This window comes from Adiantum capillus-veneris, chromosome 30, assembly GCF_014529385.1.
Source record: "Adiantum capillus-veneris isolate H3 chromosome 30, ASM1452938v2, whole genome shotgun sequence".
Lineage (NCBI taxonomy): Eukaryota > Viridiplantae > Streptophyta > Polypodiopsida > Polypodiales > Pteridaceae > Adiantum > Adiantum capillus-veneris.
This window is the reverse complement of record NC_140960.1, coordinates 109,122,170-109,266,348: the sequence shown is the minus strand read 5'-3', so window position 1 is coordinate 109,266,348 and position 144,179 is coordinate 109,122,170. Positions and strand designations below refer to the sequence as shown.

The window sequence follows — 144,179 nt, the reverse complement described above, 5'->3', positions numbered from 1 at the left end:
GTGTCATGACAGAGTCCCTAGGTGTTGGTCACATCCATTGGTTTGACCATTTTGAGCACACAATATCAAGAACAATTTGAGTGGCGAGAAATTATTGAGTACTAAGTACAAACTTGTTGAGGTTATGAGTTTAAACTTGTTGAGGTTATGAGTATTGTAAACAACATTGATGGATGGTTGTTTACACTTATATTAAGGCTATGCTTTGTTAATGAAAATGTTTCATGGTTGGTACCTAGATGTGATTATTTTTCACAATCTCTTATGGTCCAATGGTTTAGCAAGGCTTTCAAGTGATTACAATGCGTTATTTACCCATTGTGCTATAAAATAACATTCACCATACGCATTGGCAGTTAAAATCATGAAAATGTAGGTTCGAGTACTTTTTTTGCTAAAGGCACGCACACTAGGTGTTATGGGCCCTAGTGTTTAGCAAAGGTTTACTTGGAGCAGCATGCAAATTCATGAAGTTGATAGCTTACGAAGCATTTCACACCACATGTACAATATCTCTATGCTATTTATTGTGGGTTTACCAACCACTGTTCAAGGTGTGAACTCGGTGTGGGTGGCCGTAGACCGGTTGACTAAACTATGCACGTTTAATCTAACCAAGTCAACCATTAAAACTCCAAAGCTAGCCAAGTTATTTGTGGATAATGTGTACAAGTTGTATGGACTACCAAGTAACATTGTGGGTGATCGTGATCCCAAGTTTAACAGTCATTTTTGAAGATCCGTGTTTAAACGATTGGGTACACAACTCAACCTAAGTACAATAGATCATCCTAAAACGGACGATCAAATTAAAAGGGTCAATCAAGTGCTACAAGATATGCTACGATCATTTGTTAGCAAGAAGCAACCAAATTAGGAAGAGTATCTACCTATTCTTGCGTTTTCTTACAAGAGTGTTAAGCATGTAACGGCGGGATTTAGTCCTTTCTTGCTAATGTATGGTTTTCATCAACCTAGGTCACCGGTTACGGTGGGGTTGGCAACTAAAAAACTCCAACAGGTAAAGGATTTCCTCCAAGACCATATGGATATGTTGAAACTGGGTCATCAAAATGTTCAACAAGTCCAAGATTGGTATAAGAAGTATGTTGATGAGAAACATTGGCAAGCTACCTTCACGGAAGGGGAAGATGTATTTTTGTGTGTGCCAAAGCACTCAAAAAGTCTGAAGACTTGGCCAACACCTAAATTATCTTTGAGATACTGTGGGCCTTTCAAGATACTCAAGCGAGTTGGTGAGCGAGAGCCTACAAACTCTCACTATCGACACACTCTTGTATTCATCCAATATTTCATGTTAGTCGTTTAAGTAAACGCTTGCATGGGGACGACAATGTCATTGACCAACAAATTTTGGTTCATTTCGTTGAACCTCCTGCCCAACCACATGAACTTGAATGAATCTTAGAATATCGTGATTTATGTACGCGTCCTCATGTATGTCAACAAGATTTAGTAAAGTGGAAAGATTGACCTGAAGAAGGTGCCACTTGGGAAAACATTAGTATTCTTAAGAAGAAGTTTCACACTTCTGTTTTTAAGGACTAAAACACTTCTCCAAAGGGGGAGTAATGTCATGCCAAGGGCAACCCTGGGGGGTCAAGGACTTGGGCCAAGGGCCGACTGCTAGTGGGCAGTGAATCCTATAAGGCCAAGGGTCTATAAATAGGGAGATAGGGAGGAGGATTCTATGAGCAATTCCCTAGGGCTTCACACTGTACCTTGTAGAATGAAAGCAATCCCAATCTACAGTTCGCTTCTCTAGTTTTTGGTGCTTTTGCCACATCATAAATTCCCTTGGGTAGAAGCTATTATTCCATTGCCTGGTTATCCACATTTCTGAATATTTTGTGAAAGATAACCATATGGTGCTCCTTTAGTTATGCTTCTCTAGCATAAGTCTTCTTGGCTACCCCGATAGATTCTTCCTCCAACTAGTAGGATGGAGACTCTTGTAATTTTTACTTCATCGTCCTCTTCTTTTGGGTAGCTATTGGTGATGAATGTATTGAGCCCCTCACGTCTCTACAAGATAGTGTCCCATAAGGCTCGCTAGAACCTCGAAATTGCACATAGAAATGAGTCTCCGACCGGGAGCTCTCTCAAATGAGACTCTATTCGGCCTACCTAGTATATACATATTTGTGCCCCACAACTTGATTTCTCTCATACCTCCCAGTTAGTCCCAGTAAGTCGTGAATCACACTTTTCTTTCAAAATTTCTCCATTTGGATTCTATTTGCTCGTTTTTGAGATTTTGTAAAATTGGCACCATGAGCCTCATTTAGGCTTCTCGTCACCATCGCTAGAATTGAACAAGATTTGACGTGCTAGTTCCTCATAACTTTTGTTCCTCAATTTGAGTTTGTTTGCTATTTATTTATTTTTTTCAATCTTTTTGTTGAAAAATTTAAAAGAAGATTACAAATCCAAACCAGAAATAGAAATCCAAGCCAAAAATCAAGAAAACACATGTAAATATCATACTTGGCCATATTTTTCTAATTTATCCATTTTGGTTGCTTTTTTGGCCAAAAACACACAAAACAAGCAGAAATTACAAAGTTTTTAACTTTTTTTATTGACATTTACATTAAAAATACACACCTAGGGATTGCTATATTGCATGTTTCCCATTCTTTGCATTTAGAAGGGCATTTTAAGTAGAGTTTGCACGAAAAGTAATATGTGAACATATAAACACTTCACTGACTCTTCAAACATTACCCCTTTTATAGATTTTTTAATGTCGTTGGGTCAAAATTCAAAATACCTCCCCTTCTCATATTTAGAGTCCTCTGGGATGACAATGTGTAGTCCGAGTATATTTGTGCATGGGTTGAAAAATCATGTCTATGCATAGCCGAAATTGGCTCTACCATGCTTGTGATGTCAATGCATCGCAAAACACGACGCTATGCAAGAGTGGGGTCTTGTGTAGATTTCTCAAGGGTTTTTTATGTCAAGGCTTCTTGCTTGTTATTTCTCTTAGATAGAAGATCTTGGAGCATTTGAGCACATTCTTTGATAGTCGATCAAAGAATGTGCTTAGATGCTCCAAGATGGTTGATGGTTGATCAATCATCTCGATTCTATTGATCAATCAATTAAGAGATTGGTTGTTGATTGTAGAATTGAAGCTTTGGCACCCACTTATAAGTTGACTTGATTGGTTTCTTTGTTGGTAGCTAGTTATTTGATTTCCATATCCATTTGGTCTAGACACCAAATTGGTTTCTAGATCCATTTGGTCTTATGTGGTTGTACTCTTTGTTTGCTTCTTGAATTTAAGGTTGGTCTTTTAGGCTTGTATGTAGTTTCTCTACTACTAGAATAGATCTTGAGCACCCAAATCTGTTTAGGATTTTACTGAAGTTGAGCTTTTGGCACCTAATATTGCATGGTTCCTTGCATTCTTGTTTGATGACGGTAGATCTTGTGGCAAGCATTCAAGATGGAGGTGGTGCTTTGACATCGATTTGTCAACTTTGAAGCTCGTAGGTCAACCTTCCATTCCTCTTTATAGTAGGCAAATAAAACCTTCAATTGTCTACCCTTGAGAGAGAGTCCCAATCTTAAACAGCTTTGTACTTCGCATCTAGGAAACTCCCAATGCGAGTCTTCGTCATATATGGGATGCAAATAAACGTGTGCAGGTAGGGAGATCCATGTACTAGAAGTTTGATGTTGATCATACACAGAGTTAGAGTGAATTCCTTGTGACACACTTTTACTTTGCCTTGGAAATAGTCCAAGGGTTGTGTAGTGGCCTTCTTGTAAGTGGAATCGCTTACAACATTGATTGTAGCACCTGTATCTACTAAGGAATTGACTCTAACTCCATCTTTTAATGTCACTATGATTCTCATATCAAGCCCATCTAGCCATTCATCATCTATTTCTACCTCACCTTCTGGTAAGGCTTCAGTAAATTATAAAGCTTAAACATGTACATGTTCACTGGAATGAGTTCTTTGGGCCAGGCGCATTGCTACTTTTCTCTTCAATACTTGAATGTGAGCCTCTTCTTAAGCTTCATCAATGTCCTATTGATGCTTGACCATGCCTTCTTTCTAAAAGACTATTGGTTAGTGGTAGATTATATTTGCATAATTGACAACCACTTATTCAATCTTCCATGAATTCTTGTAATAGAAAATTTACACTTACATGCTCTTTTTTGGAGTCTGACTCTTCTATGGTCATTGTTTTCTCTCCTAGCTCATTCATAGCATCATAGTAATGGTCAAAGAAAACTTGTTGATCTTCAAGCTACACAATGGGAACCATTTGGATAAAAATAATGTAGTAGACCACTTCATAACATAATAATGTGGGTGTGGACTCATTGACACAAACATCCATGGTAGTCAATATTTGAGTCCACTCAAATGGCTCAAATAGGTGTCTAGGCAAAAGTTATAGCACATAAATTGTACCGTTTACATCTCAATCCAAGATACAATCTTCTAACTTCAAACTAATGCTTTTTGAAGCCCCACATATCCAAATAGGAGTGTCTTCGATCAACCATAATGGTAATTTAGTTTTAGCAAAAGTCTTTGAATCAAATTCTTGGATGTGTGTCTTTAGGAAATTCTTGTAAGAATGATCTTTCGGGTTCACTCTTGTAACTAATCCTACTTGCTTCAAATCCAAGTACTTATTCCTCCAATCTTGGATTAATTGAACCTATCTCATACAAGGTCATCCCAAAAAGATCCCATAGTTTAAATTCTTTTCAAAATCTACAATGGCAAAAGTATGTTGATAGCCAATGCCATAAGATATGACTATCACATTTTTCAATAATCTCATTGGTCGTTCAATGTGACCATTTTCCAATTGTAGTTTCATTCTTGTTTACCTTATTGATTGTCTACCACAAGTTTCCCATACCTTTTGGTGGCTATGGCAATGCCATGCACATTGTCTAGTACTCCCATGGTTTTGACATCATTATACTCCATAGGAAGAGTTGTGTTTCCTTTGTTCTCTTTGCAATAATTTTCTACTTTGCCATATCCTCTAAGGTCATTCCAAATCCCTCAAATTGAGTATGAAAATTAAAAATATTTTTTACTCTTAGCAATTCCCTTAATGAGATTAAGGAGGATAAGGGAGAGAATCATTCATGCTAATGGTGTGATAATTAGCACTTAACCACACAATGGTTGCACAATAGTAATAGAGAAAATTTTAGGCACAAAAGTGATTGATTCAATTCATAGAAATGAGTACAAAGGAGCTCTTTATATAGGACTTGAGAGCATCTCATTTGGCATCATGGATGAAATCATAAGGAGCTTTAGATCAGCTCACGAACTCGTGGCCTCTCTTTTAGGGGGAATTTCTAGGCTCATAAATCTTCCAAAATGCTTTTACTATGTCAAGGAAGGCACCTCATGGGGTATAATATAACTTGGGCTACTTTTGGCCATGCTACACATGCCTCACGCTACCTAGGATGCCCAGTAGACAAGAGGGAAGTCTAATGGATACAAAATATCATTAGATCATAGACCAAAGCCTATTCCCAACAATCCTTCCCTTGAGCTTAGGGCTATGATAGACACACTCACTCATTTATATGCCACATAGGCTCTATGCCACTCAAACACTCATTCATTCATATGCCAAAGAGGTTCTATGCTACACAGGCTCTATGGAGCCTCCCCTTAAATGGGAAATACATTCATTCATTCATTTGTGTCTTCCTAGGGTTTTGGATCCTCATCCCATTCTTCTCTTTCTGCTACACCATCTTCATTTTCATGCCCTCCCCTTCAATAAGTGTCGTTGTCCTCACCTCCATAGTCATTGTCGTGGTTGTATTGCATGTCATCTTCATAGATGTCTTCATGGTTGTTGATGTCTTCTTTCTCCTTATCTTCAAGTCAATAACCTTCGTGGTCTTCATTATTTTCATCCTTCTTTTCCTCCTTCAAGTTGTCAATGAACTCTTCACAATGCTCGCTCTCTATCATCTTCATGATATGCTCATGTGAAAACTTCTTGAGTGTTTGTGAAGAATTTTGAAGCTTTTAAAACCCTTCTGCAAGCTTGAAAAACTTTTCTTATGTGAAGCACCTCTTCATTGATAGTGAAGTCCCTCTTTAGACTAAAGGAATAATTCCCTTTTGGAAGCTTGATTGCTTTGAAGTACTTGATATGTGCTTGATACTTTGGCTTTGCTGGGGGTGAGAACGGCTATGAGACTACTATCTTAAATTGGTATTGAGCTTTAAAGAGCAAAAGGGCCGTGTGATTAGTTAGGGGGCAAGGCTTGGAATTGGATGGCACACAGGATAGCCTTCTTCTGGGGTGGAAGGCAAGGGCCGTGTGATTAGTTAGGGGCAAGGCTTGGAATTGGATGGCACACGGGATAGCCTTCTTCTGGGGTGGAAGGCAATCATGAGAAACAATTGTTTACATAGCAAACCCAACCATAGTATGCATTGGATATAGCTTGGCATCCGAACAGTAAAAGGTGTTGGCATGGTACTATGTCCCTGTGGACCTGCTAGTCGATAAAGCCCAAATTGACCAAAATTTGAAGTTCGCCTAGTAGGTTCCTTCCATAAAAATGGGTTCGAGCCCACACCCTTAAAGCCAACAATAGCTTACCCAAATTAGGCTAGCCAACAATTCTCGTGGGCTTGCTTGTTGAGAGCTCCAAATATAGATAATAAGAACCAACTTAGGCAGTCCTTCACACACAAAAAGAAAACTACACACACACACCTTTAAATATGAGGGATATTAGGGGTCCTAATCTCATCCAAATTCAATGATCAGGGAGGATATGGAAGCTAGAGCTGATGAGATTTTGTGAAACCAATCAATGCAAAAGAAAAAGCAGTCAAGAATAAATGCAAAACCATGCAATCTTGTTAATGTGAATGCAAAAATTATCAAAATAGTGCCCATGAAATCATCTCTATCTCTCAGTTAATCACCATTTGTAGTGGAGCGTGCTCATATGCCAAGTGGTGATTAGGGGGAGGTTTTAATAATGATCTAGTTATATGCTAATGCAAATTAATCAAGGTGACTAATGATGATCAAATAGAGAGACTAATAGGCCTAGGTATGAACCATCAATTCTGATACCACTTGATGGGATTAGGGAGGATAAGGGAGAGAAGCACATATTGATTGCACAATAGTAATAGAGTAGAGTTTAGGCACAAAAGTAATTCATTCAATTCTTAGAAATGAGTACAAATGAGCTCTTTGTGAGAAAAAATCTCATATGGCATCATGGATAACATCATAAGGAGCTTAAGATGAGCTCAAGAACTCTTGGTCTACCTTTTAGGGAGACTTTCTAGGTTCATAACACTTCCAAAATGCTTTTACTATGTCTAGGAAGACACCTCATGGGGTATACTATGACTTGCGCTACATTTGGCCATGCTACACATGCCTTCAGCCACCTAGGATACCCAGTAGACAAGAGGGAAGTCTCATGAATACAAAACATCATTCTTCCAACCTAATCACCATTTGTAGTGGAGCATGCTCATGATGATTAGGGGGAGGTTTTAATAATGGTCTAGCTATATGCTAATGATATTGATCAAGGTGACTAACAATGATCAAATAGAGAGACTAATAGGCATAAGTATGTATCGTCAACTCTGATACCACTTGACGGGATTAGGAAGGATAAGGGAGAGAAGCACATAGTGATTGCACAATAGTGATAGAGTAAAGTTTAGGCACAAAAGTAATTGATTCAAATCATAGAAATGAGTACAAATGAGCTATAATGCATGGGGTGACTAGAGCCTGGAATCCACCTCCCAACCTCCCACTATATAGGCAAGCTCCTAGCCCTTTGCCCTAGCCGGATTCCCTTGTCCACACTGCCTAGTCTGGCCACTGATCCAGTCCATGACTCCCTAGCCTTGCCCTTGTCCTGACATTACTCCCCCCTTAAGGAAGAGTTTTCGTCCTCGAAAAAAAAAGTGGGAAACTTCTTCTTAAGAGCACTAATGTTTTCCCAAGTGGCACCTTCCTCAGGTCGATCTTTCCACTTAATCAAAGCTTGTCAACGTACATGATGACGCGTACGTAAATCATGATAGTCAAGAATTCGTTCAGGTTCATGCGATAAGGTAGGAGGTTCAATGAAATCGACTAGAATTTGTTGGTCAATGACATTTTCATCCCCATGTAACCGCTTACGTAAATGGCTTACATGAAACACTGGATGAATACGAGCACGATCATCCACTCGCTTGAGTATTTTGAAAGGTCCACAATATCGTGGAGATAATTTAGGTGTTGGCCCAGTTTTTAGACTTTCTGAATGCTTTGGCACACGTAAAAATACTTCCTCCCCTTCCTCAAAGGTAACTTGCCGACGTTTCTCATAAGCGTACTTCTTATACCGATCCTGCGCTTGTCGAACGTTCTGACAAGCGAGTTTCAACATATCCATGTGGTCTTGGAGAAAATCCTTGACCTGTTGGAGTTTTTTGATTGCCAACCCCACCGTAACAAGTGACCTAGGTTGAAAACCATACATGAGCATGAAAGGACTAAATCCAGTCATGACATGCTTAGCACTGTTGTAACCAAACTCAAGAAGAGGTAGATATTCTTCCCAGTCAGTTTGTTTCTTGCTAACGTATGCGCGTAGCATATCCTCTAGCACTTGGTTAACTCCTTCAGTTTGACGATCCGTTTCTGGATGATCGGCTGTACTGAGGTTTAGTTGTATACCCAATCGTTTAAACACAAACCTCCAAAAATGATTGTTAAACTTGGGATCATGATCACTGACAATGTTACTTGGCAAACCATACAACTTGTATAGGTTGTCCACAAATAACTTGGCTAATTCTGGAGTCTTAATCGTCGATTTGGTTGGAATAAACTTACATAGTTTCGTCAACGAGTCTACGACCACCCATACTGAGTCATGACCTCGTACAGTGGTTGGTAAACCCACAATAAAATCCATAGAGATACTTTCCCATTTACCATTGGGAATCTCCAAAGGATGTAAGAGTCCTCCTGCTTTTAGGCACTCTGCTTTGTTAACTTGACATTTTTGGCAATGCAAGACATAATCTTGAACAAAACCATGTAAACCTGGCCAGTAAAATTGTCATCGTACGAGAGCATAAGTCTTTCTAATACCCGAGTGCCCTGCACTTGGACTGCCATGACATTCATAAAGGATTTGGCGCCGAATGTCTGTGTCCGTCGATACACAAACTCTCCCCTTATGGAGTACGTACCCATTGTCGATGGTAAAATTTTTCCATTCACTGTAGTTCATCACTCGATAGAGGAGAACTGTGTGGAGGTTCACGGTACACTACCAACATTGGAGTGAGAAGGATCCCTCATTTACACATGGCTCCACACTTTGGAGTATGCGTCATCTTGCTCATATTTGCCCTTTAGAGAATCCAAAAAGTCACTATGAAGTTCCGTGAACAAGAGAAATTGATCTCAGGCATACGACTAAGAGCATCAGCCACCACATTGTATCGTCCTTTACGATACCAGAGCTTTGCGTCATATTTCTGAAGAATCTCAGCCCACTTGGCTTTTTGACCCTTCAAATCCGTTTGTTGTGTAAACCATTTAATGCTTTCATGGTCAAACAGAATCTCAAACTGAGCGCCATACAAATAATGTCTCCATGTTTTCAATGCAGACACTATTGCATAGAGTTCTCGTTCATAAGCAGAGTAATTCTGTTGTGTTGAATCAAGCTTCTTGCTTTCAAATGCAATTGGCCACCCTTCTTGTAGTAGGACTGCTCCAATAGCACGGTCACTCGTATCCATTCCAAAACGAATGGTTTCAAAGGATCTACAATAGCTAGAATTGGAGTTGTAGCTAATGCATCCTTGAGCGTATCAAGACTATGTTGTTGAGCGGGTCTCCACCGAAAAGCTTTGCCTTTGCCTTTCAATTGGTCCGTCATGGGAACAACAATAGTAGCATAGTTTTTAACGAACCTTCGATTGCAAATCCTAAAAAAGTCTGTAACTCTTCCAGATTTTTAGGAGATGGCCATTGCCGAATGGTATCCAGTTTGGATTGATCCATGTGTAGTCCAATAGCTGAAATAACATGCCCAAGATAGTGAATTTCCTTCTTCAGAAAATCACACTTAGATTCCTTGGCATATAATTGATTTGTTCGTAACAATTCGAACACCTGCCTCGGATGTTGTAAGTGTTCTTCTTCAGAAGCACTGTATACTAGAATGTCGTCGAGAAAAAGGATGACAAATTTGCCCAATTACGGCTTCAAGACACTATCCATAAGTGTCATGAATGTTGCGGGCGCATTGGTTAACCCAAAAGGCATAACCAAAAACTCGTAGTGTCCAAACCTTGTTCGGAATGCAATTTTGGGTATAGCAGCAAGTCGAATACGTACTTGGTGATAACCCCCGACCGCAAGTCTATTTTCATAAAAATACGAGCATGAGTGAGCTTGTCGAACAACTCATCAACACGTGGCAATGGGTACTTGTGCTTAACAGTAATCGCATTTAAGCCATAGTAGTCTACGCACATGCACATACTACCGTCTTTTTTCTTCAGTAATAGGATAGGAGAAGCCCATGGTGAAGAACTGGGTTGGATAAACCCTCTGCTAAGATAGTCAGCAAGCTGACATTCCACCTCGGCAGCTTCAGAGTAACTCATGCGGTAGGGTGGTTTATTGATTGGTTTACTGCCTGCAACCACATCGATGCTATGTTGCACCGATCGTGTCGGCGGTAATCCTGATGGCAAATCATTAGGAAAAACATCGTGAAATTCCTTTAAGAATTTTTTTAAATTGATAGCAACCTTTGCTTGTTGAGAAGTAGCCGTTGGTGGAAGAGATGAGAGAGAAGCATGCGACGTTGAGGAATGTTCAACAGATTCAATGTTAGAGAGAAAATGAGACAATGAGTAACACAAGAAAACTTGATCTATTTCATTATCAGAAACGAGCTGCATAAACTCAGTTGTACATATCAATGGTGAAGAAGGCACATCCTTCTCTCCTAACAACAACACATGTACGCCATGGGATTCAAACATCAAGTTGTTGTGCTCATAGCTACGCTTTAGTGATGGTCCTAGGCTATGCAACCATTCCCTACCAAGGACCATGTCTGCCCTCTCCATGTTCAGAACCTGAAAATCCAAGGATGTGGAGTAGCCTTGTACTTCCAACGGTACAACTCAAACTTGAGTATCCCAGATTTTGGCATCATATCCATTCATCATTGCTACCTTGTAGCGGTGGGAACTCGGAGTTTGAGACAATTTGAGTGTTTTCACTAATCCATAATTAATGAAATTGTGAGTAGCACCGTCATCTACCAAGATGCGCACCTTGTGCCCTTGCAGAGATCCGTGCATACGTACTAACTAATGTGGTCCAAAGGTCTGTTGCCACATGGAAGCTGTGAGACAGCATTCATGCACCACCTCGGTGTGTGTTACTTCCATTGTAGAGAATTGTGAGGAAGACTCAAGAGGCAGCAGTTGCACTGTGTGCACTGCTTTCTCCTTGCCATGAGCAACAGATTTCCCCTTGGGACAATCCTTTTTGCCTTGACCGCTTCCCAAGCAATGAAAACATAACTTCTCTTTTTTAGCCTTATCAAAGTCCTCAGGAGAGAGAGGACCACGGGACCCCTTGGGTTTTTTAGCTGCTTCAGAATTGGCTACTATAAATTTCCTATTATTGTGCCCATACTGTGTGCGTGTATTACCATGTGTATTAGCAGGCATGTGATTATTATGTGATTTCTTTTCATATGGATCATCATGAATGTGTGCGTTCACTATGGCCTCCTCATGTGTTTTAGGGTCCTGAGTCTTGACGTGCTTCTTAAGCTTTGGTATCATACCGCAGATAAACCCACGTACTTGTTGAAAGGTGTCTAGTCCTTCCAACTTGAGGATAACATCTCGATAGTGAGAGATATATTCAAGTAATGATGGATGTTGGCGCATGGAACACGTGTCCCAAGCCATTCAATTCCAATCTGCTTCATTTGTAGGCAATAATTCTTTGTGAAACATAGCCTCAAAGGCTGCCCAACTGTGTGGTATGATATTCTTCTCCTTGAGAGACATCCACCACTTGTAGGCCTTGCCTTCCAGAGTTAAGAATGTTTGCAGTGCTCTGACTGCGTCCGGAGTACGTCGTAAGGCGTGAATTCCATCCCACTTGCTTAGAAAGATATTCACTGCATCCTTATTGCGATCTCGGTCTTCTCCCTTAAAAGTCGGTGGTTTGGTGTTTCTCAACAACTCATCCACTTCCTTTGCAGTGAGAGTGTGCAAAGAATCTGGAGATGGACCTTGTCCATGATTAGAAGGACCTTGCCCCTGTGTAGCAGCCTGCTCATGCATGTGTGTGTCAACAGGGCCCTTGGACTGCTGCTGCATAAATTGTATCACTAACGTAGATAATTTAGTGACGTTTTCATTTAAAGATGCAAAATTTCCGTCCATTACTAATATGCATGTCTGAAGTGCACAAAATTCTTGAATATCGAGCAGTTCATAAGCGTCGTCACCCACTGTAGTGTCGCGGGCACTCTCCGTGAGAGCATCCGACCGCGAGCCATCACGGGCAGGATCAGGCGTATGATGCTCAAAATCAAAATTCATATTGATATCTGAATCCATGATGACACCGTGCAGTGGAAGGAATAGAAAGAAAAATACCTCGAGTCAAAAAAGAATCCCGTAACTGTAATTGGCACCATAGTCGATAATTAGCCTTGGGAATTGTGTTGGAGACTGATGTGAAAGAGTCGTCGTCAACGAATGTTCATGCGATGCGGCAACTTTTGTAGTTTGGAAGGAGGAAGGAGAAATTGACGGTTGCCTTTGCTGACCAAGATGCTGTGAATCGAGTCGGTGACTCCCTTGCAGTATGCCGAGATGTCTTTCGTCTCGTAAGGGTGTGCTGGGGTGGGAAATTTTTGGACCTTAGGGCAAGCAAGTGTGAAAAAACCACTCACTGTGAATGGCTATGGCGTTGCAGGCCGTCGATTAGACAAGGAGGCTCCGAGTACCCTGCGTGGTGCTCTAACGGGTCGCCGAAGAGACGTGAATCGACCGCAAGGGCAGTGCGAACCCGTCGAGGTCGGCGACGCTAGAGATGGCGGAGGTCGAGCTGGCTCCCTCCTCGGCACAAGCCCCAGCCTGCACACACTGCTTTGGTTAGATTTTTTTTGTTGCTTAGCAGGAGGCCATGCCCACCTCCAATCTCCTTCTCCCTCTAGGTTTGCATTTGCATGCTAAAAGCGGAGGTCCACGACCCAACCCACTTGCCTAGAATAGACCTTGCTCTTGATACCATTGTAATGCATGGGGTGACTAGAGCATGGAATCCACCTCCCAACCTCCCAATATATAGGCAAGCTCCTAGCCCTTTGCCCTAGCCGGATTCCCTTGTCCACACTACCTAGTCTAGCCCCTGGCCGAGTCCATGACTCCCTGGCCTTGCCCTTGTCCTGACATGAGATCTTTATACAGGATGTGAGAAAACATCTCATTCGGCATCATGGATGACATCATAAAGAGCTTTAGATCTGCTCAATAACTTGTGGCCCCTATTTTAGGGGGATTTTCTTGGTTCATAACTCTTCCAAAATGCTTTTACTATGTCTAGGAAGACACCTCATGGGGTATACTATAACTTGGGCTACTTTTGGCTATGCTACACATGCCTAGGGCTCGCAAAAAAGGCCAGGATCATAGGCCAAAACCCATTCCCAACAACCCTTCCCCTTGGGCTTAGGACTATGAGAGACACACTCATTCATTTATATGCCACATAGGCTCTCTGCCACTCACGCACTCATTCATTCATGTGCCACACACGCTCTAACTATGTCAGTCAAGCTCTATGCCACTATGCCACTCAGACTCTTTGGAGCCTCCCCTTAAATGGTTAATACATTCATTCATTCCCTTGTGTCTTCATAGGGTTTTGGATCCTCGTCCCATTCTTCTTTTTCTGCTACACCTTCCTCATTTTCATGTCCCCCTTAAATAGAAACCTTTGTCATCACCTCCATAGTCATTGATGTGGTTGTACTGCATGTCATCTTCGTGGATGTCTTCATGGTTGTTGGTGTCTTCTTTCTCCTTATCTTCATGTCGATAGCCTTCATGGTCTTCATTATTTCATCCTTCTTATGCTCATTTAGGTTGTCAATGAACTCTTCATAGTGCTCTCCCTCTATCATCATGATGATATGCTCGGTGTGAAAACTTCTTGAATGTTTGAAGCTTTAAAACCCTTTTGCAAGCTCAAAAAAATTTCCTTATGTGAAGCACCTCTCTTCACCGGCAATGAAGCCCCTCTTTAGTCTAAACGAATACTGTCTTTTTGAAACCTTGATTGCTTTGAAGTGCTTGAAAGGTGCTTGATGCTTCGGCTTTGCTGCAGATGAGAACGGCTGCAAGATTGCACTCTTAAATTGTTATTAATTTTTGAAGAACAATAGAGCCATGGGATAGTGGGCTTAGTTAGCGGGTAGAGCTTGGAGTTGGGTGGCATATAGGATCCCCCAATTGTGGGTGGAAGGCGGTCATGAGAAACAAATTGTTATAGAGCCGATCCGACCATAGTATGCATTGGATATAGCTTGGCATCCGAGCAATATAAGGTGTTGGCATGGGACTAGGTCCTTGCAGACCCGCTAGTTGATTAAGCCAAAATTGACTAAAATTTGAAGTACGCCTAGTGGGTGCCATTCCTAAAAATGGGCTCGATCCCACACCCTTAAAGCAAACAATAGCTTACCCACATTAGGCTAGCCAACAATGGTGGTGGGCTTGCTTGTTGAGAGCTCCAAATATAGATAAGGAGAACCAACTCCAACAATCCTACACACACACACACACACAAAACTCTACACACACCTTTAAATAGGAGGGAGATCTTGGGGCCTAATCTCTCCGAAATTCAATCTCACGAGCTGGAGCTGATGAAATTTTGTGAAACTAATTAATGCAAACGAGAAACTGGTTAAGGATAAATGAAAAACCATGCAATCTAGTTAATGTGAATGCAAAAATTGTCAAAGTAGTGTCCAAGAAATCATCTCTATCTCTCACCTAACCACCATCAGTAGTGGAGCATGCTCATATCTCAAGTGTTGATTAGGGGGAGGTTTTATTAATCACCTAATTTTAAGCTAATGCATATCGATCAAGGAAACTAATGATGATCAAATAGAGAGACTAGTAGGCCTAGCTATGAACAGTCGGCTGCTCTGATACCACTTGATGGGATTAGGGAGGACAAGGGAGAGAAGCATTCATGGTAATGACATGCTAATTAACACTTAAGCACACAATGAGTGCACAATAGTAATAGAGTAGAGTTTAGGCACAAAAGTGATTGATTCAATTCATAAAAATGAGTACAATTGAGATATTTCTATAGGATGTGAGAGAGAATATTATTTGGCATCATGGATAACATCATAAGGAGCTTAAGATAAGCTCAAGAACTCGTGGCCTCTCTTTTAGGGAGATTTTCTAGGCTCATAACTCTTCCGAAATTATTTTACCATGTCTAGAAAGACACCTCATGGGGTATACTATGACTTGGGCTACTCTTGGCCATGCTACACATGCCTTAGGCCACCTAGGATGCCCAGTAGACAAGAGGGAAGTCTCATGGATACAAAACATCATTATTCCTAGGAAAGGTTCACAAAGAAGGCCGGGATCCTAGGTCGAAGCCCATTCCCAACAACCCTCCCCTTGGGCTTAGGGCTATGAGAGACACTCATTCATTTATATGCCACATAGGCTCTATGCCACTCAGGCACTCATTCATTCATATACCACAAACACTCTATGACTATCAACTTCTATGCCATTCAGGCTCTATGGAGCCCTCTTAAATGGGAGATACATTTATTCGTGTCTTCATAGGGTTTTAAATCCTCACCCCATTCTTCTTTTTCTGCTACATCATCTTCATTTTCATGTACTCCCCTTGAATAGGTGCCTTTGTCATCACCTCCATAGTCGTTTTCGTGGTTGTACTGCATGTCATCTTTTTGGATGTCTTCATGGTTGTTGATGTCTTTTTTCTCCTTATTTTCATGTCGAAAGCATTTATAGTCTTCATTATTTTCATCCTTCTTATGCTCCTTCAGCAGGTTGTTAATGAACTCTTCATAGTGATCACTCTCTATCATCTTCATGATATGCTTGGTGTGAAAATTCTTGAATGCTTGTGAAGAATTTTTAAGCTATAAAACCCTTTTGTAAGCTCAAAAAAAATTCCTTATGTGAAGCACCTCTTCACCGGTGATGAAGCCCTCTTCAGACTAAAGAAATAGTGTCCTTTTGGAAGCTTGATGAAGTGCTTGAAAGGTGCTTGATGCTTCGGCTTTGCTGCATGTGAGAATGGCTGTGAGATTGCTCTCTTAAATTGGTATCAAGATTTGAAGAGCAAAGAAGACGTGGCATAATAGGTTAAGTTAGCGGGTAGAGCTTGGAGTTGGATGGCACACGGGATTGCCCTCTCAAGATTGCCCTCTTGCGGGGTGGAAGACGTTCATGAGAAACAACTGTTTACAGAGCTGACCCAACCATAGTATGCATTGGATATAGCTTGGCACCCGAGCAGTACAAGGTGTAGGCGAGGGACTAGGTCCACAAACCCACCAATCGATTAAGCCCATATTCACCAAAATTTGAAGTCTGCCCATGGGTGCCTTTTCTAAAAATGGGTTCGAGCCCACACCCTCAAAGCCAACAATAGCTTACCCAAATTAGGCTATCCAACAATGCTCGTGGGCTTGCTTGTTGAAAACTCCAAATATAGATAATAAGAACCAACTCTGGCAATCCTTCACACACAAACACAAAACTCTACACAACTTTAAATTGGAGGGAGCTTAGGGTGCCTAATCTCTCCCAAATTCAATGATAAAAAAGGCTATGGAAGCTGGAACTGATGAGATTTTGTGAAACTAATCCATGCAAAACAAAAGGTGGTCAAGAATAAATGCAAAATTATACAATCTAGTTAATAGGAATGCAAAAATTGTAAAAGTAGTGCCGATTGAAAAATCATCTCTATCTCTCACCTAATCACCATGAGAAGTGGAGCATGCCCATATCCCAAGTGTTGATTAGGGGGAGGTTTTATTAATCATCTAATTTTATCCTAATGCAAATAGATCAAGGCGACTAATGATGATCAAATAGAGACACAACTTAGTGATGTCATTATCCAAAGGAGATAGACAAATTTCGAGTGTAATCTTGTGCTAAATGATATGCAAAGCGCGTATGTTAGCACGAAGCAATCCGGTTAAAAAGCATGTATCACTCTAGTTGGAGTTTGCTTACCATAAGGTAAAGCATGTTTACGACTCGGTTTAGTCTCTTCATGTGTAATCAGATTCTCAACCTTGAACACTAGTTATGGCGTTAGCCAGTTACTTTCAGAGAAAGCAAAAAGAGGTACTCTTTTGGGTACATCTTTGTTAACCCTCACGGCTCACGGACACCCCATCACCTACGATGGACGTGTATTATGTATTTGGTAGAGTCAGGTACCGGGCTTGTCGGACCAATAGGAAAAGGGTAAGAGTGATCGCCGATGAGAGGCGCACTCTAACTGGGACATTCAAGGGATTAGTTGGCTAAGCATGGGCGCCCAAGTGTGAATGGGGTGAGCTCATATAAAAGCCAACTAAACCTAAAATTCACTCACTTTCTCATTTGTGCAATAGAAGAGTGCTCTTGCTCCATCCCCATCTCCATCTTCTTCTTCTTCACCTCCTTGTGTGTGTGTGTATGTGTGTGTGTGTGTGTGAGAGAGAGAGAGAGAGAGAGAGAGAGAGAGAGAGAGGGAGAGTGTGTGTGCGATCGAGCATTACGAAGGCACGACGGTGGCGAAGCGGTTGAGCGCAGCACGACTGCAGCTTCTTCTTCATCGCGGCGAGGAATCCACCAAGAAGGTGAGCGTAGAGCGGTGAGTGACACACCCTTTGCTCTCTTGAGCTTGCTAGATTAGTCTTGTTGTGTGCTTGGAGCCATTTGTGGCTCGCACATGGTGTGTCGGCAAGTCCCTTGCTTCGACAGTGCGGCAAGGAGCGCACATTTTTGGCGCCGCAGCCGGGGAATCGCCCTGCACTAAGCCCAAGAGGCACTTTGTGCTTCTCCTATGAGTTGTTTGTAGTAGGAAAGAAGAGGAAGAGGAAGAGGAATGAGTTGTTTTTCTGCAAGTTGTTAATTTCTGTATTGTCTGCAAGTTCTGTGATTTCTGCATAATGTTGTGTTTTCTGTTTGCACACAGTCTTTGCACAATTAGTAGTCGTTAGCTTGTTTGCAGTGAGTGAATAAGTAGGAAGGCAGTTAGCAATTTCTGCTTGCACACAGTTTGTACACAGTTTTCTGTCAAGGTTTGCCTGCACACAGTCTTTGCACAGTAAGGTAGTGAGAGAGGAAGTAGGTGGACAGTTAGCTCACTGTCAGTAAGCAGTTAACAGATTAGTTAGTAGATTAGTTAGTGGTTAGCAGCACTGTTAGTAAGTAGATAAGGTAGTGAGCTGTTGACTGGGACGTTAGGTAGGTGACAGTGTGTGTGGCCAAGAAAGGGTCACCAAAACCGCGCGCCCTCGCCCCAAAAAAAAAACAAAAAAAAAATAAAATAAAAATATTTAAGCGTGAGTGACTGGGGGGCTACACTAAAATTTTGATCGGGATCGGGATCATTTCCCCAAGCCCAAGCCCAAGCCTCAGTCCTATGATATATACTAGACTCACTCTTATATATATACCCTACCCCCTCAAGAGGGAATGAGAGCATGTGGGGCAAGTCCTCCACTCTCCTCCCTTCTCTTCCCACTTGCACCCTTAGACTTTCTAATTTGGGCCTAGTTCCCTACTAGAAATTGACGGTTTTAGGGATTCCGGGGGCATAAAGTGACCAAACGGAGGGCTGTAAAGCACGGCATGTCCCTCTGACCGAAACGCTCATTTTGAGCTATCATACGTTCTATTCTATAGCTGGGTCAGAAAAAAAGGACCAAAAAATAAAAATAAAATAAAATAAGAAAAGACTTGGGTTGCAAAACACCCAAAATTACTAGGTGAGCAGCCTTCACGGGCCCTCACTGACACTTCTAGGGGATCCAAGTCATATGAACCTACGCTCTGGATGAGTGTTAGAGCACGAGCATATTGGTAGTGCCTCCATTTACGAGGGCACCCATTATTCCCCCACCCTAGGTTCTGGACCTTTGGCCGGGACTCAAGGTAGCGCGACCCAAGATCCTCATATCGCGTCTAGTGATTCTTCCTCTGACTACGAAGTCATGGAGGGGTATCCTACACCAAACCCTGATAGTTCAAGTCAAAACATGCATGCCATGGGCCCACGGCCCGGGTCCAGCGTGTTTAGCCACTTAAAAGAGACCCTTAGTAGAGCTACTCGCTCCGAACATGCGGTTAATGAAATAAATGAAGGGAGTGGGGAAGTAAATTCGTCATTCATGCCTAAAATGGACCCTATGCTTCTTGAGAGTGTGCATGTGAATGTTCCATCCATTGCACCTCCTGATCCTTTAGGACTATCTCCCTCTGAGGTTTTACTACCCGATGGTAGGAGTCTTGCCGAAGTGCAAGAGATCGAACGCTATATGCAAGCAACAAGGGAGAGGGAAATTGAGAACCTACGAGGGCTAGAACAAAGTCGAGCCCTGAAAGCAAAGGCTCCTATGACAACAATCATGCCAGCCAAGCAACCGAGTGCTCCCAAGGTAGCAGTCACGGAGGGGCAAGCTATGGGGAGCAATAATGCTTCCACTTCAAGGGAAACCTCCAGCACGCCAGGCCTAGATGGGATCGATTACGAGGTGCTAAACTTTTTAGCAAAATTGACTTAAAGTCAAGTTACCACTAAATATGCATTCACCCCAATGAAATTTTGAAAACTACCTGAATCTAATGTGTTACCTTTTGGTCTCAACAATGCACCTGCCATGTTCGCCAGGATGATGAATAAAACTTTCTTGAATTATTAATATTTTGTCATTCTTTTCTTTGGTGGTATTTTAGTTTTTCAGTCACAATAAACAAGAACACAAGGATCACCTTCGTATTGTTTTTGAGTTGCTTCGTCAAAACCAACTGTTTGCAAATCCTTAAAAAACATTTTCTTTCAAAAATAAATTGATTATTTAGGCCACATAATCTCTAAAACGGGTGTTTCCATCGACCCTCAATGATTGAAACCATTCAAACATGGCCTACCCTAAAAATAATCCATGATAATAAATCATTCATGGGCTTAGCAGGCTTCTACCGTAAATTTGTCAAAAAGAAATCTTGTATTGCCTCACCCATGACACGTTGCTTCACCAAAAAATACCATTCAAATGGGGAACTGAACAACATTTGACACTTTGAAATACCTTTTGACCCACGCACCCGTCCTTCAATTGCCCGACTTCTCGCAACCTTTCTTTGTACTTGTTACCAATGCAAGTGGGTCAGGTATATGAGCTGTTTTGATGCAATATAATCACCCTCGCTCTTGAAATTAGAAAACTGAAACCAAGTATAGCACATACGACAAAGAACTATCTGCAGTAGTCAATGCCCTTGAGATTTTGAAACATTACCTTATGAGATCTGAAGTCCTTCATCAAGACTAGTCAATAAGCAATTTAACATTTATTGACACAATCTACCATTTCAGACCATCATATAAAATGGGCCGACTATATTCAAAATTTTCACACAATGATTCAATACCAACGGGGCAAAGCAAATGTAGTACCAAACGCGTTAAGTAGGAAACCTCATGTGAATGCACTATCTGTTACTCGTTCTTGTGTTTTCGATAAAATCAAGAATATTTATATGAAATCATATTTCAATAAGTGGTGAAATTCTTCAATTCTATGCATGACACATATGCTATGGATTCTCATTTCCCACGTGCATGGTTTAAAATACATCAAAATAATGGTCTTCCTTTTGAACATTACACTTTGGCAAATGGATTGCTTTATTTTCAATAGAAACCATACATCACAACATCATTTAGAGAACTTGCAATGAATGAAATGCATGCACTAACCTATATGGGTCATCGAGGAATACAATCTACACTTGCTGCATGTAAAGATCACTTATTTTGGCTTGACATGAAGCACGGTGTAACTATATTTTTTTTTTGAATGCTTAATATGTCAAAGAGTTAAGTATCAACACAATAAATCTTATGGTCTTTTGATGCCCCTCCCTATCCCTAGCAGTCCTTGGAAGAAAATCTCAATGGACTTCATCACAGGACTACCCAATACCTCCTCTCAAAATGATCTAATATGGACTATAGTTGAAAGCTTTAGCAAGCAAGCTTATTTTGCACCTTGCAAAAAGACCCTATCCGCACCATAGGCTACAAAACTCTCTCTCAAACTCATTTTTCCTTATCATGGCTTTCCCAAAGTAATCCTCTTTGACCAAGGTGGCCACTTTTGCAATCACTTTTGGGTTGCATTAGCCAAAAATCTAGGATTTACAATGGTCTGCACGTTCGCCTTTCATCCTAAAAGTAATGGCCAAATAGAAGCAAAAAACAACACCATCATGGACCTTCTTAGATCATATACGACTATAAAATTGGGACCAACATCTCTCTATGCTTCAATTTGCCTACAATAACACACCCCACTCAATCACAAACCGAGCACCCTTTGAAATTGTCTTTGGTAAGAAACTCCCTGTCCCTATATCTACGATTAGCATTGATGTCCCAGTAGTGGGCACTTTGGCAAGAAACCACATAAACATTTTACAAGAAGCTACCGATTGCATTAAAAGAGCACAACAAAGATACACAAGCTAACAAGAAAAGAAGAGCTGAACCTTTTAAAGAAAATGATCTTGCGTGGCTTAGAATAGAAAAACGACAATTGAAAAGTGTAGAAAAACATCCCAAAGTAAAGTTGGCCCCTAGATTCTATGGCCACATAAGGGACCAACTCATGATACCCCTTCCATAGATGACCCCCTTAATCAAGAATGACAAAGAAATTTTGACTCCTAAAATAGTTCTAGACCATGACCTCACCACCACTCACATGGGATAGCAGTACATAAGATATTTGGTAAAATATAAAAATCATTCCTCGGAAGAGAGTCAATGGATCTCCAAAGCATCACTACGTCCTCACTACCATCACTTGATACCTGCATACCACACACCTAGAGACATCGATTCACCGATTAAGACAGTGCCTCCCTTTTAAGTGTAGATCCACCGGTTTAGGTAGCACTAGTGTAGATATTCCAAATTAGGCAACACAAACTTAAATGTAGATTTTCCGATGTAGGCAACATTAGTGCATATTTGTCAATTTTTGGCAACCCAAAATTAAATGCAGATTCGCCAATTTAGACAGCACGTCATTGGTGTAGATCCATTGGTTTAGGCAACACCAATTACTAGACCATTCTACCAGTGGTGGCTGGCCAAGATTGATGCTAGTTTGGTTTTGGTGACAATTGAGGACAATTATCTTTCAACCGCGGGGTATGTAATGGAATTTGTATTTTGATAAATTGTTATCGATTATTTGGTATATTTTATGAGCATTGCAATGTTAAGTTGAATTGTGGAAATATGATCACTTGTCGGGCGTTGTGTGAGTAGATTAGTGGCTGGTACATGCATGACAATAATTATCAGCTTTTGTGGAAACCCCTAGTGTTTTATGGTTTATTAAACTCATAAGTTGAGATGTAGATAGTTTATTATTAGAGTGAGCTCTTTATGAGCAATGGTTAACTTTAGCCCAATTGTGAAATCATGTAATCAATTTTTAGCATTGCCTCTACCTCTACCTACAAATAAAATACGCGCATGAGGAAAATGCACGAAGGGAGATTGCACCCATTGTCCCTCTCTCTCTCTCTGCCCCCCCCCTCTCTCTCTATATTTATTTATTTATTTTTTCATGCCATAAATGGGGTTAACTTTGGGAATTTCAACAACATTTGCATCAACCCAAAAAATTGAACATAGGATTATATGAACCAAAACGTAAAAATTTGGCCTCGTTTAAGGATCGCTCAACTTTGTTAGGTGTTTGAACTGAGCAAATATGCAACCTAGTAGTGAATCCACAACCTAATCCTCTTCTATGACCTTGGTGCCAAGGCATCGATATCTAGTAGGTGGTACATCAGCTATCATTACATAAGAATACATGTCCTTTGCATCTTCATCACCTACTCTCACATAAGAATACATGTCCTTTGTATCTTTCTCTGTGTTACACTTCCTAGGATCTTGATCCTGACTCTCTTAGCCATGTTCTTGATCCTACGAGTCTATAGGTGCTTGTTTAACTCTCTCTCTCTCTCTCTCTCTCTCTCTCTCTCTCTCTCTCTCTCCCCCCCCCCCCCCCCCCCCCCCCCCCCCCCCCCCTCCGCATATGTAGAAATGTCTTCACAAAAGGCAAAGTTCAAGGAGAAATCCATGTGCATGTAAACCCGGGAAACTTTACAAATTTCAATTTGAGAAAACTTACAATGCCTGATGGAACAAAACATATCAACACAAAAACACTGCAAAGCCCTGATGCCAACACATTCTCAATGCAATGAGGCATTCATGAGAGTTGGAGTCCTTATACATGACTAGTTCTTGACTAATCAAAGCATCGAGTGTATAATGTGCTCCTTGTCATCATGAAGTGAGTGGCAATATTGCTTGACATGTTTGGCTTCAGTCCACACTTTGATCCACCAACAAGGTCTTGGTGCAACAATGATGGCAATACACTCGGTTTCTCTTTGCAAAGTGCACTCATTGTCAGACCCTTTGATGCTTCTTCCTAAGCATGCCCATTTCTCTTGAGGGTTGAGGCTATTGCCCAAGCACTATTGCTTGAGAAATGCATGCATGTGCAAAGCATCTAATTGTCTTGGATAACTAGGATGAAGACCAGTCCCTTTCCTTAGGTACATCAAGGTTGAAGGATTGATAGCATAGCACCTTGCTTTGCTCTTTCATCTTAAGAGATTCCTTGTACACTGTTGACCAATCCTCACTTCCTACCTTCCTGTAGAAATGAATATGGTGAACCTAAGCAATTACAAACCTAGGTAGGCTATACATAAACCCGGACAGGTGTAAACCAAGCTACATTTCAATACACAAAATATAAAACCAGACATGAAACTGCAAAGAGATCACTATCTTCGATGCACAATTGGATACAAAGTCTCATCGGGATAAACTCTCTCTCTCTCTCTCTCTCTCTCTCTCTCTTTGAGCATATGTACAAATGTCTTCTCACAAAAGGAAAAGTTAAGGCATAACCACAGGTATATGTAAACCCGAGCAACATTACATCTTTTGGTTTCAAAAAATTCACAATGTCTGTTGGAACAAAACACATAAACACAAAAATCTGATTTTTAGATAGAAGCACAGAGTTAAACGTGGGAAAGTTTACATTTTTCACAAAAGTACAATGTGATGCCTTGATGCCCACACATTCTCAATGCTCTGTTCAGTGGCCAAGGTCATTGTGAAAGCACGTTGTTCGTCCTCATTTGAGCCACTCAACACTGATACAATGAGGCATTCATGAGAGTTGGAGTCCTCATACAAGACTATTCTTTGACTTAACAAGGCATCAAGCGTATCTCATGCTCCTTGTCCTCGTGAAGTGAGTAGAAATATTGCTTGACATGTTTGGCATGACTCCACACTTTGATCCACCGACAAGGTCTTGGTGAAACAATGATGGCAATACACTTGGTTTCTCTTTGCAAAGTGCCCTAACTTTCAGCCCCTTTGATGCTTAGCATGTCCGCTTCTCTTGAGGATTGAGTAGGCACTGTTGTGATCGCTTCATCATTTGCAACTCTCCGTTGTTTATGGCCAAATTGGGTGGTTGTCATGGTGTCCTTGAATTTGTGAAATGATTCCCTTCTTTGGCAATTTGGTCTCCCTAGGAGCCCTTCCACGAGCCTTCCACCTAAAAGACATGATGAAGCTGATCATACCTACCCTATCAATGACGAGATGGGATATGTTCCCCGATTCCATGTAACACACTTTTCAAATATTCAATGCTTCCCTTCTTTGGCAATTCGATCTCCTTGGGAGTCATTCCATCTAAAAGACATGAAAAAGATGACCATACCTGCCCTATCAATGATTGTAGTTGCACCTCATCACAAGATGGGATACGTTACCCGATCCCATGTAACACACTCTTCAAATCTTCAATGCATTAGTTGAGGATATGTGATGAAAGGGTGCATTGCATGGCCATGCCATTGGGAGGCTCATCGGGAACTTCAAGTATGGAGCCAATGTCATCTTATGTGTTCTCCATTTCCATTTCCCTAGCCGTGTCAATGATTGGGAGAATTTGACAAAGATGAGGAAAGAAGTCTCTCACTACTAGTCACATGCCCTATAGGTGCTTGCATATGCTTGCACAATCTGCACAATCACAATAAGAGGATTGCAAGCTGACATGATACCAGATCTTGTGGCATGACATACTCAACACCTTGAATAGGAGGGCAACTTCTTCAATCACTTCAACAGTTGATGGGTCACTTACGTATTTGCAAAGCATTTGTTCTCCATGTAACAAGCATGTCGTTTGCGACTTGTCATTCCCTTACATGTTGTGTTTACCTAAGTCAACTTCAAAAGGAAAAGTTGTATAAAGACACAGTTACTCAAAATGTAAACCCAGGCAAGGACATAAACCAAAGACAACGTTACTCATAATGTAGTATAAAGACACATTTACTCAAAATGTAGTCCCAGGCATGGGCACAATGTAAACCCATGCATACAAAAACAAAGAGGCACTACCAATCTCCTTCTTTTGTTTGAAGAACTCCACAGCATTACCACCCATCCGTGTTCCTGTGATTGAATCACCAATAAGGGCATGAAACAAGTTTAGGGATAATTGATTGAACCGTGCATCCAACAAGGTATACTTTATGTACTGCCAAAGTCTCCCCACCAAGTTTGTGGTGTCAAAGTGCACATGAGGGAAGAGCCGACCAAAATCAGCACCAAGTGCATGTCTTTGTAGCCCATCCATTACTAATGTTCCTTACAACGTTCTTGTGCTCCGAGCATTCCCAAAGGAGTTCTTTTTACTTAGAGTCAAACTCTTCCTCCATAGGGCATTGGATCATACTCTCCATTGAAGTGTGCACATGGTCACATATTTCTTTGGGACCTACAAGCACATGTGGGGAGGGAGGAGGAAATCATAAGCATGGAAAATAAAGAGGGGGAAAAACATAAGAAGGGCTTTGGATGCACCTGTGGAAGTAGATGCTCTATCCAAGCCTTCTTTGTGTGGAACCAACATAATAGCACAATTCATGCAACTTGGTTGGTGCTACCATCTTCACCCCCTACCTAGCAAAATGGATCGGCATCAACCACTTTCTTGATGGCTTGTAGTGAATCACTGAAGGGGCTCGTGGCTAGGGAGGATGATGGCGTGGAATCACCATGGCGACCTTGAGCGTGCATAGATAGATAGATAGATAGATAGAGAGAGAGAGAGAGAGAGAGAGAGAGAGAGAGAGAGAGAGAGAGAGAGAGAGAGTAGAACAAAATTATAACGCTATATTGATTGATTAAAACCTTTACAATATATAGCTTTTCCTCTTTGCCATGAAAACTCCATGCTAAACTCCAATGGTAGCTGGCCTTGCCTGCATGCCATCTGGCATGTTCCCACGGGTACAATGGGTTTAAACCCAACAATCTCCCCCTCAAGCCCAAACCACTGACAATGGACTTGGTATAGACCATGGAAGAGTTCAATCACCTGAAACTATGAGTGGAAGCGCCCCCCCCCCCCCGCCCCCGACAACAACATAGGTGTGTGTGTGTGTGTGTGTGTGCACTTCCCTCGGAGAACAATCAGAGTGAGACAACAAGAACTCGACCAAACATAAATGGGAGGTCTTACCACTTTTGTGTGGTAGTGTCTATAACCTGTACAAATTTTTGTCATGGCAATAATTGCAAATTGACATCCTACTAACAAGGCTTTTGACAAAAAATATATGATGGTGTTGACAACATGACAAAACAGAACAAATCTATGACACTTAACATGTAAAAACAATCTGTGAAGTCTTGTATCACATTTTCTAAACAAATCTTCATGTACTTGTGGTGGTCAATGTATTCAAGCATGTCGTAACCCTTGACAAACATATAATGTGAAAATTGTCGGCATGCTTTAGAGTGGCAGTTGGGATAATCGAAGTTAATATTGAAAGGTTGAAGCTTGAATCTTTGGACATACAATTGCATGCAAGTTCCCAAACCTTGAAATAAGCACAGTCCAATAGCAGATTTTCCACTTTGCCCCTTTCATGAAGAGAAAAATAATTAATTGATTAACAAATTAATGAAAAATTCACCCTTTTTGTCTTTGATGAACAGTGGTCGAATGGCTTGACTTTGAGTGAACCTTTTGAGATGCTGCCAAAACTGTCACCTCCGTTATCGTCTTGGCAAACACTCTGCACGAGAAACTTTTCAAGATGTTGCAGAAATTGTGGACAATTTCTCCCACGGTGTGCCAAACACCACATTGCAACCACTGCGAGTGTCGACTAGCCTTGCTGCAACCTCTGCTGTGAGCGTTTTGATATGCCGCTCAGTGGCTAGCCTCTACAATTGTTGACATTGTTTCAATATGCCGCAGTCGATGGTTACCTAATCTATAGGGCATTTTGAGATGCTTGCAGTCCAACAACTTTGCACCACAGCCTTGTTTAAGACCCGCCTAGGAGCTCTTGGCACTGCGTCAACGTCTTCTTGAGTTGCTGACCTCCTAGGGTCGCCTTGTTGACACCATAGAACTACAGCATTTTGAGAGGCTCCTCCTAGCGATGCCAATGACCTAGTCGACCTTGCGCCTGGAGCTCCTACCAACCTGGGCCCATTTCACTTGAAAGGCTCGCGGGCTATGGTGGGTGATACCGAAGAGCTGCCATGGTTGCTTGGGGATGTGCAAAAAATCAGAACAAGAGAGAGAGAAGATAGCAGGTCGATACCACAAAAAAATAGAATGACCCTATTGCTGTTCCTGTTCGAGTTTATGACTACTTCGTCACCTCTCCCCCAACTATCCAATGTAGTGAGCTCATGGACCATGGTAAGAAGATCCTCTGCCTTGCTGCTGGTCCGCTATTGCTCCCACAGTCGCCGTGTTCCTGTTCCTTGCTCAAATTTACAACAACTTCGTCACCACTCCCCCAACTATCCAATGCAGCGAGCTCATGAAGCCATGGCAATAAGATCCTTTGTCTTGTTGTGCTGGTGAGGGCATAGACCTTTCTTGGTTACTATGTAGAAGGGGTTTTGCAATAGCAACGAGTAATGGCCAAGCAGAGTAGGCCCTCAAGGTGGCAATAGGCAAGTAAGGAATGCGTGGCCAAATAGCAGCAGGTTGAAAGGTTAGCCCTCATAAAGACCTCATGGTCGCATGAGATGTAGCTTGGTATGTGGTGTAATGGCATTCTTCCCGCGCGTCTCCCCCGGAGCATGCATGTAGAAGATTCGTAGTACCGAGGGGTTATTACCTAGGCAACCCCATTCATGCATTTTTGAATTTGCATGACATGGCACCCCCCTCGATATCCCCCGCTTGTTCCACTCTGGCATGCCTTGTCACTCCCCAACGCCCCGCCACGTCGACACTCCTCGGCGCCCTGTCTAGCATTGGACGACCCCGCCCCTCGTGCCGCCAAGCACCCCGCCATGTGGCGGGTCGAGATCTCCTTGCTCCCCACACCCGACCTGCGCACCCTCGATGCCATCAAAATGGCTTGTCACCATCCAAAGGCATATAGCCCTGACTCCTGAGGCCACTCTCCCTCCCTCCACTCGGCTGAAAATGGCAGATTTGCACTCGCAACTTCTTTCGAATGGCGGCGCTTCTGTGGGCTCCCGGACCCCGGTGCTCTCTCTGCAGACGGCGGCATTCATTGCCATGCAGACAACTCTCTTCTTGGAAACCGCTTATTCCTGTTCGGGCAGTGTTGACAGGATGACAGCTGCCGTGAATTGCCAAACGATAGGCCTAATCTACAATTCCACGTGAGCTTCACAATCCGAGCCGCCGACAAGAAAACGTAAGGAGTAATTCAAGAATCAACATGGCACAAGGCCAAGGCTCAAATGTAGATTTTATTTACTAAGGATGCTCCCGACAGTGGTTGGGACGCGAAGGCGTCAAAGGCAGCAGCGATCGTGGGTGAGGCGGCATCCCATCCGCATCTTCATACTCCTGCTCCTCCTCCTCTGCTTCCTTCTAGCTTTTGCGCCTGCTTTCCTCCTCCGTCAGCGCTCCAATCAGGTGAGCTTCCACACACGGCTTCTTATGAGTAGGTCTCGTCTTCATCTTGATACAGCGGATATTTTCTTCTTTTTTCCAGAAACTTGCCCGTAAATGCAGCTGGTTACGCAATCGCCCTTTAGTATGTGCTCATGGCGGAGACACGAGTATTGCACCTCCCAATACAGTAAGACTAAGCTCACCGCTGTATAATTTTAATGTAGTTTTCAGTTGACAGTAAGGTTAAGATCGTCTCTTTCAAGTGGGGATTCTATCCCTGCTGCGCGTCAGCTGTTTTGGCATGGAGCTGCATTTTGCTGCAAAATGCAGCGGGGAAGAGCAGCGCCATTGGAAGAGGGCGGGGGTAGAAAACGGCGTTTTTCAACTCTGCCAATTTCGGCAGAGTTGAGTTCGAAGGGCAGCGTTGGCTGATGTGTGCAGTGGGTGTTCAACTTTGGCCGTGCCAACGCACCCTTAGCCTCATATGGTTAGGCTATATTCTTTGCATAGTTTTTAGTTTATGATCTTGATGCTTGTCAGCATGGGTATGAAAAAACTCCTGACATTTCACCGTTGTTCGAGTTTCAAGAGATAGCACAGCCTTATATTCTTTGTTGTTTTTGGGGTATCATAGTCAAGCAAAGGCCTCTTGTGGGTAGGCTAGGCTTACAGAAGGCCATGAACGTACTTGATGCATGGTGTGGGGGAATGAATTCAGCGATGTTGTGGCAGCAAATTATAAGCTCTCTCTTGAGGAGGAGTATATAATCCACCAGTTGAATATTTCTTCAAGAATAAGGGTTCAAGCAAGTTAAACCCCTACAAAATCTCAATCACCTGTCCTTCCTTTCTCCCCCTTTACGCGCAACTCTATTGATTTTGACAGAGTTTCATCCACCCTCACCTAGTGACGAAGTAAACTTATCAGCAGCAAATGTTGCCATTCAGCACGCTAAAGATGTTTCAGGCATCTCGTTCACGTCCCGTAAAGGTCTTATTGAATACCATGGTATCAAATGCTTGTAAGCCTTCGCTTTCTATCCAGCATGTTGTGACTCCTTTTAGAGACTTGAGAGAGAGAGAGAGAGAGAGAGAGAGAGAGAGAGAGAGAGAGATGAGGTAGAGATGTAGAGAGAAGGAGAAGAAAAGAAACTTTAGCGTCCTATGAACAATCCAAGAGACCTCAAATACATATCGGACAAGTCTTGAGCTGAACATCTGTTATTGAAGAGATTGTAGAGTTTAGTACTCTCATCCCCATGCTCGAAGGTCGTCCCCATGAAATCTGGAACAGGTCATGTCTTTGTCTTTCTGTCAGGTGTTGCGGAAGTGTTATAAGGATTTATCTTCGATCTAGTACTCTGCACAAACACAAGGTTACTTTACTTCACTTGAAAAGAGAAATTGAATTGAACACAATGAAGAAGAGAGGTGCAAAGAGAGACAACACCGCATGTCGGGTCCCAACCACCCTCAAGGGCCCCCTTGCTCTATTGCCAGAGTAAGTACTTTCTTTATTTCTTGCACAATGCTGATACAATGATCCTAAATGCTGAGATGCTAATCGGTACTTGATGCTACTGATGTTGGGTACTCCAAGTATTGAGGGGTATTGCGGTAGATGGTGAGGGGTACTGCGGTGGATGCTTAATACTTGAGAGGCTAAGTGTTGGGTATCGCAAGTACTTGGTATTGCTGGTGCTTGGGTCCTAAGGACACGGAGGTCTTGATGATCCCTACGCTGAGCTAGGCAGGAGCCAACCCAAAATGCTAGGGGTGCTAGAGGCTGGTGTACTGCGTCGTTGACGATGAGGGGTACTTGTACTGCGGTGCTGTCGAGGTGCTAATGGGTACTATTGGAGATGCTTGGTATTGCGACGACAACGACGAGGCTGTGGGCTGATCTGCCATCGCCGGGGACGGCGATGGGCTGAAAACAGGAATCGTTGGTGATGCTAATGGGCTGAAGGCTGAAATCTGCTGCGTATCACAAACTGATGATGTTGCATGACCACTTGCGGGCAGACTGATGATGTGGCAGCCTGTGCGGACAACAATACGAAATCCCGCAAAATGTGCTGGCAGGCTGGCATGGTAGATTGTACGGATTTTCGCGTTTCACACTAGGTGCTGACGTGGCAGCACTGTACGGAATTCTGTATTTTGTGCTGGCTGCTTTTTGGCAGTTTTTGGAGCCTGTTGTTTTTGGGATCCCTGGCTTTTGAGTTTAACTGCTTTTGGGGCTTTGCTTTTGGCATCCCTTTGTAAGAATAAAAGGAACCCAAGGGCCTTACTCTTCAGGTCATTTGGACGCAGAGCCTGAGAGCCGATGACCCGCAAGAGTTGTACTTTACAATGAATAATGAAATAGAAATACCGAAAGGGGCACCAGTCGATCTCTCTGGGCACGGAACTACGCCAGGCCGTGTCGACTCTCTCTCTATTAAAGTTTAGTGATTATGAAGTTTGTGTTCGTGTGTTGCTATTGATTTCTCGCTTGGAGTGTCCAAGCCGGTAACAATGATAACAGAGCACAGAAAGATTCTTCTACGGAGGATCCGATCCTTTTTGCAGCACACGCAGGTTTTTGTGAAAGAATCTTCGTGGCCCGACCCCGGACTTATTAGCCACTCCACCCTTCGTACATCATGCATCGGGCGCGCTCCTGTCTTTATGGCTCTGTCTTACAGGGCATAAGCCATAAAGAATTCCAGATTACTCATGGGTTCTCTCGAAGAATCTAATAGAGATAACACCTTTAGGTGGGCAGGCAAAAGAAACTTGAAATCCGGCGCATGAACTGAAGAAAAGAATGAAGATTTGGACAGATTCTTGGTGGAAAATTTTACCAGAGCGAAGTACAAACGTCAACTGCAGGTTGACAAGTGTGAAAATCAGATGATTGAAAGCACAAAACTTTGCCATGCATGGGGCAAAGTGAAAGATTAGGAAGCCCTCGCTTTCTTTGATAGAGGAGCCAAGGCCAACTTCATTGGCGGCTCGACTTGGAATTACGCTCGATAGGCTAAGGCCACAGGCGGAGGCAGTTCTAGCGGCACCCGGACAGGATGTTGCCATTACCCCTGTCATGGGTAAACTTCGTTTGCATTGTTAGGGGTATTTAGGGCACGAGGACTTTTATATCATGCCTTTGGAAGGGTGTGATGTCCTCCTAGGAATCCCTTGGTACCACAAGAACAACCCCGTGGTTGACTATCGGACTAAGAAAGTGACTTTGACGAAAAAGAAGGGCAAAGAGATTGTACTTGATGGAAAAAAACTGAAAGGTCGAATATGTTTGACCTTGAAAAGGAACGACAAGATTTTCTGTAATAGAGGCTGACTGTTTCTCTGCGGGCGTACCAAGGGAGTTGCCTCCTTCACGTCCTGAAGATCACATGATTGATTCCTTGTAGTGCACCACTGAACCGGCCACCTTACAGAGGTAGCCGAGGCCAAAATAAAGAAACAATGAACCAAAAGAGATTTCCACATTACAAGGATCGATGATACACTCGACAGACTTTAGGGTTCTACTTGCCAAATTGATACGGAGAGTGGTTATCATCAGAGTTGAATTGCTCCTGAAGACGTCTACAAGACAGCTTCAGGATGACTTTTGGGATTTTTAGAGAGTTTTACAGGCACTGCGGAAGCATAAATTGGTTATAAATGCAATAAAAAGCGAATTACTCTTCCTTGAGATACACTTCCTGGGACATATCGTCTCAGCAGTAGGGTAAAGATGGACCTGGTCAAAATTGAGACTATTCGTTATTGGCCTGATTTGAAGAATGTTCATGAGGTTTGAAGCTTATTTGGGCTTCTTTTATCTGAGACCGTCAGAGATTGCAGTCTTTGAGACTCTCAAAGAAAATGTTGACTACTGGACTCGTGTTGGCCTTACCATACTTGCAAAAGCCATTCGAAATTTACTGTGATGTTTATGATCGCAGTTTGGGAGCAATCTTGATGCAAGAAGGCTATGTAATGCTTATGAGAGCAGGATGTTTTTACGTCTTGAAACGGTTGCACAGATTTATGAAAAAGAGCTATTGGCAGTGATCTGTACTCTTACTCAGTGGCGACACTATTTACTCGGAGCGGATTATACAGCCTTTAGGGATCATTAGAATCTACTCTACTTCTTGGCACAAAAGTAGTTTTGGGAAAAGTAGATGCGATGGGATACCCTCCTGTCATAGTTTCACTTCCAGATTGTCCATGTTCAAGGGCGTAAGAATTTCGTGGTAGATGCATTGTCTCCAAAGTATTGGGTTTTGGCTATTTTTGCGATTCATCACAAAAGCTTCGAGGATATGGTTGATTAGTACACCATGGATCCTGACTTTCTTGATTTTTTCTAGTTTAGAGGATTGGGAGACAATTTTAGACTATTCCATACGAGATGGCTATTTGATGCAGAAAACGATGTTGTGTGTTACACAGCCCTTGAGAGAAAAGGTTTTGACAGAGTGCCATTGTCCACCTTTTACAGGCCACTGCAACATAGATACCACCTTGAAAGGTGTGGAGCGTCGGCCGAGGCTTAAAAAGGATGATGATGACTTTGTTTGCAGTTAGTATGCTAAAAGGTCGAGTTTTGATAGGCATAAGGCACACGGACTCTTATAGCCTTTACCCATTCCCACCCACCCCTGGGAAAGCATTGCAATGGATTTCATCTTTGATCTCCCCAAGACTCAAAGTGGGCACGATGGCATTTGGACAGTCAGTGACATTCGGTAAATAGGCCCACTTCATTCCGGTAACAAACTGACAGTTAAGCTTGATCATTTGGCGAAACTGTTTGTCTCATAGATTTTCCGAACATATGGCATGCATGAGTCCATTGCTTTGGACAGAGATCCCCGGTTACTAGGTTGTTTTCGAGGGCAATCTGGGAGAACATTGGCACGCAGTTGCAGTTCTCGACCTCGTTCCACCTGCAGACAGATTGGCAATTTGAGATAGCCAATTGAATAAAATTGGATCTGTTGAAGTCTTATATTTCGAATCAAAAGACTTAATGGGAAAAGTATTTGCCCTTGGTGGAGTTTGCCTACAACAACACATGGATAAGGCGCCATTCGAAGTATTCGAGGGTGGTAAGAAGGTTCCTCAATTTCTAAGCACCAAAGACAAGACACTTTTGAAGTAATTTTTTTTGGGAAAAAAAAGAAGTCTAGAAAGCATGGAAGGCCATCTAGCCGTTTAGAGGAGCAGAGTTCGTCCTCTTTTGATAGTGACCAGATCAACAAGAAAAGCTCAAGGAAGGGAGTTAGGCCGTCAGATTTGAGACATTTTTAGACTACCAAGACACCCATCAAGTCCTTGAGTTTGTACGACAGTTTGACGTCGCCTTCTCTAGAGGATGGTTCTCAGAACATTCTAGGGTGCATAAGGCGGCATCTTACTTGAAAGGAATTGTACCGACATGGTTGTCTACTCTGTTGTTACACAGAGAAGCACTTGCGACGTGATTAAAATTCAAGACAATTTTCACGTCAACTTGGATATCAGATGAATATGCAACAAATGTCATCACGGCTTGGCATTACTTGAAAATGACTGAACGATACATTGGATGCCTACTGCCAGAGGTTTTGGGATACTTATTTGCCAGCGTCTTCGTTTTGGAAGATTATTTTGAAAGATCAGATTGAGCGGTTTTGTTGTGGTTGCTAAAAGAGATTCGAGGCTATCATCTGAACCAAAAGTCTGTCTCTATTCAGAGACTTATGCAACCTGCTAAGGAACGATTTAGAACTCATTCCGGCTCATTGACTTATCCTACGGACAGGATAGTATCCACCTCAACAAGGCAAGAGTCCGCCAGATTGAAAAGAATGAATCAGGGGAACTAGATTGTCACGTGCACATCGAACCCTATGTGTACGTGGACAAGCTACTTCATGACGAGGGTTCAGTTCAGTTCAGTTAGCCTAGCTTAGGGAGTGTTCAGGCACTTTTGTGAGTCTGTTCGCAGACCGTGCATGTCCAGGCACTTAGAGTAGATGCATATCCTCTGGTTGCACACAACATGACCATCAGATTACAGTCAGAACCCATCATGAGCATTTTTACAGCGCATAGACCTATTTTCCCTATTTTAGCCATTTTCACTTATTATTTTTAAGTGACTTTTGTTGGGAAACTGGGTAGGGCAATTTAGCAAGCCAGCATATAAGAAACCCTAGCGCTAGCACTTTCTGGCAGAAGAGGCAGCAGGGACCTGACATCCAGCAGAGCATCTTCTTAGCAAGACCGCCCTCCCCGGAGGACAACTTAATGTTTTCAGCCAGCAGAGCAAAGAAGAAGCCTAGCGTTTTTTCATCAAGATTCAGCCCTGGCGTTTTTGCATTGCAGATCATCCCCGGCATTAGCAGACATAGCAGATCCATAACGTATTTGCATCAACACAGAATCAGCCCTAGCGTTTTTGGATCAGCAGGACCACTCAGCGTTTTGCAGATCCTTCGCGGCAGAACACCCAGAAGCATCAGCGTTTTCAGTTTTCAGCATCAAGACACCGCAGTAGAAGTCCCAAACCTCGCAGATCTCACCTTCCTGCAACAGATTCTCGTCGCACGGTCAGATTCACCGAAATTTGCAGATTCAGCCTGGAAAACGCAGATTTCAGCATCTGCGTTTTCAGCGCGTCATCGTCGCATCGTGGCCATCGACATCGTTACCGACATAGAGTCAGAATTCAGCAGATACTAGATTTTCAGCTTTCAGCCCTTAGCGTTTTTAGGTTTCAGCCCCTCTCGTCGTTGTCCTCATCGTCGTCGACATCGTCGGCAAGTCCAAAGCATTGTAGAGATTTGTGCAATCAATAGCATTAGACCGCTCTCGACATAGAGAGTGGGGCCTTCAGAGGAGGGTTTGACAACATTCTGGTGTCGTATTCTTCTCTCTCTATCTCTCAGTCTCAGCACCTTCATTCATAGTGTTTATCCACTTTGTTTGTGATCATTTGCACTCTCTCACTAAAGGAACGGAAGGCTCTCCCTTCCGTAAGTAAAAGGAACCCTGGCGTGTCGATTCCTAATCGTGTTTTTGAAGAGTGACAGGAAACCCAAGAAAGAAGGGCTTGTTCTGCCTCCCCTTGTTTCTCTTTTCACTCATTGAGAGCGGACCGTGCACTTAGCGGCCGGCCAATCGACGTGAGGTGGGAAAAAGCAACCTTGGTGTGAGTGCAAGGCCGCCAAGGGGTGCGCTTGCGGGAAAGAGAAGAGCTCGGATAAGAGAAGATCCTTCTCTAACACAAATTGCAAGCTAAAGAAGACCCTCAAGAACCTCAAGACTCCAGAACCTCAAGAAACCAAGACCCAAAAGAACCCAAGTTCCTCGTGAACTTAAGAACCCAAGACTTCAGTGTATGGTCATTTCCTCGAAGCGGAATGGATACTTCGCATGGAGGTGATGAGCATGGTAGTTGGCGAAGAAGAATTTTCCCCACCAGGAGGTTTTTCTGACCCTCCCCCTTCCCCATCTACGCCAAGGATTGCACTAACTCCTATGGAGGCTTTCGACAAGTTGATATGGACAGAAAGTTAGAACACGAAGAAAGAAGAGCAAAAAGAAAAGCAGAAATGTATCGCAAGCACAAAGAAAGAAGAGCCGCATTGGTCCTACTATTTTCTAATGTGCAGGCGTAGATTAAAGAGATTTAGGAGAAGGAGACTCTCTCAGTCTTGTCTTCTCCAAAGTACGACACATGATTTGCATGATAATGATAAGTATGATGAATTGCTTGATAATGATAAGCATGATTGAGGTGTGATTATTCACAATGATGATGATTTGCAAGATAATGATATCATTGTTCACAAGGATGATGGTATAGTTGATACTTTGTCTAGTGAAGCTAACCTCATTGCAGATTCGATAGATCACGAAGAACCGATGTTGGCTCTAGAGTCGAGGTCCAAAGAACCCCCACAGGAAGTATTCTGTGTTCGAATGATTAGTCAGCACGCATTGTTCTAGTGTTTCATTCGTGATACTTTCCTGTATTTTAGTCACCGTCATTATGTGATCCCTTTTCACAGGCATGCCATATTGTACGATGAACACGATTCACTCATGAATGAGCACGGGTGTATGCCGATTACTCATGAAAAGATGAAATGTTTGCACCCAAGGAATTCACATTCCATGTCTCTTCCTTGGCATGACACAATATCCGAAAGAGCACAAGAAGGATTGAGCATCAAGCATGGACATTTACTTTGTGATTTGCCACAGTTGATTGATTTAGATCAGAAAGACAAGTTTCGACCCTATTGTTTGCGTGTGTTTGATGAACGGTTTGGCCCTCCGTCTATATGTTCATCTACATTGCATGCACAATCTTTAAAGAAGACTCGAATTTTCCAGTCACTTTACATGGAATGGGTATGTTCATGTTTTTGTGTTGGAAGTGGTTTCAGGAATTTTCATCCTCGAAGATTCTTGAAGAAGGTAGATGCATGACTATAGACGAAGTTGAAGCATTGAAGGAGCCACATATGACTTTGTGTCGCTTTCGGCGCGGCTGAAAGAAGCGTTGCAGACCTTTATGAAGTTCAAGTATCGCATGACCCACGCATTAGAGTGGGCCGACGAAGAGTCCTTCCCAGGATTCCAAACACTGTTGGCGATCTCCCTCGAGGCCATATAGTTCGGTACCAGTACCTCACTTTGAAAAGGAGGGGATGTCACGTGCACATCTAACCTATATGTACGTGAACAAGCTACTTCATGATGACGAGGGTTCAATTCAGTTCAGTTAGCCTAGCTTAGGAAGTGTTCTGGCACTTTTGCGAGTCTATTCGCAGACCGTGCATGTCAAGGCACTTAGAGTAGATGCATATCCTCTGGTTGCACACAGCATGACCATCAGATTACAGTCAGAATCCATCAGGAGCATTTTTACAATTCATAGATCTATTTTTCCTATTTTAGCCATTTTTCACGTATTATTTTTAAGTGACTTTTGTTGGGAAACTGGGTAGGGCAATTTAGCAAGCCAATATATAAGAAACCCTAGTGCTAGCACTTTCTGGCAGAAGAGGCAGCAGGGACTTGACATCCAGCAAAGCACTTCTCAGCAAGACTCCCCGGGGCGGATAACTTAGTGTTTTCAGCCAGCAGACCAAAGAAGAAGCCTAGCATCTTTTCATCAAGATTCAGCCCTGGTGTTTTTGCATTGCAGATCAGCCCCGGCATTAGCAGACACAGCATATATATAGCGTTTTTGCATCAGCACAGAATCAGTCCTAGCGTTTTTGGATCAGTAGGACCACTCAACGTTTTGCATATCCTTCACGATAGAACACCCAGAAGCATCAACATTTTCAGTTTTCAGCATCAAGACACTGCAGTAGAAGTCCCAAATCTCGCAGATCTCACCTTCCCTCAGCAGATCCTCGCCGCACGGTCAGATCCACCGAAGTTTGCAGATTCAGCCCGGAAAACACAGATTTCAGCATCTGCATTTTCAGCGCGTCGTCGTCGCATCGTGGCCATCGACATCGTCACCGACATAGAGTCAGAATTCAGCAGATACCAGATTTTCAGATTTCAGCCCTTAGCGTTTTCAGATTTCAGCCCGTCTCGTCGTCGTCGACGTCGTCGGCAAGTCCAAAGCATTGTAGAGATTTGTGCAATCAACAGCAATAGACCGCTCTCGACATAGAGAGTGGGGTCTTCGAGGAGGGTTTGACAACATTCTGGTGTCGTATTCTTCTCTCTCTATCTCTCATTCTCAGCACCTTCATTCACAGTGTTTATCCACTTTGTTTGTGATCATTTGCACTCTCTCACTAAAGGAACGGAAGGCTCTCCCTTCCGTAAGTAAAAGGAACCCTTGAGCATAGTTTGGAGCACTCATCTTGAGCAAAGTTCAACATTCACTTCCGCTGCACCTTACACAGATGCAAGTTCGTCAAAGGATTCCAGAGAAAGGGGATCATATGATATTGCGTCTTAGGGTTCTTATGATTGAGACTGACGTGCTAATGGACAGGGGACGCTAAAGACGCTACCCAGAGGTTGTAGAGTGCAGCAGAAGTGAATGTTGATCTTGCTCAAGATGAGTGCTCCGAACTGTGGTCAAGGGTTCCTTTTACTTACTGAAGGGAGAGCCTTCCGTTCCTTGAGTGAGAGAGTGCAATGATCACAAACAATGTGAATGCTACTGTGAATGAAGGTGCTGAGAGAGAGAGAGAGAGAGAGAGAGAGAGAGAGAGAGAGAGAGAAGAATATGACACCAGACGGTTCTCAAACCCTCCTCCAAGGGCCCCCCTCTCTATGGCGAGAGAGGTCTATGCTATTGATTGCACAAATCTGGTACAATGGTCTAGATGCAATGGACTTGCCGACGATGACGACGACAATGATGACGACGAGGACGGGCTGAAATCTGGAAACGCTAGGGCTGAAAATCTGAAATCTGCAAAACGCTGACTTTCTGCCGATCTCTGACATTGTGTCGGCGACGATGTGACGACGATGCGCTGAAAACGTAGATGCTGAAATCTGCAGACAGCGGGCTGAATTTGAAAACGCTGGCTGACTCGACGGTACGGCGAGGATTTGCAAGGCTAATGGCCGAATCTGCAGTGTAAGTACTGAAAACTGAAAACGTTGATGTGTTGGGGCTGGTCTGACGCCGGAATCTGCAAATGCTAGGCTGAATCTGCAAATTGAAAACGCCATGCTGATCTGTAGCAAAAACGCTAGGGAATGTGCTCTGTTGGCTGAAACGCTAGGCCTCCTGCTGGTCTTGCTGGTAATGTGCACTGCAAGTTGTTGGAACTTCTTTTGCCTCTCTGCTAGAAAGTGCTAGCGCTAGGTTTCTTTTATAGAGACTTATCAAATTTGCCCTTCTCACTTTTCCAACAAAGTCACTTATTAAGTAATAAGTGAAAAGTGAGTAAATTGGGTTCTATGCACTGTAAAATGCTCATGATAGGTACTGAATGTCATGCTGATGATCATGTTGTGTCCAACCAGAGGATATGCAACTACTCTAAGTGCCTGGACATGCACGGCCTACGCACAGGCTCACAAAGGTGCCAGAACACTCCCTAAGCTGACCTAAACCCTAGACCCGAGATAGCTTGTCCACATGCACATAGGGTTAGATGTGCACGTGACATCCCCTCCTTTTCAAAGTGATGTACTGGTACCGAGCTGTATGGCGTCGAGGGAGAGCGCCAACAACGCTTGGAATCCTGCGAAGAACTCTTCGCCGGCCCACTCTAATGCGTGGGTCGTGCGATATTTGAACTTTATGAAGGTCTGCAATGCTTGCTTCTTTTGGCCGCGCCGAAAGTGACAGTGATCTGTGGTGTCTTCAATGCTCCAACTGCGTCTATGGACGTAGGTCCACCTTCGTCAAGAATCTCCGAGGAGGAAAATTCTTGAAACCACTTTCAACACAAAATCATGAACATACCCATTCCATGTAGAGTGACTGGAAAAATACTATTCTTCCGAAAAGACTGCGCAGTGCGCATGCAATGCAGATGAACAAAGTGACGGAGTGCCAAACCGTTCACCAAACACATGCAAAAAGTGAGATCGAATCTTGACTTTTCGACCTAGACCTATCAAGTGTGGCAAATCACAACGGAAATGGTGATGCTTGATAGACAATCTTTTTCGTGCTCTTTCTAAGACCGTGTCATGCCAAGGAAGAGACATGTAAAAGCGATTGACAAAACGGACAATAGGTAAACAATGTGAATTCCTTGAATGCAAACTTTTTTTCTTTTCGAGAGTGATCCGCATACATCCGTGCTCATCCGTGAGTGAATCATGTGCATTGTACAATATGGCATGCCTATGAAAAGGGAACACATAAAGACGGTGATGAAAATACAAGAAACCGTCACGAATGAAACACTCAAACAATGCGTGCTGACTAATCATGCGAACACATAATACTTCTTGAGTGGGTTCGTTGGACCTCGATTCGAGAGCCAAGCTCGGTTCTTCGTGATTGATTGTATCTGCAATGAGGTTAGCTTCACTAGCAAAATCATCATCCAAACCATCATCCTTGTGAACAATCACATCTCTATCATGCAAAACATGTGTGTCGCGCTTTGGAGAAGAAAGGATGTAGAGAGTCTCCTTCTCCTGTTTCTTTTCAAGCTTCGCTTGCACATTAGAAATGAGAGGTAAAGAATGAATAACTTCCTCACCATGAATGATAATGGGAGAGTCACTTAATACTTTTCCCATTAAGTCTTCTAATCTGAAATATAAGACTTCAACAAATCCAAAACCATTGAATTGGCTATCTCAAATTGCTCATTTGGCTACGGGTGGAACGAGGACGAGAACTACAAGTGCGTGCCAATATTCTGTCACAATTGTGACTTGTTACACTCTTCTTGATTCATTACAGATGCAGATGCGAAGTGTGACTAACCTAGGAGGACTCCTGTTCTCGAATGGTCACACCCCTTCGCCCAAAAGACATACCTCTTCGTCAAAAGCCACACTCCTTCGACGACTGGTCACATCCCTTCACCTTACGGATGCGACTCTTCACCCAATGGTTGCAGCTCTTCGCCGAAAGGATGTGTCTTTTCGCCTAAAGTCATGTCTCTTCACAAAGAGACATGCCTCTTCACTGATGACTATTCAATTCCTATAAAAGGAACCCTTGTATCACACTTTCAATCAATCAAACACTGAGTCTTCTAAGTCTTGTTCTAAGTTCAGTTTCAGTTTCTTAAGTCTTAATCATGAGTTTAAGTACTTAATTAAGGATTAGCGACTAGAATCCTTACAGTGGTATCAGAGCAATTTTTTCCTGGGACCCGAAGGTTGTGAGCCTCTCACCCTCGCCGCTCCCCTCTCCCGCCCTTCCCGCAGTTGTATGGAAGCCAAAGAAAGGTGGATTTTGATGCCGGTGTGTAACCTACGTATGTAAACCTGCATCCGTACCCTCTTCCGGACACACACACCCCGAGTGGCAAATAGGGGATTGCCTTCTTACCCATGTAGAGATGGCGCTGATGGTGGAAATCTCCCTCACATGCGCACATTCGCAGTGGCTCCTTTCTGGCTGGTCTCCCTCGCGCAACGCGCACTTCTTATGCCACCGGTGTGCCCATTGGTGAAGGGACACTCCTCTTGCGGCAGTGGCTGGCTGTAGAATCTCACGCTGGAGTTCTTTCATCGAATGTGGACATTGAACCCTGATCATGTTGTAGCTTGTCCACGGACACATAGGGTTGGATGTGTCACGTGACAGCGGGAGGAGTATTAAGAAATCTGAGCAATGCTTACTCTCAGCACCTCGCAACGACGCAACGACGCAGGCTGCGGTCTGGGGGACCTTTGGTTGTAAAAGGCCTCTATATCTCCCGGCCCGAACCTTTTTAGGTTATGCGGGAGGAGTGACGAGGGAGGCGTTGAATATCTCCCGGCCTGGACCTTGTTAGGTTATGCGGGAGGAGTGGTCATCAGCGGCTTTATGTTTCTATGTCTTGTAACATGAATATGTGAGCATTTGTGTTGCATTCTGATGTGCCAACCACTGAATATTCCTGATTGGATGAGATTGCTTGGGTATGTAATTTTAGTGCATCAAGACACCCGTGGAAGATCAGTGCGGTCTAGGTGTGATGGTTAATTTTACTACGCCAGAATATCAAGAGTTCCGATCTGGACGAGATGAGAAGCAAACTCCTTGATCAAAAGAGCCGAAAGGAGAAGCCAACTCCTTGATCAAAAGAGTCGGAAGGAGAAGTTAACTCCTTAACAAAAAGAGCAAACTGATTGTCTCTTGGAATGTCCCTCGGAAATTTTTGAGCTAACTTGAGTTGTTTTGTAGATATGCTGTAATCGCGGACGATTACTCTCTTTCAAGAAGGGAAGATGTCACAAATTGCTGACGTGTCAAAGCCCTGAAGAATAAAGCCAACTTGCAGATGCTGGTTGAGGGGCCTAAACCCTAAGAAGAACAAGTAATAGAAGAAGTCCTACCAACCTATGTGGATCTCGTCCGATGGGGCCCCAAGTGACATAAAATTCATCATGCAATTCATCATGCTCATCATTATCATGCAATTCGTGCGTGTCGTGCTTTGGAGAAGAAAAGACTGAGAGAGTCTCCTTCTCTTGATCCTTTGCAATCTGTGCCTGCACATGAGAAAAGAGCTGGAACAACTCTTGCATGTGTTGGGCTCTTTGTTCGGCCGCCAAGCGCGCTTGCTCACGCTCATGCTCAAAGGCTAACCGGCTTTCTTCGCGCTTGCGAGCCAATTCTGCTTTTCTTTCTTGGTGCTCGCGATCCATTTCTGCTTTTCTTTCTTGGTGCTCATGCTTTATGAGACTGCCATTCTTTCGTTGTGTGCACGATCTAATTCTGCCTTTCTTTCTGCTTTTCTTGCTTCGTGTTCACAATCAAATTCTGCCTTTCTTTTTGCTTTTCTTGCTTCGTGTTCTAACTTCCTGTCCATCATCATCTTGTCGTAAGCCTCCATAGGAGTTGGTGCAATCCTTGGCGTAGATGGGGAAGAGGGAGGGTCAGAAAAACCTCCTGGTGGGGAAAATTCTTCTTCGCCACTGCCATGCTCATCACCTCCCTGCGAAGTATCCATTCGACTTTGGGTAATGGCCATACACTGAAGTCTTGGGTTCTTAAGTTCACGAGGAACTTGGGGTCTTGTGGTTCTTGGGTTCTTGAGAGTCTTGAGGTTCTTGAGGGTCTTCTTTAGCTTGCAATTTGTGTTAGAGAAGGATCTTCTCTTACCCGAGCTCTTCTCTTTCCCGCGGGCGCACCCCTTGGTGGCCTTGCGCTCAGACCAAGGTTGCTTTTTCCCACCTCACATCGATTGGCCGGCCGCTAAGTGCACGGTCCGCTCTCAATGAGTGAAAAGAGAAACAAGGGGAGGCTGGACAAGCCCTTCTTTCTTGGATTTCCTGTCACTCTTCAAAAACATGATTAGGAATCGACACGCCCAAGAGGACTTGGGTTACGTGCGACCGCAACAAGCAAAAAAAAATTATGTGGTTCTTTTCTTGAGTGATGCAAAACACTGCCAAAGCTCTGATACCAATGTAAGGTGCAACGGAAGTGAATGTTGAACTTTGCTCAAGATGAGTGCTCCGAATTGTGCTCAAGGTTCCTTTTACTTACGGAAGGTAGAGCCTTCCGTTCCTTTAGTGAGAGTGCAAATGATCACAAACAAAGTGGCAAACACTGTGAATGACGGTGCTGAGATTGAGAGATAGAGAGAGAAGAATAGGACACCAGAATGTTGTCAAACCCTCCTCCGAAGGCCCCACTCTCTATGGCGAGAGCGGTCTACTATTGATTGCACTAATCTCTACAATGCTATGGACTTGCGATGATGTCGACGACGATGAGGACGATGACGAGACGGGTTGAAATCTGAAAACGCTAATGGCTGAAATCTGCAAATATTTATCTGCTGAACCTTGACTCTATGTCGGTGACGACGATGCAACGATGACGTGCTGAAAACGCAGATGCTGAAATCTGCGTTTTCCGGGCTGAATGTGCAAACTTTGGTGGATCTGACCGTGTGGCGAGGATCTGCTGCGGGAAGATGAGATCTGCGAGGTTTGGGGGTTCTTTTGCGGTGTCTCTATGCTGAAAACTGAAAATGCTGGTCTATTTGCTGGTCCTGTTGCGGAGAAACTGCAAACGCTAGGTTGTCTTGCTGATCCAAAAACGCTAGGCCTCTTGCTGACCTGATGCAAAAAACGCCAGGTGAATTGCTGTGCTCTACTGTTGCTAGGTTGATCTGCAAGTTGCAAAACGCTGGGCTGATCTGCAATTGCATGAAAACGCTGGTTCTTGGTGATGGCTGAAAACGCTAGGTTGTTTGTCGGGGGTCTTGCTTGAGAAGGTGCATTGTTGGACACAGGTCCCTGTTGCCTTTTCTGCCAGATCTTGCTAGCACTATCTTTTCTTATATACACCCTTATCATTTTGCCCTACCAAGTTTCCCAACGAAAGTCACTTAAAAATAATAAGTGAAAATTGACTAAAATAGGTCTATGCACTATAAAAATGCTCTTGATGGGTTCTGACTGAAATCTGATGGTCATGCTGTGTGCAACCAGAGGATATGCCTCTACTCTAAGTGTCTGGACATGCATGGTCTACGAACAGACTCACAAAAGTGCCAATACACTTTCTAAGCTAGGTTGACTGAATTGAACCGAACCCTTGTCATGAAGTAGCTTGTCCACGTACACATAGGGTTAGATGTGCACGTCACATTACACATGGGTTCTTGTGGAGAATCTGACAGAGATGACAGCTCTCAGTGGGAAGGCAAAGAAAAGTTGAAAATTCGGCACGGGAACTGAAGAAAAGAATAAAGATTTGGGGAAATTTTTTTCGGACAAGTTTGTTAGAAAGGAGCACAAACGTCAATTTCAGATTGGCATATGTGTGAACAGATTGATTAAGTACTCCAAGGACCCGAGATTTGCGACACACCTGAAGAATTACCCGATTGATAAGATTTACTCGAGATGGTGTGTGGCCATCGTTTCTCCTCTGAGGTAGGGAGGAAAGCCGAAAAGACAGATGAGTGGAGAAAAGCGGAACCTGTACTCGCAGAAGACATGGACAAGCACTCTTGACAAGAAGCACTTCTACAGAGCCAACCAAAATGACTTCCTCGAAGCCAAAAGCAAGAAAACAAAAGAATTTAAAGAACGTGGACAATCGACTCAATTTGAATCCTTTTTGGGTTCCGAGATGTTCCGAGGGCTTTGGCCATCATATAGCAGTTTGACATAGCTTTCTCTAGAGAGCATTTCTCAGAGCACTCCAAGATTCAGAGGGCTACCTCTTTCTTCAAGGGAAATGCTCGAACATGGTGGTCCACTCTTCCACTGAGAAAGGAAGCTCCGATTAAATGGTTGAAATTCAAAAGGCTTTTTATTTCTTCTTGGCTGACTCGGGAGTACGAACGAGATATATGAACCGCTTGGAATCATCTTTGGATGACTAAGGGAGATTCTCTGGACGCTTATTGCGAGAGATTATGGAATTCTTTTCTACCGACCTCTTCATTTAAGAAGGTCTCGTTTAAGGAACAGATTGAGCGGTTTTGCGGCGGACTTCCTATAGCGGTCCGAGACTACTGCTTGGAACAAAAGTCGAATTCTATTCAAGATCTGATGTGTCATGCGAAACGGGGTTTTGCCATATATTCAGGTTATCTGACTTACCCCACAGATGAGATCTTGACTCAGAGAACCCAATAGACTTCTAATAATGAAAGTAGAAAGAGAGAGAGTTCCTAGGACAAAGAAAAGAAAGGTACACGTCCTCGATAGACTCTTAGAGAAAGGGCTATCTATCTTAAAGAGGGGAAGTGTTTTGGTTGCTGGGAATTGGGACACATCTTGCAAAGTGCCCCAAAAAGGCAATACAAGAACAGACTGAAGAAAGGCAGAGAGTTCTAGAGCATCAGAGGAACGTGGCAGAAAAGGCAGATAAAAGCAGAACTGGTACCACATTGCGTGGGGCCCGAACCGAATCAGATGAACGAAAGTACAAAACTTTACCGCACTTAGGGCAAAGTGAAAGATTAGGAAGCCCTCATTTTCTTTGATGGAGGAGCCAAGGCCAACTTCTTTTCACTTGAATTGGCGACTCGATTTGGAATTACGCTCGACAGGCTGAGGCCATAGGCGGAGGCAGTTCTAGCGGCACCCGAACGGGATGTTGCCATTACACAGATCATTGGCAAACTTCGTTTGCAATGTCAGGGGTGTTTAGGGCATGAGGACTTCTACATAATGCCCTTAGGAGGTTGTGTCATCCTCCTGGAAATCCCTTGGTACCACAAGAACAACGCCATGATTGACTATCGGGCTGAGAAAGCGACTTTGACAAATGAAGGGCACAAAGATTGTACTTTATAAAATTCAGAGAACTGATGATGATTGAAGGTAAAATATGTTTTGACCTCGAAAAAGAACGCCGAGATTTTCTCCACACTCATGCCGATTGCTTTTCTGAGGGCCTGCCAGGCGAGTTTCCACTAGCTCATCCTGAGGATCATACCATTGATCTGATACCTGGGAGCACACCACCGAACCGGCCACCTTATCGTGTGAGCTGAGCCCAGAATGAAGAGATTATGAACCAAGTGAAAGACCTCTTGGAAAAGAGTCTTATCCAGCCGAGTACTTCACCTTATTGCTCTCCGGTGTTGTAGGTTTTGAAGAAAAGACGGATCTTGGAGAATGTGCATTGATTTTAGAGCTCTCAATAAAACCACCATTAAGAACAGATTTCCGATTCTGAGATCGATGATATTCTTGTTAGACTACAGGGATCCTCTTGTTTCAGCAGGATCGATTTGAAAAGCGGATATCATCAGATCCGAATCGCGCCAGGAGATGTCTACAAGACAGCTTTTTGGACGAGCTTCGGTTTATATGAATTTTTGGTGATGCCTTTTGGCCTTACCAATGCTCCAGTGACTTTTAACCGAATGATCGACAAGATTTTTCAGAGAGTACATAACTTTTGTTGGCACTTTCTTTGGTGACATTATTGTCTTCTCCAAGGATGAGGCAGAACATAGAGAACATCTGCTACAGGTCTTTCAGGCATTGAGAGATCACAAGTTGGTGATCAATGCAAAGAAAAGTGAATTTTTGTCACGTGACACATCCCAACCCTATGTGTCCGTGGACAAGCTACACCACAACAGGGTTCAGTCAGTCTGATCAAGTTAGATTAGTAGTGATCTGGCACTTTTGTGAGTCTATTCGTAGACCGTGCATGCCCAGTCACTTAGCATAGATGCATATCCTCCGGTTGCACACAACATGATCATCGGAATTCCCATCAGAATCCATTAGCATCAGTGAGGGGAATTTTCCAGTGCATTTAGCCTATTTTCCTATTTTTGGTTATTTTCACTTATTATTTTTAAGTGACTTTCCAACAAAAGTAGGTAGGGCAATTTTGCTAAGTTAATATATAAGCAAACCCAAGTTAGCACTTTCTGGCAGAAGAGGCAGTAGGAGCTTCCCGCTCAACAGGCAACTTCTTAGCAGTACCCCCCCGCATGACCCCCATCACCATAGCCTGTCCCTCCCTTCCTGGGCGTTTTCCAAGATCTGCTATCGCCATTCCAAGTGCATCTTGCCCTGGCGTTTTACCTTACTGGCAGCAGCACCCTCAAGAAACTACTAACGCTAGCAGTTGCTTGCAGATCTGCAGCGATTTCAGCATCAGCCTACTGCAGCGTTTTTGCATCAAGTGCCTGGCGTTTTTGTCAACGATAGAAGACCTGCAGCCAGCGTTTTTCTCAGCCCTGCAACAACCCAAAACGCAGCCCAAATACGCAGCTATGTCAGCGTTTTTCTTCACCAATTCAGCCCCTACGGGGACGATCAAATTCAGCCGACAAAACAGTCATTTTCAGCCTTAGGACAGCAGTAGAAAACAGCCTATTTCAGCCCCGAACAGTCCATGGTAATCAGCAGATAGAAGATCCCAATTTTCAGCCACGAAGTCGTCGTCGTCATCGGCATAGTCCCATTGCATCAGTCCATTGCATACGCATTGTACACCTTTGTGCAATCAAGTAGACCACTCTCGCCGACGAGAGTGGGGCCTTCGGAGGAGGGTTTTGCAACCTCTCGGGTGTCGTATCTCTTCTCTCTCCTTCTCTCAGTCTCATTCACTTGCACGCACAATATCCACTCACTTTGTTCGTGATCATAGCACTCTCCATAAGACGGAAAGCTCTCTCTTTTTCCCTAAGAACTAAAGGAACCTTGAGCAAATAAAGATCACTAATCTTGAGAAAATACAACATTCATTCCGCTGCACCTTACAATTTTTCTTATCAGAGATACACTTTTTGGGACACATCGTCTCAGCAGTAGGAGTGCAGATGGACTTGGCCAAGATTGAGACTATACGTGATTGGCCCAATTTGAAGAATGTCTATGAAGTTAGAAGCTTCTTGGGCTTATGTTCTTATTACCGGTGGTTCATTAGAAAGTTCGCAGAGATTGCTTCCCCTCTGCATATTTTGACACAGAAAGGAGTCCCTTTCTCGTGGAGACCCACAGAGGTGACTGCCTTTCAGACATTGAAAGAGAAATTGACTAACGGACCAGTGTTGACTTTGCCGGGTTTGCAGAAGTCATTCGAAGTATATTGTGATGCTTATGGTCGTAGTCTGGGTGCGGTCTTAATGGAAGAAGGCCATGTCATTGCCTATGAGAGCCGATTGTTTTCAAGGCCGGAATTGACAGCACATATATATGAGAAAGAGCTTTTGACGGTTATCCATTCTCTTACTCAGTGGCGACATTACATTTTTGGAGCTGATTTTACGGTCTTCACAGTTCACTAAAGTTTACGTTACTTCTTGTCACAAAAGCGGCTATCTTAAAAGCAGATGCGGTGGGCGACCATCTTGTCACAGTTTCACTTCCAGATTGTCCATGTGCAGGGACAAAAGAACTTGGTGGCAGATGCTTTGTCCCGGAAGCCGTTGGTCTTCGCTATTTCCACGATACATCATAGAAGCTTCGAGGACATGGTCGATCAGTACGCCACAGATCCAGATTTTGCAGATGTATTCGGTCGAATATAGAATGGGGAGGTAGTAGCGGGATATTCCATTCGGGATGGCTACTTGATAAAGAAAACGAAGTTGTGCGTTACACAGCCGTTGAGGGAAAAGGTTCTAACCGGTTCTACGAAGGTTCCATCGTTCCTAAGCACGAAAGATAAGATTTTTGAAGCCGACCAATACACGTGGGACGTGGACACCGCTTTTGTCAAGGTCCGAAAGGCTTTAGAGAAATGTCGAGAAAGACATGAGGGGCGCCAGTCTTTGGGGCCAATATCTCTAGGCACGGAACTACGTCGGGCTGTGTCGAATCGAGTGTGAATTGTGAACTGTTTTGAAGTGAATCTCTACTGTGTCGCGGTAGAATCTTGACTTGGAGTGTCCAAGTTTGTTACAGTCACACCCTTCCAAAGGCATGATGTAAAAATCCTCGTGCCCTAAATACCCCTGACAATGCAAATGACAGCTGTAATGGCAACATCCCGTTTTGGTGCCTCTAGAATAGCCTCGGCCTGTGGCCCCATTTCCTTGGGCGTAATTCCAAATCGAGCTGCCAATTCGGTTGAAGTTGGCCTTGGCTTTTCCATCAAAGGGTTTCCTAGTCTCGCACTTTGCCCCATGATGTGCAAAGTTTGATATTTTCGTTCATTTGATCAAGATCGGCGGTCCCCACAAAATCTGGTATGAGTCCTGCTTTTGTCTGTCCTTTTCTTCCGTGCTCGGCTGTTGCTCTGTAACTCTCTGGCTTATCTTTTGGTGATCCTCTGGTTCATCTTCTTTTCAAGAGTTCTGTCCAGCTCTTTCTGCGTGTACAGGTTCCGCTTGTCTGCACTCGTTTGTCCTTTCAGCTTTTCTCCTGACTTGAGAGGAGAATCAATGGCTTGACGCCATCTCAAGTAAATCTCATCAATTGGGTAATTCTTGAGGTGTTTCGCAAATCTTGGGTCTTTGGAGTACTTGATCAATCTTTTCACACATATGCCAACCTGCAGATGACGGTTGTACTCCGTTCCCCGAGAAGTGTTCTCTCTGTCAGATTCTCTGAAAGAACTCATGTGTAATCTGGAGTTCTTTATGGCTTATTCCCTGTAAGACAGAGCAATGAAGACGGGTGCGCGCACGATGTACGAAGGGTGGGAGTGGCTAATAAGTCCGGGGTCTGGCCACGAAGATTCTTCCACAAAACAACCCGCCTGTGCTGCAAAAATGATCGGATCCTCCATAGAGAAGAATCTTTTTGAGCTCTGATACCACTGTAACAGGCTTGGGTACTCCTCTAAGCGTGAAATCAATAGCAACACACGAACAAAAACTTCAAAATCACTGAACTTTAATATATATATATATATATAAAGAGAGAGAGAGAGAGAGAGAGAGAGAGAGAGAGAGAGAGAGAGAGAGAGAGAGAGAGAGAGAGAGAGAGCCACGCGGACTTTCCTGCCTAGAGGTATTGGCCCCAAAGTCTAGCGCCCCTTTCGGTATTTCTTTATCATTAATCATTACTCTCGAGGGACCTTTGCTCTCAGACTCTGCGTCCAGATGCTCTGTAGAGTGAGGCCCTAGGGGCTCTTATAAACTTACAAGGGATGCCAAAAGCAGAGCCCCAAAAGCAATCGGTTCAAAAGATTCAAACACAAAAGCTTTAGGCTCAAAAGCCAGCAAGCGCAAATCACGGAATTCCATATGGCTGCCATGTCAGCATAGCTAGCGCGTTTTCCGGGTTTCCGTATGGCTTGCCACGTCAGCTTGTCAGTGGGATTACCGGGTTTTCGTACAGCTGTCCACGTCAGCAGTCCGAGTGTCTTTTTCTTTTATCCTTAGTGTCCCTTGGGCCCCGTCGGAAGGAACCCATAAGTTGGAACACTTATAAAGTCACTTGTTGTGTCCAGTGAGTCATGCCACGTTATCATTTTGTGACAGATTGCAAAGTGCTAGGGTACTGGGTTTGGATCTGTGACTTTGGCGAGGCTAGGGGCTGTGATCTGCTATGGCCGATGTGGATGGTGTTGATGATGACGATAGGGATGGGCTGAAATCTGAAATGTTGGTGATAATCTGATCCATTGTTGGGCACTGATGACGTTAGTGGGGATGTCATGGTATTAAGTCAATACTATGCATGATGGAGTTGATGGTTATATTGTCTTATGGGTGACTACCATGGGTCTATACCTTGCACTTTCCTTTAAGGGTGAATTTGGGCTTATCCTGGATTCATCTTGGTATATGATCTGATGCTTTAGGGCTGGAATTGCGAATGCTAGGGCTGATATGGGGTTGTGGTGCTGATTTGTTGTTGTATGGTGAAAACGCTAGGCTAAGTGCTTGATGAAGAAACGCTTGGTGCTAGATGGTGTTGCTGATGGAAAATGCCGTGCATAAGGTATTGATGGGCTGGTTGCCCGTTAGGTACTATGGGTATTGACTTATGATCAATAGGTGGCCCTCGGGGTCACCTTTACAGTGAATAAAGGCTTGGTCGAGTAGATGTCTGATCAAACCCATGATTTGCTACAATAATGCTATTATGTCACTTATTGATGAGTTATTAACTCACTTTGTAAGAGGTGCTTCACATGCAAGTAAATACCTAGGCTGCGTACTATAGACTAGAATGGGAACACGCCACTATGCCTACACCTAGTAGACACTGGCAGTGCTCATGTCCAATCAGAGGGTATGCAACTATGCTAAAGTGCCTGGACATGCACGTCCTGTGCACAAGCTCACAAAGGTGCTAGAACACTCCCTAGGTTGACCTAAACCCGAGAAGTAGGAGGTAGCTTGTCCACATGCACATAGGGTGTCACAAGACGGGTGCCACGTGCCAATAGAAAAGAACAGACTGAAAATACTTTTAGCACTTCATTAACAATTGAACAGAGAGAGAGAGAGAGAGAGAGAGAGAGAGAGAGAGAGAGAGAGAGAGAGAGAGAGAGAGAGAGAGAGAGAGAGAAATGAAATGACATATTAACGTCTTCAAAAGGCCAAAATGACCTATGAGACCATCAGATACAAAGTGGTGAATCTAATACAATGTCTGAAGTACAAGTACAAAAAGTACTGAAAGTAAAAATGAAAACTGAAATGAAGTGTGAGAGAGAGAGAGAGGAGAGAGAGAGAGAGAGAGAGAGAGAGAGAGAAATGAAATGATATATTAACGTCTTCAAAAGGCCAAAATGACCTATGAGACCATCAGATACAAAGTGGTGAATCTAATACAATGTCTGAAGTACAAGTACAAAAAGTACTGAAAGTAAAAATGAAAACTGAAATGAAGTGTGAGAGAGAGAGAGAGAGAGAGAGAGAGAGAGAGAGAGACGACACGCGACACGGAGTGGCGGAATTCCACCCCAGAGAGTATTGGCCCCAAACCTTGGTGCCCCTTTCGGTATTTCTTTATATTGCATCAACACGTTACAAGCCGGTACTCCAGACTCTGCACCTTCTCCAGGAAGCATGCAAGAGAATGAGCCCTAGCCTCATATTTAAAGGCCCTTGGCCTGAAAAGCAGTTACAGTAAAAAGCCTTTAAAACTCGAAAGCTTCTGGTCCAAAAAGCAATGCCAAAAGCTGCCACCGTAATTTACGAAAATCCGTACAGCCTGCCACATCATCATGCCAGCGCAATTTTCAAAAACCTGTCATGTCATTTGTTTTTGCGTGCGTGCGGGTCCTGCTTTATTTTAATCCCTTTATGTCACTGGGGCCCTATCGGACGGGGTCTCCATAAGTTGGTAGGACTTCTTCTGTTACTTGTTCTTCTTAGGGTTTAGGCCCATCGGCCACATCTGTAAGTTGGCTCCATTCTTTAGGCTTTGACACGTTAGCAGTTTGTTACATAGGGTTAGATGTGCACGTGACATCCTCTTTTCCAAGGTGAGGTACTGGTACCGTGCTACATGGTTTCCTTGTCCGCTACTACAAACATCGGGGAATTTGTGAAGAAATCTTCGTCGGCCCACTCTGCTGTGTGGGCGTCGCGATACTTCCAACTTCAAAAAGAACTACAATGCTTGCTTCTTTGAGCCGCGCTGATGGTGCAGGTTAAAATGCTACGACTCTTTGTCTTCAACTTCGTCTACAATCTTCGGTTTGTCTTCTTAAAGAATCTCCTTTGGGGGATCTCCCTGAAACAATGCTAGCCAAAAAACATGAAAAATGGTGTGCATTGACCATGAGTTAGGCAACTGCAATTTCATAGACATTTTTTTTCTTTTGAATGACCAGAAAAGGACTATGCGTCCTAAAAGACTGTAGATGGATTGCAAATGAAAAATGTAACAGAGTGCCAAACTTTTCAACGAGTGCTTGCCAAAAATGTGGCCTAATAAACACAAAGAAAATATGAGGAAGCATAGGGGTGTGGCACCACAAGCCCATAGGGTTTAGAGGAAAAGTAGGACATGACGGGGGAATTCTACTCCCAGCCTGCAGGAGCCTATATGGCCATGGAATGAGCCAAAACCCAAAAGTTAAACATGAGAAAACTACCTCACTCTAGCCGGGCATAGCTACAAAACATCACTCCCTATCACTTGTCCTTGGGAGATATTGGGGCCGAATGGACCAATCGAGAGAGATGCCATAACTCTTAACACCACACCCTCTTGGAAAGAAAGACTGCCCAGGGAGCTGGAGTGAGCAATTTGCAATTGTAAGGTGAGGGTTTTGTGGACGAGGATATCTGCAACAAAACTTTGAGGTCAAACAATACACGGTCGTTATACCATTGAATTGCTAGTATCTAAAGACGTCCGAGGATATCTGCAACAAAACTTTGAGGTCAAACAATACACGACCGTTATACCATTGAATTGCTACTATCTAAAGACGTCCAATCGAGAGAGATGCCATAACTCTTAACACCACACCCCCTCTCAACTCTTGGAAAGAAAGACGGCCCAGGGAGCTGGAGTGAGCAATATGCAATTGTAAGGTGAGGGTTTTGTGGACGAGGATATCTGCAACAAAACTTGAATTGCTACTATCTAAAGACGTCCGAGAAGTAAAATTTTGTCTGCCGGAACTTGGAAGTAAACCCAGCTCTAACAAGAATCTCCTCAACTCAACCGACTCACAAGTCCTACAACGAGCATCTGCAGAAGGTATTGCTGCTCCAAGAGATAACATCAAAACTGCGGGTAGAGGCATAAACTGTAGGTCTGGAATCTGGATAATTTCCTAACTAACAAATACTCAGCCTTGCACTTCCGGTGACATAGCACATGCCAGAATCTCCAAGCTGTGAAGTCCACAGAATGCGGATAACCGAGGCTACTGAGAAATCAACTGTCCAACAACTAAGCACCAAAGAAATGCAACAACCACCATGTGTCAGAAGTAAACTGCATACTACATCTAAAGGAACTCCATTGGAAGTGGGAGTGTAAATTGTTGTTGATCTTCCTCTATTTGGAACACTTCTTGAGCGAATATCACCCCTCTTAGAGTGAATCAGGAACATACATCTGACAGAAAATTACGCATCAATATTGAGACTGCAGCTAATACGACAAGATCAAGAGATCTTGCTCTCAAGCTTTGCAAGAGAAGAACAAGGTGCTATATAAAGCCACCAAATAGATTGTCAAATCCTGTCCATTGCACGGGGAACCAGCAACTATTGCCGACAAAAGATCCACTTAGTGACGGGCTGAAAACACAATGTTGAAGGCGAGAACAGAGCTGCGAAAGGGAGAGAGGGTGTGGCTTGCCTGCATCAAGAAAGTTGAGAACAAAAACAGCAATGTGAGGTGCAAAGGTCAGCATTGAGGAGCACACACTCATAGACACAAAGGTATCAAGAATCGGCTATCCCATGAGCCATTGCAATGTCTTATTGTTTTAATTGCTCTTAAATGGTAGTATGAGTATCATGGATGTAATATGTACCCTACTGCTAAGCACCAAGATGATGTGTCCTAGTATTTGACAAAATCTATTTGTCTTCTTTGCATTTCCATCAAAACAATGAAATTGTGATGCTGCCTTTCCAAGTTATAATCTTTCTACCCTTTTAACGGTTTGTTCTCTTCGTGGATACCTAGAGGACATAGACAGTTTATCGTTTCATCTCCTAGATGGCGTTGGCGTGCTAGTAGGCATTAAAACACCTTCGTTCTTGGACTGGCTTAACTTTTTTGTATTATTTTATTGCATTGGACAACAGCTAGAAGCATACGATCGAGCCTTGATAGCAAAAGCTGATTGTATTGAGATTGATGCATCACGTTCACAAGATGGAGTTCTTGTTGCTCTACATGACAGGTGTACATCTATGTACTTGATATACATTTCAAATGTAGCTGTGCATCAGAGTAAACTCTTTATTTAAGATGCATAATTTTATATCGACTGCCTTGAGAGAATTGTTGCTTCTGCAGGACAGAGATCTGCAGAACATTTATGGAAATGATTATATACGAGTCAGGGATTTATCATTGAAAGAGGTGCTATCTTTTTACCTCTACACATGACCAAGCAGGAATGCTGGGAGCATTCTCGGCTTGCAAATTGTTTTCTGAATTTCAGTGCCTGCATGTCTTTGTCTCAGATAGTCAGGTTAGATGCAGGACAGAACTTCCCGAAGAAGTTCCGAAATCAGACGGTTCCTACACTAGTAAACGCTATTCAGGTCTGACACTTCTTTCACATAACAACATATATTGAGTGTGTCTTTTACATGCACGATGCTATATATTAGTGTAAAAATACCTGTTGCAGGAGTAATCAGAAGGGCAGGCAGTTTTACTGCTCTGCAGGCTTGATGAATATGTCTTCTCTCATAAACATGAACGCTTTAGGTGCTTTGAATGCAGCAGTAAAAAAAATCATACATCTCTTTGCTAGAGTTGCACTCATGGGGTTTTTCCTGTCTCACCTTTGAACAAATTTTTTTTTGTTGTGATGAAGAAATACTTTCGTAAGTTTGATTCAATGTAGCCAAACATAGGGTCTCACATTTTTGTCCCTGCATGAAGGGAGTGGTTGGAGCAAGATTCTTGTTGTGCCAAAATGGGCGTTTAGTACAGTAAGCACAAAATAAAGCAAAGCAGGTGAAAAATAGGGTACAAGTTCAAAGAAATATTGATCTATAATTCTTGCTTGTCTAAGCAAACAAAGCGTCGTAACAACTTCGAAATTTAGAGGGTTAGGGGTTATTTTGTAAGTTGTTCCAGAATGGATGTTTAGTATGGTCGTCTTACCAACAAAAAGGGGACAAATAGAAAGGGAAGATTTTTTGGCTTAATTTAGGATACCTTTGAGTTTGAACATCAGTGTAATATGCTTGCTTGCAGAAGGCAAACCTATCTTTGTATTAGCTTTGGCATAAACATTGTTGCATCAGCTAAAATTTGAGATGAGAGACGCTGTCAAAATGCATTGGAGATGCCAAAAATGAGAGGATATAGAAATAGGACTTGAAATTCTATTTTAAGGTGTGCATGATTGCAAATTGGTACTATCTATGCCCCTTGCAAATGCATCCCATTGCTAGTATGCTATAAAATGTGCAGGAATGATCAGCTAGGGAGTTCTTTACTTTGTATTTTGGAGAAAAGCTGGGGTGTAAGTTAAAGTACACATGGGTAGGGTCTAGAAGTTGGCCTTTGTAAAGAACACAAACTCTCCTATTTGTGCTAGATGTTTGGCAAGGAGTTCCTCACCCTACCTTTGAATTGTACACCTGGTGTTACGCCCCCGGGTCGGGATGTAAGGAAAAGTTGGGGTGTAAGAAAAAATACATAGGGGTAGGGTCTAGAGGATGGCCTTTGTAAAGACCACACAAACTCTCCTATGTGTGCTAGATGTTTGGCAAGGAGCTCCTCACCCTACCTTTGAATCGTACACTAGGTGTTACGCCCCTGGGTCGGGATGCGGGCTTGGCCCGCTTGGGTCCGGTTGTCAATCCGCTTTGGGTGGCCAACCTGCCGTCCGTGATGGTGCGTGGGGTGAAGACTAATGTGTCGAGGTGTGGGCTCCCCCGTCTCATCAGCCCCCTGGGAGAACCGCTATTCACCCTGGTTGATGAAAGTTTGATGAGCCGAGATGTATGTAGTGCAAAGTGCTAATTGCAAATGTACCCAAATGCATTGGAGAATGCTTTGTTTTGGAACAAGTGTGTGTATATTTTTGGAAAGCTGAAAGTATGCTGTGAATGTACAAGCATAATTCCCCATGCCTGAACATTGGCCGAAACGTAATTTAGTGTGCGTGGACCCGGTCCGCATGGAGACTTTTGTATGAGTCAAATTTAGAAGTAGATATCTTCACAATGCAAGTAACTCACCTTCATTTTGACACATGTTGTTGACTTTTGCTGACACCAGCTTTCGTTTCCAACGGCTGTAATCTTCAATTTGACAAGGCACCTGGTTGGATTGTGTCATCTGCTTGAAGTCGGTGTGGGCCTTATGACACCATGAAGTCTTTGGCTGTTCTTTAGTCTTTAAACTTGGTCCCTTAGTTGAGTAAGGAGCGTGGCCTCTAGAGCGCCAGAGTTGTGTACAAGAGCTTTGCCAAGTGCAACGGGTGAGGGTATGGATGCCAATATTCACTAATGGTTAGGAAGTGGTTGTCTGTTGAGTCTTCCACATGTCTGGGAGTAGTTTTTACAGGCCCCTCTTTCTATATGAGAAGCGCCCCCCCCCCCCCCCCCCCCCAACAAAACACACACACAAAAAAACCTTTAAAAAAAAAATCCTCCTTATATTACGTTTTACCCCTCATATAGTCTCTGCTTCCACTCCTACAGCAGATAGATATGTAGCATCTCCTCTAGATTTAAGTTTACTTTTGTTCTGGCCAGTTGTATCATTCGTATGATGAGTCTCATAGGTCATTTTTGCCTTTTGCAGTTGTAATTAGTACGTTTCATTTCATTCTCTCTCTCTCTCTCTCTCTCTCTCTCTTCCTCCTCAATGCCTTTATTATGAACTGTGGCCACTTGACATAGGGTAAGGCTTAGTATTGATACAATGTGAGATACCATTAGTTATAAGCATTGTTGGGTTACTGGGTTTCACCAACTTTTTAGTTATCGATTTGATATCAGCATGTCTCCAGTTATGTGAAGCAAATCATAATCGATGCCAAGGTTGGAGGCCCGGTGTTTGTAGGGTCTATTGTAGCGGGCATTTTGGATGCTGTAAGTAATCGGCTATATTCTGACAAAAGTTTTGTTGTTTTTAAAGCATTTACACTAGTTGATTAAGTTCTTCTGGTTTAAAATCAATGATTTAACTGCTATATTTTCCAGGTTAATGTGACAAGGTGCAGTAATTGCCTTGTTTGGTCTAAAGATGATTCTCTAGTAAAGGAACTGAAGAGATTGTCTCCACGCACTTATGTAAGTTTTTGGTTCTAGAGTGCATGTGTATTTCGTAGAGAGAGAGAGAGAAATGAAATGTTATATTAACGTCTTCAAAAGGCCATAGTGACCTATGAGACCAGAAAGTTACAAGGTGGTGGATCTGATACAAAGTCAGAGTAACGAAATAACCTAACAACAGTACAAAACAAAGATATATACTATGGGATCCTAGATTGGTCGATGTGAGCTAAGCAAAAAACTAAGCAAAAATGGGCGGCTTGTTGGGATAGCTGAATCACAAAAAATCTAGCATCGGTCGTTGGCGAATCTCATCAATTTCCTCCATGGTTAGTAGTCTGACCGGGCGTCGTGCATGCCTGGCGAGCGTGCTCCCAATCTTTTGACGTAGCCTCCGTCGGTGCTGTGTAGTCCTTCGCAGTCGTGGGCGCGTGGATTTCCCTAGTTCAATCGCTTGGTCGATCAGTGTGCCTCTCGTGTGAGATGAGTGGGAGCTCTGCTGTGGGAGTGGCTCTTGCGGCTGTCCCGTGTCTGCTTTGAAGAAGTCTGTGATCCGTCTTTGAGACTGGCTAGCCTCGCCATTCATCAAGCTCTCTCTGTGTCTGCGCAGCTCGAGCAAGAACAAACCCAGGCATCTCTGATCTTCGTATCCCATTACTCTTGAGAGTGGTTCAAAACTTTCTCTGAACAAGCAATGGAAGCGGCCTCGTATCTCGTAGTAGACGGGGCAGTGGCATGTATAATGCAGCTCTGTCTTAGGTTCCATGTCACACAAGGGGCATGTCCTGGCCTCTGCTGGTACTCCGTTGTATCTCCCAGTTTCAATCCGCAGCTGGTGAGACGATGTGCGTAATTGGCCAATAGCACATCGTATCCCATGAGACAAGTGGGTATCCATGTATCTTGGTCTCGTCACAGAACCATCTTCCGTAAGCTGGAGAAGGTGGTCTCTGTAGAAAGCCATTTTCGTGCCCAATTCTTGTGCTGGTTGTATCCATGTCCTCCTGGTGTCTAGCTGGGTCAGGTCTTGGCGGATGAGCTTGGTGATCTCCGACCGTGTAAGAATGAGAGATGGTGCATCCAATGAGTACTGGAATGGTGGCACCCTGTCTATGCTGAACCCATGCGCCTGAAACCATGATGTCATCTCCCCATACCAGCATGTTGTATCTCCTTGTATGGCTAACTGTTGAGAGGACTCAAGTGCTATGCGAGCATATCTGTCTCTGGGAGTTCCCATGTGCGGTTTATGAAGGAGACTGATCTGGTGAGCGCCTCCACCACTAGTGGGGGGGCCGCTAGCTCTGCTCGGATAATGGCTAGTGGTACTGATGCCTTGGCTCTAATGAGCCGCGAGATCATAGAGACGAGAGGTTTCTCCATGTTCCCCCATCTGTCTGTGCGACCCGGCCTCCCGTGGTGATCCAAAGAAGGTCCCCATATCTCAGCCCCATAGAGCAATGCTGAAGCCACCAAGGTGTCAAAGAGCCAGAGCTTCGTCCGGGGATCTTGAAACTGAACCTGCGAACACATCCTCGCCAATCTACCCAATGCTGCGTGGGCTCTAGTCAGTCTGGTCTCTGCTGCTCTTCTGAGTGAGAATGTAGGTCCGCTAAAAACCACTCCAAGGTAAGTGTAAGCGTCTGTGTACTCCACAGTCTCCTGGCCGTATGTGAATGTAGGTGCTGACCTCCTGATCCACTGTGGGGTGGTATTAAACACCATAACCTTGGTTTTACCAAGGTTGACAGACAAACCACTTTCGTGGGCAAACGTATGCAGAGTATCTAGTTGACGTTGCATTCCCTCTGGGGATTCGGAGATCAACACAATATCATCAGCATATAACAGAAGTGGAATCCATGTCCCTGCCAACTGTGCTCCTTTATCCCCATCGCTGTCAATGTAGTCAGAAACCTCATCCACATACATACCGAAAAGAGTAGGAGAGAGCGGGCAGCCCTGCTTCACCCCAATAGTGGAGTGAACCGGTGTAGAAAGCCCCTCCGGGGTGCGTACATGCCCTACTAGTGATCTGTACAATGCCATGATTCCCCAAATGAGCTCTGTGGATACTCCCATTTCCTGTAATCTGCGTATCAATCTAGCTCTGGGTACTGTGTCAAAAGCTTTGCGGAAGTCCACAAAGCTACAATAGATCCGTCTCCCATGAGATCTGCCTTCCTCGATGATGGCCCTGAGTGTCAAGATATGGTCAAGAGTAGAGAAGCCTCTCCTGAACCCTGCCTACCCAGTTGCACACATTCCTTTCTTCTCTGCCCATCTACTCAGCTGTTGCTCAAGAATGGATGCATACAACCGTGCCAGTGTGTGCCCAAATCATAATAGTGCGATAATTCCCAGGCTCCATGGGGTCTCCTGCCTTGAAGATAGGTATGATCGTAGATAGGCTCCAAGTGTCCGGTAGGCCCTCACACATGGCACGGTTAAACATAACTGCTAGAAGCTCTGCTAGTAGGTCTTTGGCATGCATGAAATGCTCAGCGACTAAGCCAGCATGATCATATGCTATTCCAGTCCTCATCCTGTCAATGGCTTTTTTCACCATCTCAGCGGTGAAAAAAGCACATGTATGTGGGCATGGGTCGGGGGGGTTGGGGAGGGGCGGCTGTCCAGGTACTGTGTACAAGGATGATGCGTACTGACCCTAGGTCTCTGTGGAGGAAATAGCAGGGGGGGGGGGACTGCTCATGAAAGAGCCGCCACACCTCACGCGAGTCCTGACTCAAGAATAGCTGAGATAGATCCTGCTCGAGTCAAGCCAAAAAAGCTCTCTTCTTCCGCCGTACCAAGCGTCGGAAGTCAATCTGTGACTGTCTGTGAGTGACATTCCCCAAAAGCACCTCCCTCTGAAGTTTGGCTCTAGTCTGGCGGCACTCCTCATCGTACCAGCCGTTCTGAGGCATGCTTCCTGATCGGCGGCTCTGCTCAGGCTGGGTGTGTGGGTATGCTTCTGCTGCTGCCTCATGTAATGTCTGTGTCAGTATAGTAGTTAGCTCCTCCAGAGGTCGCCCCGGGTCCTCAGTGCATAGGCATCTGTAGATCCCGTCCATGTATACAGAATCCGTCTCCCGTGTGAATGTGTAGCGAGTAGGGGCTGCTACCCGTGGCCTGTGTGCTACACTAAACTGGAAAGAGATGGTCATCGACACCAGAGCATGATCTACTGCTACCCCGACCGGTCTGGGCCCAACTGTGAGATCCTGGATACTAGAGATGAGATTCGGCTGTGCCATGACATAGTCCACTGTGCTGGCTCCATGCCTGTGTGGGAAGCATGTAAAACCTCCCGCAACAGGAAATCTCTGTAGGCCGTTCAAGATGGCCAATCCATGTGCAATGCCCATGTCTATCAGGTGTCGCCCATACTCAGTATATTCCACATTGTGTGATAGTCTGGACAGGCCCGTCTCCATGACGTCTAGCTCTCTTAGCATCTCCTCTGAAGTGTCATAAAACACTGCCTGGTAATGGGCAGTCCTAGCATTGAAGTCCCCTAGTATGATAATGTCACCATTCCTAGAGAACTCCCATATGTCATCATCTAAAATAGAGAAAGGGGACTGTCCTCTAGGTGATGCATAAACTGATGTACTTGGGGGAAAGTAGCAAATAGCTAGGTAGAGATATCTGCCTGTCTCTGCTTTCAATCTCACCCACATGTACCTAGCCTGCTCATCCCTGCGGGCTATATGTATCAGTGGCTGCAGATCCTCTCTAAATAACACTGCCACTCCCCTCGAGCCCCGCCCTCTGTGCTCTGAGCGTGTCTCCTGTCTGTAAGCTGTCTCCCACCTGTATCCACTGATGTGAGGCATGGATTGCTTTGGGGCCTGGTGTGTCTCAGAGTAAAAGATGATGTCTCTTTTAGTAAAGCTATCCTCAAAAGCACCTACATCAAGACGCATAGATCCATTACAGTTCCAGGCAGCCACTTTGAGTGTGGTCCCATAAGTCTCGCACCGTCATGTGGAGCGTCGCTCTAGTATTACCACTTTTCCATCTCGGTAAAAGGCAATCTTGCCTTTTCCCCTTGCCGCTCTAATCTCCGGCATTACTTCCTGCATATGGGCGATCTACGAGAGGGTGAGATCATCCCCGAGAAAGATGCCAGTCTCTTTAAGAGTTGGTCTTTTCTTCAAGAAGGACTTCTTCGCTTCCATGGAGGGAAAATGGAGGATGAGTGCTCTTTCTTTTGAGGTTTCTCCACTGCTTCCATTTTTCTTTATGTTGCCCACTCTCCATGCCCTTGTGTGCGTCGGCTCATGAACCCCCATCAAGGCTGTGAGTTCTTTTACTTCTTCGTCCACATTGCCTTCGTCTTTAAGACCGCAAATTCTCACATGTAAAGCGCGCATCCGTCTCCTTTGCTCCTCCTCTAGTGTCTAATTAATGATAGTGGGTGTGGACGTGGGCGTTATCTCCTTGCCTTTTCCTTTCTTGGCCACCTTGATCCATTTCTCGGCTTCATCCACCTTCTGTTGAGTTTTGGTAAGAACATCCACCCAAGAAGTCGTCATTTCTTTGTGTTGCTCTTCTCCCTCTTTGATGGCCCGTACTTGCTCCTTAATTGTGTTGATTTCTTCGATTACTGAGGGTTGCAGTTCGCCCTCTTCCAGTATGTTTCTTGATCGTGCTTCGGCGAGATCTTTCTTGAGCGACGCAATCTCTGCCTCTTGAGTCGTCACTCGGTCTTCCAGCGTACTTATCTTGCTCTATTGGATCAGCACGCGTCCTTCGAGCATGTTTATTGTGCCCCAGAGCTTGCGGTTCATCTTGGTAGTGATCTCCGTCATTTCCTCTTTGCAGTTTTGAATGGCATCCTCTAGGGGGTCTGCTTTATCGTTCAGCTTCCTCATGCTTGATCGCCGTCCACCAAGGGGTCCCTAAACGTACGTGTGCACCCACACTAGCAGCGGGCGCGGTAGCTGGGCGGGTGGGGGAGCGTCGGGCGGTACGGCAAGGGAGGGGGAGCGATAGAGTGCAGACGAGAGAGAGAGAAAAGAAAGAAAGAAAGAAAGATTTTTAACGTCTATATCAGGCCGAAATCGGCCTATGAGACAAATCAAATGTACATGGTGTGTATGTCATCCGTCTATCGGAAAGACAAATGAAACAAAACTGATACAAGACTGAACTGAATGTAGGTAGTGGGGTATCTGAGGAGGGATGGAGCTCTATCTCTAGGGGTATATGCATGTCTATATGCTCAAGGTAGTACAATCATGAGAATGCATCAAGCTATCTAGCTCCATCCTGTACTAATGGGGGGATGTAAGATGTGGTACATGGGCGGGTCTGGTGCCAAGGCTACCCGGATGAAAGCTGTCGGGTCGGCCCTCATCTGGGCCACTCGCTCCTCAGTGGCACGGCGCTCCCGAGCTCGGATCTCCTCGATCTATCGGTGGTGGGAGCTCGCGCCCCTGTAGCCTGTGACTCGTGGTCGTCGTCTAGCTCGGCTCACCTCCGCCTGTGGGAGTGTCACTCCCCTCTGAGTGTCTGGTGAGGGAGGGGCGGCAATCCTCTGAAAGAAGTCTGTGAGCTGCGACTGTCTCCCCTCTGTCTGTGTAGCTGTGTGTGGCTGTAGTAGTGTGTTCCGATGGCTCTGTATCTCTAGTAAGAACCGTCCGAGCTGTCTCTGATCTCGAGAGTCCATGATCTCTCGGAGAGTGGGCTGTCCTCTGAATAAGGCCTCATACCTGCCTGTGATCTGTGTATGCTATGCATCTACATACAAAGTGCTCCTCACTCTCCACCTCCTCTGTGCAGGCTCTGCAGACTCGCTCCTCCCTGGGAACACCAGTATGTCTCCCGATCTCAATCTCTAACCTGTGTGAAGCCACTCTTAGCTGACCAATCGCCACCCGTGAGCTATGTGGCATATATGTGTCCATGTAGCGTGGTCTCTGTATGAACCCCCCAGACAATATGGTGAGAAACTGGTCTCTGTAATCTGACATCCTTGTCCCCAAGCCAGGTGACTCCCAGAATCTCCTAGTGTATAGCTGCCACAGATCCTGTCTCAATACCAAGTTCCTCTCACTGCGAGAGAGGTGAACATATGGTGAGTGGGGGTCGTACTGGAATGGTGGTAGGCTCTCCATGTCAAGACCGTGTCCCTCAAACCATGCTCTGACCTGTGAGTACCATGCTCTCTCATGCCCACTCTCTGATAGCTGTATAGCTGCCTCAAATGCTCTACGAGTAAGTCTGTCAGGAGGTAGCTCTCTCATCCTCTGGATGAAGCAGACTGTCTGGAATAGTGCCTCTACCACCATAGGTGGTGTGGCGAGCTCGGCTCTAATAATGTCATGTGGCACTGTCTTCTTGCTGCGGAGCAAGCGTGAGATCATACATACCTGTGGCCTCTCAAGCTGTGTCCACTGGTCAGCTGTCAATCCTGGTGCCCATACTGCCGCCGAGTACATCAAGGCCGGGGTGACTAAGGTGTCGAAAAGCCACCCCTTCGTGCGGGGTTCCTGAAAGTGTGCCTGGTGGCATCTCCGCTCTAGCATGGCCAGAGCTGCATATCCTCGGGTGAGCCTGTCAGCAGCAGCCTGCCTCATAGTGAAGGGTCCTGGTAGGCTGGTGAATGTGATGCCAAGGTAGACATAGGAGGTGACTACATCAACCTGTCCTCCTGCTGCTGTGAAGGTGGCAGCGCTCCTCACTGCACTGGATGTGTGAAAGATCATAACCTTGGTTTTGCCAAGGTTCACAGTCAACCCCCTGTGTGTGCTGAATTCGTCCAAGGCCTCAAGATGGCGTTGCAAGCCCTCGGGTGACTCTGAAATCAACACAATATCATCAGCATATAACATGATGTGGACCGGAGTACCTGCCAAGTCGCTCCCCTCTCCTCCTGCTCGCAGTATGTAGTCGGAGATCTCGTCGATGTAGAGCCCAAAGAGTGTCGGGGAGAGTGGGCATCCTTGCTTAACACCAATGGTGCTAGCAATGGTCTCTGAAAAACTGCCTGGGCAACGAACTCGACCCGTCACCTTCTCGTAGAGAGCATATATGGCCCAAATCATCTCTGTTGGTACCCCAATGCTGTGAAGGCACTGGAAGAGTCTCTCGCGTGGGACTGTGTCAAAGGCCTTGCGGAAATCCACAAAGCAGCAGTAAAGCCTCTTCTTCCGCGCCTTTGCCCCATCAATGAGGCAGTGCAGAACGAAGATGTGATCAGTGGTGGAGAAAGCTCGTCTGAAACCTGCCTGGCCTGGAGCTCGTAAACCCTCGATCTCTGCGTAGCAGCTGAGCTGTGCCTCAAGTACTGCTCCATATAGCTTGGCCATCGTGTGGCCAATCATGATAGTCCTGTAGTTCCCTGGGTCCAGGGTGTCGCCAGATTTGTGGATAGGCACTATGGTGTGCTGTGTCCACTCCTCTGGGAAGCCCTCCCCTATAGCCCGGTTGAAGACATGTGCAATCAACGGGGCTATAGTGGAGGCCGCATAAATGATGTGCTCACTGTGTAATCCAGTATGGTCAGCTGATCGTCTGTGCTGCATGCGACGTATGGCCCTCTCTACCATCTCTGCTGTAAAGAAGGAGGAGCACGTGGGGCGTGGCTCGTGTGGCTGTGGGATAGGAGGCTGCCCTGGCACCTTGTAAAGTCGCTCTGCATAATCATGCCATATCTGTGGATCCTCAATAGCTGTAGTCGGACGTGGCTCGCGCAGGGTGCGCCATGCCGTCGCGCTATCCATGCTCATGAATAGGCGGTATAGCTCAAGCTCCTGTGCCTCTTCGAATGCTTGCCGCTTTTGGCGTGTCAACGTCTTCATATGCCGTCTGGCCTCTCTCTCTGTGATCTCTCCTAAGGCTCGCCGTGCACGGAGGCGTCGGTATAGCTCTCTGCACTCATCATCATACCAGCGGTTCTGAGGCATAGTCCCGGGGGGGGGAGTGCGTCCTGTGTGAGTGGTGTGTGGAAAAGAGCTAATAGTTGAAGTGTGGAGAACGGAAGATATGTGATGTGAGAACTGAGAGTGGTGTGGATGGGTGGAGGAGGCATAGGCCATGCTCGACCTCGGCCGAGTAAAGAGAGGCTAGCTCATGTGTGAAATGGATGGTGGTGTGTGGAGTGTGTGCTGTGGAGCTGTGTGGGATGGTATCTCCGGTGATGGAGAAAGAGAGGTATGTGTGGTCGGCTCCGATGGGTATGGGTGGAATGGTGAAGGATGTGATAAGGTGTGTAGCCTCCCTGGGTCCCAGAATATAGTCGACTGTACTCCCCCCTCCCTCTGCAACTCCATGTGGCATACAAGTCAGGCCCCCTGAGGTGGGCCACTGGACCATCCCGTTATAAATAACGAGACGGTGCTGGGAGCCAAGTCGAAGTAGATGTCGTCCGTAGGCTGTGACTGGAGCTCTGTCTGCTGTATCTCTCATAGTAGCCTCCTCATCTAGAGTGTGTAGTGCCTCTGGGTCCTCGTGGTCATATGCCTCACACTGCTCACTGCGCGTACGAGCATTGAAGTCTCCCATAAGGAAGACTTCACCCAGTGTGGAGTACTCCATAATCTCCTCCGTGAGGCATGCGTACGGTGACTCTTGCTCAATAGGGGCGAATCTGGAGCCTGTGGGAGCAAAGTAGCAAAGGGCAATGTAGACGATCCTGTCTCGTGAGAGCTCGAGGCGAATCCACATGTAGCGGGTCTGTGGGTCCCGGGCAACAATCTGTAGTCTGCTGTGAAGCCCCTGTCTAAAGAGTATGGCCACTCCTCCTGAGCCGCGAGTGGTGTGCTGGCGCATACATCCCCCATGTAGAGACTCCCACTGGAATCCATGTATCCGTGGTAACCCTCTCTCTGGGCTCTCGTGTGTCTCTGTAAGTAGAATGATGTCTCGATCTCTCATCACCTCCTCAAGTCTCTCTGGGTGTGTCCATAGGTCTCCATTGCAATTCCAAACCGTGACATGAATCTCCTCGTGTGTCCCACAGGCCGCGAGTCCCTATGCGATGGTCTTGCCATCAATGATAACCCTACCATCTCGATATACTGCCTTCTTCCCTTCTTTGCGGGCTTGATGGACTCTAGGCATGCACGCGCGACGGTGATCTTGTTGCATCTTTGTGAGGTCATCATCAAGATAAATCGGGGGGCCTTCTAGCCCTCTCAAGATGACCCTCTTTCGGAGGAAAGAAGTTCGAGACTCCTCGGAGGCGAATTGGAGGATGAGAGCTCTCTTCTTTGGATCTTTGCCGGCTCTCCAAACTTTGGAGAAAGGGATCTCTTCTTCCTTGTATCCCACTTTCTTGCATAAAGCTTTCCCATCGCTCTCGGGTGTAGACCCTTCTTCTTCTTTGATGCCGGTCACTCGCACATTGAGACGGCGAGCTTGTCGCATCTTCTCCTCCTCGATGGTTGTGTGTACGATGAGTACCTCATCTTTTTGGGCTTCCTCTCTTGCTACCTTCTTGATGTTCTTTTTGACCACTTCGACCCATCCTTCTTTGGTGGCCTCTAATTTGTCCTCAATGCTTGCGGTGAGGGCTTTGGTGATCTCCTCCTTGAGGGCTTCCTTAGCCTCCTCTTTAATCTCTCCTTCCTCGGGGGTGAGGGATGTGATGGAAGCATGAAGGAGATCGATTTGTGCCTTCATCTCTTCTTGCTCTTTCCTCCATCTCTCCCTCTCCTTCTCGTTCTCCCGTTCCCTTCTCTCCTTCTCCTCTTTGAGATTTTGGATTTCCACTCTCATGTCCTCCTTCTCTTCGTTCCATAGCTTGATGAAGGTGGCTTTCTCCTCCTCCCATATCTCTCTCTCCATCCGCCATTCTTTCATGTCCTTCTCCAATTGTGCAAGCCTCTTGTTCGTGAGCATGAAGGTTGTCTTCGTTGTCGATGCCGGCGTCTTGATGATGGGGGAAGACATGGCTGTCTTCGTAACTACCCTCTCTTCATATTGTGAAGAAGAGGGGAGAAGGGGAAGAGAGGGAGTACGTGTGTGTATGCGTGTATGTGTGTAGTGTGTGTGTGGGTATGTATCCGTGTGTGAGAGATTGGGGGCAGCGGGCCTGGTGCACTTGGTAATGCTGCAACAGTGAGGCAGCGGCAAGTGCTACAGCCTTGGCAGCGTGCAGTCGCAACAGGTCAGCCACAACGGGTTCAGCAGCAGCAGCAGTGGCGCGCGCAGGGGGTGAAACAGCAGCAGCAGTGGTGCGCGCAGGGGGCAGCAGCAGTGGCGCGCGCAGAGAGAGAGAGAGAGAGAGAGAGAGAGAGAGAGAGAGAGAGAGAGAGAGAGAGAGAGAGAGAGAGAGAGAGGGGAAGGAAGGGGAGGGGAGAGGGGGGGGAGTATTAAAAAGAAATAAAATGATATACTAGCGTCTTCAAAAGGCCAAATTGAACTATGAGACCAAGCTGATACACCATAGCGAGTGTGATACCATGTCCGAGAAAAAAATAAAAAAAATAAAAAAATGGGACTTCCTACGCGTAGAAGAAGGGGGGGGACATCCTACGCGTAAAAGAGAGGGGGGGGGGGGGGGGGGGGGGGGGGGACAACCTACGTGTAGAGAAAGGGGGGAGGGACATCCTACGCGTAGAAGAGGTCTAGGGGACACCTTACGCGGGGAGCACAGGGGGGTAGAGGAGTGGGAGCGGGAGGGCAGGGGCGGGGGGAGCCGGGCAGCGAGAGCGAGCGGGAGTGCAGGGCAGCGAGCAGGGCGAGGGGGGGGGGCGGGCACAGCAGCGCAGAGAGGGGGGGACAGCGTGGTGGGGCTGCAGGCGGAGCGAGGGAGGGCAGGGGCAGGGCAGCGAGCAGCGCGAGGGGAGGAGGCAGCGTGCAGGGGTAGGGAGCGGGAGCGCGCAGAGAGAGAGAGAGAGAGAGAGAGAGAGAGAGAGAGAGAGAGAGGAGAGAGAGAGAGAGAGAGAGAGAGAGAGAGAGAGAGAGAGAAATGAAATGAAATGTTATATTAACGTCTTCAAAAGGCCAAAATGACCTATGAGACCAATCAGTTACAAAATAGTGAATCTAATACCATGTCTGGGTACAAAAGAACTAGAAAAGAACTAGAAGTGGAACAAAATACTACTACTACTACTACAATCTAAAACTACGTGGGTGTAGCAGCTGATACAATAGGTACCCGGAAACCCGGTAGGGAGCGGGAGCGCGCAGGCAGAGAGAGAGAGAGAGAGAGAGAGAGAGAGAGAGAGAGAGAGAGAGAGAGAGAGAGAGAGAGAGAGAAAAGAAATGAAATGAAATGAACTGAAGAAATCGTCTCCACACACTTATGTAAGTTTTTGGTTCTAGAGTGCATGTGTATTTCGTAGAGAGAAATGAAATGAAATGAAATGTTATATTAACGTCTTCAAAAGGCCAGAATGACCTATGAGACCAAACTGATACAAAAGTGGTGAATCTGTTACAATGTCTGGGTACCTTAGTACTAAAGTACTAAGTGTGAAAGTGTGAAAATAAATGTGAAAAACTAAATACAAAGTATCAAATAAACTTCTTAGGAGCATTCTTGGTGTTTGGTTAGAATGCTTCTAATCCTTTGTTGTAGTCTCCTCCGGTGAAGTGTGCTTCTGCATCTCGGTCGTGGTCGTCTCGATTTCCTAAGCTCAATCGCCCTGTCAATGAGGGTGCCTTTGGTATGAATGTGGGTACTCCTTTGTGCTGGCTGCTGGCCTCTTGCTTCTCCTTCCACTCCTGCTTCTCTCGATCCGAAGAAATCTGTGATCTGCCTCTGAGGCTGTAGTGCTCTTTGTCTTCTCATTAGATTATCCCTGTGCCGATGTAGTTCCAGTAGGTACAAGCCTAAGCATCTTTGATCTTACAAAATTTGAGAGAGAGAGAGAGAGAGAGAGAGAGAGAGAGAGAGAGAGAGAGAGAGAGAGAGAGAGAGAGAGAGAGAGAGAGAGAGAGAGATTTTTTAACGTCTGTAAAAGGCCGAAATCGCCTATGAGACAAATCAAAGTACATGAGGTGGGTGTCCTCTGTGTATTTGTAAAGAATAAAAGGTACAAAAGTAAAAGTGACTATCCTGTATAATGATTGGGGGAGGAGGGAGGCGATACAAGGGTGGGGGTGGAGCTCCAAAACTGAGGAAAAGATGCAATCCTATATGCTGGGGTAGATACAATCATGAGAAGAAATGCTATCCTATCTCTAGCTCCATCCAGTACCATAATCTGGGTGTAATACATATTGCATGGGTGGGTAGGGTGTGAACAATCCGCGTAAGATGGCGGCTAGGTTTGCAAAAGCCCGGATGCGTCTCTCCTCCAAAGATCTATAGTCCTGGATCTCTCTCTGGTGTAGGCGAGGTGCCCTACGTCCATGGGTACTTGGGCGTCTGCGAACTCGGACCTCCTCAGCCTGTTGTAGAGTCACTCTTCTCTGGATGGTCGGAGATGGTGGCGTTGCTATGGTCCTTTGAAAAAAGTCTGAGCTGTGTATGGCTCTCGTCCCTCACAGCTGATGCTGCCTGGAGGAGGGAATCCCGATGCTGCGCTGCCTCTAGGAGGAAGCGGCCGAACTGTCGCTTGTCTCTTGTCTTTGGACTCAAAAATCTGATGTAGAGTTGACTGATTTGCCAACAAGGTCGGATATCTGCCTCTGATTTGTGCTCTGGGGACATGTGCAGCATGTCCCTGCCTCAATCTCTAGTTGGTGTGATGATACTCTGAGTTGTCCGATGGTGACCCGTGCTCTATGTGGCATGTAGATATCCATGTATCTCGGTCTTTGGATGAACCCATCTGCTAGGATGGTCAGGAAGTGGTCTCGGTAGTACTGCCTCTTCGTGGGAAGAGGCTCTCTGGGTGTGATCCATGTCTCCCTGATGTTGCCAGAGATCCTGACTGAGAACTCGATTCCTCTCGGTGTGTGAGAGGCGTATATGAGGGGAGTCAGGATCATACTGAAAAGGAGGCAAATCTGTGATGTTCAAGCCATGGGATGCAAACCACTCTATGACCTGTGAGTACCATGCCCTCGTGTCCCCCTCCTGATGCAGCTGTATCGATGCCTCAAAAGCTCTGCGAACGAGTTTGTCTGGTCAGAGCGCTCGCATGCGCTGGATGAAGCAAACTGTCTAAAAGAAGGCCTCTACTAGCATCGGTGGTGCAACTAACTATGCTTTGATGATGTCATGTGGTACCGAGGGTTTGCTATGGAGCAAGCGAGAGATCATGATGATCTTTGAGCGCTCTATCTGTGCCTCAGAGATGCTGATAGCCCTGGTGCTCATACTATAGCGGCATATATCATGGCAAGTGTGACTAGAGTGTCCAAAAGCCACCCCTTGGTAAGGGTGTTAGGTGCAGCAGAATGAATGTTTGAACTTTGCTCAAGATGAGTGCTCCAAACTGTGCTCAAGATGAGTGCTCCGAACTGTGCTCAAGGTTCCTTTTACTTACGGAAGGGAGAGCCTTCCATTCCTTTAGTGAGAGATTGCAATGGACACAAACAAAGTGATGAACACTGTGAATGGAAGTGCATGAGACTGAGAGATAGAGAAGAGAATACGACACCAGAGCCGTTGTAAAACCCTCCTCCGAATGCCCCACTCTCTATGGTGAGAGTGGTCTACTTATGATTGCACAAATCTCTACAATGCTTGGCTTGCCGACGATGTCAACGACGATGAGGACAACGACGAGACGGGCTGAAATCTGAGAATGCTAAGGGCTGAAATCTGCAAATCTTTATCTGTTGAATTCTGACTCTATGTCGGTGACGATGTCGATGACGACGCGCTGAAAACACAGATGCTGAAATCTGCGTTTTCCGGGCTGAAACTGCAAACTTCGATGGATCCCACCATGCGACGAGGAACTGTTGCGGGAAGGTGACATGTGCGAGGTTCGGGATTTCTTCTGCGAGTGCTAAAGGCTGAAAACTGAAAACGCTGGGGTTTCTTGATGTTCCGTCGCGGCGAAACTGCGAAACGCTATGCTGATGCAAAAACGCTAGGGCTGAAACAGGTCCTATTGCTGCCGGTTGTCTTGCAAATGCAAAACGCTAGGCTTCTTGATGGGTCTTGCTGCTGCCGGGGCTGATTTGCTGTGCAACAATCGCCAGGCTGCTTGTAGAAGAAAACGCTAGGTCCTTGCAGATGCAAAAACGCTAGCCTTGCTGATGGGGGGGGGGTCTTGCTGAGAAGTTGCCTGTTAAGCGGTGCTCCTGCTGCCTCTTCTGCCAGAAAGTGCTAGCGCTAGGTTTTTATTTATACAACTTAGCAAAATTGCCCTACCCACTTTCCAACAAAAGTCACTTAAAAATAATATTTGAAAAATGTCAAAAATAGGGAAAATAGGTCTATGCACTGTAAAAATGCTAGTGATGGGATCTGAGTGGAATCTGATGGTCATGCTGGGTGCAACTAGAGGATATGCATATAATCTAAGTGTCTGGACATGCACGGTCTGCGAATAGACTCACAAAAGTGCCAGATCACTTCCTATTCTAGATTGACTTGACGGAACTGAACCCTGATTATGCTGTAGCTTGTCCATGGACACATAGGGTTGGATGTGTCACGTGACATCCCCTCCTTTTGAAAGTGAGGTACTGGTACCGAACTGTATGGCGTCGAGGGAGATCGCCAATAGCATCCGGAAGTCTGGAAGGGACTCTTCGCCAGCCCACTCTGATGTGTGGGTCGTGAGGTACTTGAACTTCATAAAGGTGGCAACGCTTGCTTCTTTGGGCCGTGCCGAAAGTGACACAAAGTCTCCTGTGGCTCCTTCGATGCTTCAACTTCGTCTAGAGTCACGCTTCTTCCATCTTCAAGAATCTCCATGGCTGAAAATTCCTGAAACCACTTCCAACACAAAAACATGAACATACCCATTCCATGTAAAGCGAGTGGAAAAAATCTTGTCTTCCTCAAAGACTGTGCATGCAATGTAGATGAACAAAGAGACGGAGTGCTAACCCGTTCACCACACAGACGCAAACAATGAGATCGAATCTTGTCGTGCGGATCTAAATCAATCAATTGTGGCAAAACACAATGGAAATGCCCACGCTTGGTGCTCATACTTTCATGTGCTCTTTCTACAACTGTGTGGTGCAAAGGAAGAGACATAAAAGATGACTTCCTTGAATGCGTACTTTTCAGCTTTTCATGAAAAATCCACATACATTTTTGTGCTCTTTCATGAGTGAAACGTGCTCAACGTACAATATGTCATGCCTTGGAAAAGGGATCACATATAGACGTTGACTAAAATGCAGGAAACAATCACGAATGAAACACACGAACAATGCGTGTTGACGAATCATTCGAATACATAGTACTTCCTGTAACGGTTCTTTGGACCTAGGATCGAGAGCCAAGATCGGTTCTTCGTGATTGATCGAATCTGCAATGAGGTTAGCGTCGCTAGAGAAAGTATCCACTAACTCATCCTTCTTGTGAACAATCACAACCTTCTTCATGCAAATCATCATGCTTGTGAGAAATCACATCTTGATCATGCAAATCATCATGCTTGTCATTGTCATCCAAATCATCATACGCATCATTATCATTCAAATCATCATGCTTATCATCATGCAAATCTTGTGTACCATGCTTTGGAGAAGACGAGACCGAGAGAGTCTCCTCTTCCTGAGTCCGTTCAATCTTCGCCTGCACATTAGAAATGAGAGATGGAGAATGAACAACTTGCTCTCCACGAATGACAATGGGAGAGTCACTTTGGCATTGAAAGTGAACGTATTTTCCGCCCAATCAATGAGAGGGTTATACTCACGAAACCATTGAATGCCCAAAATCATATCACATCCTGAGAGAGGAGAGACAAAATTTTTTCTACAGAAAGCAGCTTGTTGAACTGTAAACAACACATCAAGGCACTCTTTCGTGATGAGAGAGTCCATACTGGGAGCGAAGCGACCTCGAGAGGGGATTTCTGACTAACCTCTAGGCGGGCTCTCTCAACAAGAGGGACTGATCACATCATGCATACTGCTTGGGTCAAACAATATGACAAAACACTGCCCCGTCATATGACCATAACATTTAATGAGAGACTCATCAATGGGAGGGTCAAGAGAAACTTGGGGCACACTCGTGTTGTCATTGATTGCATTGACAGAGGAAGTGGGTTCTGTGGATTTTTTAGATTCATTAGAGTGAAGCTTATGACATGTTCTTTTTATGTGACCCTTAATGTGACAATGAAAACAACGACCTTCCTTAGAATAAGTGCTTTGCTCTTCCGACGTGATGTATCCTCCTAAAATTCCTTGTGCTACCTTTTCATCTGAAGTGAGCTTAGGTTTAGCAATTGTGTTAGCCTTACCCTTAGGTTCATTGGAAGAGTTCTTTTTCTGAGAGACTGTTGGAAGATTGGTTAGCAGAGTTACCGTTCTTACCGTTCTTACCATTCTGAGGGCTCTCAGAAGTCTGGGAGGTACTTGTCGAAGTCTTGTTCTCCTTAGGCTTTCCCTTATTGTGCTTCATCTCCTGTGCGAGAGCAATCGCTACCGCCTTGTTGAGATCGATTGGATCGAGTACCTCGACAAAGTACTTGATATACTTGTCCAATCCGTAAAGGAATGCCTCTTTGCGCTCATCATCCGACTTGCGTAATTGGGTACCTAGCTGCAAAACACGATTAGAGAAAGACATAACTGGCATACCATTTTGCTTGAGAGCGCGCCAATCGTCCTTCAGTCGTGCGAGGTACTGAGGTGGCATAAACCTCGCCTTGAGCTTGTCTTAGAAATCAGCCCAATTGAAGGAAAGGGACGTGAATTTGTCACCTTCCTCTAGGTGCGCGGCTAACTGTGCCTCTTGCTATGCATGGTACCAATTGATGGCATCACCGGCAAGGTACATAGCTGCCATCAAAACCTTGCTATTTCCTGTCTTCTTGTTGTCGCAAAATAAGCATTAAATTGATGCAACCAAGACTGAATAACTGTAGCATCCATCTTACCATCATACTTACTGAACTGGATCTTCTCTGTGACTGGGTTGTTGGAGTCCGAATCACGGCTTGCGCCACTTGAGGAACTACCAACATCTTTGGCTGGTTCGGACTTCGAGGAAAGAACCTGTCGAACCAATTCTTGAGTGCGGAGATCCCTCTGAACCTCACGATCGGCCTCCAAGGCCGCTCGTCTTGCTTCGGCTTCCTCCTTTCTTTGTGCTTTTCTTTCCTTTCGTGCATCGCGCTCGCGTTCCAAAGCAATGCTAGTCGCTTCTTGTTGTTCTGCTTTTCTTTCTAGTTGTGTCATCGCAACGCAAGTCGTTTCTTGTTGTTGTGCCATCATCTCCAACATCGACTTGACCATTGCCTCCATAGGATTTGGTACAACTCGTGGCGTAGATGTGGAAGGGTCGGAAAAACCTCTTGGTGGGGAAAATTCTTCGTCGCCTCTCTCATGGTCATTATCTCCATGCGAAGTATCCATGCCGCTTCGAGTGATGACCATACTGTGATCTTGGGTTCTTAAGTTCACGAGGAACTTGGGTTCTTGTGGGTCTTGGGTTCTTGGGTTCTTGAGGGTCTTGAGGTTCTTGAGGTTCTTCTTTCTCTTGCAATCTGTGTTCGAGAAGGATCTTCTCTTCACCCGAGTTCTACTCTTTTTCGTGGGCGCACCCCTTGGCGGCCTTGCGCTCACACCAAGGTTGCTTTTTCCCACCTCACGTCGATTGGCCAGCCGCTAAGTGCACGGTCCGCTCTCAATGAGTGAAAAGAGGCACAAGGGGAGGCTGGACAAGCTCTTCTTTCTTGGGTTTCCTGTCACTCTTCAAAAACACGATTAGGAATTGACACGCCCAAGCGAACTTGGGTTCGTGCGACCTCAACAAGCAAAAGAAATTCTGTGGTTCTTTCCTTGAGTGATACAGAACACTGCCAAAGCTACGATACCAATGTTAGGTGTAGCGAATGAATGTTTGAACTTTGCTCAAGATGAGTGCTTTGAACCGTGCTCAAGGTTCCTTTTACTTACTGAAGGGAGAGCCTTCCGTTCCTTTAGTGAGAGATTGCAATGGACACAAACAAAGTGATGAACACTGTGAATGGGAGTGCATGAGACTGAGAGATAGAGAAGAGACTACGACACCAGAGACGTTGTAAAACCCTCCTCCGAAGGCCCCACTCTCTATGGCGAGAGTGGTCTACTTATGAATGCACAAATCTCTACAATGCTTGGACTTGCCGACGATGTCGACGACAATGAGGACAACGACGAGACGGGCTGAAATCTGAGAATGCTAAGGGCTGAAAGCTGCAAATTTTTATTTGCTGAAGTCGGTGACGATGTTGATGACGACGATGGGACGACGACGCGCTGAAAAAGCAGATGCTAAAATCTCCGTTTTCCGGGCTGAAACTACAAACTTCGATGGATCCCACCGTGCGGCAAGGAACTACTGCGGGAAGGTGAGATCTGCGAGGTTCGGGACTTCTTTTGCGAGTGCTAAAGGCTGAAAACTGAAAACGCTGGGTTTCTTGATATTTCGTCGCGGTGAAACTGCAAAACTCTATGTTGATGCAAAAACGCTAGGGCTGAAATTGGTCCTGCTGCTGCTGGTTGTCCTGCAAATGCAAAACGCTAGGCTTCTTGATGGGTCTTGCTGCTGCCGGGGCTGATCCGCTGTGCAACAATCGCCAGGCTGCCTGTAGAAGAAAACGCTAGGTCCTTGCAGATGCAAAAACGCTAGCCTTGTTGATGGGGGGGTGTCTTGCTGAGAAGTTGCCTGTTGAGCGGTGCTCCTGCTGCCTCTTTTGCCAGAAAGTGCTAGCGCTAGGTTTTTATTTATACAACTTAGCAAAATTGCCCTACCTACTTTCCAACAAAAGTCACTTAAAAATAATAAGTGAAAAATGTCAAAAATAGGGAAAATAGGTCTATGCACTGTAAAAATGCTAGTGATGGGATCTGACTGGAATCTGATGGTCATGCTGTGTGCAACCAGAGGATATGCATATAATCTAAGTGTCTCGACATGCACGGTCTGTCACCAGGAGGTGTATTTTTCCTGTTGCCTTCCGTAAATAAGTACTAGATATTTTTATTTATTTTATTTTTACTTGTTTTCCCCGGAACCCTTGAAAAGGTGCAAGTGGACATTGCATGGCTAGTGTGAAACGGTTGCGGCTGAATAGGTTTCTCACAGCGGGAGTCTGGGTCGGTCAGTCTGGGACTGGTCGGGCCAGTTAGCACTGAATTCTGATGATTATGGAAGCCTGTGCCCACCAAACGAAATCTGGGCCACTCGGAAAGTCACTTACAACTTTATAAGTGAGTGGGAACTAGAGAATTAACTCAAAGGGGCAAACTGGACACTTGGCAGGTGGAGGTCAGTCTGCAGGACACCTCAGCTGGAGGAGGCGCCCAAGAGAGAGGGGGCTGATTTTTCACACAGAAGTGACCTACTGTGTGTGTGAGTAGTGGGTGCAGGTCTACAGCTTTAATGGAAAGCTTGCCTTCTCCTCTGTCTCATGTAGCGCAATGATTTGCTCTCGTGCATCTCTCTCCCCCCTTTGGCACATATGGTAATGCCCCACTAGTTGGGCTACTCAGTTGAACATGTACAGTTCTGGGGGTTTATGCGTGTTTGCCAAGGCAAGAGCCTTCTGAACAGGAACCGGATTAGCTAATTGCTAATCCCCCACAGGTACGCACAGTTCCATCGCAAAAGATTGCGAGTTTGGAGAGTTTTCTCGCATGAAAACTCGTCCAATTCACAGGGGAACTGTCCCATTGTGTGCGAGAGCCCTTGGGACACGCGTAGGCGTGTTCGCTCCGCTAAAAACGATCCGAAACAGCGAATTACAGCCTGCTGTGTTTTTCTGCAGGTTTAGGTTTTCGCACCTAAACTGCAAGGGAACACCGGGGGAGCCTCGTGAGAGCCTTGGGATGCGTGTACAGGCTTTTGGGCACCTGGCAGTGAAAAACAGGGAATTACAGCCCGCTGAATTTCTGTGACAGCTCACCAGAAAGCTTCCAGATAGCGAGGGAATCCGTCCTAGATAGGTGCTTTTGACCTACAGGGGTTTTTGCGCCGTTATGCTGCCAAAATCAGGTCGAAAACCTGCGTTTTCAGCCCTCGCCAGGTTTGGACAGCTTTGTGAAAGCTTGTGCTAAGTGGTCGGATCGTCTACCTTAATTTGAATAAAGAAATACCGAAAGGGGCGCTAGTCTTTGGGGCCTACAGGGTGTCGGTCTCGTGTGCGCAGTGGCATTCTAGTCGCTGGACGCAAGTGTGTTCGCTTTCCTTCTCAGTGCTCTGTGTAAAGTTAACAGGTAAATTGAAATAGTACCGCCCTCTACGTTGTACAGACCGGTTATACGGTCTGCGAACAGACTCACAAAAGTGCCAGATCACTTCCTATTCTAGACTGACTTGACTGAACTGAACCCTGATCATGTTGTAGCTTGTCCACGGACACATAGGGTTGGATGTGTCACGTGGCAAGGGGGCTCCTGGCAGTGGGCTTGATGGCATCTGCGCTCTAAGGTGGCCAGCACTGCATATCCTCGTGTAAGCCACAGTCTCGGGTTGCCTGGGCCATGGAAAATCTGCCCGTGGTGCAACTAGAAGTCACCCCAAGTATAAATATGAATCAACCACCTCGACCTGCCCGCCTAGTGCTGTAAGTACTGCTCTGCTCCGAACTGTCCTAGAGGTGTGGAAGATCATGACCTTGGTCTTGCCAAGGTTCACAGTGAGCCCTCGATGTGTGCAGAAATCATCTAAGGCTCGTAGGTGGCTCTGTAGTCCCTCCCGTGTCTCAAAAACTAGAATGATATCATCAGCATAGAGCATAATATGGATTGGTATACCTGCTAAGTTTGATCCCTCTCCGCCTGCTCGTAGAATGTAATCTGAGATCTCGTCGATGTAGAGACTAAATAGAGTCGGGGAAAGGGGGCATCCTTGCTTCACACCAATGGTGCTAGCAATGGTATTTGATAGTCCACCTGGGCATGACACTCTACCTATGACCTGTGCATACAAAGAATGGACGACCTATATCATCTCAGATGGTATTTGTAGCTCTTGAAGGCGCTGAAAGAGTCTCTCTTTGGGGATGGTGTCAAAGGCTTTGCGGAAATCCACAAAGCAGCAGTAGAGTCTCCTCTTCCGTGCTTTCGCTCCGTCGATCAGGCAGCGAAGCACGAAAATGTGGTCGATAGTTGAGAATTTGCGTCGGAAGCCTGTTGCCTGTCCTGGTGCGCGTAGCCCTGATGCCTTTGCATATGTGCTAAGCTCTACCTCAAGAACTGCCCCATACAATTTGGCCAATGTGTGACCAATCATAATAGTCCTGTAGTTCCTTGGGTCCAGGGTATCGCCAGATTTGTGGATGGGCACAATGGTGTGCATAGTCCACTCCTTTGGTAGCCCCTCAACCAACTTGCGGTTGAAGAGACGTCTATCAAGGGGGAGAGAGTGTCTGCTTCATATATTAGGTGCTCACTCTGTAGTCCAATGTGATCTGCCGAGCAGCCATGCTGAAGGCGTCGAATGGCCCTCTCCACCATACTAGATGTGAAGAAAGTTGAGGTGATAGGTCGGGGATCAGTTGGCTCTGGGATCAGTGGCTGCCCAGGTATCTGGTATAAGCGCTTGGCATAGTCATGCCAGATCTGGGGGTCCTCCAGGGGGGTGGTGGGGCGTGGCTCTCTCAGAATCCTCCATGCTGTGGCGCATTCTGTACTCATGAGAAGGTGGTAAAGCTCAAGCTCCTGCGCCTCCTCGAAGGCCCGCCGTTTATACGACGTGTGATGGCCTTCATCTGACAGCTGACCTCACTCTTTGTGATCTTCTCCAAGGCTCGTCGAGCCCGTAGCTGTCTGTAAATATCTCTACACTCCTCGTTGTACCATCGGTTTTGGGGCATCGTCCCAGAGGGTGGGAGTCTACCATATGGGTAGCGTGTGGAAAGCAGCTGAGGGCGGAGGTGTGTAAAAAGGCGGAGGTGTGAAATTGCAGAGAGCTGGCTAGTGAGTGTAGAGAGTGGTGTGTTTGGCTAGTGAGTGTAGAGAGCGGTGTGTCTGGGTCGAGAGTGTAGATCCCCTCATATTCATGTGATGAGTAAACTCTGGCTAGCTCATGTGTGAAGTGTATAGTGGTGTGGGTGGAGGTGGTGTGTGTGAGATAGTTGAGCCAGTGAAAGAGAGGGCGAGATATGCGTGGTCAGTTCCAATAGGTAATGGTGGGATGGTGAAGGATGTGAGCAGGTGGGCTGCCTCCCTGAAGCCGATGATGTAATCCACTGTACTACCTCCGCTGGCTACTGATGTCGGTATTTAAGTCAAGCCGCCGGAAGATGGCCATTGCGCCATCGTTATAAATAACGAGACGGTGTTGTGATCCCAGGCGAAGTAGGTGTCTTCCATATGGTGTGGATGTGGTGGTATCTCTCGAGATAGTCTCTATCCCCGTATCCTCCATGGTGGAGTGTAGCTCTGGGTCGTTGAAGGCGTAAATATCACTGTTTGCTTTGCGTCCTGCCGTTGAAAGCCCCCTTGAGGAAGACTTCACCCAGTCTAGAGTACTCCATGATCTCCTCCATGGTTAGTGTGTATCATCCTCCTCTCCTCTTTGTGTATGAACCTCCTCCGTCTCTCCTCCGCCTGTCTGTGCAAACCTAGATCTGTTGGGTGCAAAGTAGCAAATGGTAATGTAGAGGATGTGCTCCTCAGATAGCTCAATCCGTATCCACATGTAGCGTACCTCTGGATCGCGAGCTACTATCTGTATCTGCTATGAAGTGAGCGGCAATAGAGGTCGACTACTCCGCCAGATCCTCTGGAGGTGTTGTGCCGTGTACACTTCCTGTGTGTAGACTCCCACTGATAGTCCTGTACTCGGGGTAGACCTCTCTCTGAGCTCTCGTGTGTCTCTGTGAGCAGGATGATGTCTCTACCATGCATCACCTCTTCCAGTCTCCTTGGGTGTGTCCATAGAGTGCCGTTGCACAGAGAGAGAGAGAGAGAGAGAGAGAGAGAGAGAGAGAGAGAGAGAGAGAGAGAGAGAGAGAGAGAGAGAGAGAGAGAGAGAGAGAGAGAGAGAGAGAGAGAGATATGATATGATATGATATATTAACGTCTTCAAAAGGCCAAAATGACCTATGAGACCATGTGATACAAAGTGGTGAAACTAGTACAATGTCTGAATACAAAAGTACAAAGGTACTGAATGCAAAAAATAAAAATGAGAAGTGAGTAGTGACAGTGAAAATGAAGTGTAGAGTAAGTTCTCAATGACACTCCGGATGTCGTGCTAGGATGTCCCTGATCCTCTGCTGAAGTCTCCGTCGATGGAGTGTGCTCCTGTGTCTCGGTCGTGGTCGCCTCGATCTCTCAAGCTCAATCGCCCTGTCAATGAGGGTGCCTCTGGTATGCACGTGGGCACAACTCTGCGCTGGTGGCTGCTCTCCTGGCTTCCCGATCCAAAGAAATCTGTGATCGGTCTCTGTGACTGTCGTGTCCCATGTTTCCTCAACAGACTATCCCTATGCCACTGTAGCTCAAGTAGATATAAGCCAAGGCATCTCTGATCCTCATACTTCATTACTCTATCTAGGGGTCCAAAGCCCTCCCTGAATAAGCAATGGAGAGAGAGAGAGAGAGAGAGAGAGAGAGAGAGAGAGAGAGAGAGAGAGAGAGAGAGAGAGAGAGAGAGAGAGAGAGAGAGAGAGAGGGGGACGATGTCACGTGCGCACTTCACTTCCGCTACGTGGACATGTTCTACCACAGTCTAGCATGATCCAGTAGCTTAGGGCTGAGCCTGGCACCTTTGTGAGCCTCTAGCAGGATGTGCATGTCCAGGCTAGTCAATAGATTGCAAACCCTCTCTTCCACAAAACGGTATTCAGCATACATGCATTTTTACCGCGTGAACCACCTCTTATTTTGGACACTTAATTCATAAGTGACTTTTAGCAAACGAATGAAATCGTGGGCTGCCTATTAGCCTGCTTGACCCAGCCTTTGGTGGGTATATAGGCAGCCAGGGGGCAGCTTTTGTAGAGCAGGAAGCAGGAGGAGGAGCAAGTCCTGCGTTTCCCTCAGATTCCTCAGCGTTTCCAGCCAGTAGAACCTGCGTTTCAGCCCAAGGAAGCCAGCGTTTTGCAGCCAGAACAGCCAGTGATCTCAGCCCTTGGTTGCCAGCAGATTTCAGCCCTTGTGTTTGTGCGGAGTACTAGATCCGAGCTAAATCCATAAACACTTCCGCTGCACCTGACAGATGAAATGAAAAGTTATATTAAATGTCTTCAAAAGGCGAAAATGACCTATGAGACCAAACTGATACAATCTTGGTGGATCTAATACAATGTCGAAGTACAAAATAAAAATGAAGTAAAAAACTAAAATCATCATCATCATCAAAGTCCGAGGATGCCCGACATTGGGTGTTGTCCGAGAATGTATTGCATTGGTCGCTGAAGAGCATCGTCAATGTTTGCCTCTTTAAATTGTCGTACTGGACGTCTCTTATGTCATGCTAGAATAGTCTTGATCCTTTGATGGAGCCTCCGTTGATGTTGTGGTCGCCCTTGTAGACGTGGACGTCTAACTCTCCCGAGCTCAATGGCTCTGTCAATTAATATACCTCTGTTATAGGTGGGCTCTAAAGTCTGCTGTGAAGCTATTTGATTGCAGAGTCTTTGCTCTAAAGAAGTCAGTGATCCCCCTCTTTGAATGTCTCCCATTGTCTGATCTCCTCAGGAGACTCTCACTGTGTGCAGCTCTAGCAAAAACAACCCGAGGCATCTTTGATCCTGATATCTCATGACTCTAACCAGTGGTCCAAAGCCCTCTCTGAATAGACAATGAAAGCAGTCTCGTATCTCATAGTATACCAGACAATGACATATGTGATGTAACTGTCTTTGGCTCTGTATGACACAACTAGCAAAGCCTCTGCTGGTACTCTCCTAAATTTGCCAGTCTCAAAGTCTCAATCTCTAACTGATGCGATAATGTGCGCATCTGACCAATAGCACATCGTATCCCATGGGATACATGAGTGTTCATATAGGCAGGTTTGATCACATATCCATCCTTTGTGAGTTGGAGAAGATGCTCTCTATAGAAAGCCATCTTCGTGTCCAACTCCCGTGTCGGCTGTATCCATGTGCTTCTTGTATCTAACTGAATCAGATCTTGACGTATGAGTCTAGTGATCTCTGTCCATGTGAGAGATAGGGAGGGTGCATCCAAGGAGTACTGGAACGGAGGCAGTCTATCCATGCTAAAACCATGTGACTAAAACCATGATGTCATCTGCCCATACCAACATGCTGTATTTCCCTGTAGCGCTATCTGTCGGGATGACTCAAGGGCTAGCCGAGCATATCCGTCTCTAGGGAGGTCCCATAAACTATGCATGAAGGATACTGATCTAGTAAGTCCCTCAATCACGAGAGGGGGGGCAGCTAGCTCCGCTCAAATAATCTTATGTGGCACTGAGGCCTTAGCCCGAATCATCTGAGAAATCATAGAGACTAAAGGCCTCTCCATACATGTCCATCTATCAAAGCTACTAGATCTGCCATGGTGGTCCAGTAAGGGTTCCCATATCTGAACGCCATAAAACATAGCTGAAGCCACTAGAGTGTCAGAAAGCCAAAGCTTTGTTTGAGGTTTCTAAAACTGAACCTGCGAGCACATCCTCTCCAATCCTTCCAAGGTTGCATAAGCTCTCGTCAATCTAGTCTTTGCTGCTCTCCTCAATGAAAACACCGGTCCATTGAAGACTACCCCAAGATAGGTGTATGCATCTGCATACTCCACCGTCTCCTTGTCACAAATTGATGACGTGGCATTACTGCACGGACACACAGTGATGACGTGGCAGTAATTGTACGGACTGGCAGGCAGCAGGATGTACGAACAGAGGTGCTGACGTGGCAAAACGACTGGTGACGTGGCAAACTGTACGGATTGTCCGTGAAACGCGCTGACAGGCTGTTGACGTGGCAGATTGTTCGGAAGCTCGCAAATTATGCTGATGCTTTTTGGGGCAGCTTTTGGGGATTATTGCTTTTGGAACACTTCGCTTTTGAGTTAGATTGCTTTTGGGGCTCTGCTTTTGGCATCCCTTGTAAGAATAAAAGGACCCTTAGGGGTCTCACTCTTCAGAGCATATGGACGCAGAGTGAGAGAGCAGAGGACCCCTTCGGATGTTGTACTTCGCTCAAGCATTAATAAAATAAAGAAATACCGAAAGGGGCGCAAGGTTTTGGGGCCAATACCTCTGGGCACGGAACTACGTCGGGACGTGTCGACTCAAGTTTTAAAGTTGTGAAGTATTTTAAGTGATTTTCTCGTGTGTCGTGGTGGATTCTCGACTTGGGGTGCCCAAGCCTGTGATAGTGGTATCAGAGCATCAAGTGTGTGCTTTTCTCAAAGTATACCGGTCCCATCAAACAGGAGACAGGGCATTTGGGCACAACTTCGGAAATTGTTATCGAGGAATTGTGGTGTTCCGACCCCGGACTTTTTAGCCACTCCCACCCTTACTTCATTGCGCATCGGGCGCGCTCCCGTCTTCATCGTTCTGTCTTACAAGGCATAAGCCATAAAGAATCCCATATTACACATGAGTTCTCGTGGAGAATCTGACAGAGATAACACCCTCTCAACGGGAAGGCAAAGAAGAGTTGAAATCTGGTGCGGGAATTGAAGAAAAGAATGAAGATTTGGGCAAATTTTTTCGACGGAGAAGTTTGCCAGCGAAGTACAAGCGCTAATTGCAGGTTGACACGTGTGTGAAAAGGTTGATCAAGCACTCTAGAGGCCTGAGATTTACCCGATTGATGAGATTCATTCGAGATGGCATGAGGCCCTTGAGTCTCCTCTCAGGACGCGGTGGAAAGCTGAAAGGATAGACGAGTGTAGAAAAGCGGAAGCTTCACTCGCAGGAAGAGCCGGAACAGAACTGTTGACCTGAAGATGAACGAGATACGGAGTCTGGAAAGGACAATGAAAGGGATACTGATGTAGTGACAACCTGGTTGTTTGTGACGGATAACCGGAAATAGGAGCGAGGAACTCACATCTTTATGGATTGGGAAGCATGGAGTTGGACATCTACTCTTTTGCAACGAGGTGAGCCATCTCCTTACCTGTTTTGCAGGTGAAATCGAGGATGAGATGGTGAGATTGGGAGCGACGGAAGCTCGAGAATGGATCTGTCGATTCAAGATAAGAATGCTGAATTTGAATGAATGGATGATGACGCATGTCTAATGATTCTAGTGCATCAAGATTCCCATATGAATGAGATGACTGGATATTGTGGTGAGCGCATCAAGAGTTCTTGCGGGATGAGATGGCTACACAGGGATCTAGGTGCATCAAGACTTCTGGACGGATGAGATGACTAGATGATTGAAACACTGTGTTCGGTATGAACTAAGTGTGTGAATGAGAACTTTGAAATAGGAATTTCCGACGATGATTTATGTATGAGAATTAGTGTTCTTTGGAAGAACTTGCTAGATGTGTGGAGATAACAGGTGAAATTGATGATAATGGATGATGAATTCGGAGCAATGACAGCTCCAAAATGAACCCGATAAGTATCATGAATTAAAGGAAGAACCTGCTATTTGTGAACAGATAATAGGATTAAGAATGAGATGATGATGATTTTGGAGCAATGACAGCTCCCGAATGAACCTAAAAATGAGTCACGAATTTTGAATCACGACGGATTAAATGGAACTGTCGTGCGCGCATCAAGAGTTCTTGCGGGATGAGATGGCCACATAGCTAGAACTAAATGATTGAACCACTCTGTTCAGTATGAACTCAGTGTGTGATGGATTCTTATCTCCAGAAATGATTACTCTCACACGGTAGTCCTTGAGTGCAGATGGAATGATCACTCGCACATGACAATGCTTGAGTGCAAAAATCTATGATGGGAATAGTCAATCCGACATCGGTGAGATGTGGGATAGATCTAGATGGGATTGCTAAATTCGTTGCCAGGAATCATGGTCCTAGATCAGAATGAAATCTAGGGGCGTGATCACGATATGGGATTAGTTAATTGACATCAGTGAGTTCCGGTCTGGATCTAGGTGCGATTGCTAAATACGTCGCCAGGAATCATGGTCCTAGATTCTATGTGATCTGACTATGATTTGAATGTGATCTGAATGTGATGTGATGTGATTGTCGTCTTTGTACAAGTGCTGGATTTGTGTCGTCTAGTGCGTCGGTACTTAGAGTCAATGTCTACTGAACTGGTTTATGGCTTATGTCTGATTTTGCAGGCGTAATCGAGGGCAATTACAATTCTTTCAAGAGGGGGGTATGTCACAAATTGATGATGTGGCAGTACTGTCCGGACACACAATGATGATGTGGTTGTAATTGTTCGGAGTGACAACATGATGTACGAACAGAGGTGCTGTCGTGGCAATACGGTTGATGATGTGGCAGACTATACGGACTGACAGTAGGATGTACGGACAGAGGTGATGACGTGGAAGTACGGTTGATGACATGACAAAGTGTACGGGCTGTCCGTGAAAATGCACTGACAAGTTGCTGACGTGGTATATTATACAAATTTCTGCAAATTACGTTGATGCTTTTTGGCCCAGCTTTTGGGGATTATTACTTTTGGAACACTTTGCTTTTGAGCTAGATTGCTTTGGGGGCTCTGCTGTTGGCATCCCTTGTAAGAATTAAAGGACCCTTAGGGGTCTCACTCTTCAGAGCATCTGGACGCAGAGTTTGAGAGCAGAGGACCCCTTCGGGTATTGTACTTTGCTCAAGCATTAATAAAATAAAGAAATACCGAAAGGGGTGCCAGGTTTTGGGGCCAATACCTCTGGGCACAGAACTACATCGGGCCGTGTCGACTCAAGTTTTAAAGTTGTGAAGCATTTTAAGTGATATTCTCATGTGTCGTGTCGGATTCTCGACTTGGGTGCCTAAGCCTGTGACACTCCTAGCCATATGTAAATGTAGGTGCTGACCTTCTGACCCACTGTGGTGTGGTGTTAAACACCATAACCTTGGTTTCCCCCAGGTTAACAGACAATCCACTATCATGAGCAAATGTGTACAAAGCATCTAAGTGATGCCGCCCCCCTCTGAGGAGTCAAAAATCAACACAATGTCATCTGAACAGGCTTGTCCACGTCCGTCGAACGGAACGTCCCGTCCGTCCCGTCCGTTCCGTCCGATAAAAAAAAAGTGATCGTTGGCGGACTTTTTTGACTGTTTTTACAGCCGTTTTGTAGCGCCACGTGCTGGCAGTTTTTGAACGTTAAAAATTGAACGTTGGGGGCCTTGGAGCCTTGGCCCTTGGGGCATCATAAGCCAATGTGCCATCCCACCCCCCCCCCCCCCCCCCCCCCCCCCCCCCCCCCCAACATCCACACACACACACACAAAGCCACATGGGCTATGGCCATGGCACATGGAATTTGAATTTTGAAGCATGCTCTCTCTTTAACCCTCTTCTCTCTCTCTCCTCAAAACCTATATAAGGTTGCCCACCCTCTCTTCTTCTCCATATATCCCTCAAGCTCTCTCATTCATCTCCTTCCCTACTCAAGCTCCCTCAAGCTCTCTCCATTCATCAAGGGCCAAGGCTTCAAGCTTTGGCACTCCATCAAGGCTTCAAGCTTTGGCACTCCATCAAGTCTTCAAGCTCTCCATTACTCCTTCAAGCTCCCTTCATCTCCTTCAAGCTCTCCATTGTTCCTTCAAGGCTCAAGCTTTCTTCATCTCCTTCAAGCTCTCCATTATTCCTTAAGCTCCCTTCATCTCCATCCATCTCCTTCAAGCTCTCCATTACTCTAAAGTTCTCTCATCACTCCCCATCCCTCAAGCTCTCCATAATGCCGCCCGCTCGTCATGAAGCCTTCAACAAGCATTGCCGCTACTTTGAAAGGGTGAAGAACAAGCAAAATGTTTGCAAATGGTATTGCAAATATTGCCCGAAGACCATGACCTCAAGCTCCACCCGCCTTATCATCCACTTGACCAAGGTGGGAGGGGAAGCGGGTCCTTGTCCGAATATCCCCGACGACATTCTCCAAGAGTGCAAAGCAAAGTATCTCCCCTTGAAGACGCGCAAGGCGGTTGCAAAGGCATCGGAGGAGGTGGTTCCGCCCGACCATGATCTCTCCGATTCGGGAGAGGATGCTTCTCCATCAATGTCCGTTGCATCCGGCGGCGCTACCATGGCCTCCACCGAGGGTGGTAGCGTCTCAAAGAAGAGCAAAAGAAGTCATGGTGGGCGGCCTCCAAAGCAAGCTACTCTTGCACAAACGGTGGGTGGAACTTCCGGTCCATTGTCTTTCCTCAAAGAGAGGCAACGACAAGCGGAGATAGAGATTGCACGCACCATCATTGAGTGCAATCTCTCTTTTCATATTCTTCGCACGGATCGTTGGAAACGCATGGTGAAGGCTATTGCCGCGGTTGGTCCATGTGAAGGGTGGACGGGAGTGTCATACCATGACATGCGCACCAAAAAGCTTGATGAAGAGAGGGCACGAATCGACAAGTCTCTTGACCCCGTGCGTGCCGGATGGGTAAAGTATGGTTGCTCTATTCTCACCGATGGATGGAGTGACCGCAAGAAGAGGGGAATCATTAATATCCTTGTCTCATGCCCTCTTGGCACCTACTTCTTGCGAGCGGTTGATGCGGGAGCAAGGGGGAAAAAGGTCACGGGTGCCTTCATTTACCGCCACATTCGTCAAGCCATAAAAGAGGTAAAATTTTTTATTCCACTCTCAAGTATCTACTATTTTCAATTTTGTCTTTTGCCTTGGCTCTTCTCACTTTCCCTTCTTTCTCCATATGTAGATCGGTCCAAGCAACGTCATTCAAGTAATCACTGACAATGCCTCCAATTGTGCTTCCATGGCCAAAAAGCTAGAGGCGGAGTATCCACACATAGTATGGACTCCATGTGCATCACATTGCATTGACCTCCTCTTGGAGGACATTGGCGACCTACCTTGGGTAAAGGACATTCTATCCCAAGCCCTCTCCATCGTCAACTTCATCAACAAAAAGGTGAGAGTACTTGCGATATATCGCACTTACTCCGGCTTGGAGTTGAAGAAGCCTTCCGCAACACGCTTTGCCGCTATGTGGCTCCTCCTTGAGCGCCTCTATGATGTGCAAACCAACTTGCAAAAGACAATGGTCTCGGATGAGTTCAAAGCATGGATTGAAGAAGAGACCCAATCATCCCAACAAGATGCAAAGGCCATCCAACGGCTTTGCTTGAAGGAGGAGTTTTGGCAAGAGGTCAAGGGTCTTGTCATGGTGGTATTGCCATTGTATAAGGTGCTTCGGATGACCGACATGGAAGGGTCTACCATAGGTCTCCTTTACCACTTCATGGAGGAGGCTTACAAGGAGATTGAGAGATCCACCATTCTTGATGGAGCACCCGATGGTTCACGGTAAACATATCACCTTATGATTTATGTACATTGTAAGTTGTCTTTTTCTATCTACGGTTCTACCCTTCCATGCTTGACTATCTTTCTCTCTCTCTTTGTAGTGATGTGTTGGAGGACTCTCCAAAGAGAGATGACATTCTCTTCCTTGTTAAAAAGCGGTGGGATTGGATGAGGCGACCAATCCATGGCTTTGCCGCCCTCTTGCATCCGGCTTTCAAAAAGCCATCAATCTTTGCGGATCAAGCACTTCAAGAGGAGCGCGACAAGTACCTTCCAAAGATACTCAATGAAGAACACCATGGAGAGTTTCTCCAAGAGCTCATCAACTATGGAGACCAAAGAGGCACGGCATTCGCTTCCTCGGTGTGTTGGAAGAGGGATTCGTTAGTGAAGCCTCTTTTTTGGTGGGAATGTTTTGGCTATCAATTGCCTCACCTTCAAAGGGTGGCATTGAGGGTTCTTGGACAGGTATATCATATATATTAATAATTATACATAATACCATACCATAAATTATAAATTTATAATCTCAATCATGTCATCATTTGACATTCATCATTCATGTGACATGTCACATAAGTCACCTCTCAATTGAAAATTCCCACAATTCAAATCTCATGCCTCTCTTCTATCATCTATGTGCTCTAGGATTGCTCATCGGGTGCATGTGAGCGGAATTGGTCGGCGTATTCTCTTATACACACCAAGATCCGCAACAAGCTTTCTACGAAGCAATTGGAGCGGCTTATCTATTGTCGCTCCAATTTACGCATGTTGAGGTCCATGCACGAGATGCCAATGGCTAGGCAGGTAATTGAGTTGGCTACATCATACTCTTTATTTATGCTTTCACATGTATGATGTAATATGTATGATGTATCATGTGCTCATATTTTTGGCATACCAAATTGCTAACTCCATTAATCTTCTTGCATGTTGTAAATGACAAATAGGTGAATGTAGATGAATGCAAGCTCTCCATTGAGACTCTTAAGAGTCTCAACAAAGATCGCGATCTAGAGGAGGAGCAAATATTTCGAAACCTCTACTTGGAGTTGGAGGAGATTGATCGCCGTGTCTCTCGCACACGGTCCCGCAAGAAGGTGGTTGTGCGAGCTTTGGCAACTACAGGTAGAGGAGCTTCCACTTCGGTTGCTCGTGGGAGTGGAAGAGCGTCGGCACGGACACCCAGGACCTATGTGCGGCGAGGCTCGGGTAGCGGATCTACTATGGCGGACACCACTTTGGAGAATGTGTCCATTTCTAGACCTGCGGATCCTAGAGAGCCAGAGTTTGATGATGAAGGCAACATCCTTAGTGAGGGAGATTATGGTCTTGCATCTAGTGCATCTGATGCAAGTAGTGATGAGGATGATGCAGCTACCTCTAGCTCAAGCTCGGACCACAACTCCGGTGATGAGAGCAATATGAGCACTTAGAACTCTCTCTTTATGCTTTAAAGTTTGTACCCATGGGCCATGAGACTATGAGTTGTGTCACTACTTTTTTGTACTACTTTTTGTCACTTGTATCTCTCGAGCCTCGACTCTCTACTTATGTAATGAATTATGAAATCAAATGCAATCATGATCATCTCTTTTCGAACATTGCCGTTTCCAATGTCCATGACCAAATCTTTAATGTTCTTACTTGTAAGACATCTCCTTTGAGTTGTATGTACTTAATACTAAGTAGTTACTCATAATAGAGTAAAAGCTCTGAAAAATATATGATTTATTTTTTTGCATCGTACGTTACGTCAACGTACGTCTAATTTTTTTTAGTTCGATTAGTACCGCACGTCTTCGTACGTGTAACCATCGTACGTGACCGTACGTGTCAACTATGTGTCATCAGCATATAACAATAGTGGGATCCATGTCCCTGCCAACTATGCTCCTCTATCACCATCCCTCTCAATGTAGTCAAAAATCTCATCCACATACATGCCAGATAGTGAGCAACCCTGTTTCACCCGATAGTGGAGTGAACCAAATCAAAAATCCCCACTAGAGTGCGTACATGCCCCACTACTGACCTGTATAGAGCCATGATCCCCCAAATCAACATTGTGGGTATCCCCATCTCCTACAGTCTGCGCATCAATTTAGCTCTGGGCACTGTGTCGAAGGCTTTGTGGAAATCCATAAAGCAACAATAGAGCAGTCTCCCATGTGATCTCCCCTCTCAGTAATGGATGTGAGTGTCAAAATATGATCAAGAGTAGAGAAACCTCTCCTGAAACCTGCTTGTCGTGCTGCCCGTACACCCTCTTTCTCTGCCCATCTACTCAACTGCTGCTGAAGGATGGATGCGTACAACCGTATTAATGTGTGTCCAATCATGATAGTCCCGTAGTTCCAGGCTCCATAGGATCTCCCGACTTGAAGATAGGTACGATAGTAGACAAACTCCAAGTATCAGGTAGGCCCTCACACATGGCACGGTTGAACATCACTGCTAGAAGCTCTGCAAGCAGATCTTTGGCATGTATAAAATGATATGCTACTGGGCCATTATGATCATATGCTCCCTTGGTCCTCATCCTCTCAATGGCCTTCTTTACCGTCTTGGCGGTAAAGAAAGTACATGTGTGGGCATGGCTCTCGCGGATCTGGAAGAGGTGGCTGCTCCGAGAGTGTGTAGGGAGATGATGCATACTGACCCCCTACCTTTGTAGATGTAATGTGGAGTGGAAGTGATTGATAGTATATGCTCAAGATGAGTGCTCAGTGCGTACTCAAGGTTCCTTTTATTGAATGAGAGTTCGGTTTACTTCACGAGAGATATGCAAAGAGGAGAGTGAAACTGCGAATGAAGGTTTTGTGTGTGTGAGAGAGAGAGAGAGAGAGAGAGAGAGAGAGAGAGAGAGAGAGAGGATTGACACCAGATGGGGAGGGGGGTTTCAAGGGCCTCCGTCTCTATCGCTAGAGAGGTATTTGCTTTAGATTGCACAAATGTTGATACAGTGGTCCTAGATGTTGAGATGCTGATGGGATCTTGTGGTAGATGCTTGGATCTGCGAGGCTAAGGGCTGAAAATGCGAAACGCTAGGGATTCTGGCTAGAATCTGCAACTGCGACGAGGCTATGGGCTGAACCGCTTTCGTAGATTGCGGTGATGGACTGAAAACTGAAAAACTCTTGAATCTGAAAACACTGGCTGATCTTCTGTCTTGGGCTGAAAACTGAAAACACTAGTGCTGATGGCTGGATCTGTGATGGTGCGGCGAGGCTACGACTGAAAACTGAAATCGCTGGTGTTGATGGGCTGTTCTGGTGCAAAAACGCCGGAAAGGCTGAGGTAATATGGGTACTTGGTGCTGCTAACGAGCGTACTGACTTATTGTTGAGAAGTGACCCCTAGGGTCACTTATATATGAACTTAAAGCTGGGTCGGGCAATGCCAATAAAAACCCACGATTTCTAAAATGATGTAAAAATGTTACTACTAATAAGAGGCGATTCACATACTAATAAGAGGCGATTCACATGCAGATAAATACCTAGGCTAGATACTAATGCAACTGAATGGGAACACTCCCAAATGCCTATGCGTAGCAGACACTGGCTATGCTCATGTGCAATCAAAGGGTATGCAACTAATCTAAAATGCCTGGACATGCATGTCCTGCGTACAGGCTCACAAGGGTGCCAGAACACTTCCTAGGCTATCCTAAACCCTAGAAATAGGAGTTAGCATGTTGGATGGGAAGCGACTCACACACCCATGAAGTGCATGCAAACACTACCTAGATCAACATAATGTCAATCGAGGACACAGATGACACGATAGGCACACGAAGGAAATCTCTTAAGCTTGTCAGGCTGAGACCATCCTACACATACAACACTCAGGAAGGCCAACTAAACCACAATCAAGAACCTCACTGCTCTCAACTACACCTAGCCACATACACACATGCGGAAGGTAACTCACCTAATCATGCCAGATTCGTACGAAACTTAAGGAACACCATCCCCTCACTAGGATACACCTGTCCCTAAGCTTCTACACTCAAAACCCTCACTCAAAACCCATCTGCGGAAAACGCGTAGGATGACAGAGCCGAATTTTGAAAGTGCCCGAAACTGAAATTTATGACTACCTATGCGTAGCTTATGTCGCCACGATTCTATAGACTACTAGCACGCAGAAAACAGACATCGTTTGATACACTTACGACCACAATTAGCTCGTAGATGCGTCGGCGTGTGCGCTTCGTCTCGCGTGGAATGCTTGGCGTTGTTGCGTAGCTCTCCTTGAGCCTACCGCAATGGTGCAGTCGGATCTCCAATGTGTTGAGCGAGCCGGGCGTAGCGAGAGGATGAAGCTCACGCTCACTCTCTTTCTCTCTCACACACAGTAGACGGCAGCGCTAAAACTTGATTATGATAAAAGTCTTTTTACAAAATGACCTAGGTACCCTATATACTAAGGCTACCTTAGGTTTAACCAAAAATGGGGTTGAAAGGGTCAAATAGATTTGTATTTACAATCTGGAAGTGCCATTGCACCCCGGCTTCCGAAACTAGAATAACTACTCATTACAAATGACGTTTATATCCATAATCCGCAGCATTTCATAACTCGCAAAAGATAAGACTTTGGTACGAAACTTGAGTTATCTTGTGTTGTTGACCCAGCGGTCAACATCCCCCCCTTCCGCGTTCATGTCGTCCCCGACATGACCTGATTGTCGATGGCGATGTGGTCTTTGCTGTCGTTTTGTTGTTGGAAAGAAAGTCTAGACTATAGCCTTTGCAGTAGCTTGTCTTGTTCGTCCAATCCGATGTACATAGTCTTCACATGATTCAAGAAAATCATAATTGATGATGAACTTTATGTCTTTCACATCCACGCTCCGAGCTGCAGCATCTGTTTCTGTCATTATAGGTCTACTGCCAGATCTAAATTCAAAAAGAACCCAATGTCGTTTAACTTGACTCTTATCATCATGGATAGAGAAAGCTCCATCCATCACTTGCTCTAGCAAATCTGTGAATTCGGAGTATTTGTGATTCTCAGAAACAACTTCTACAATCTGTAGAATTGAGTGATTGGCATTTTGATCTTGGAGCCAATGACAACTTTGTAAGGAATTATGTTGTGATGTTGACCCAGCGGTTAACACTTTGCTGTTGTTTTGGCTTCATCTGTTGCACTGCTTGTATCTTTGTCGAACCACAACAAGAACTATGTTCCATTAGAGTGGACGTCTATCGTCGTAACCATTCATCTTTTGAGATCCTCTGATTTCTTTTATGTCTGCTCTTCTTCATTGGGGACTTCTTTGTTCCTGTGCAATCATGTTGTGAGTGTTGTCTGCAGCTTTGTCATTGTAGGCCATTCTTCGACTCGCCATTGAGGAGAAGTATGCTATGATCTGAAATTGGTGCTCCAATTCATTTGTCAATTGATTTGAGTAGAATTTCCTTATTGTTGATGTAGAAGGAATAAATACAAGAAGATGGTGATAGGTGTCTTTAGATTAGGGTCTAAAACTTGGATGACCAAAGGGAAAAAACCTGGTGGGAAAAAAATGCCTTTGGTATACGCTCTTATTGGAGTTGAGCAGTTGAACGTGAAGTACATGTTCATGAAAATTGAGTGCGTGGGTGAAACACGGAAAGAGTGCCGGATGCAAGTGCCAATTATGGGACACTCTATATGCATATGAGAAATTTGTCAACAAAAGCATGCAATGTGAAAGAAGGAGATGATGTGTAGCACATGTGACATCAAAAGATGTCTCAATAGCTTCCACCTTTCCAAGAAGGGTTTTCGATGTAGAAGTTTCTCCACTCGTATCTCACTGTGCTCAGTACGTGAGTGTCTTTTGGACCTTCTCTTTCACTTCACCAGACTTAAGTACTTAGACTTCGACTCTTTTGCTCACCTATACCAGCATGAGCGACACAACTTAAATATGCTGAACTCTTCCAGCTTGAGCAGTACCTAGAATAGCTAAGACACTTAGACCACAGAGAATATTACTTGAAGCTTTGGGACTAACACCTCGCTCATTTTGTGGCGTAGCTACTCGACTCTGACTTGTATGACTTGTCGGTTGCATGTTGACACTACTTGTGACAAGTTCTTTGGCTGTTGTAGTGGCTGCTGAGACATACTTCGTGAATTTTTATCGTTTCCCTGTACCTTCTTCTCTTTGTAGTGCTCAGGCCTCTCGTCAGTCTTTTCTTCATGTGGATTATGGATTTTTTATATTTTTCTTAATAATAAACAAAGAAAATCTTAAAACAACTCAACAAAAGAAAAATCATTCAAATAGAAATCTAAATGTTATGTACACTATACACATGTCCCTAGGGGTTCATATATGGATTTTGTCCCCATACTCCTTTGTAACACTACTATGAGGGCATATACTCTAAATTTTGTCAAAAATTATAACAATAAAACGCAAAAATTCAATGCATCTCACAAAACATTGCCCTCTAATAGTCATAATGTTAGGTCCGCATTCAGAATGCCTCCCCCCTTCCTATTTGGAGTCATCCTTTACGACAGGGTATCGCAAAGGGTATGTGTTGTGCTTGGGCAATTAAAAGTTGTGCCTATGCAGGCCTTGTAATGTAGCCCTATTATGCATACACAGTCAATTCATGGAAAAGATTTATGTTGTGCAAGATGTGGGTATAAGCAATTTGCTTATTGGCATCTGTTGGCGAGGCTTCCTATTCTAAGCAATGTAATGGTCTTTGAAGCTCCTGTATCGTTGCTTGATTGAAGCGACTTGCTCTCTTCTAACTGTACTGTAATCGTATGAAGAATTGTAAGAATTCAAGCGGCGATGCACTGACAACAGTTTTGTTGTTTTTCTTTGGGACCCATTTCTTTGCGATTATTGGCTGTTTTGTTGCTGGCTCTCATTTGGGAACCCATACTTGCCCGTGCTTCGTTTGTGTTTGAAGAGACTTCTTTGGGATCCACCTTTTTGTTGTGTGAGTCGACAGTGGTCTTTGCTTCAGCCCTTGTACGCTTGGTTGGTGACGGGATTCAGGCTTTGAAAGTTGATATTGTGGTTGTTTTGGAATCCAAATGAATTCCTGACTTTTTGGTGCTTGAATCAACTTCTTTGGAGCCCAAACCTGAGTTGTGAAAGCTTGCGATTTTGTGATATTCTTACTTGTTCGTGCACGCTTTCCTTGTTTTTGTTTTGGTGTTGGATCTTGTGATTTGTCATTAGAGATCTTTGTCTTCTTGATCCATATCTGTTTTTGGCCGATCTAGCTTTTTGGTATCCAGATTTGTCGAGCTTTTTGGCTTTGGCTTGTTGTCCTGTTCTTTTGACCTGTCATGGTTGTTGCTGAAGGGGTTGGTGATAGTGATGGCCTGAGTTGATGATAGGGGATGTCGTAAGATTCATCACTATCGCTACTATCCTCAGCAAGGTTGACTTCTTGTACTTTCCCTTGATTTTTTGGCTGGTAGTGGAAAGTTACTGTCTGTTTGCTCGTGGGTGGTAGTTTCTTGGAGGACTTGTCTAGCCCATTGATTAGAGCATTGTTAGCTCGTTGCTCTGGTCGTATGCCTCCTAGCTGAGTCTTTGCATCCTTATTAGGAGCCATGTATGAGGATGCTTGTGGTGGCTGTGTCTTCACCGAGGACTTTGGAATCCACTTTTGATGCACTTTATTCGTGTAGCGATGACATTGATTCCTGGGTCGTTGATCTTCTTGAAGCTCGAAGTGTTCTACAGAGTCATAGAACTCGTCGTCTTCTTCATCTTTTGATTCTCCACATTTCTTTGTTTGCTCCTTATTTCGAGAGCTTGTTGATGTCTGGTTCTCTTCCTTTTCCTGGATTACACTCACTTCAAAATAAGGAACGACATCATAGCCATTTTCATCACAAAACTTTGTTGTGGGAGCATCCTCCACGGCGCACACGTCCAGAGTAGCCAAGATGTGTTCCCATCCAAAAGGCTCTAACTCTTCTTCAGGAAATGGTTCTGGGATATAGTCCATATCCTCTATAACCCGCTCTAGGATACATTCCTCGCGTTTCAAGCTACCACATTGTGAAGCTCCACACATCCACAGTTCTTTAGGCTTACCTAACCCAGCTGGAAGTTCTGATCCTGCTACTGTGGCGGAATCAAATTCCTCAACCGGTGTTCTCGTCACATCCCTGTAGCTATGGTCCCTCAAGTTTATCTTTGTTATGGTTTCCATATGTCTCAGGTATATATGGTCATAACCCCAATCTTGGACCATTTTCAATTGTCGCATGAATGGTTTCCAGAATGATTTCATAGTTGTTCTTCTTGCCAAAGTCAACAACAGCAAAAGTGTGTTCATATTCAATGCCACAAGAAGTAACAATTACTTTTTCTAGCAGTCCTAGGGACTTTTCCTTGTGTCCGTCTGCAAGCTGCAGGGTCATTCGTGTGGATCTCAAGGCAGGTTTTCCCCATTTTTTCCAAACCTCTTTGGTTGCAATGGCCACACCAGCTCCACTGTCAAGGATTGCCATGGTTTTTACACCATTGAATTCCATAGGAAGGGTGGTATTTCCATCTTCTCCCTCATAATACTCGCCTACCTTGTTTAATGGCACTGGCCTAGTATTTAGTTGAGGCATTTCAAGCTCTTTGATGCCTTCCTCGATTTGAGTCATTGGGGTTTTTACACCACATTTCTCTAGACATTTACCTACATTAGCCCACATGTTTGGTCTTATTCTGAGCAACTCGGCTAACATTATTGTATATGAGACTGGGGTAGATAGAATATCTACTAGCCCCTTTGAATCGATGGCCTTGTTAGGAGACAGTCTCTGTGATGGGACTGCAACCACATCTGACTTGGTTTCGTACTCTCCCATGTAGGACGGTAGTGTTCTTAGCGAATGGGGCTGACTATCCATAGATTGTACAGATCCTTTATCGCCCCAACACGATTGCACGTCTAGATTCATGTGAGATCCAGTCTCAAATTCCTCTATTGGTGGTAGAAACACTCCTCGTTCATCACTAGTCTTGTCTACTCGCCTTCTTAGGTCATCGGCTTCATTGGCCTCTCTGACTTGTTTCCACAATTCGTCAAGACCATCTATCTCTTTACAATCCGTAGGTATAGCTTGGTGAAATCCCTTGGAAGAGTTATCCGTGGTATTCAGTACTATCCTTGGTTCTAATGCTGGGTCTTTGGGGTTTGGTCTGTGCTCATGACTAGAATTTGGCTCTTTTAGTTCCTGGTTTGGTGGGATTACTTGTGTAGGCATGACACGGCTCACATCCGCAGGTTTTGCAACTGGTGGTTCTAGTAAAGCTTGGGCTGTTTGAATCATTTTATGGCACATTTCAAACCTTTGCTTTTCTAGTTCCGTATAGGGATATGTCATCCACCTGTGTTCTTGGGTTTGGTTGTTTTTAAGCCTCGCATCATAGGCTTTCAAGAGGGCATCTAATGTCTCATTAACCTTCTCTCCTAACACAGATCCTCCTGAACTAGCACTTCTTGGTTTCTCATCCGTGGATGGTTCTTCTAGAGGTTTAACCATCTGTGTAAGAGAAGGTGCCTCCTTTTCCTCATGTTGTTTCATCTTTTCCTCAGCTTCGGTAAGCTTCTCAGCTAGGGATTTTTGCTCTCGTTCCCTGCATGCTTTCATCCTAGTCTTTCTAGCTTTCCAACTATTTCGTTTGCTCTTGGTTTTCTGACTAGGCACGTCTGTCTTTGGTCCATCATCTGTCTTTGGACTCGTGTCACTTTCCGTGTTCTTTGTCTCTGGATTCTCATCAGCTTTCTTTTGAGCTTGTGCTCTCGTAACCACTTGAACTGGTACGACATTTTCATTTTTTGAGCTACTAGGGAGCTGAACAATCCCTGATACATTTGTCGTGATTTTCTTGATTTGGTTTGGTTTTTTCGGGCAATCGGGGATCAAGTGAGTGATGCCACACTCAAGACAATAGGCATTTACTTCAGTGATCTCCGTATGAGGACATTGTTTGACCAAGTGGTTGTCACGACTTTTGTGACAATCTGTCTCTGGTTGAGGAGATTCTTTTAGCATTTCCTCTTGGCTATAAGCAAGCTTTGACCTAGATAAGCCGCTATTTGCAATGAATCACAATGTCCTTTCGTCCATTTCATACCTTCTTTCTTTCGACTGAAACCCAAGAGGTGGAGGTTGTACCGGCCTCACCACTCCATGTGTTTTTCTCACATTTTGTTTCTCCGAAGGGTAGTACCCACTTTGGTTGCTATACCACATTGTAGGTGGTACTGGCGTTGGTTTATTTGATGCTTCCATCATTGGCATGTATCTCATGTCTACCTGCATTCTAGCACCTGGCAGCGGAGGTTGTTGTCCTAAGACAAGCTGTGGCCTTAAAACTCCTATTGGTCCTGGCGCATTCCCCGTAATGTATCTAGGTGGAGTAGGTGCTTCTGGAACAAGTTGTACATACCTCTCCCTAGCATTTTTCATGCTATAATAGCACTCTTCCCCCGTATGGTTCGTCCATTTTCTCTCAATTTCACACCACTTTGGCTCTCCATAATCAGACCTTACAAGAGGAATCAACCTCTTGACCAAGTCGTTGATAAGCTTTTCTTGATCAATAGGTGCCGTTGGCTTGGCAATGGACTCACTTATCTGTGAAACACTGTGCTAAGAGGATGTGTCATCTCCTTGACTCTTTAAGTCCGTTTCTTTGTATGCCTCACAGTTATCCACTAGATAAAGAGCTTCTTTGATCAACTCGTTTAGCGTCATCCTCCTTATCATATGCAGATCCTTCTGAAGGCCCGCATGTCTAATTCCCTGGATAAAGATCAACATCAGTCGTGCTTGTGTAGGTAACTCCGCTCTCGAACAGAGCCTAACATATCTCTTGAGTCGTAATGATGCTTTGCGTACTGATTCATTCTCTTTTTGTTTGAATCTATGGATTTGCGAGACCGTGTTGTGAGTAATGCCTTTTGGCGAGAATTCTTCAATAAACTCCTCAAACAGCTCATCTAGGGTCTCAAAATCCCATTTTTCCAGCGAGTCGAACCATGTAGCTGCATCATCTTCTAGAGTCAATCCAAATCCCGCAAACTGTGTCGCAAAATCTGAAACTTCCTCTGCTCTAATCACTCTTCTAAAAGCCGCTACGTGATCTCTCGGATCTTTATCTCCGGAGTATTTTCTGTTTACCCATTTCTGGACTTGGGATGGTCTAACTCGTGGATTGTCTACAAGTCTAACCAGAGACTCTCCCAATCCTTCTCTCGTTATCGCTCTTGAAGGGAATCCTGGTGGCTCTCTTCTTGGAATTCCTATAGGAATTCTCGTGTTTGGTGGAGGCATTTGTGGTCCTTCATTGACCAAATATCCACCTCTTTCTAGAACAGTGTGTGGATTTGTTCTTTCTACAACTCTGTATTCTCGTCCATACTTGTCGACAACTATAGATCTCCATTGACAGTCAACTCCGTATGTGTAGACATATAAGAGCTTGTAATCCGTTATCTCTTCTAAGTATGGATCTGAGCACCTATAAAGATTGACCTCATTGTCGTCAATGCATCTATATAGTCCTTCACTCTCATGACCAATCATCCAAACTCTCTCAACAAGATGGGTCTTTATCAATTGCAAGTTTGGAAGATCCATTGTGGGAGGATATTCCTCTATCGTCGGGCTCTCCAAGCTTGTGTAAGCTGCATTTGAATCTAGGGTAGACATGATTTCTAGGCTTAAGAGCTTTTTCTTGGTTCAAGTAGACTTAGTCCACTGTGTTCAAGTGCTTTGGTTAGGAAAAAGTCGAAACTATGTCCAAAACTGCAACCGTTTCGTCACAATTCTCGCAAATTGTCGCTTTCAGACACCCCTGACTTCCGGATGAATTTTGAGGCCTTAAACGATGTTTTTTTTCAAAGTTGAACTAAATGATTGCCGTTGGCATACATTTAGTTCAAGTTTTGCTCTAAGATCTGTAGAGCTGCTCTCAGGCTACGTTTTGATATAAAAACTTTTCCAATCCGATACCGTTTGTGAAAGTTATGGCCTAAACAGTGAAATGCAGTTTAGAGTGGTCAAAATGAGTCCAAATTCAATTTTAAAAGAAGATTTGGGATCTCTGTGACATTGTGAACACTTCTGTATGGTCAAAAGTACAGTTGGACCCTAAAATTGGCTTAGAGACATCCTACGCGTAGTATGTCTTTTTGCTCAGAATGACTTGAAATTTTCACCCCAGCTTCTCCTTGATGTGCTGATCACAATGGTATGCTCAGAATTAAGTTTGGAGTGCAGAATCACACATATGACATCCTACGCGTAGGATGTCTTTTTGGCTTGTTTGACCCCAGACTTGTCCCACAGCTTCCCCTTGATGTCAGTAACCCAGTGGTATGCTTAGATTTTGATTTGGATTTCAAAAGTCCCAAATTTTAGCTGTTCTTGCCTTTTTTCAGTCAGAAGTGCTAAAGTCCACTCAATCTTCCCTTTACTGACCCAAATGAGATGAAATTTGTCACATGCACTCAAAACATCATGTATAACATGCACATGAAGTCACCCTATGGTTTGGTCTCAAAATTATGCCTTGGGCACAATTTGGGTAGGATGTCTGGCAATTCTCGTCTTTTGGCTTTGATCTGTCAAAATTTGGTCAAATTTCCACTTTCCAGGTGAAAATAGGGTAAAACCTATCTTCTAAACACACTGGTAACCTCAAATTTTCAAAATTTCCACTAGATCACCCTGTAGACATCCTACGCGTAGGATGTCTACTGCTGATTTTTTGAGACTGAAGTGTCCCTGATGCTTCCTTATGCTCTCAACAAGTGCAAGTATGCTTCACAATTGCAAAAACATGCAAAAATCACTCAATTTAAGCCTTTTCTGAAATTTTGCGTTTTTCTGACTCCACCTTTTGGCTTTTGGTCAACAAAAATAGGGAAAAACACCCAAGTCAATATGTAACTAGGGTAAAACCTACCCTCTGAACCCACTGGTAACCTCAGTTTTCCCAAATTCCTTACCAAAAGTGCCTTAGAGACATCCTACGCGTAGGATGTCTATTGATGAAATTTTTGGCAGAATTCATCCACAGGCCTCCCCAGGTCTTGAGCACTACTTTTCAAGCATTCCTACCAGTTTTTATGCAAAATTGTGCTCAGAATCTTAAGTTTCTTGTTTTCGCGTTTTTGACACTTCGTCTTTGGTCTTTTGGGTGTCAAGAGTTGTTCAAAACTCTAGTTTCAATGTATACTTAGGGTAAACCCCCCCTTCTGAACACACTGGTGCAGTCAGACTTTTCAAATTTGGTCTCTAGAACCCCTTTGAGACATCCTACGCGTAGGATGTCTATGTTTACAGAATTGCAGGTTTTCTTCACAGAACCCTTGCAAATGCTCTTTTATATGCACAACATCAGTCAGTCATGCAAAAATGTCCACAAAAGCTTGTTTAATGCATTTTTACCCTCAAAAGCTCTAGATCAGAATCGGATCACTTACGTAAAGCTACTCCTACAAATCATATGGGGTTTTGCATCTATGAGTAGAAAAACGCTTCACTGTCACACACGGACTAGTAAACGCTTTTATCACCTCACAAATCACTCGACCACCAACAACTACTTTAATCCACAGATCCTAACTAAACCTATCTAGTCGCAGATCCTCGGCAAAACACACGCTTCCTGGCTATCCACTTGATCACGGAATATCCTCTTCCGGATCCACTTAAGAAAAATGCTTTCTTTAGCCGAAACTAAATCAAGCAACCATCACACGAGTGTTAGTAGGAAACCTACTTAGGTCCTTGTGTCCCCGGCAGCGGCGCCAATGTTGGACGGGAAGCGACTCACACACCCATGAAGTGCATGCAAACACTACCTAGATCAACATAATGTCAATCGAGGACACAGATGACACGATAGGCACACGGAGGAAATCTCTTAAGCTTGTCAGGCTTAGACCATCCTACACATACAACACTCAGGAAGGCCAACTAAACCACAATCAAGAACCTCACTGCTCTCAACTACACCACCTAGCCACATACACACATGCGGAAGGTAACTCGCCTAATCATGCCAGATTCGTACGAAACTTAAGGAACACCATCCCCTCACTAGGATACACCTGTCCCTAAGCTTCTACACTCAAAACCCTCACTCAAAACCCATCTGCGGAAAACGCGTAGGATGACAGAGCCGAATTTTGAAAGTGCCCGAAACTGAAATTTATGACTACCTATGCGTAGCTTATGTCGCCACGATTCTATAGACTACTAGCACGCAGAAAACAGACATCGTTTGATACACTTACGACCACAATTAGCTCGTAGATGCGTCGGCGTGTGCGCTTCGTCTCGCGTGGAATGCTTGGCGTTGTCGCGTAGCTCTCCTCGAGCCTACCGCAATGGTGCAGTCGGATCTCCAATGTGTTGAGCGAGCCGGGCGTAGCGAGAGGATGAAGCTCACGCTCACTCTCTTTCTCTCTCACACACAGTAGACGGCAGCGCTAAAACTTGATTATGATAAAAGTCTTTTTACAAAATGACCTAGGTACCTTATATACTAAGGCTACCTTAGGTTTAACCAAAAATGGGGTTGAAAGGGTCAAATAGTTTTTTATTTACAATCTGGAAGTGCCATTGCACCCCGGCTTCCGAAACTAGAATAACTACTCATTACAAATGACGTTTATATCCATAATCCGCAGCATTTCATAACTCGCAAAAGATAAGACTTTGGTACGAAACTTGAGTTATCTTGTGTTGTTGACCTAGCGGTCAACACTTGTCCAAATGCACATAGGGTTAGATGTGCACGTGACAGTAGAAGTGATGACTGGTGGGGGAGAATGCCCATGGAAGAGTCACCATGCCTTGCCTGAGTCCTGCTCAAAAACAGCTCGTGTAAATCCTGCTCTAATCGAGCTACAAACTCCCTCTTCTTCTGTCGCACCAAGTGCCAAGAAGCAATCCATGACTGCCTGTGAGTGACGATTCCTAGAAGTACCTCCCTCTGAAGTTGGGCTCTTGTCTCTCTGCACTCCTCATCATACCAGCTATTCTGGGGTATGCTCCCAGAATGTCGTTGCTGCCCAAGCTCAGTGTGTGGTTATGCCTCTGCTGTTGTATCTTGCAGTGTTTGTCAATATATAAGTGAGCTCCTCTAGAGATCTCCCTGGATCCTCTGTGCGCAAGCGTTTGTATATACCATCTATGTAGACAGAATCATTATCCGAAGTCAAAGTGTATCGGGTATGCTTAGATGTCTGTGCCAATCGAGCTATGTTGAACTGAATGAGACGGTAAACGTGAGGAGGGCATGCTCTATTGCTACCCCGATAGACCTCGGCCCGATTGTAAAGTCCTGAATAGAGGATATAAAACTGGACCGAGCCAAAACATAAACCACTGTGCTAGCCCCATGTCTATGAGGAAAACAAGTAAACCCACTCGATGCTAGAAAAAGATCTAGAGGCCATTCAAGATGGCCAATCCATGTGCAGTCCCCATTTCTGTCAAATATCCCCCATACCGAGTGTGCTCATCCCGCGAACACCTGGCCAATGATCAATCCATACCATTGGCATCCAACTCTTTCAACATTTCCTTTGAGGTATCGTAGAAAGTTGTTTGAGAGTGGCATGTCCTGGCATTAAAGTCTCCTAGAAGAATGACATCTCCATCCCTAGAAACTCTCATATGTCCTCATCCAATATCATGTAGGGTGACAGCCCCTTGGGCGATGCTAAATGAGATGCACTGGGTGCAAAATAGCATATTGCAATGTAGAATGGCCTCCCCGTCTCCACTCTCACTCTGACCCATATATATCTGGCCTGCCCATATCTCCGAGAATGAGGGGCTAAAGCTCATCCTTGAATAAGATTACCACACCTCCTGACCCACGTCCTCTATGTGTTGATCTCACCTTCTGTCTACAAGTAGTCTCCCAATGGTATCCCATCACTCTAGGTAATGTGCCACCAGGAGTCTAATGCGTCTCCGAGTAAAAAATAATGTCTCTTCCCTTGAAGTTATCCTCAAATGCACCTACATCTAGCTTCATTGATCCATTACGATTCCATCCTGCCATTTTAAGGTTGGTCCCATAGGTCTCGCACCGTCATGTGGTGCGTCTTTTCAAAACCACTACTCTCCCTCCTCTGTAGAAAGCAATTTTCCCTCTCTCCCTTGTTGCCTTGATCTTTGGCATGAGCTCTTGCATGTGTGCTACTTGTGTTAGAGTGAGGTCATCCCAGTTTGCTTGAGTGTTGGTCTCTTCTTCAGGAATTCCTTCCTAGCTTCCAATGTAGGGAAACGTATAATAAGTGCTCTTTCCTTGGAGCTTCCTTTCTCATCACTTCCCTTCTTTTCCCACTCTCCAAGCACCTGTGTGTGTGCGTTCAAAAATGCCCATGCGCTTCAAGAGGTCTTTCACTTCTTTTCTACTTTTCCAGTGTCTTTGAAACTTGTAACACGCACATGAAGGGCTCTAGTCTTCCTCTTTTGCTCCTCCTCAATTATCATATTGATGATAGTGAATGCGGTGTGGCTTCATGCATCTTATCTTTTCCTTGCTTTGTGCCCTTGATCCACGTTTCAGCTTTATCAGCCTTCTCTTGTGTTTTGAATAGATGCTCCGCCCATGAAGAGGCCGTTCGTGCCTTCTGTTCTTCCTCTTCACGTAGAGTTTTCACTTGCTGTCATTGAGGGTTGATTTACTCCCTCCTTTGCAGGGGTATTTTTACAGGCTGCCAGGTCTTAAGTGCTTCGATTGATGCATCCTTTTCATTCATGCGGTCTTCCACATTTGATTTCCAGGATTCAAAAGCAGCGAGTGTATCCTTGTCAGGTGCAGCGGAATGTTTAAGGATTTAGCTCAGATCTAGTACTCCGCACAAGCACAAGGTTACTTTACTTCACTTGAAAAGAGAAATTGAACTGAACACAATGAAGGAGAGAGAGAGAGAGAGAGAGAGAGAGAGAGAGAGAGAGAGAGAGAGAGAGAGAAGAAGAAGAAGAAGAGAATTTTTAACATCATGGGAAACTATCCACACACACACACACACACACACACACACAGAGAGAGAGAGAGAGAGAGAGAGAGAGAGAGAGAGAGAGAGAGAGAGAGAGCTGTCTGGTCCCAACCACCCTCAAGGGCCTCCTTGCTCTATTGCCAGAGCAAGTACTTGCTTTGTTTACTTGCACAAATGCTGGTACAATGGCTAAATGTTGAATACTGAGTATTGCATATTGATGTTAAACTGATGCAAAACGCTAGGAATGTTGAATGGGATCTCTGAACGACGACGAGGCTATGGGCTGATCTGCTAATGCTGACGCGGTGACGGCTGGAACTGAAAAACATTGGGCTGATCTGGGGGTGAATCTGGAACACTGATCTGAAACGGAATGTGAAAATGCTGATCTGAACTGAGGCTGAATCTGATAACACTGATCTGATCTGAATCTGATGTTGAATCTGAAAACGCTGATCGCCCAAAAGTAGTTTATAGTGAAAAGCCTTCAAACTCAAAAGCATTTGGTGCAAAAGCAATGCGGGAATCCGTACAGCCTGCCACGTCATCATGTTAGCGCAATTTCCGGAATTTCCGTACAGCTGCTACGTCATTCTTTGTGTGTAGGTCTTGCTTTATTTTAATCCTTTGTCACTTGGGGCCCCATCGGACGGGGTCCCCATAAGTTGGTAGGACTTCTTCTTCTGTTACTTGTTCTTCTTAGGGTTTAGGCCCCTCGGCCGACATCTGCAAGTTGGCTCCCTTCTGTAGGGCTTTGACACATCAGCAGTTTGTGACATTGCCCTATCCCGTAACTCACCTCTACCATGCTGGATTTCTATTCGCGTAGATCTAGTTCACAGACCTTGGCGCTGCAGGTTCTCACGAGAGAGAGAGAGAGAGAGAGAGAGAGAGAGAGAGAGAGAGAGAGAGAGAGAGAGAGGAGGAGGAGGAGAGAGTTTTAACGTCGTAGGAAACTACCCCAAGAGACCTTAAGATCTAGCCGACGAGGAGAGTTGAACTCAAGACCTGTTATTCAAGAGAGAGAGAGAGAGAGAGAGAGAGAGAGAGAGAGAGAGAGAGAGAGAGAGAGAGAGAGAGAGAGAGAGAGAGAGAAGAAGAAGCAGAAGAAGAAGAAGAAGAGAATATTAACGTCGTAGGAAACTAATCCAAGAGACCTTAAAGATCTATCCGATCACAGAGAGAGAGAGAGAGAGAGAGAGAGAGAGAGAGAGAGAGAGAGAGAGAGAGAGAGAGAGAAGAAGCAGAAGAAGAAGAAGAAGAGAATATTAACGTCGTAGGAAACTAATCCAAGAGACCTTAAAGATCTATCCGATCACAGAGAGAGAGAGAGAGAGAGAGAGAGAGAGAGAGAGAGAGAGAGAGAGAGAGAGAGAGAGAGAGGATGAAATGATATATTAACGTCTTCAAATGGCCAAAATGACCTATGAGACCAATTTGTTACAAACTGGTGAATCTGATACCATGTCTGGATACAAAAAAAGAGATACTAAAATGAATCTAGTAAGTGCTACTAGCAGGAACTATGTGGTCTAGAGAGAGAGTATCATTTTTGCAGGCAGGATACATAGTAATGGAGGATGAAGTGACTGGCAAGATGACTAGTTCAACCAGAATGAATACACCAGAAGTAGTTGGAGCTTACCATGGTGCAATAAGTGCAAAATTTGTCAAAACAATTCACCAGTAAGGGATTCAAGACTCTGAGAAAATGTTTCCAAACTTTGTGTTGCAATCAATCATATCTATCTTCCATGATACTTTTCAGGTTTGGGAAGACGGTGTATGCTTGGACAGTAAATGATAGAGAAAGAATGAGAGAGATGCTTTATGATGGGGTAGATGCAATTGTGACGAGCCAACCGCGTCTGCTACAAGAATTGATGCTTCAAATACAAAATGAGTGTTTTCAGGAGGGTTTCCATTTATAAACTTTTCCCATTAAGTTTCAATATTTGGTCCTATTGGTTTAATTATAAAGAAATTCACATTGTATGACTTCTGTAGCTGTCCTAGATGAATGTTATACATTAACAGCATTTTGCTGTCAGTGAATTGTCCTTAAAATAAAGAGATTCTACCTCAATTGCTGAAACTTTTTAGAATACAATATTTATGAAATTCTCACCATTTATTGGTGTTACTTTTTGAAACTTGCCAATTCTTAGCGGTAACATGCCGCAGCAATCTTCTCAAGTGCATATTGTACATTAAATACAAAATAGTGCTGCAATAAACAAGGCAACCCACATCATGCTTCTAAGCCACAACAAAAGGATCCTCGATGGGGAAAGGTACTAGGTTTACACTTGGTCAATAGGAGTAAAACTTGGCTTGCAATATTTAGTCCACATGCACCAATCATTTTTGTTGACTTATTTTCTAATTGTATGTCATAGTTTAACAATGACAAACCAAGGTTTGGTAACCATCTTGAGTAGTCCTGAGGAAATACTTTATCGGGTTATTATTGCTATGCCACATCAGGGAGTTGTCTTCTCTTATGGATAATCGAAGCAATATGCTTTATAATGATCAATCAGTGCTTGCTCAAAGATGCAATTTATGCAGCCTATGTCCTTAACATCCAAAGCTTCTTGACAACGCTAATAGGAAGTGGTACACGCTTCCTCAATCACCAAACTTGTGTTAAATCATAGGAAAGCATAAAAATCTCATCGACCTAAAGATAGCTTTAGGTCAAACCATGTACATGGAAAGAATTGACCTTTAAATAATAGGAAAGCATGATCAACTCATCGAACCTTCAATCATGGGTATGAAATGACAATTGATGTCACCAAGAAAAGGCAGACATTGTGCAATACAGTCTTTAGTTGATTTAGTTTGTCATTTTGTGTTCATCCTCGAATGGGACTTTGATGCCCCACCTTAGCCCAAATTTCATACATGTATATAAATTCAATGATTGATTATTAAAAAAATTTCATCTATTTACTTTAGATGATGGAAAAAGGCAATTGATGGATGATCTAAAGCTCTAAAGTTTCACCCCTTCACACCCTCAACATGATGAGTGTCTCACAACCTGTGGCCCAAGGCCTGCTTGAATTTGTGTCTTTTATACTTGTCTCTTGTCCCTTTGTCATTTCTTTTAGAAAGAGTAATTTGATTCTTTAAGTGGATGTCTACAAAAAACAATTCTTTGTGCACGAAAAGGTGTAGAGAATTGTTAAATATTTGAATTGATCCCCCCCCCCCCCCCCCCCCCCCCCCCCCCCCCCCCCCCCCGACCCCCATGTGAAAATATGATCTTTGAGGTAACAAAAAGTTGTCTAGAAAGCATGCTGAGAGTGACACATGTTGCTATGATTAAAAATTAATTGGGTACATTGCTTTGTTTTTTTGCTTTAGACCAAAGAAATTATGAGTAATATAAACTTGCTCCTTAAGAATGCACCTTACCCAACAATGCAATCACCCTTAAGGAAACCATGCAATATCTTGGTGAAGTTGTTTGCTACAAACACCCTAATGGGGTATGTATTTGACACTTTCGTCTGCATGAATTTGTGTCTTACATCATTATAATTTTATACTTGTCTCTTGTCCCTTTGTCATTTCTTTTAGAAAGAGTAATTTGATTCTTTAAGTGGATGTCTAGAAAATACAATTCTTTGTGCACGAAAAGGTGTAGAGAATTGTTAAATATTTGAATTGATCTCACCCCCCCCCACCCCACCCCACCCCCGATCCCCATGTGAAAATATGATCTTTGAGGTAACAAAAAGTTGTCTAGAAAGCATGCTGAGAGTGACACATGTTGCTATGATTAAAAATTAATTGGGTACATTGCTTTGTTTTTCTGCTTTAGACCAAAAAAATTATGAGTAATATAAACTTGCTCCTTAAGAATGCACCTTACCCAACAATGCAATCACCCCTAAGGAAACCATGCAATGTCTTGGTGAAGTTGTTTGCTACAAACACCCTAATGGGGCATGTATCCCAAGAAATTTGATTACTACAAGAAACCATTATTGCAAAGCATTCAATTAAGGAATCCACATAAGTTAAAAATTGGAACTATTTGCAAACCCTTATATCCATCAAAACAATATTGGATACAATAACAACATGGGAAGTGCATAGTTATCTTATACATGTCTAGTCAACATTCATACATCTCTCTACATACGAAGACGTGATCATGAATGTGGAGGGAAGCATTTATGTTCCTATTTTGTGTGAGCAATATGCCCAGATTTCACAGGACACCACCAGAGGGCCTTGGAAAAACGAGATAAAGTTTAGAAAAAAACTATGTTATGGGCTCTAGATTGTGTGTCAATTTATATTTATAATTGCTTCTCTATGTAGATCATTATAAATAGAATACTAAGAGACTTTACATACGACCTACATGCGCTCAATGGTGCAAAGTTAAAACCTTAGTGGTTGTCTAAAGACACCTCGAGAAGGCGCAAGAAGATCCAAGGGCCAATTCGAATAGGTGGCACAAAAGCGATTTCTTTCATTTTTGAAAATTGATGATCAATGCCAGCTTGTCACATCATGTTGCAAGTGGCAAATAAGCCTTCAATATGCTAAATAATGGACAATCAACAATCTTATTTTCACGGTCAATTTGAAATAATATGTGCTTTGGATTTGAGACGTTTTATAATGATTCTAAGATAGTAAAGAAGTTTTCTCAAAGGTTAGTCACATGACCTTAATCTCTGCAGATTTTGATAGTCAAGGTAAAATTGCATTTGTATTAAAATGATTTTCTTCTAGGTTAATGAAGAATATTAATCTAGACTTTTTCATATAAGGATTAGATTCAGTCATGTTTAGCCCAAGCATACTACGTTAGCACTAACACTAAATGTGATTAAACTAACACTAACACTAACACTAACACTAACACTAACACTAATCTAAGCATGCATGCTACCTTTCTCATTAAACTAATATAGGTAGTGCTTAGTACGAGTCGACCATCCTATGTAACATTGTGCACATTCTAGTTTAGCACCACGGCGACAATCTTGTAGCAAACTAAACTTAAGAGGTCAACAACTCAATTCAATTGTATGATTGGGGTAAGCCAATAGTGCTACATAGAATGTTGAGAGCTTTTTTTTAGTACAAGTTGGAGTGGGTATGAATTGATAGGCACCCATATTGCCCCTCCTATCACCCATATTGCCCCTGAGAACTTCGAGTAGGATGCCATAATAAGGCTCATAATCACACTGGAAAGATATGGCTTGCATGATTGGATAAAGAGTGGAGTACAGAGAATAGGGAGGTTCAACTAGACAGGCGAAGGTGTGACATAGGGGGGAGGAGGAGATTCATCGATTGGAGATGGCGCTTGATAAGATGGGGGCGGAGGAGACTTGTAGACAAGAGAGGGGTCGTCATAGGGAGGAGCCTTGTAGAGAGGAGGTGGCTTGTAGTAGCTGGGAAGAGGGGGTGGAGACGACTTGGAGATGGGTTTGGGCTTTTGGTAAGGGGGCTTGTAGATGGGTTTTGGCTTCTGGTGCATGGGCTTGGGTTGGTGGGTTGGCTTGGGCTTGTTGACGAGCTTGGGTGTGTGACGGGATTTGGGCTTGTGAGCAGGTTCGGGCTTGGGCTTGTCGGCTGGTGAGGGCTTGTCGTAGATGGCTTGGGCGCTGAGCAGCAGCTGCGAGCCCAGGATGGCCAGCAGCAGCAGCACAGGACGGCGAGCTCGCTGCCTCATATTGCTAAAGGGAAGAGGCGGCCCCATGATGTATGCCAAGAGGCTTGCGCTTATATATCTCGCTGCTTGTGGCGGGCTTGCTTGTGGTGGGAGCAAGAGGGGGCACGAGCGTGCACTGCATTGCTATGGGTGCCGTGCTCGCCTCTATCCAATCAAAGAGCAGCTCCATGCCACGTTGCCTTGCCTGTCGACGTTGCCATCGTCAACACTCCGAATCCATCAATCATTGACGGCGTTCCACAGCGCTTCGGAAACTTCCCAATCTCTGTCAATGTTGCAACCATGCACAATTCCACAATTCTTCTCTATGATTAGAGGAAAATTTGAAAAGTTAAGCTAGATTTTACTATTTTTTAAGGCACTTTTTTTCTTGAAAATTTGGGCGGTATTTTTGGTTTGCCTCTTCCTCTCACGAATATTTTGTTTTCTAAAGGGCACAATTGTAAGCTGAGACACATTTTGGATAGAGACTCGCAATGTTCGGGGCTATTCAAAATATGTCTCAGCTTACAATGGTGCCTTTTTGAAAACAAAAAAGAGAGAAAAGGGGCACTCTTAAAACTCTCCCAGTCAAAATTTGAAGGATTTTGCTGGTGTTTACAAAAGCTTGTAAAAGTGTACCGGTTTTCTCCAAGGCAAGCTTGGAATCTAGCACGGATTTTCCAAATTTAGGTAGTTTTACACACACTTAAGGCCAGTTTTTGGCAAACTTTGCAACTCCTCACCTTTGCTTCCTCGATTTGCAAACTCCATAAATAACATTGGATACTAAAAAAAAATTGGATCAACCACTCGCCAATTGGTCATTTCTAGTTCAAAACAGCTCATTCTATTTGTGAATCATAAGGCAGTGAGGATAATTGGGTCCCTTTGGTTGCACAACGTAGCCTTTGTGGATCCGAGTACTAATCCACTAGTTTAAGTTCTCTCTGCCATGAATGAGCCAACATTTAGAAACATCCCCATTGTATATAGAATATGATTATCATATATTTGCAATCGTGGGGAACCATTTTATGATCCATTTTTAAAAAATAAGCCTATTACAGGTAATGAAGGTGTAGGGAATGGTCCCTTAGGACCATTTCCTTGGAATCCCTACAACCAAAGGCGATTGACGGAGCTCGGAGTCCTCTGGGAGCAAGATTGCAAAGAACGGTCTCTTAGGGACCATTCCTGTTCTCGATCATCAACAACGGTCGTGGGGAGGAGGGTCACCTGTTTAGGAGGTCAAACCCAAGCAGGCCATCGGTTTCTTGCGTTGACCTGTCAAAATTCCATGCGTTTGGGATTCTGCATGTTGAGTTGGAGACAAGCCATCCACATGCAGACGGTGTTTGATCCCTGACATTCTGCCTGCTGAGCTGTCCACCATCGGGTGGTTACAAGCCTAGATTTTTCCCGATAAAGACGAGTGGATGCAAGGCTACGATTTGCAGTCCTTCGACCGAAGACCTTGACAGCGCTATAATCTTATATTTACTTGGTGAGCCCAACGTAGTTTTTTGGCTCTTTGAGACCACAAGCGGCCATATGGCATAAAAAGAAAAAAAGAAAAAACGTAATGATTAGCAGCACCAAGAAAAGCAGTGCAATGAACATAGGTTGCATGGAGGACTCAAAGTTGGATGCGACATCCATCATGCATCTTGGCCCGCTTTGGAGCTGGATACTCATCTCCATGTGGGTGGTATTTTTGGTTTTCCTCTTCCTCTCACCGAATATTTTGTTTTTAAAAGGGCACAATTGTAAGCTGAGACACATTTTGGATAGAGCCTTGCCAAAATGTGTCTCAGCTTACAATGGTGCCCTTTTGAAAACAAAAAAGAGAGAAAAGGGGCACTCTTAAAATTCTGCCGGTCAAAATTTGAAGGATTTTGTTGGTGTCTACAAATGCTTATGAAAGTGTATCAGTTTTCTCCAAGGCAAGCTTAAAATCTAGCACGGATTTTCCAAATTTAGTTCGTCTGACACACACTTCAGGCCATTTTTTGGCAAACTTTGCAACTTCTCACCTTTGCTTTCTTGATTTGCAAACTCCATAAATAACATTGGATACTCATAAAAATTTGGGTCAACCACTCTACAATTGGTTAATTCTAGTTCAATACAACTCATTCTGTTTGTGAATCCATAAGGCATTGTGGGTAATTGCATCCCTTTGGTTGCACGACGTCACAATTCAATGGCCTCCCCTGAGGGTGGGTTTGATTTCTCAAGGTGACAACTTTGTAGATCCCAACCAGTTTAAGTTCTCTCTGCCATAAACAAGTCAGCATTTAGAAACATCCCCATTGTAATTAGAATATGATTATCATCTATTTGCAATTGTGGGAAACCATTTTACTATCCTTTTTTAAAAAATAAGCCTATTACAGGTAATGAAGGTGTAGAGAATGGTTCCTTAGGACCATTTCCTTGGAATCCCTGCAACCAAAGGGCGATCGGCGGAGCCGGGAGTCTTGCGAGAGTAGGATTGCAAGGAATGGTCTCTTAGGGATCATTCCCGTTCTCGGTCGTCAACGGTCGTGGGGAGGAGGGTCATCGGTTTAGGAAGTCAAACCTCAAGCAGGCCATCGGTTTCGTGCGCTAACCTGTCAAAATTCCATGCGTTTGGGATTCTGCATGCTGAGTTGGAGATAAGAAATCCGCATGCAGACGTTGCGTGATCCCCGACATTCTGTCTGCTAAGTGGTCCAGCATTGGGTGATTGCAAGCCTAGAATTTGATCGGTAAAGACAAGTGGATGGAGGGCTAAGATCTGCAGCCCTCGGACCCAAGACCTTGATGGAGTTATAATCATATATTTACTTTGTGAGGCAAACGTTGTTTTTTAGAGAATGGTTCAGTTGCAGAACACCTAAATGACTTTAACACAAACATAAGTCAACTTCGATCCGTGAAAATCAATTTTGATGGCGAAGTGCAAGCTCTCCTTATACTATCATCTCTACCGGATAATTGGGACAGCCTTGTGATGGCTGTAAGTAATTCTATTTCTGGCACAAATACTCTTAAGTTTGATGATGTTGTGGGTGTTCTCCTAAGCAAGGAAATACGAAGGAGAAGCACAGGAGAATCATCAAGTGTTGCACTGTCAGTGGAAACAAGAGGAAGGCCTAAGGAGAGGTTCAAAAACCAAAAGGGTCGTGATCGCTCAAGACGGAGCAAGTCATGCACAAAGCCAGTTCTTGAATGTTGGAACTACGGCAAGAAGGGCCACGTCAAGAAGGATTGTTGGTCCAAGAAGAAGAAGGAGACTGAGTCTCAAGACAAGAAGCCAACATCGGAGGCCAATGTGGCAGGTAAAGTAGAGCAAGATGCTCTAATTCTCTCATTAGACAATGTGTCTATGTTAACCCTCACGGCATACGGACACCCTATCGCCTACGACGGACGTGTATTATGTATTTGGTAGAGTCAGGTACCGGGCTTGTCGGACCAATAGGGAAAGGTAGAGTGATCGCCGATGAGAGGCGCACTTTAACTTGGACATTCAAGGGGTTAGTTGGCTAAGCATGGGCGCCCAAGTGTGAATGGGGTGAGCTCCTATAAAAGCCAACTAAACCTAATTTTTACTCAGTCTCTCATTTGTGCAATTGAAGAGTGCTCTTGCTCCATCTCCATCTTCTTCTTCTTCACCTCCTTGTGTGTGTGTGTGAGAGAGAGAGAGAGAGAGGGAGAGTGTGTGTGCGATCGAGCATTACGAAGGCACGACGGCGGCGAAGCGGTTGAGCGCGGCATGACTGCAGCTTCTTCTTCATCGCGGCGAGGAATCCACCACGAAGGCGAGCGTAGAGCGGTGAGTGACACACCCTTTGTTTTCTTGAGCTTGCTAGTTTAGGCTTGTTGTGTGCTTGGAGCCGTTTGTGGCTCGCACACGGTGTATTGGCAAGTCCCTTGCTTCGACAGTGCGGCAAGGAGCGCACATTTTTGGCGCCGCTGCCGGGGATATGCCCTACACTAAGCTCGGTTAGCACTTTACGCTTCCTTGTGGTGCAATTTCTATCATAGGAAAGGCAGGGAAGGAAATTAAAAACGCGAGCGGTGAAATTTTTCGAAAATAAAAAACGTGACTCTTAAAACGGACGGGTTGGTTTGTATAAAAGGTAGATCGGGATCGTTTTCCCAAGCCCAAGCCCAAGCCCAGGCTCAGGCTCAGGCCTCAGTCCTCAGTCTTATGATATATACTAGACTCACTCTTATATATATACCCTACTCCCTCAAGAGGGAATGAGAGGATGTGGGACAAGTCCTCCACTCTCCTCCTTTCTCTTCCCACTTGCACCCTTAGACTTTCTAGTTTGGGCCTAGTTCCCTACTGGAAATTGACAGTTTTAGGGATTCCGAGGGCATAGAGTGACCAAACGGAGGGCTGTAAAGCACGGCACGACCCTCTGACCGATACGCTCGTTTCGAGCTATCACACGGCCCATTCCACGACACGCTCTAAAAAATCTAGCAAAAAAACAAAAAACACGCTAAAAACTAGTCACAAGGCCTCCTAGAGCAGCTTTTTGACACCTTAGGGTATCAGAAGCACATGCACTTACGCTCTGGGCGGGTGCTAGAACACGAGCATATTGAGGGTGCCTCTGTTCATACGGACACCCATTACCCATCCACGATAAGCTCTAGACCCTCAGCGGGGACACAAGGTAGCAGCACCCAAGACCCTAAAATAGCCGCTAGTGATTCCTCCTCCGACTCAGAAATCATGGAAGCATACCCTACCCAAAACACTGAGAGAGAAGGCCATGCACATCCCGAAGCTCCACAGCCTAGTACTAGTATGTTTAGCCGTTTCATGGAAACATTAGGTAGAGCTACTCGCTCGGAACCTGATGCAAATGAAGCACACGAAGGGGGTGGGGAAGTGGACTCTCCTTTCACATCGCACGTGGACCCCACACCCCCAAAGAGTGTCCATGTGGATATCCTACCAACTTCTTACCAAGAAGGCCCTGTTGAGCTGCCTCCTTCAGAAGTTCCCTCTAGAGTACCGTTGGTGACAAGTAAAACCACGGGGAGCAATATTGCTTCTACCTCACAAGAAACCGTTAACACGTCGACTCTAGAAGGATGGTTCATTAATGATCATTGGACATACGACCTCCACACTGAGGTGTTGACGGATCTACACTCTGGCCAAGCCTACCATGTAGGATGGATAGAGATTGTACAATCCACCTCTAGTGCCACGAGCATCGAAGATCAACAGAAAATGATCTGTAATGTTATCCATGGCATTATTCAATCAGAAAGGCAAAACCGAGGGGTAAATATACTCTCAACTGGCCCCATGAGATTTTTGGATACGAGCAAGGCTCAATAGCCTACTCTATCACAAATGGAGACTCCTCTAATGAGCCCCATGGACCCATCTTACGTCATTTCACCTGGGGTCTCTATGCAATCTGAGCCTCCGAGCGAAAACTTTAGCTTCCCTAACTTGGCTCAACCCTCTATCAAGGAAAACACAGTGCTCACTCCAGGGATAAGCCTAACAGAGAATGTACCGATGACATCTACGGTTAGCGCAGTGCCACTACCTAGTGTTGTAGTACCTAATATGGGGCCTCGACCGTATGTGCCTCTAGCCCCTTATGCACACATGGCCCTCACACCTCCAATTGTACCACTTGCTTATGCTCCTCGAGTGCCGCTCCCTAGCTCTTATCCGAGTGGACCTATGCCCGGTTATGTTCCATATCCTGCATCATCTACACATATGCCAAGACCGGTACCCGTTCCTCTCCCACATATGATTCCAAGAGTACCTCCACCAGCCCTACCTCCTCACATAGGTGACTTGGCAGTGTTTGCTCAAACCATAGGTCGATCTATCGCGGAAAATATGCGTCATGCATCTGATAGAGAGCCTAGAAGTAAGGCAGTACAAATTGCCAAACTCACGCAAAAATTCAATGGGGACGAAGATGCTAGGAAACACATTGAAGTGTTTGAACAAGTATGTGATTCCTTAGGGGAACGCAACGAACTACATAAGTGCAATGCCTTAAGCTTGACATTAAGTGGGAAGGCTGGAGATTGGTATAGGACCCTAAGGGTGGACGAGAAAACAATCTACCCTACCCTTCGAAGGTTGTTTCTAAAGGAGTACATACGAGAAGGTGTGCTTTGGGGTGTAGCATCTCAGCTACAGAAGGCCGAACGTAAGGAAGGAGAGTCAGTAAGGGACTTCATTAGTCGTCTAAAGCACTTAAACTCTCGTTGCCCTGTAAATGAGCGCTTCAACAATAACCAACTGCTTGATCGATTCATTCGAGGGTTGAGGAATGAAGGAATCTATAATGGACTAGTGATTAGAGGTATCACAACCTGGGAAGATGTCACTGCCAATGCAATCCAATTAGAGGACAACTTGATGATAGCAGGCATGAGGGTGTCTACTGACACGAGATCCACTAGCTCACAAGCCATTGAGTATGAACCCATGACTGCAAAGCCCATTGCCAATGAGCCAAAGGTATTTGAGACATTCTTGACAAACCTCACCAAGGCAATCCAAGAGTCTCTTAAGGATAATCGACCCCCTCAAAATAGTCACATGTATCCAAGAAGGGAGCAACAATGGTGTTCCATTTGCTTAGGTCCACATAGCACTAGTGAGTGCCCTACGTTTAGAGTAAAATTTAATGGAACTTGCAACGCATGTGGTAGGTATGGTCACCAAGCTAAGGATTGTTTAATGATCAGACGTATGATGGCAAATAGACCACCTGTAGCCTGGACGGATGCGCCTCGAGCTCCTGTATTGATGCCTACTCCACCTGTTGAGCAACTACCGCAACACATGGTCCCTAGATCTCAAAATGTTGTACAAGCTACACCATTACCACCTCCTGTGCTAGGACCGCAGCCCCCGCATCCAAGGGTCGCCCCTATGAACCAAGTGGGTTGCGAGCCATCAAATGCTTATGCAGATGGCTGTGAGGAGGAAATAGACACTAGTATTGCCTACGGACTTGATACATTGGAAGAATGTCCTATATACTACATGGAAGATTGTTGGGGACAAGTCAAGCCGGTTTATCAAGCTGCTGCTCTCGCATCCAGAGGTCAAAATATCAACACCCAGGCTAGGAGGCCACCTCTTCAATGCTACGAGTGTGGTGGACCACATCGAGCAGCGGAGTGCCCTATTAGGCTGCAAAAGAATGCTGCACAGATACAAATGAATCAAGGGAGCACGTCTGCAATGCCAATACTCACATGTAATCGTTGTGGCATAGATCACTTGATTGCCCAATGCCCCTATAACCCAAATGCGCCTAAAATCACACCCCTGAATTTGGTCGAAATTGCTAGTGTGACGTCGCCAATACCACCCGTCGCACCCGCTTATGCGATTACACGGTCCATGCTTCAAGGGCCAGGACATATCCTCGAAGAGAGAGATACCGCGTCAGTTATCCAAGCAAAGAAAAAGAAGACACGAAGGAAGAAGTCGCAGAATACGGAAAATTCAAAGCCAAGTTCCAAAACAAACATAGGAACAGGAGATGACCCCGTGTATATGAATGACCTCGAGGATGATTCAGATTCAGTCGAGACAATGGAGACTAGAACCAATACCACAAAGAGAAAGACCGACAAAGAAAACCGTAACATGGAACCAAATGAAAAACGAATAAGAGAAAACCATAAAGAGCCTCTGAAAACACCACAAGTGTTTTCAAATCCAATCCAAGACCCCCAAGATAAACCGCAGGGGCAAAAAGGGAAGAATCGTAAAAAGAATATTGGGACGTACCCAAACCCTGTAGACGAGATTAAGCAGGTGAAACATCTAAGAGGTTTAGTGGAGGAGACTCAAAGGAAACTAGAACCAGAACCCATGCAGGTCAAAATTCATGACACAGTGTTTCCCACGCAAGTTTATCCACCCCACATGAACCATAGACCGTTAGCCATATCTAGTATCATCCAAGAAGGGAGTGAGGACGGGACATCAGAAAGTGAGCATACACCCTTCTTGTTGGAAAGGATGTTTAACGAAGGAATACCTGATCCCATTGAGGAATATGAGATTCCATCCTCACCAGTTCCTAGTCAAGGACCTACACCCTGCAAAACGCCAATGAATGTTGCCAAACTAGTGGACTTCATGTCTTCTGAGGTCCGAACCACGATCATAGCAAAGCTGTATGGAGATCCTGAGTTATTCCTTGCACTTCGAGCATTCCTTAACGGAGAGCTACGAACGGGATTACCGCAGTTTGCGCAACCAAATAGGCCTGACTCGATTATGATTGATGAGGAAAATCATGTGCAATCACTTGACTTAGATGGACACGAGTCTGTGATCGAGGTACCCATTAACGAATTAGGGCAGTATTTTGAAGGCGACGAGTCTAATGGGACCCTACCCATCACTACCAAGGGATTAACTATAAAGGGAATTCTTGATGGTGGTGCGGGAGTTAGCATCGTTACAAAAGATTGTTGGGAATCCATGGGAAAACCCCGTCTCAGTGTTACTAACATTGTGGTAAAGATGGCAAATGGTACCATAGCCAAACCTATGGGGATGCTCAAGGATCTTAAGATCAAAGTTCTAGGACACAAGGTACGACATACGTTCATTGTAATGGATTTCTCTAAACACCTTATGTCATATGAAATGATTTTAGGACGACCATTCATGAGGGAAGCACAAATGGTTCACGATTGGTCTAAAAATCATGTCTATTTGCAATTCCAAGACTCTGTCCTTAGAGTGGATTTGGTGACTGGTAAGGTACACCCCTTAGGGAGTAAAACCATTATTGATCATCGCTCTGACACCACAGTTCACTCGGCCCCACTACAATATTGTTACACTTGTAAGAAGGATACAGACATTGGCCAAGATTCTCCTTATATGGATGTGTTACCGGGTATGACGGAATCAGACAATGTGGATTGGGTCCACCTAGCATCAACCATAGACACTTGGGGAAATAGGGGGACGACCTGGGTAACACCTGAGGGGGATGAAATTACTATACCCTTAAATATGCTACAAGCAATGCATATCGCTTCCGACAAGACTCATCCTAATGTCACGAAGAAAACATACAAGTGGGTCCCCTAAAGCTTCTTTAGTGACCATAGCTAGTGCAAAAAAACAGAAGCCTTGTAAGAAACGTACCACTCGCTCCAAGAAAAGTAAGAAAATGTTGCGATGGATCCCTAAACGACTATTGGAAGCCCAAGGCTACTATCAAGGAAATGATCAAATCTGGGTGCCAAAACGTAGATTGTGCTCTTACCTATCACCTGACCCAAGTGAGCCCAATCCCGTAGCTCCAAAACGAATCAATGATCGTGGAAAAGAAAAAAATCACAGAATGCTACACACCCGCTCCCGAGCTAGTTTGGGTACCAAAGAAAGAACGATTTGTTCCACCTAGCTCAGGAAGGGGGGAGTCCCATGAAGATTCTAGCTCCTCATGTAATACATCCATAGAGGTAAAAGCTTCTACACCGCCTCCATCTATAGTAGTGGACCTCCATGAAGCTACAAAAGAATCCACACCTCCCAGTGTTCAAGAATCACCTGATGAACCACTTCAAGTTCGATCCTGGGAGAGTACCTTACCACCCTTGCAGCTTGATGAGGCACCTAGGGTAATAGAAAACTACTGGCAAAAATCCTCACCTATTACCAACTGGAACAATTGGTTTCAAAGGGTGACAAGCTCATTTCAAATGGTATGATCTACCCAAGGAAGGGGGGAGTGTTTGCTGACAGTCATCATTCATTTGTTTCCCTCTCAACCTTTTTCCCTGACCTCTCAATTCCAATCTTAGGGAATGTACATATAAAGCTTTATACTCACAAAAAAAAAAAAAAAGAGCAAGAGCAATTAGCAAACGAGTATGCACATTAAAAGTCACAACATTGACTCAGACCTACACATGTCACATCTGGTACAGTGAAACAGAAACCTATGCCATAAAACACCTTTGATCCTCATCACTTGAGTGATGGAGGGTAGGTACGATTAGTACGATAGGAGTGTTTCTGTTTTAGAGTTGAGAGATTAGCGAAGTTCTCTTTTCCCACTGATGTGCCTCCTGGAGGTATTCCTTTTGTTTCCTAGTGTGTACAGGAGCGTGTTGCTATTGATAGGATTTGGACCTTCATGGAACCTTCAAATCAAGCGCGACCATCAACACAAACAGGTGTTTCTTGTCCATTAGCATTGCCGTTATCTTTTTGCATCTATGTTTGTCTGTCTTGATTGTGATTGGTAGCATAATATTCAGTGCATTTGCTTAGTATCAAACATTTAATTCAATGTAATGTTTTGTCATAATCACTTGTTTAGGTGTAAAAATCAAGCAGTCCGACTAAGCTAGTTTGACCAAGCTAGGTATTAGAAATCTTCTCTTAATACCATGGGGAATGCCTTCCTAATAAGCAATGGTTACTTAGGTTCTTAATCCGATTTAAGCAGCATTGTATGAAATGTACTAGGGCTTTCTAGTGCGAACATGAATACTTGGCTCTCGCGATTAAACAACTTAATTGACCACAGAAAATTAAGAAGCTTACCCATGGTATTAATATTCGATCTCTAGTGCTTTTCGACCGTCATATTAGCGACCCCAGACTTGTTTAATTTTTTACCTTTACATCTGTTTATGCATTTGATTACATTGCAATTTAATATTCATTGCTAACAAATTGTTTGAAATTCTTTTACCAGTCAATTTGTCTACCTAAAACTGCATATGCTTTTTAAGAGAATGCAATTACTGTGCCAATGTTGTTTGATTTTGCAGTGACTGAAGAAGGCTACGGACATTCATCTCAAATGCTCTTCCACCTCGACGAACCAGCTTCAACTCAATAGCTTCCGAGGACGGAATCTACATCAGGAAGGGGGGCATGTTAACCCTCACGGCACACGGACACCCTATCGCCTACGACGGACGTGTATTATGTATTTGGTAGAGTCAGGTACCAGGCTTGTCGGACCAATAGGGAAAGGTAGAGTGATCGCCGATGAGAGGCGCACTTTAACTTGGACATTCAAGGGGTTAGTTGGCTAAGCATGGGCGCCCAAGTGTGAATGGGGTGAGCTCCTATAAAAGCCAACTAAACCTAATTTTTACTCATTCTCTCATTTGTGCAATTGAAGAGTGCTCTTGCTCCATCTCCATCTTCTTCTTCTTCACCTCCTTGTGTGTGTGTGTGAGAGAGAGAGAGAGAGAGGGAGAGTGTGTGTGCGATCGAGCATTACGAAGGCACGACGGCGGCGAAGCGGTTGAGCACGGCACGACTGCAGCTTCTTCTTCATCGCGGCAAGGAATCCACCACGAAGGCGAGCGTAGAGCGGTGAGTGACACACCCTTTGTTTTCTTGAGCTTGCTAGTTTAGGCTTGTTGTGTGCTTGGAGCCGTTTGTGGCTCGCACACGGTGTATTGGCAAGTCCCTTGCTTCGACAGTGCGGCAAGGAGCGCACAGTCTAATTCCTGGATAGTAGATTCTGGGGCTTCATTCCATGCGACACCACATAAGCAACATTTCCAAGATTATACCAAAGGTAATTTTGGGTATGTATACTTGGGAGATGATGAAGCTTGTGAGATTGTCGGCAAAGGTACAATTTTTGTCAAAACTGCTAACGGAAAGAATGGAAGCTTAAAGATGTTAGGCATGTTCCTTCTCTTTGGAAAAATTTGATCTCTACAGGACAATTGGACAATGAAGGTCACAACATTGTATTCGGAAACAAACGGTGGAAGATCTCAAAGGGATTTTTGGTGGTTGCCAAGAGAGAAAAGGTTGGTATACTTTACTTGTGTACTATCAGCACACAACCTTCAATTTGTGCAGCAACTACAGAAGTTGACAGTGCGGTGTGGCACTACCGGCTTGGGCATATGAGTGCCAAAGGAATGCAAATCCTTCAAACAAAGAAGCTTCTACCAGGTTTGAAAGAAGTGGACTTAGAGTTCTGTGAAGATTGTATTTATGGTAAAAAAAGAAGGGTAAAATTTCAAAAATCAGGAAATGAAAGAAAAAATAAAAAACTTGTGTTGGTTCATTATGATGTTTGGGGTCATGCAAGTACACCATCACTTGGTGGCTCATTGTACTATGTAACATTCATAGACGATGCGACTAGAAAAACATGGATTTATGTCATGAAGAATAAGTCCGATGTATTTTTCATATTTCAAAGGTGGAAAGCCTTTGTGGAGAATGAAATAGGTACCAAGGTTAAATGCCTCAGATTTGACAATGGAGGCGAATATTGAGGCCAAGCTTTTGTGCTAGCAATGGAATTCAGAGGCAAACGACAACCCCAAGGACACCTCAACAAAATGGGATTTCGAAAAGGATGAACATGACAATCATGGAGCGAGCACGAAGCATGCGGCTACATGCAGGCCTACCACTTGAGCTTTGGGCGGAAGCTGTAAGTACGTTTGTGTACTTAATCAATCGGTCACCCTCAACAGCATTGGATGGGGGAGTTCCAGAAGAGGAATAGACATGTAAACCGGTGAGTTATGAATTTCTCAAAGTGTTTGGGTGTGAGGCTTTCATGCACATAGATAGAAACCTAAGATCAAAGCTAGATACCAAGTCCAAAAAGTGTTTCTTCATTGGCTATGGAGAAGGTGACTTTGGGTATCGCCTATGGAATCCTGAAGATGGTAAAATCTTAAGGAGTAGGGATGTAATTTTTAACGAACAAAATATGTACAAAGATTACTTGGAAAGAAAACAAAGAAAAGAAACAGGTGACGTGTACATGAAGCTTGAGGACGATGTAGACTCAAGGACTGCAAACGGTGACAATGTGCAACAACGTCAACCAAATGAGGAGCCTCAACCTATTCCCCGAAGATCTCCAAGAGCAAGTAGACCTCCAAAAAGGTTTGTTCCTTCCTTCAACCATCTCTTGATCTCAGATTCTGGAGAGCCAGAATCATACGAAGAAGCTATGCAACACTAATCCAAAGAAGAATAAACGAAAAACATGCAAGTGGAGATGGACTCACTACATCACAACCAAACCTGGGAGTTGGTTGAGTTGCCTAAAGGTAAGCGGTCACTTCAAAACAAATGGGTGTACAAGCTGAAGGAAGAAGATGTTGGGAAGAAAAGGTACAAGTCTAGGCTTGTGGTAAAAGGGTTTTCTCAAAAGAAAGGTATTGACTTCAATGAAATGTTTTCTCCCGTTGTAAAAATGAACTCAATTAGGCTTGTCTTAAGCCTTGTGGTTGCTCATGATCTAAATCTTGAGCAAATGGATGTAAATACGGCATTCCCGCATAGTGACTTAGAGGAGAAAATTTACATGCTTCACCCAAATGGGTATGAAGTAAAAGGTGAGTTTTCTATGTCTCTCTCTCTCTCTCTCTCTCTCTCCCCCATACCTGCAAGTTTATGTAGCCTATGAGTTACTGTGAATGACATCAAGATCTTCCTTTGAATTGTCTAATCTCGTGGGATGCACTTCTGACCCTCTTTGGGATGGAGTTGTAGTTTGTGAGACTCTCTCTCTCTCTCTCTCTCTCTCTCTCTCTCTCTATGAAGGCTACTCTATGTCTCCCTCTCTCCCTTTCTCTCTGTAGTACATGCAATAAAGTGAATAATTGAGTTTTTTTATTAAAATGGTATGACACAATAAATGCCCACTAGACATAATTAGACTTTTCACACATGTGAGAAATGTATTCGCATTAAAATATCGTGCATGGAGGCAACATTTACATAGATTATGAGAGAGGGAGAGAGAGAATGGTAATGAGAGTAAGAGAGCAGGAGAGAGAGAGAGAGAGAGAGAGAGAGAGAGAGAGAGAGAGAGAGAGAGAGAGAGAGAGAGAGAGATTTTATTATCGTCCTCGGAGGTCAAATATGACATATGGGACCAAAGCTACATGTGATGTAGTATGTGTATGGATGATGAGGAACTCTTGATGCTCCAAATTTGTGGTGATGAGAGTCGCAATGGAGAGCCCACACTTTGGTTGGGAGAGGAAAGTGTGTAGGTCTAAGTTATGGCTGAAAATGTGAGAGAAGCAAGTTCGGATGTGACCAAAAGCTGAGCACTCTAGTAGTGTGTGGTACTCATACTCTCGAACTTGTAGTGAGCATAATGTGCACATTTGATTTGAATCTTCTCCATTGCCCCAATGCCCTATCTCGCATTGAAGGAAACGCGAGCTAAGCCGAATGGATGCGATAGTGCATTCGCCGACAAGGGGATAGGCTCAAGCATGTAACTATGAGTACGGTTTCCTCTTTCACCGAAGAACATGGTTTCGTAGCTGGGGGCAATATGGGTGGTGTAATGTATGAAGCGTGATCCATCGGATTTCTCCCAAGCCGTAATACATTGGCGTTGTAGAAAAACTTTATTCACTTGGGAGTCAATTGAAGCATCATGTACCAAGTGTAATGCATCCCATCTCCCAAACCACTTCTTTATGTCTTGCATCCATCCCATGCTCAAGATCTTGCTTTTATGCGTCTTTTGAACTTTTTTGCTTGCTTCTTATGCAATTGTAGGAAGTCGATGTGAGGGGTTTTAACGCATCTTTATCATGTACTCCACAATCTTTTCCATGCCCATAACCTCAATTGGAAGACATCCCAACTCAAGAAGTAGGAGCATATATGGTGTTTGTGTCTTCACTTGGAGAAAGTTTGTGAGAAAACGCTTTTGGACATTCTCAAACTCTTTCCAAGTAGATTTTGAGATGCTCCCGCCCCACACTTCAACTCCATAAAGAAGAACCAATGTCACCAATGCATCAAAAAGATACTTCTTGAGAACCCAACACTTGATGTTTTCCGCATTACACATGTTCTCAAATGTATAATATGCTCTCTTTCCCGCTTTGAAATAATGAATAGAACATTCATGCCACTTGTGATTGGACAGAACCTCAAGGCCAAGGTACTTAAAGCTCTCAACAACTCCAAGTGCCTCATTGTTGTACACAATGCATGGCTTCTCCTTATGGTTGGTTTTCACAAGCATAACCTTTGTCTTGGATTCGTTCACAATCAGCTCACTATACAAGCAAAAGTTCTCAAGGACAACCATAAGCTTGTGTGATCTTCTAAAGTGTGTGCTAGAAGCACTACATCATCCGCATACAACAAAAGCATTATTACCGCATTGCAAATAGTGACCTCTTCAATGCCTTCTTCTTGCATAAAGTCAAGTACCATTTGTTTCAATTGATCGATGCATAGACTAAAGCGAGTTGGTGACAACGGACATCCTTGTCTAATCCCAATAGTGCTTACAAAAAATTCTGAAATTTCTCTTACCATGCGTAATTGAAAAATCACATTTTCATAGATTCGAGAAACCGCAAGCATAAACTCACTTGACACTTGGAGTTCTTCCATTCTTCTCCGCAAATTATTACGTGGAATCATATCAAAGGCTTTCTTAAAGTCCACAAAACAACTTTACAATCACTTGCCTTTCAACCGAATTTCCTCCATGAGAACACAAAGAGTGACAAGATGATCAATGGTGCTATGGCATCGACGAAAACCCGCTTGTCCCTTTGCACGCTTGTCAGCCCAATCACTCAATTTCATCTCCATTATGCACCCAAATAACTTTCCCATAAGAGACCCAATCACTATAGTCCGGTAGTTGTTTACATTCTTTACATCCCCTCCTTTATGCAAAGGATTAACCCAATTAGAACTCCAATCATAAGGCATACCATGTTGAAGTGCAAGGTTGAACATATCACACATCCACTCATGGGTAAAATCTCCCGTCCATTTAATCATCTCTAGCTTGAGACCTTGAAGATCTCCCGCTTTGCGAGTGGCCAACTTTTCATGCCCACCGCATACATCCTCAATAGTAAAAAAAGAAGGCATACATGGGAGTGAACCATAAAATGGTATTTTTTCAGCATTTTCTTGATCATATAATTGCGTACAATGTGTGTACATATCCACAAGACTCAAGTTACCAAAATTCTCAACCCGCTTGCCCCTCAAGTTTCTCCAAAATCATCCATATGCACCCCATATGCATGTGCCTTTTCTTGGACTTAAAAAAGTTGTTGCTTTACTTTCCATCTTCTTATCTTCTTTTAAATAAATGCCTTGTATGTATGCAAATGACTTTGATAGTTGTCTTTGTCCATAGTTGCATCAAGCTTATCAATGGCTTTCAAGCATCTTGATATTCTTTATCAAACCACCTTTTGCGTGATCTATCTTTGTTGATACCATGCAGATGCTTTATAGCAAATCATTCTTCGGCACAATAATACATAACTTTCTTAAAAGCTTCCCATTTAGTTTTCAATGGTGCATCATATTGAAGCTTCTTCATCCATAAATTTTGCTCAACCATTTCAATGTACATTGGTGCCTGTTTGAAATCCATACATAGTGATAATTTCTCTTTCCTTTGGCTGAGATTATCATGCTTAGTTGCTTCTCCACATGAAAGGTCAATACATAAGGTGCGATGGTCGGATTTTGGGGTCCATTGGCCAAACATAAAACTTTTTATGCGATACATGATGGCTTCGGAGAGTAGCATATAGTCAATCACACTATCCCTATTATGTCTCCTACATGTAAATCCATTGGTTCCACTCCACAAAGATACACCATTGGCAATGAGCATACCCGTGCTATTACACATATGTAAAAGTAACTTTCCATAGTGATCCGGCTCTTTCTCATCCATTGAAGAACGATCATACAAGTGAACTTTCTCCAACTCCCTTGAAATGTATGGCATATCAAATTGTTGAGTATCATGTTGCAATGTTTTTGTGTGAGAATTCATATCCCCAAATACAATAACATCACCTTTACCTTTGAAATAAGCAATGTCCTCTTCTAAATTAAAAAATGGTTGATCTCTATCCATGCAAGCATAAAAGGGAGAATCATGACGAGGAATGTAGCAACCGGCTATAAAAATGGGTGCGCTTTTTGGTGTCATAATTTTCAACCATACATAACGTTTGTACTTGTCATCTTTCACAATTGATACAAAATCTTCCAATTCTTTCTTAACCATACATGCTATCCCTCCTTGTCCTCTTCGTTGCTTAAAATTCTTTGACCACATCAATGAAGGTACATTGTAATTCTCCAAGCCGTTAATCCTTTGTGTATCATGCTCCCAAGTTTCAACAAGAAGTACAACATCGGCTTTGTTTGTTAGTTCATCAATGCCAGCCCCCGCATTCCATGGGTATCCATTACAATTCCAAAAGCATATTTTCAATTGTAACTCAGTCTCATAGGTCACGTATCCCTATTTGCTCGAGGGACTTGCCTCCTCCTTGGGCACATTTTCTTCATGAGAGATATTCTTGTTTTTTTTAATCTTTTCTTCATATGACTTGCGACGCATATTTTGTTGCTTAATAGTGCGATCTTCACATACAAAACATTTTGTATCACTCAAATACATCCAACTATTATCAAGGATAATCTTTCACTTGGTCTCATCCGGCATGGTGCATACAATGGGCCGTTCACCTGAGCGAGGAGCTCCTTGCTTCCCCACTCTATGTGCTCCATAGCTCATAATTCCGGACATGCCAAAGTGGGTTAAAAAAAAATCTTCAATAACAATGGCAAGAGAAGGAGGTGTCTCTAGGTTCTCTTTGGGAATTCCACGAATAACAATGTTCTTGGAACGTCGCTCCCGTTCCTTCAACTCCTCCACATCCACATTCTCAACATTCTTTGTTTGAGCCATATCTTGCATGAGTGAGGAATTAGCAACCACATTGCTACCACATACATAAGCCCAAGACTTGTTTGTGTATACATTTTTCATGTCGTATACATTCAGGCTCATGGTGTCAAACTTCTCCTCTTTCAATACATGGTCATGCTCTACTTTGCTCATCTGCTCCTTCAAAGCATTCAAGTCCACAAGAGAGCGTTTACATTCCTTGATTCCTCTTCAAGTTGCATCAAACGTGTTGTTTGCATCTCAAGTGTCCTTTTGAGATTCTCATTCTCAACCACAAGTACCCTTAGTGTGCCATTCTCCATTGCAAGTGCTCGTAAGTCTTTGCCTTGTTTATTTACGGTCTCTTGCAATGATATCAAGTATGCCATGATCATGGTTTTTGATGTCGTTGGTTGGGTGGTTGTGTTGCTATCTCCACACTTAGGAGATCTTGGATCATTTTCCACAATGGTTGTGGACCTTGTTGAAGAAGAAGAACCCTTGTGAGTGTCGGAAGACAGTGTATGTAAAATAAGAGATGAGAGTCAATTTCTTGAACCTGTTCACTTTGGAAATGCTGTTACAGAAATGCCTTCCATAATTCTGAAAATTTCTATCTTTATGTCAATGCATAGAGGGCTTTGTGCTCTTCGATTGAGGTTATAGATCACCAAAATCGGAGTTCGGATGAAGAAGTTATGATCAAAAGAGTGAACTGTTGTCTACTAGGTCAGAAAACGGCTGCGTTTTTTGTTGGAGAGAGAGAGAGAGAGAGAGAGAGAGAGAGAGAGAGAGAGAGAGAGAGAGAGAGTGCTTGATTGGAGATACCCTGTGCAGGGAAGATAAGTATAAGGTTGGAAGTGTACTCCATGTACCATTGAAGTGTTAATCTTTGCAAGATAGCCATGCCAAGCCTAGGAAAAGGTAACAAAAAGTTATGCTTCCGTTGTAAAATTTTACATGAGGGTTATTAATTACGTGATAGATATAGATAGAAGCTTTCATATTTGTCCCACAGTGTGTGAGGATGCACATAGTGTTGCTATATTCTTCTACACGTGCCATTGGAATAAATATTGAGAGATAGAGGAGATTCTTTTTTTTTGTCCCATGATGTGCATCCATGCATTTACATTCTGTTGATTGTCTTGCATGTGTCGTAGAGCATAGTAGAGGGAGAGAGTGACTTAGAGACTACACACAAACACACACACACACACACACACACACACAGATAGAGAGAGAGACATTGCGAGAGATAGATACCCAGAGAGAGAGAGAGAGAGAGAGAGAGAGAGAGAGAGAGAGAGAGAGAGAGAGAGAGAGAGGGGAGATTATGCTTTTGTCAAGATTAAGATCTCACAGAAGGAAGAGGCAAAGAAAAGATCCAGAGATTGTTTTTGGTCAACAAGACACGTCTTGTTAGCAGCAAGCTAACTCGGATACCATTTTTGGAGCTCTCATTGTAAACACATTTATTATTTTTGATAAATCGAAAATATTGTAACTCCTATTTTTCGGGTAAACTTTGTAATAGATGAGCCACGGCTACAAGCTTCCAGATTGTATCAACCTATCATTACCTATCTTTAGTTAGAGCTCCCAGATTATTAGTTTTGACCACCAAAAACCTTGGCTAAGGTACAAAAGCCAAATTTTGTAAGTTATTATGAAGTTTTGGATAATGAAATACACAGCGTGAGCTAACGGCACTCACTTCTCTCCTTCTCGCGCTTCTTACTTCCTCCTCGGTTGTCACATTACAGTCGCGTTTGTTGCATTGCAACCGTAGGTAAGATTTTTACGCATTGACGCAAATACTTCACGGTATTTTGTAGCTTTTGGTGTAGCCGACCCGAGACCTAATTTTATCATAAGTAGGAATTTACACTTCAAAATAAAAAACTAAGCATAGGCAGGGTATTGGGGCATCATTGCTAAGCATTTAGGTGCATTCTGGGTCAAAAACGACTAGCTCAAAAATCCCCTGCTGTTAATAATCACGATTTTGGCACCTGACCTAAAGTGGAAATTGAGACCATAAGCATGTGTGCTTAGGTCTTATAAACATGTCCTAGAAGTTTCGTTACGTTTGGAAGTCATTTGATGCGCCAATGGATGTGATTTGTTTGTCGATGAGCGATTGGCTTTTGGTGATTTCAGTCACTTGAGTGTAGCTTGAGTTAGATGCGAGTTGTTTGTTGTTTTCAAGACATTGACAACCTGTTGTAGCCTCTATGCACTAGTCGAGTCAGCTTCGTCCCATGGATTGAAAATTTAATCGTGGTTCTCGCTAAATCTGCAATAATATAGGAGTGAGGTTAGACACCCGTCCCACATTTGGCGCCGTTGCCGGGGAACGAAGAGACCGAAACTAGGGAAAAATACGAGTATCTTGTGAAGTTATCCTTTAACTTTCTCTAGGATCTCCGAGAGTAAAAACTTTCTTTTAGAAACCGCATAGCTTAAGATTGTCGTCTTTTGCTGTGTAGAGGTAGCTTGGAAGTAAGTTGTACTTGTTGAGTGCCTTTATGATTGTAGGATTGTAGAATTGAATAAGGATTTGGAGAATGATTGATGGACGAGACAAGTCTTAAGATCAATGCTAAATTTTTTTAAAAAAAAATGAGTGTTTGTGAACACTTTCCACAACCCCATTGCATGAGAACTTAGGAGTAGGGTAAGTAGGATCCGAGGTGGATTTCAGAATATTGCTCTCTGTGAAAGAATCATTGTGAGTTGTTATTTGAAGTTGCAAAATTTCAGGTCTACGGCTAGAAATAGCACGAAAAGTTTCCAAACCACTCAATCCGACTGGAGAGTATGCTTAAAAGTTGTATAAACCAGTGGGTAATCTCAAGGACACATTGAGGTAAAAATTTCAAGAGTTTGCAAAAAATCAGATTATTTACTTTTTCTTGGCAGTTTAGGCCAAATTAAGTTTTGACTTGATTCCTAGGCTTAAAATAACTCATGAAAAGACTGTCAATGAAAAAAGTGCAAAAAATTGTTCATTTTAAGCCTGAGGTAAATAATCATGATTATTTACTTTCAGCTCAAATTTGACCAAGGTTGATACCAGTGACTCATTGCATGTGTACAAACAAATTTTGTAAAGGCACAATAGATTTGGATCATCAAACTGACAAAAAACTGGGTAAAAACTAAAGTTTGTACACTTTCGGAAACTTGAGTGTAAATTGGAAAAAAATAGTCCAAACTTGATGAAAATTGATTCATAGGCTTATATTGATGTGATATACATGTGTACATGCTCAGTTGACCAAACAGATGTAAAAAGTTGCAAATTGATAATCGCACTTATTTGCATCTGCCCTATTTTTCAACTTTTTTGACCAAGTTAGCATACCACTAGTTTTACCATCTTGTAATAAGTCCACAAACCAAATTTGGTAAGATCTAGATCATTGGATTGAAAATTGTGACCAAATTTGCAAAGTCAAACTTAGACATAAAATTGATGACCATTTTACAAAAAATAGTCCAAATTTGATGAAACTTGGCTAGAGACCTTAAGTTGAGGTGCTTAACAGATCTGTGTCAAAGTTGGAACAAAATCTTATAAAAAAATAGCTAGAATAAATAACCATGATTATTTACATTTGCTTCAAAAATTGACAATCTTGTATATTTGAGCATACTACAAGGTCAAGCATATCAAGTAGACCACATAAATCAATTTTGGTGAATTTTGGATCATAAGTGAGACTTAAGCCGGATTCTTGAAAACCGAGTCTGCGAACACGAAACAGTTGATAAACTTGAACAGATTTTGTCAAAACTTGTTAAAACTTGTCCAAGGACCTTAACAGGTTGTATACTTGGAAATTCAAGCCAAAAAGTACAAAAAACCGACAAAAGTAAATAATCACGATTATTTACTACTGCTATACAGAGAGATACCATTTTTTACTTTTGAACTTGTACAGTGTTAGATCATCATAATACAAAGCCACCGGTCAATTTTGGGTTCAATCGGATCCAAATTGGTACATGTTCACTCAGTTTCCACGTTGCAGATTAATCCTTTGAATTTTGCAAAAGTCGAGTCTGAAAATCTCAACTGTTGACTAAGTTAGCCCGATTTGAAGTGATACCCATAGACCAATCACAATAGTTAGCAAAAACTACACAGTCTTTGTGATAGAATAGCTAACTTGATCAAATTGATACAGTAATCAGGTTGTAGAAAAGGAATCAGTAGCTTGATAGAAGTTGCAATCCAATCAAGTGGAAGAAATTGACAAGAAGTCAATCCAACGGTAAGTACTCTATCCAACCAGGGCTTCACAAGTCTTTATGAACCTTAGATCTGGTCATGTAATAGGAAATCAGGGCATACTTGGAGAAACCTCCAGTAGAGTATCCACTAAAGAAAGTGTGAATCAAGGCAATTCCTTGCACACTATCCTTGAAGAAGTCTCAGACACTTTCTCAGATTCAACATCTGAAATGTCTTCTTATTCGACTCACTCAGAAACCGGAATGACAATGCGCTATAAGCATATACCCTCTTTTTATAAGACTAATCGCCATGGAGCTCAGGTTTACCTGGATCCTAACGAAGAGTATGCTATTCGCATTGATGACCATGGTATTGAGTTTGAAGAGGAACTCAGGGCAAAGAAACAAGGAAAAACATACATGGATAGAAACGGAACTCACTATTTACAAGTCAAAAACCCTGACGTGATGGACAAATGGGGGTTAGAGGTAAACACCATTCTAGATATGGCCGCAAAGGAAGGACCACCAACTTTAGAATTCGAGGGATAAGATCAAGTTGATTTGAAGCCTTTGAAAGGGCTTAGCACGGATAATCCTAGGATCGGAGCCTATTGTTAGGAGGATGGAAATGTAAAAGATCTTTTGTGGACTTTGCATGCCAAATCAGGACAACTAACACCCATGAAGATCATGTATATCTTCAAGATCAAGGATAAGAAATCAGTAGACCTACCAACCTACCTGTTTAGGGATTGTTATAACAACAACTTCGTTATGATGACTCCTGAGGAGGTGGACCAAACCAAATACTAAGGGTATTCAATAAGGGATTGGATATTAAGCCAAGGACCAGAAACTATTCTAAGAGATGAATAGCGTGAGAGATCTTCAGAGAGTAATGTTAAGAAACCAGAAACCACCTCATCACGCAGAAAATTGGGTGACAATAAGACCAATCCAGGGCTACATGAGTCACTATCTCCAACAGACTGGTTTGAAGGACTCATAATAGGACCAACTGCCAGGAGACTGGGAGTTGAACGAAATAGACATGTCAGACCAGCTGATTTTCAAAAATGGATCAAAAAATACAGTGGATCAGAGGATCCATATGACCACTTAGTAAGCTTTAAGTGAGTGCTAAGAGCAGAACACATATTCAATTTCCATACTCAATTCGAGGGGTTTGGAATGACATTAGAAGGAAAATCATTGACATGGTTCCAAAACATTCCACCAAGGTCATTCATGGACTTGAATACATTAGCTCAAGAACTTGTAGTAGCTGCTTTTTTCAAAACGGGGATCAAACATAATACGGTAGCTCAAATCTACAGCTTTAAACAGAAACAAGGTGAGTCTGTTAGGGATTGTGCAACTTGAATGAAACAATACATTGCAAGATGCCCAGAGCTAGAGATACTTGCAAAAGAAAAACTAGTATCATTATTTCTAGAGGGACTGCTAAAAAAATAACTTCATGCTATACTATATAGCAAGAAGTATACGACCCTACAAGAGTGTGTGTTAGATGCTATTGACTTAGGAGACAATTGTGATATTTTCAGCGAAGAAGATGTCCCTCAGGATAACCAAAGTGAGAAAACAACATCCATCAAACCAGCCTAAGTAGAAACGGCTGCTGCAGCATCACTTTCAGCAAAGACATGCTCAAAAGAATGAATGACATGATGAATAACATGCAAAAAGCACCTATGAAGGGACCAGGACAAGGGATACCTCAATAGGGACAACCAATTAGACCATAGAAACGGTGTGCAATCAAGGGTAAATGGAACAACCATGAGACCAATGAGTGCTACTACCGACCAAAGTATGATGGGAATATTCAGTACGTGCCCATGAGGCCACAAGGACAACCCATGTACAGATACCAGCCTAACATGGCACCAGCTCAAAGACCACCTATGGGTATGGAAAGACCTCAACCCGTGTTGGGTCAACAACCTCCGTATCCAGGACATAATGCAATGCCTATAAAGTACATGCATTCAAAAGGAGTCATAGATGAACAAGCACTAGTGCCTGTTACACCCTATGTTGAGCCTAGTCCATCTACAGTAATGGTAGAAGGAGATTGATATAATTCACATCTACCACCAATGGAAGAACTTGTGATGTATGCTCCACCAGAGCTCTCACCAATGTATTATGTAGCTAATCAAGGCATTAGACCTCCTATGGTAAGACCCATGATTAAGCCAAGAACGGGAAACTGTCATAATTGTGGTGCAGATGATCATTGGAAAAATGAATGCCCAGAGCCTGACAAGAACCTCAAGCTAGTTAAAGCTTATCGCACACAATGTTGCAAAAAGGGAGGACACTTCCCGGAAGATTGTCCAAAAAATCCTTTAAACAAGGGTAAAACAATAGTAAACATAGTCCAAGTGATACCTATAGTAGCTCATCTTAGAGCGAACCGATTGTTACAATCAAGGTCATCACTAGAGCCAGGCTAAGAAAAAGAAACATAACTCCTCTGATGATTCGCAGAAAACAAAAATTGCCTCTCAAAAGACCAAAAGAAGCAAAAGCAAAAGGTATGAGATGAGAAAACAGAAACAATGAGCTGAAATCGAGGAGAAAGTAGAAAAGCTATTCTAGGAAAAGGTGAAAGAAAGTGGAAGTGAAGTCAAAGAAGCAACCATGAAATCTGGAGGATCAATTTTGGTTGTGATAAAAACTTTAATTCTATTAATGTAGCCTTGGAAGCCTACCAAGCAGGACTTAAAGCAGGCCAAAACATGGAAAACAAATAGAAAAACTATCCTTCTCCAGACATGGAAGCAGCTAAGCTTGAAGCATATCAAAATTTGGTAAGAATCACGCAAGAAATTTTGGAAAAACAAAAACCCAAGCTCAAAAGTATGGCAAAACCTGAAGAGCTTGTGGCTAAGTGGGCCGAGGCTAAAGCAACTCAAAAGAATGATGCCAGAACCACTGCCGCATTCTTATACGAGCATAATATTCACAAGATATGGACTGCCAATAGAAATTTTCAGTGATAGGGAAACTCATTTCCTTAATGAGGTAATCGAGTATCTGCTTAATGAATTTATGGTCATCCATAACAAATCAGCTCCCTAGCACCCACAAGCAAACGAACAAGCTGAGCATACGAATAAAATTCGTAGCTCGGTATTGACTAAAGTGGTTAGTTCAGGAAGGACAGATTGGGAAATGAATCTCCATGCTGCTCTATGGGCTTATCGAGTTTCATTCAAAACAACTTTAAATGCTACACCCTTTAACCTTGTTTATGGTCTTGATGCCATACTGCCAATAGAATTTCTATTGTCGACACTAAGGGTAGCAAAGGATCTTGAGTGGACTGGACATGAATTGCCATAAAAACTTGAAGATTTAGAGAAGCTAGACGAGCAAAGGCTAAATGCTATAGCTCACATCTATTCACAAAAGGAAAAACAAAAACAGTATTTGATTCCCGTCTAATTACAAAAATCTTCAAAAAAAGAGAATTAGTTTTAATCTATTCCCTTAAGCAACACATTGCCAAGTTTAAGAAAAAAGAAAACGGACCGTTTATTATTGAAGATGTATCTCCAAGTGGAGCAGTTAAGTTGTCCACCCTAGATGGTGAACCAATGGCTAATTGGATTAGTGGACGTCGTTTAAAGAAGTACAATTTTTTGCTAACCAATGAATTACTAGAAAGAATGCATGCAAGCCAAGCAAAGAAAGATAAAATGACAGTAGGTTATTGATGAAGCCCAAGAGGAAGCTCGGCTTTGGGTACTTAAAAGGAAAGTTGCTCTCAAGAATCAACAAATACATATTCCCATCAACACTTTGGAAATAGATGACCGACAATGGGAATTGCAGAAAGATGCAATGTCAATAAATGATGAATGGTTAGATGGAATGGACCTTCGCATCAAAATACAGCTCAACAACCATAGCACAAATGCATTGGTCGATATAGGAGCTAGAGTAAATGCAGTTAGTTATTCCACGTACAAGGAAACAAGTCAGTCTCTGACAACAGGAATAGCGACTATCAAAGTATGCAACAAGAACCCAACACCAACATTGGAAGTAGTCAAGTTGAATGTGGTAGTACATAGATGTTCATGTATGCTTACTAGATGAACACATGAATGAGACAATGATTCTTGGAATCTCATGGATGCGAACGTACAAGGCAGTACCAGATTGGGATACAAATTAGCTCAAGCTATCACCTAAAGGCAGGCAACTCATTGTTCCAATTGCACCAAGCAAGGAGGAATGGAAAGGCAATTACCAGCAAAGCAAACCACAAAGTAATCAACCTTCTCCATCCTATCGACAAGAAAATGCTACAAGTAGCATGCAAGGAGTCAGGCAAATTTGGGTACCAAAAGCAAAGCTTAAGGACAAGCCAATTCAAATCTAGGTGCCCAAAACATCATCGACAATACTAAAGATGGTTCCAAGGGTCAAACCACAGAGACAAGCATCTCCAAGCAAGGAACCTAACACAAAATGGATTTGAAAGAAAAAGGAGCACTTATCTTCTCGCAAACTGGAAAACCAATCAAGCGATAGAGAGTTAAGTCTCAGAAACCTCAACCACACCATTCTGACCAAGACAAACCAGGATATCAATGGCGAGTAAAATCTCGACAACAGTCATTATTGATGCCAAAAGCTAGGAAATCAGTGTGCTAAAGCATCCTGATGGCACAATCAAGCAAAGAGCACACAAGATACAAGATTTGCTCTTTGGAAGACAGCATCAGAAAGTCTCGACCTTAGAAACCCTTGAGTTAATTACTCAAGACCCAACTCTTGCACATCATAATGGTTTGAACTGCATTGATCTTCAAAGTATGGTAGAGCCAACCAAGGCTATGCATAGACACGATTGTTCAGCCCATGCAAGTCGTCCCGAAGTACGCCATCTAGGAGGGGATGGAAGAGTACTAAATAATTAAGGGCAATGTTTGAAGAGGGAGGAAAAAGTTTGATGATTAACGTGTGATTTTTTGCCAAATTACCTAATAATGCCCTTATAATTCAACAACAGGGAAAATTTAAATGATGATATCTCCCCGATGAGTGTAAATGGTGTATATAATATCAGAAAATCATCAAAAAATAGTCCTTTTTGGTTATTTTTTATCATTTTTCTTAATATTGAGACTTAAAAATGGAGAAATCCAACAAAATTATTGGATTTTCACTTTGCTTTTCTAGTGTATTTTGTTATTTTGTTTGAATTTTTCAATAAACAGGTCAAAAATTAATAATAAGTAGCAAAGGAGCTCAAATGGAAAAACTAAAGACACGATGGTGATCAGAAAGGCAAGGCGGATAAGCACAAAAAATTTCAAGCAAATCGGCATATGAAAGCGGGAAGCCTAAATTAGGTGGCCATACCTACTTTTGCAGAATTCTTGCAGAATGAGCTAAAGGAATCCGATTGGAGAAATTTTTGAGTCTAACATATATTTCACAGCCTAGTAGGAATAACAGGGAAATCTGGGGAAAAATGGTTCGGGAAGTCCGGGTATAGATACCCAAGGTAGGCTAAAATCACCTCATTTCCACTTGTTGCCTTTGGAGGGAGAACTTTCGACCCTCTTCGCGTGTATTTTCCAGAGTCCACAGTCACATGTTTTCAGTGCCATCTCACACGAGACATGAGGGGTAAGTTCTATACTTATCAATGATCCATTTTGTACGGTCGATAGCCAGTCTAAACCCCTGGAAAAAACCATAGAATGTGAGCAGTGCACAAAGACCTACTACCAAAAATCAACCATAGCGGCCTGTCAGTTAAACCAAATCGGATGAGATTTGAATGGTAGCATGCCCCAACATAATAGAACACTTCTATAGCAATAGTTGACCATTCGGCAAGGGTCGAGGGGTCCCAAGTAGAAAAGCTAGGTTTTTGGCAGATGCCAGAATGGCATTCTGACTCCACAAACAGCTTGCATACGGGGTCTATACACAATGTATATGATTGATTTCAAATCCGATCAAGCCAAGCCCTCAAAAAGCAGAAAATGGCTCGAAGGCTACAAAGCGTCAATTCGACATACGTGGTCAAACTGACTCCAAATGGGCCAAAATTGGATAAGTTGCTTCACGACTATGTTGCGGACAAGTCCATAGCCTCAAAAGTGACTAACCAACTCTACAGGCCATGTAGTCACAACAATCAGAGATTTCAGAGTCGACAAAGCACGAAGTGATATCGGCAAGACCAAAGTTTACCAAATTCAATTTAGGACTTGTTTTAGGTGTATAGAATATGTTTAGGTCAAAATTTTTAAGTTTTGCAAGAAAAAGTTGACCGCTATAAATAATCGCAAATATTTACTTTTGCAATATTTTGGCTTGAAAATTGTATCGGCACCTCACCTATCCATTGTACACACCTATTACATGCCAAATTTATGTATGAGCCAAAATGATCAAATGTAACTTGAAAAATTGCCAAAAAACGCAAAGAAGTCCTTGCAAACCAAATTCTGAGTTATGAGCCACATTTTTTTATTAAAATCACCTCATATCACATACACATGTCTACATCATGCCTAGAACCAAGTTGTACCAAAAAAGGTTCATTTTTTATAAAAAAAAGTTAATAATCGCGATTATTTACTTTTTGGCCAAGATGGGAGAAATTTGCAACTTTGCCATCATAGATCCAAAGTACATGATGTCCTAAGCCCACAAGCCATGTTTGAACAAATTTAGAGCTCAAAATCTCAAAATTTCTTTACATCTACTGTTTCAGAGACCTAAAGCCTACATCTAGCACCATTTTCACCTTGTGCACCCAAATGAGCCCATATTTCACTCAGGGTATCTATTTGGTATATACTTCAAGCCTATAATGCCAAATTTGTAAAAAGTTGAAAAAATGACTCAGCTGTAAGTAATCGCGATTATTTACTTTTGTTGCAATTTTTTGTTTGGACTTCATAATTTTGCTCTTTACAAGTTTTTATGCATATATGCATGTTCAAAAATTGATTTGAAGCAAATTGGACTCAAATTATCAGCATTTCAGACTGAAGGACATTTCAGAGAAAAATCTACCAAATTTGCTAACTTTTACACTTTATTCACTTAACATGAGCCATGCAAGCCACAGAGAAGGCCAAGAAAAAGCTCTCGCAAAAGGAGAAGCTGCAAGAGCTACCACCATACCAACTGGACCCCAATTCAGTCAAAACTGCCAAAGTGACCTATCTGTCAAGAGAACAATTGGAAAAGACCAACACCACAGTTTTCACAGGTAGATTTAAAAGCGAAGATGGACATCAGGTAGAACTGCAACTTTTATCAAAAGAAGTATATAATGTCGCCGTAAAGCCTGAGACCAAAGAAGCCAACCGAAGGCTGGGGCTCATAGATTTTTACAAACAAGAGCCATGTGGAGTGGATTTCCAAAAGGCTTATGAGCTCTTGTCCATGATCAAAGAAGATGGAACCGCCCAAATCTCTGACTAACAAGGGAACAAAGTTGAAGTAGTGATTACAAAAGAGATAGTGGTAGAAGCTCTCAAACTGCCAACAGAAGGAATGACAATGAGAGCAAGAGATAGAAAGACGGCAGGAACCTTCACCAAGGAAACCGCCGCTGCGACATTTGCCGACCTCATCCAGAAACAGGTGGAAGAGCCTGCAAGATTGTATCATCAGCACTTCCACTTCCTCGCCAAGAGACCACCAAGGTATACGAGACCCAATCATGCGGTTGCCACAACATTTACACAAGTTCTCAAATCAACAACTAGGCAACCAATTGACCATGCACAGTACGTGTTGTCCACATTGAAAGGGACAAAGAAAGAGGGAAACATTACATATCTGGGAGCACCAAAGATTCTAACCAGATTTGCCTACCATGCTATCGGCATGGGCGACAACTTGCCGCCTGCCCCAGATTAGAACACTTGGATAGTGTCAGCACAACCTTCCCCTTGAGCCACAAGATCTACCAAGAGAACGTACAAGTTTGATGAAGTTTCTGCAGAGAGCTCGCCAAAACGACATAGTAGTGAAAGCTCAGATAATGAGGAGAAAAGAGCACGAAGGGAAGAGATGAAAAGAAAAGCCGTGGTAGCACATCAGGAGGAGCCGCAACAAAAACAAGCCAGTTTTTGAAAGAGAAAAGCACTCCTACAAATGCAGTCGCCAAGCACAAAGCAAGGACCCGGCAAAGTGGGTACCAATTGAATTGAGAGTACCAAGAACAAAGCACCATGCCAGGCAGAAGATCCCATCGAGTTGCTAGAAAAAATGTATCAAGAAGAAGAAGCTTTGAAGCTGAAAGAAGTCCAAGAAGCGGAATGGAAAGCTAAAGAGGCGGATGAGCAGCAAAAGCAAGCAGAGAAAGCAACTGCACAAGGAGAAGCACATCATGAACGAGGTGATATGTCTCATCGACCTTCTTCACCTACTTTAGAACAACATGATCACTCCATGCCAAGCCCACCACCATCACCAACAGATAAAGCCACAGAACCTTAGCCCACAAAGGAGACGGAGCCTGAACAAAGAGAAGCAGCTGAATCTGCACAACAGGCAGCTACTACACAAGATCAACCCAAAGAGCAAGAGCCAGAGCCGGAAAGGGCATCAAGTCCTGCACTAGAGGATGCCACAAAGTTTGAATAAACAAGAGATCAGGATTTTGAGGAAACACCTTCTATCT

The 144,179-nt window shown here is 44.0% G+C and overlaps 1 protein-coding gene across 5 annotated transcripts; it reads left to right on the top strand.

The window, feature by feature from the left end:
* Positions 1-28,819: 28,819 nt before the first annotated feature.
* Positions 28,820-109,950, top strand: LOC147418597 (glycerophosphodiester phosphodiesterase GDPD4-like). Of its 5 annotated transcripts, XM_086506612.1 has the most exons (11): positions 28,820-29,044; positions 29,134-29,219; positions 29,287-29,443; positions 29,523-29,609; positions 56,200-56,297; positions 56,419-56,479; positions 56,584-56,664; positions 59,086-59,178; positions 59,290-59,379; positions 109,356-109,483; positions 109,566-109,950. In XM_086506612.1, the coding sequence occupies exons 1-11, from the start codon at positions 28,898-28,900 to the stop codon at positions 109,726-109,728; spliced, it is 1,191 nt and encodes a 396-aa protein (XP_086362738.1). In that variant the 5' UTR covers positions 28,820-28,897; the 3' UTR covers positions 109,729-109,950. The 5 variants fall into 5 exon arrangements, with proteins under 5 accessions (XP_086362738.1, XP_086362736.1, XP_086362737.1 ...); XM_086506610.1 differs by lacking the exons at positions 28,820-29,044; positions 109,356-109,483; positions 109,566-109,950 and adding exons at positions 91,422-91,583; positions 91,727-92,258 and having other exon boundaries at positions 29,159-29,443; XM_086506611.1 differs by lacking the exons at positions 28,820-29,044; positions 56,200-56,297; positions 109,356-109,483; positions 109,566-109,950 and adding exons at positions 91,422-91,583; positions 91,727-92,284 and having other exon boundaries at positions 29,159-29,443; positions 56,414-56,479.
* Positions 109,951-144,179: the final 34,229 nt, after the last annotated feature.

Coding starts and splice junctions, on each gene's coding strand:
- LOC147418597 (XM_086506608.1), top strand. CDS start 89,190: ATGCCGCCCGCTCGTCATGAAGCCTTCAACAAGCATTGCCGCTACTTT. Junction 90,774..90,874: donor GGAGCACCCGATGGTTCACG/GTAAACATATCA, acceptor CTCTCTTTGTAG/TGATGTGTTGGAGGACTCTC. Junction 91,584..91,726: donor AGATGCCAATGGCTAGGCAG/GTAATTGAGTTG, acceptor AATGACAAATAG/GTGAATGTAGATGAATGCAA.